The sequence below is a fragment of the Oncorhynchus mykiss genome, chromosome 32, assembly GCF_013265735.2.
Source record: "Oncorhynchus mykiss isolate Arlee chromosome 32, USDA_OmykA_1.1, whole genome shotgun sequence".
In the NCBI taxonomy this organism is placed as follows: domain Eukaryota; kingdom Metazoa; phylum Chordata; class Actinopteri; order Salmoniformes; family Salmonidae; genus Oncorhynchus; species Oncorhynchus mykiss.
Window position 1 is genome coordinate 11,632,534 of NC_050572.1, and position 140,000 is coordinate 11,772,533.

At 46.3% G+C, this 140,000-nt stretch overlaps 3 protein-coding genes across 8 annotated transcripts in view; 2 read left to right on the plus strand and 1 right to left on the minus strand.

Moving 5' to 3' along the window:
• LOC110487925 (phosphoprotein associated with glycosphingolipid-enriched microdomains 1) overlaps nt 1–23,991 on the plus strand; it is a 103,176-nt gene extending 79,185 nt beyond the window's left edge. For 2 of the 3 annotated variants that reach the window (XM_036971462.1, XM_036971460.1), the window contains 6 exons: nt 8,940–9,154; nt 11,274–11,325; nt 15,342–15,444; nt 16,546–16,733; nt 16,861–17,367; nt 23,312–23,991. In XM_036971462.1, coding sequence (XP_036827357.1) covers nt 9,006–9,154; nt 11,274–11,325; nt 15,342–15,444; nt 16,546–16,733; nt 16,861–17,367; nt 23,312–23,650 — 1,338 coding nt within the window. In that variant the 5' untranslated portion in view covers nt 8,940–9,005 and the 3' untranslated portion in view covers nt 23,651–23,991. Of the gene's footprint in view, nt 1–5,320; nt 5,371–8,939; nt 9,155–11,273; nt 11,326–15,341; nt 15,445–16,545; nt 16,734–16,860; nt 17,368–23,311 lie in introns of all 3 variants that reach the window. The other variant, XM_036971459.1, reaches the window with a different exon arrangement.
• A 7,475-nt stretch (nt 23,992–31,466) lies between these two features.
• LOC110487927 (zinc finger protein 704) lies at nt 31,467–110,280 on the plus strand. Its single transcript, XM_021559844.2, has 9 exons — nt 31,467–32,265; nt 46,147–46,382; nt 91,061–91,164; nt 94,371–94,621; nt 102,637–102,737; nt 103,070–103,361; nt 103,992–104,120; nt 108,166–108,263; nt 108,532–110,280. Exons 1-9 carry the CDS (start codon nt 32,005–32,007, stop codon nt 108,644–108,646), a joined length of 1,587 nt encoding a protein of 528 aa, XP_021415519.2. The 5' UTR covers nt 31,467–32,004; the 3' UTR covers nt 108,647–110,280.
• Nucleotides 110,281–134,760: 24,480 nt separating this feature from the next.
• The window catches only part of LOC110487928 (tumor protein D52), a 44,415-nt gene continuing 39,175 nt past the window's right edge, over nt 134,761–140,000 (minus strand). For 2 of the 4 annotated variants that reach the window (XM_036970860.1, XM_021559845.2), the window contains exons 5-7: nt 136,014–136,055; nt 135,278–135,326; nt 134,761–135,084 (exon numbers count right to left, since the gene is read on the minus strand). In XM_036970860.1, coding sequence (XP_036826755.1) covers nt 134,947–135,084; nt 135,278–135,326; nt 136,014–136,055 — 229 coding nt within the window. In that variant the 3' untranslated portion in view covers nt 134,761–134,946. The remainder of the gene's footprint in view (nt 135,085–135,277; nt 135,327–136,013; nt 136,056–140,000) is intronic. The other 2 variants (XM_036970861.1, XM_036970858.1) reach the window with 1 other exon arrangement.

Genomic DNA, 140,000 nt, shown 5'->3' on the forward strand with positions numbered 1-140,000 from the left:
GGACTAGGGAAGGAGATGAGAGTTATTATTATGGACTAGGGAAGGAGATGAGATGAGAGTTATTATTACGGACTAGGGAAGGAGATGAGCGTTATTATTATGGACTAGGGAAGGAGATGAGAGTTATTATGGACTAGTGAAGGAGATGAGAGTTATTATTATGGACTAGGGAAGGAGATGAGAGTTATTATTATGGACTAGGGAAGGAGATGAGAGTTATTATTATGGACTAGGGAAGGAGATGAGATGAGAGTTATTATTACGGACTAGGGAAGGAGATGAGAGTTATTATTATGGACTAGGGAAGGAGATGAGAGTTATTATGGACTAGTGAAGGAGATGAGAGTTATTATTATGGACTAGGGAAGGAGATGAGAGTTATTATTATGGACTAGGGAAGGAGATGAGAGTTATTATTATGGACTAGGGAAGGAGATGAGAGTTATTATTATGGACTAGGGAAGGAGATGAGAGTTATTATTATGGACTAGGGAAGGAGATGAGAGTTATTATTATGGACTAGGGAAGGAGATGAGAGTTATTATTATGGACTAGGGAAGGAGATGAGAGTTATTATTATGGACTAGGGAAGGAGATGAGAGTTATTATTATGGACTAGGGAAGGAGATGAGAGTTATTATTATGGACTAGGGAAGGAGATGAGCGTTATTATTATGGACTGGGGAAGGAGATGAGAGTTATTATTATGGACTAGGGAAGGAGATGAGCGTTATTATTATGGACTAGGGAAGGAGATGAGAGTTATTATTATGGACTAGGGAAGGAGATGAGAGTTATTATTATGGACTAGGGAAGGAGATGAGCGTTATTATTATGGACTAGGGAAGGAGATGAGAGTCATTATTATGGACTAGGGAAGGAGATGAGAGTTATTATTCATATTCTCCGCAGATGGAGCTGGAAAATCGTAATTCTTCCACCTATGTCCCTTTACTCGGTGCTGTTCAGGCAATTATGTATATTATTGTTACTGTCAAACCATAAACAATCAGAAAGGGGTCGGGGTGAATACAGAGTTGCCATGGTGACATGGCGGTATCCGTGCCTGTCAGTCAGTCTGCAATTGTCTGCTGTGTGTCTGTCTCTCAAAAGCTCTGATACACTGACTGAGAGAGAAGGACACACTGAGTAACAGAGAAGGACACGCTGACTGAGAGAGAAGGACACACTGAGTAACAGAGAATGACACGCTGACTGAGAGAGAAGGACACGCTGACTGAGAGAGAAGGACACGCTGACTGAGAGAGAAGGACACACTGACTGACAGAGAATGACACGCTGACTAAGAGAGAAGGACACACTGAGTAACAGAGAATGACACGCTGACTGAGAGAGGACACGCTGACTGAGAGAGAAGGACACGCTGACTGAGAGAGAAGGACACACTGACTGACAGAGAATGACACGCTGACTGAGAGAGAAGGACACACTGAGTAACAGAGAATGACACGCTGACTGAGAGAGAAGGACACGCTGACTGAGAGAGAAGGACACACTGACTGACAGAGAATGACACGCTGACTCAGAGAGAAGGACACACTGAGTAACAGAGAAGGACACGCTGACTGAGAGAGAAGGACACACTGAGTAACAGAGAAGGACACGCTGACTGAGAGAGAAGGACACACTGAGTAACAGAGAATGACACGCTGACTGAGAGAGAAGGACACACTGAGTAACAGAGAATGACACGCTGACTGAGAGAGAAGGACACACTGACTGAGAGAGAAGGACACGCTGACTAAGAGAGAAGGACACACTGACTGGCAGTTATAGAGAGTCAGTGACTGGCAGTTACTCAGACTGCGTCACAAAAAAGGCCCATAGGGCTCTGGTCAAAAGTAGGACACTATGTGGGGAATAGGGTGCCATTTCAAACTAAATGGCGAAATGTCTGTTGAAATCTCAACCCAATGTAAATCTAAACTAGACATTGAAATGTCACCACAGCCACGATAGGGTACAGTAGCATCTCTGACAGGGTACAGTACCAGTTGAGTAACAGCCCTGACAGGGTACAGTACCAGTTGTGTAACAGCCCTGACAGGATACAGTACCAGTTGAGTAACAGCCCTGACAGGATACAGTACCAGTTGAGTAACAGCCCTGACAGGATACAGTAACAGCCCTGACAGGATACAGTACCAGTTGAGTAACAGCCCTCTGACAGGGTACAGTACCAGCCCTGACAGGATACAGTACCAGTTGAGTAACAGCCCTGACAGGATACAGTAACAGCCCTGACAGGGTACAGTAACAGCCCTGACAGGCTACAGTAACAGCCCTGACAGGATACAGTACCAGTTGAGTAACAGCCCTGACAGGATACAGTAACAGCCCTGACAGGATACAGTAACAGCCCTGACAGGGTACAGTAACAGCCCTGACAGGATACGGTAACAGGGTACAGTAACAGGATACAGTACCAGTTGAGTAACAGCCCTGACAGGATACAGTAACATCTCTGACAGGGTACAGTACCAGCCCTGACAGGATACAGTACCAGTTGAGTAACAGCCCTGACAGGATACAGTACCAGTTGAGTAACAGCCCTGACAGGATACAGTAACAGCCCTGACAGGATACAGTAACATCTCTGACAGGGTACAGTACCAGCCCTGACAGGAGACAGTACCAGTTGAGTAACAGCCCTGACAGGATACAGTAACAGCCCTGACAGGATACAGTAACAGCCCTGACAGGATACAGTAACAGCCCTGACAGGATACAGTAACAACCCTGACAGGGTACAGTAACAGCCCTGACAGGATACAGTAACAGGGTACAGTAACAGGGTACAGTACCAGTTGAGTAACAACCCTGACAGGATACAGTAACAGCCCTGACAGGGTACAGTAACAGTTGAGTAACAGCCCTGACAGGATACAGTACCAGTTGAGTAACAGCCCTGACAGGATACAGTACCAGTTGAGTAACAGCCCTGACAGGATACAGTAACAGCCCTGACAGGATACAGTAACATCTCTGACAGGGTACAGTACCAGCCCTGACAGGATACAGTACCAGTTGAGTAACAGCCCTGACAGGATACAGTAACAGCCCTGACAGGGTACAGTAACAACCCTGACAGGCTACAGTAACAGCCCTGACAGGATACAGTACCAGTTGAGTAACAGCCCTGACAGGATACAGTAACAGCCCTGACAGGATACAGTGACAGGGTACAGTAACAGGGTACAGTACCAGTTGAGTAACAGCCCTGACAGGATACAGTAACAGCCCTGACAGGGTACAGTAACAGTCCTGACTGGATACAGTAACAGTCCTGACAGGGTACAGTAACAGCCTTGACAGGATACAGTAACATCTCTGACAGGGTACAGTACCAGCCCTGACAGGATACAGTACAGTTGAGTAACAGCCCTGAAAGGATACAGTAACAGCCCTGACGGGATACAGTAACAGCCCTGACAGGATACAGTAACAGCCCTGACAGGATACAGTAACAGCCCTGACGGGATACAGTAACAGCCCTGACAGGATACAGTAACAGGGTACAGTAACAGGGTACAGTACCAGTTGAGTAACAGCCCTGACAGGATACAGTAACAGCCCTGACAGGGTACAGTAACAGTCCTGACTGGATACAGTAACAGTCCTGACAGGGTACAGTAACAGTCCTGACAGGATACAGTAACAGCCCTGACAGGGTACAGTAACAGTCCTGACAGGGTATAGTAACAGTCCTGACTGGGTACAATAACAGGGTACAGTAACAGCCCTGACAGGGTACAGTAACAGCTCTGACAGGGTACAGTAACAGCTCTGACAGGATACAGTAACAGCCCTGACAGGGTACAGTAACAGCCCTGACAGGATACAGTAACAGGGTACAGTAACAGGATACAGTACCAGTTGAGTAACAGCCCTGGCAGGATACAGTAACATCTCTGACAGGGTACAGTACCAGCCCTGACAGGATACAGTACCAGTTGAGTAACAGCCCTGACAGGATACAGTACCAGTTGAGTAACAGCCCTGACAGGATACAGTAACAGCCCTGACAGGATACAGTAACATCTCTGACAGGGTACAGTACCAGCCTTGACAGGATACAGTACCAGTTGCGTAACAGCCCTGACAGGATACAGTAACAGCCCTGACAGGATACAGTAACAGCCCTGACATGATACAGTAACAGCCATGACATGGTACAGTAACAGCCCTGACAGGATACAGTAACAGGGTACAGTAACAGGGTACAGTACCAGTTGAGGAACAGCCCTGACAGGATACAGTAACAGCCCTGACAGGGTACAGTAACAGTCCTGACTGGATACAGTAACAGTCCTGACAGGGTACAGTAACAGTCCTGACAGGATACAGTAACAGCCCTGACAGGGTACAGTAACAGTCCTGACAGGGTATAGTAACAGTCCTGACTGGGTACAATAACAGGGTACAGTAACAGCCCTGACAGGGTACAGTAACAGCTCTGACAGGGTACAGTAACAGCTCTGACAGGGTACAGTAACAGCCCTGACAGGATACAGTAACAGTCCTGACAGGGTACAGTAACATCCCTGACTGGGTACAATAACAGGGTACAGTAACAGTCCTGACAGGGTACAGTAACAGCTCTGACAGGGTACAGTAACAGTCCTGACAGGGTACAGTAACATCCCTGACTGGGTACAATAACAGGGTACATTAACAGTCCTGACAGGATACAGTAACATCTCTGACAGGATACAGTAACATCTCTGGCAGGGTACAGTAACAGTCCTGACAGGATACAGTAACATCTCTGACAGGGTACAGTAACAGTCCTGACAGGGTACAGTAACAGTCCTGACAGAGTACAGTAACAGTCCTGACAGGATACAGTAACAGCCCTGACAGGGTACAGTAACATCTCTGACAGGATACAGTAACAGCCCTGACAGGGTACAGTAACATCTCTGACAGGATACAGTAACAGCCCTGACAGGGTACAGTAACATCTCTGACAGGGTACAGTAACAGCTCTGGTAGGGTACAGTAACAGCTCTGGCAGTTAAAGTTCATGGTTATGTGATGTGCCTCTCCAGTTGGTGTCCTCTGCTCTGTCTGATGGGATTAGGGACAGAGAGATCACATCTCAGGTCATGATACATAGAACACAGTGGGATGATGTCACCCAGTCATTATCATCTTAGTTACTGTACACATTGCTGTGTGCCATCCATGCTTGTCTATATACCCATACCCCACCCTGCTGTACGTTCTGCAGTGCTCTACTCTACACCACCACGCTACTTCCCACAGTTAGTAACTCCTCTCTCTCTCCTCTCTGCAGGCAAGGACGAGCTACTGAATAACCACAGCCTGAGTCAACAGGGTATCAAGGTAAGGTTCTGTTTACCGTCTGCTTGAACTGTAACTCACAGGACAGATTCTCACTCTGGGACTGAGGGTCAAATAGAGTGGTGTGTAAATAGAGTAGAGTGTGTAAATAGAGTGGTGTGTAAATAGAGTAGAGTGTGTAAATAGAGTGGTGTGTAAATAGAGTAGAGTGTGTAAATAGAGTGGTGTGTAAATAGAGAGTGGGGTATGTAAATAGAGAGTGGAGTGTGTAAATAGAGTAGAGTGTGTAAATAGAGTGGTGTGTAAATAGAGAGTGGAGTGTGTAAATAGAGTGGTGTGTAAATAGAGAGTGGAGTGTGTAAATAGAGAGTGGAGTGTGTAAATAGAGTAGAGTGTGTAAATAGAGTGGTGTGTAAATAGAGTAGAGTGTGTAAATAGAGTGGTGTGTAAATAGAGTGGAGTGTGTAAATAGAGTAGAGTGTGTAAATAGAGTGGTGTGTAAATAGAGAGTGGAGTGTGTAAATAGAGAGTGGAGTGTGTAAATAGAGTAGAGTGTGTAAATAGAGTGGTGTGTAAATAGAGTAGAGTGTGTAAATAGAGTGGTGTGTAAATAGAGTGGAGTGTGTAAATAGAGTCGAGTGTGTAAATAGAGTGGAGTGTGTAAATAGAGTGGTGTGTAAATAGAGTGGTGTGTAAATAGAGAGTGGAGTGTGTAAATAGAGAGTGGCGTGTGTAAATAGAGTAGAGTGTGTAAATAGAGTGGTGTGTAAATAGAGTAGAGTGTGTAAATAGAGTGGTGTGTAAATAGAGAGTGGAGTGTGTAAATAGAGAGTGGAGTGTGTAAATAAAGTAGAGTGTGTAAATAGAGTGGTGTGTAAATAGAGTAGAGTGTGTAAATAGAGTGGTGTGTAAATAGAGTGGAGTGTGTAAATAGAGTAGAGTGTGTAAATAGAGTGGAGTGTGTAAATAGAGTGGAGTGTAAATAGAGTGGTGTGTAAATAGAGAGTGGAGTGTGTAAATAGAGAGTGGAGTGTGTAAATAGAGTAGAGTGTGTAAATAGAGTGGTGTGTAAATAGAGTGGAGTGTGTAAATAGAGAGTGGAGTGTGTAAATAGAGTAGAGTGTGTAAATAGAGTGGTGTGTAAATAGAGTAGAGTGTGTAAATAGAGTGGTGTGTAAATAGAGTGGAGTGTGTAAATAGAGTAGAGTGTGTAAATAGAGTGGAGTGTGTAAATAGAGTGGAGTGTGTAAATAGAGAGTGGAGTGTGTAAATAGAGAGTGGAGTGTGTAAATAGAGAGTGGAGTGTGTAAATAGAGTGGAGTGTGTAAATAGAGTGGAGTGTGTAAATAGAGAATGGAGTGTGTAAATAGAGAGTGGAATGTGTAAATAGAGTGGAGTGTGTAAATAGAGTGGAGTGTGTAAATAGAGTGGAGTGTGTAAATGGGTGGAGTGTGTAAACAGCTTGTGTATAGTATGTTTGTTTCCGTTTGTCCTTGGTATGCATCACCTCTCAACATGTGTCATTAGTTCATACCACTGAGCTGCTGATGTTGACAGAAGCTTGGGTGGTTTTCACTCTGCTACTGGGTGTACTTTCACACTGTGTGTGTGTGTGTGTTGTTTCTGTTACACAATGCTGGCCTGAACTTACTGTAGTTCTCGCAGCTCCCACGCTCTACAACTACATTTGCATAGGATCAGAGCAGAGTGCCACCCAAGTCATAGACTGTTCTCTCTGCTACCGCACGGCAAGCAGTACTGATGCACCAAGTCTGAAACCAACAGGACCCTGAATAGCTTCTACCCCCAAGCCATAAGACTGATAAATAATTAACCAATTAGCTACCTGGACTTATTATCTATCCTGTTGCCTAGTCACTCTATCCCAACCCAAATGAACAAATCTACCTCAATGACCTCGTTACGCTTGCACATCGACTCAGTACTGGTACCCCTGCATATTGACTCAGTACTGGTACCCCTGCATATCGACTCAGTACTGGTACCCCTGCACATCGACTCGGTACTGGTACCCAGCATATCGACTTGGTACTGGTACCCCTGCACAACGACTCAGTACTGGTATCTCGTGTATATTGCCAAGTTATCGTTACTCATTGTGTTATTATTCTTTGTGTTATTATTTTTCTGTTATTTCTCTTGTTTTCTATCTGCGTTGTTAGGAAGGGCCTGTCAGTAAGCATTTCACTGTTATTCTACACCTGTTGTCAATGAAGCATGTGACAAATAACAAATAATGATTTGATATGTTTGGCTCTGTCTAAATGACAAAATAATACATTGTCCGATGTCCTCTTCCTCCGTGTTCTGTTACATCTCAGATGTCCTCTTCCTCCCTGTTCTGTCACATCTCAGATGTCCTCTTCCTCCCTGTTCTGTCACTGCTGTCTGATTGACTGATTGAAAAGCGAAGGTTAGTTAGACTGCAATCAGACTAGTAGTAGTGCCAGGACTGAACTACCCTGTCTTTATCCTGTCTCTGAGGCCCTTACTCCTTTTATTCTCTCTCTCTCTGTCCCTCATTGTCTTTCTCTTTCTTTCTCTCTCTGTCACTCACTCACTCACTCACTCACTCACTCACTCACTCACTCACTCACTCATTCACTCACTCACTCACTCACTCACTCACTCACTCACTCACTCACTCACTCATTCACTCACTCACACACACACACACACACACACACACACACACACACACACACACACACACACACACACACACACACACACTTGCGCGTGCGCGCTGATATGCACACATACACACACAGAGAGAGCGAGAGAAAGGGAGAGAGAGAGAGGGACGCAGTGCCCAGTCCTCAGCAACACTTTAGGCTGCCAGCCATCTGATTGCAATCTGCCCATTCAGTTTGTGGAGGTTGGGCATACCCTCTCTGGCCAAAAATAACTCAGGATACAAGCATAATTGAATTCAGCCTAACCCTCTTGGACAGCTTTCAGGCATGTATAGCTTACGTGGGGAGGTTACTTATTACATGCGCAGGACGCATGTTCTGTAGTATTCTCTGAGTGGGTAGACTGCAGCAGATCTGGAGCATATAGACAGAATATGACCCTGAATGTCTGCATTGCAGTCTGTGTCTGCGCTGGCCTGCCCCCTTGTGGCTTGTTTAAAACACTGCACTACATTGCATTTGTATTGCATGAAATCTAGGCAGATCTGTATTGGCACAAGAGTAACATATTTCTGTGCTATATGATTCATTAATATCCACTGAAATGATATATGAGATTGTCTTCCATTGGGTCAGAGGATGAGTTGATGACTTGGAAAGTGGCAACATCATTCATTGTACTCTACTATTATATCTTTTTAGAATAGACTTGTCTAGTCCTGGCAGAACACTGCATAATACTGTTCCTTCTTTCTTTCTTTCTTTCTTGCTTTCTTTCTGTCTGTCTGTCTGTCTGTCTGTCTGTCTGTCTGTCTGTCTGTCTGTCTGTCTGTCTGTCTGTCTCTCTCTCTCTCTCTCTCTCTCTCTCTCTCTCTCTCTCTGTCTCTCTCTCTCTCTCTCTCTCTCTCTCTCTCTCTCTCTCTCTCTCTCTCTCTCTCTCCCTCTTTCATATAGTTACCATCCTAGGGTGTCTGTGTGATGCCCCCTGCTAGCGGGTCCCCTCCCAGTGTGTGATGCATCATGGCTCCGGTGCTGAGTGGCTTGTGGGAACTGGGGGTCGTGGGGTCAGGGGACGCCACGGCGACATCCTTAGGCAATGTGCAGCTGATGACCATCTCTGTCTTCTTGCTGCTCTCAATGCTACTGCTGCTGTGTGCAGGCTGCCAGGGGTGAGTGGGACACACACACAAACACACACACACACACACACATTCAATAAAATGTCAGATGAAAACATAAATAATGTTACTGTCATTGTACTTATGTTATATTTATTCTGTACTGTTGATTTACTTCTAACAGATAGTTTATTTATCACATTCTTACATTGGTACCGATAGATAGACCAGCACAATAGTGTGTCTGTAAAATAGACTACATTATTACAGTCTGTGTAATAGACTACATTATTACAGTCTGTATAATAGACTACATTATTACAGTCTGTATAATAAACTACATTATTACAGTCTGTATAATAGACTACATTATTACAGTCTGTATAATAGACTACATTATTACAGTCTGTATAATAGACTACATTATTACAGTCTGTATAATAGACTACATTATTACAGTCTGTAAAATAGACTACATTATTACAGTCTGTAAAATAGACTACATTATTACAGTCTGTATAATAGACTGTATTATTACATTATTACAGTCTGTATAATAGACTACATTATTACAGTCTGTATAATAGACTACATTATTACAGTCTGTATAATAGACTACATTATTACAGTCTGTATAATAGACTACATTATTACAGTCTGTAAAATAGACTACATTATTACAGTCTGTAAAATAGACTACATTATTACAGTCTGTATAATAGACTACATTATTACAGTCTGTAAAATAGACTACATTATTACAGTCTGTATAATAGACTACATTATTACAGTCTGTATAATAGACTACATTATTACAGTCTGTATAATAGACTACATTATTACAGTCTGTAAAATAGACTACATTATTACAGTCTGTATAATAGACTGTATTATTACATTATTACAGTCTGTATAATAGACTACATTATTACAGTCTGTATAATAGACTACATTATTACAGTCTGTATAATAGACTACATTATTACAGTCTGTATAATAGACTACATTATTACAGTCTGTAAAATAGACTACATTATTACAGTCTGTAAAATAGACTACATTAGTACAGTCTGTATAATAGACTGTATTATTACATTATTACAGTCTGTATAATAGACTACATTATTACAGTCTGTATAATAGACTGTATTATTACATTATTACAGTCTGTAAAATAGACTACATTAGTACAGTCTGTATAATAGACTGTATTATTACATTATTACAGTCTGTAAAATAGACTACATTATTACAGTCTGTATAATAGACTACATTATTACAGTCTGCACAATAGACTACATTATTACAGTCTGTATAATAGACTACATTATTACAGTCTGTATAATAGACTACATTAGTGCAGTCTGTATAATAGACTGTATTATTACATTATTACAGTCTGTAAAATAGACTACATTAGTACAGTCTGTATAATAGACTGTATTATTACATTATTACAGTCTGTAAAATAGACTACATTAGTACAGTCTGTATAATAGACTGTATTATTACATTATTACAGTCTGTAAAATAGACTACATTAGTGCAGTCTGTATAATAGACTGTATTATTACATTATTACAGTCTGTAAAATAGACTACATTAGTACAGTCTGTATAATAGACTGTATTATTACATTATTACAGTCTGTAAAATAGACTACATTATTACAGTCTGTATAATAGACTGTATTATTACATTATTACAGTCTGTATAATAGACTACATTATTACAGTCTGTAAAATAGACTGTATTATTACAGTCTGCACAATAGACTACATTATTACAGTCTGTAAAATAGACTGTATTATTACAGTCTGTATAATAGACTACATTATTACAGTCTGCACAATAGACTACATTATTACAGTCTGTAAAATAGACTACATTAGTACAGTCTGTATAATAGACTGTATTATTACATTATTACAGTCTGTAAAATAGACTACATTATTACAGTCTGTATAATAGACTGTATTATTACATTATTACAGTCTGTATAATAGACTACATTATTACAATCTGTATAATAGACTGTATTATTACAGTCTGTAAAATAGACTACATTGTTAAAGTTTGTAAATGCTTTAGCCCAGAGTCAATACATCAACTCAAAAGGCAGACAAAGTTTTAATCAACATCTCCCTGCTTCATCCTTCTTCTTCTCCAGGCCAAAGAAATCAAATTGCCGCCCAGTGGCCCACGAGAACCTCATGAATGGAGTGAGTCCGACTGAACTAAACAGATCTGCCATTTCCTTCACTTAAAACAGCCTTACTTAGTCTGCTGTGTCTGTCCCCTGAAAATAACTCTTCTGTCCGACGCTCCTCTCAACACTTCAGTGAGACTGGTGAAAACTTTAGTCAATAAAAACAAGGAACAGAAACTGTCAGAGACAACTTGTCTAACGAGCAAAAGGATTGGTCTCTGACTTAGAATCCTGCAGAGGAGACAATAGCTGTGAGTTGAAGATGCAGCCCTTAGTGCAGAACGGGATGGAGGGAGTCTATTGGACGGATGACCCAGGTCAAGAGTTCAGAGGTTATCCAGGAAGGAATGGACAGAAGGGAGACATGCATTCCAGAGGGGGGAAGGAGTATTAGTATAATGTGATGAATGCAGCCAAAATATTTACTCCCTCTATCGCACACACACACACGCACGCACGCACACGCACGCACACACATGCACTTACGCGCACACGCACACACACACACGCACGCACGCACACACACACACACACACACACACGCACACACACACACACACACACACACACACACACGCACGCACACACACACACACGCGCACACACACACACACACGCACACACACACATTAGCCCCTGTGTGGGAGAGTCCTCATGATGTGATCATGGAGCGTGTCTAGTTGTAAATGAGGCTTGGGATCTCTGCCAGCTCTGTGATTGACAGGTCTCAGCGGCACACACACACACACACACAAAGACACACATACATACCCACTGTGTGCGCTGGTCTGGAATCAGCACCAGGGACGTATCATTGCGCTGATTCTGTTGAAAAAAATGTTTCTTAAACGAAAGCAAACTGAATGAAACGGGAGAGGGACCTACCTGCATTTGTCCAATAGAAACCCTTGTTTTAGTTGCAAACCATTTTGAAACTGTTTGGACTAATGATTGCACCCCAGATGTGAAGAGTTTGTTCCACTTCGGTCTGCAGTATCTTCATATAAACTGAAACGTTCTTGGAGAAGAATCAGTATTTTCAGAAGCACAATATTTTATTCACCTTTTATTTCACCAGTTCATAGTTTATAGTTTATTTAGTTTATAGTTTATGTTTATTTCAATGGGATTCTGAATGTATATTGTGATTTATCGCACTATCCCCAGCCATTCCACAATAATGAAGACCATAATGAGCATTAGCTATGGTAAAGACTAAATTACACGTACAAGTTGTGTTTAAGTGAGATAAATGGCTCTCTTTAGAAAGAAACTGACATCGTCCTTACATTCTAATTACTTGCTGTCACACACACAAACACTTGTTGCTCAAACCCCTTGAGGACGTGGAAACCTTTTTTTATCTCATACTTACAGTATCTGGAGAGTAACGTTTAGGCCGTAGTGTCGGGCCTCGCCTGTGAAGTTATGGAGGAGGACTTCCCTTTAACCACAGACTGGCAGGTTGAATTGGGTCTTTGTCTTCTCCTCAGCAGACTGACCCCTTGTGTCGCCAGTCTATAGGAATGCCATCGGATTCAGTCATTATCAGACACAGCCACCAGGTGGTGGTGTAGATCTAATGGTTACGTCCTCTCTGTCCTTTGGTTTTTATGTCAGTGAGGTGCCTGACAAACAATGTAAAGACCTGCAGTGTGGCTCAATGCCCATTTCTCCCATCACAATGTGTTGATGTTCATATGAATTGAGGTGTAATTGTGTAAAGGTATTATATTTGACCACAGCCTCTCAGAATGAGGATTAGGATGCCACTGATCTAATGTCAAAAGTGTGGACACATACTCGTTCAAGGGTTTTTCTTTATTTGTACTATTCTATACATTGTAGAATAATAGTGAAGACATCAAAACTATGAAATAACACATATGGAATCATGTAGTAACCAAAAAAGTGTTAAACTAAAATATTTTTCATATTCTTCAAAGTAGCCACCCTTTGCACTGATGACAGCTTTGCAAACTCTTGGCATTCTCTCAACCAGCTTCATGAGGTAGTCACCTGGAATGCATTTAAATTAACAGGTGGGCCATGTTAAAAGTTAATTTGTGGAATTTCTTTTCTACTTAATGTGTTTGAGCCAATCAGTTGTGTTGTGACAAGGTAGGATGGGTATACAGAAGATAGCCCTATTTGGTAAAAGACCGAGCCCATATTATGACAAGAACAGCTCAAATAAGCAAAGAGAAATGACAATCCATCAGTACTTTAAGACATGAAGGTCAATCAGGAACATTTCAAGTGCAGTCTCAAAAACCATGAAGTGCTATGATGAAACTGGCTCTCATGAAGACCGCCACAGGAAAGGAAGACCCAGAGTTACCTCTGCTGCAGTGGATCAGTTCATTAGAGTTACCTGTCTCTCATGAGGACCGCCGTAGGAAAGGAAGACCCAGAGTTACCTCTGCTGCAGAGGATAAGTTCATTAGAGTTAACTGTCTCTCATGAGGACTGCCACAGGAAAGGAAGACCCAGAGTTACCTCTGCTGCAGAGGATAAGTTCATTAGAGTTAACTGTCTCTCATGAGGACCGCCACAGGAAAGGAAGACCCAGAGTTACCTCTGCTGCAGTATGTGAACGGATGATCTCTGCATGTGTGGTTCCCACCGTGAAGCATGGAGGAGGAAGTGTGATGGTGTAGAGGTGCTTTGCTGGTGAAACTGTCTGTAATTTATTTAGAATTCAAGGCACACTTAACCAGCATGACTACCACAGCATTCTGCAGCGATATGCCATCCCATCTGGTTTGCACTTAGTGGGACTATCATTTGTTTCTTCAAGTGCAGTCTCAAAAACCATCCAGCTCTATGATGAAACTGGCTCTCATGAGGACGGCTACAGGAAAGGAAGACCCAGAGTTACGTCTGCTGCTGAGGATAAGTTCATTAGAGTTACCAGCCTCAGGTTTCAGCCCAAATAAATGTTTTACAGAGTTCAAGTACAGACAGATCTAAACATCAACTATTCAGAGGAGCCTGCATGAATCAGGAATTCAGGGTCGAATTGCTGCAAAGAAACCACTACTAAAGGACACCAATAATAAGAAGAGACTTGCTTGGGCCAAGAAACACGAGCAATGGACATTAGACCGTTGGAAATCATTAGAAGTCCAAATTTGAGATTTTTGGTTCCAGCCGCCGTGTCTTTGTGAGACGCAGAGTATGTGAACGGATGATCTCTGCATGTGTGGTTCCCATCGTGAAGCATGGAGGAGGAGGTGTGATGGTGGGGGAATGCTTTTCTGGTGACACTGTCTGTAATTTATTTACAATTCAAGACACACTTAACCAGCATGGTTACCACAGCATTCTGCAGAGATATGTCATTTCATCAGGTTGGCACTTAGTGGGACTATCATTTGTTTTTCAATAGGACAATGACCCAACACACCACCAGGCTGTGCAAGGGCTATTTGACCAAGAAAGAGAGTGATGGAGTGATGCATCAGATTACCTGGCCTCCACAATCACCCGACCTCAACCCAATTGAGATGGTTTGGGATGAGTTGGACCGCAGAGTGTACGAAAAGCAGCCAACAAGTGCTCAGCATATGTGGGAACTCCTTCAAGACTGTTGGAAAAACATTCCAGGTGAATCTGGTTGAGAGAATGCCAAGAGTGTGCAAAGCTGTCATCAAGGCAAAGGGTGGCTACTTTGAAGAATCTCAAATATATTTTGATTTGTTTAACACTTTTTTGGGTTACTACATGATTTCATATGTGTTATTTCATAGTTTTGATGTCTTAACTATTATTCTACAATGTAGAAAATAGTACAAATAAAGAAATACCCTTGAATGAGTAGGTGTGTCCAAACTTTTGACTGGTACTATATATATAATGTATATAACTCCACTTATCCAAAGTGACTTATAGTACAGCGTGTGGATATATTTGTAGTATATGTATTTACTGAACCACACAGGACCACACAGGGTAAAACTGATCCTAGACCTGTGTTTATAATAAGCCACATATCCCCATCCTAACCCAGTCTTTGTCGTTCTATAGGTGTCTGAGAGAGAGACATTTACCGGTAGTCAGTCTGTGGACAGCCCAGGGACTGACCTATTGGTGAGCAGCTCACACAACGGCCCACTAACCAGTGGTACAGGTAACACACACACACACACACACTCGACGACCGCTTCTGCATGTGTTGTTTATTGTTTGTTGCCATTTCATTCATGACTTTTTAAATAGTGTAATATTCATTAGGCACACAGACCATCTACATTTAGCCTATTCTTCACTTTACTTACTTGGCTATTCCTTTTGATTTCCACACCTGTGGCAGTCTAACCCATGAGGCATGTTCCACTTACGGTCTGGTAACAGATATGTGTTGTAGCCAGCTCCCCTGTTGGTCGCCATGCCAAATGTTAGGCCCGCTGGCATGACAACCAATGTTAAAGGAGTTAACCAAGGTACAGATTAGATCTGTGAACGAACAGGCTAACTTGTCCAAATTGTCCACTGCAGCTTTCAAAGATGCAATGTTGTTGTTTAAGATTGAGGCTCCCCATACTCAAACTCTCTCTCTCTGTTAACCCAGCATAACCACCCACACATCATCTCTCTTCCCTTTGTTGAGTCCAATTAAATTAAATCCAATCCAACTCAACTCAACTCAACAAAATTAAATTAAATTCAATTGAACTCAACTCAAATGTATTTATCCATCGTCCCCCAGTGTTGACAGACACCCAGGACAGCAGTCCCCAGCCCTCTGAGGAGATGCTGTCCAGTCAGTCAAATGTATTTATCCATCGTCCCCCAGTGTTGACAGACACCCAGGACAGCAGTCCCCAGCCCTCTGAGGAGATGCTGTCCAGTCAGTCAAATGTATTTATCCATGGTCCCCCAGTGTTGACAGACACCCAGGACAGCAGTCCCCAGCCCTCTGAGGAGATGCTGTCCAGTCAGTCAAATGTATTTATCCATCGTCCCCCAGTGTTGACAGACACCCAGGACAGCAGTCCCCAGCCCTCTGAGGAGATGCTGTCCAGTCAGTCAAATGTATTTATCCATGGTCCCCCAGTGTTGACAGACACCCAGGACAGCAGTCCCCAGCCCTCTGAGGAGATGCTGTCCAGTCAGTCAAATGTATTTATCCATGGTCCCCCAGTGTTGACAGACACCCAGGACAGCAGTCCCCAGCCCTCTGAGGAGATGCTGTCCAGTCAGTCAAATGTATTTATCCATGGTCCCCCAGTGTTGACAGACACCCAGGACAGCAGTCCCCAGCCCTCTGAGGAGATGCTGTCCAGTCAGTCTGAGCTGCGGAGCTCCAAGTGTCCCCAGGACCGCGAGCTGCCCAGCATCCCACCCAACAGCACCCTGGAGGGGATGGGATCTTCCAGCGGACCCCTTCTCCCTCCCTCTGGAGACGGCACCTACGAGGTATTAGGGATTTGTTGTTGTTGATGTTATTATGTATTTATTTTACTTGTGTTTGTATGGTTGTACTGTATCGACCCAGGAAGACTAGTCCTAATGTAGTGACGGCTGTCTTAATCAACTAAACTAGGTGGTGAAGGAGAGAGGCGGCGACTTGACGGCGTCCCGTGACGTGAGCGTTGAAGACTCCCTGTACGAGACGGTCAAAGAGCTGAAGGACCATCCAGGGAGCCTGGCTGCAGGTCTCCTCAACGGAGACGGTACTATGTCCCCCCTCAGCCCTGATGACAATGAAATTTCCCACCACCACCACCACCACAACCACCTCCCACCTCCCAACAACCCTCCAGCCCTCCACAACGGCCACCTCAGCCCTGGCTCCCCAGAGCGGGGGCCCCTGTGCGCGGGAGTGGAGTACGCCTCGGTGGATCTCAACAAGAAGAGCCGTTACAGTGCAGACCTGGAGGCCAGGCGCTCAGCCACCATCACTGCTGCTGTGAGCCCCACAGAGGAGCCCGAGGAGGAGGACAGACCCCCGCCTGTACCTGACAAGGTGCTGGATGAGAACGACAACCAGCCTACCATGATGGACGCAGGAGCGGTGGTGGTACTGGGGGCCGCGCTGCAAAACGGAGAGGTGAGGATCATGTTTATCTATGTTTGTGAAGGAGAAATACAGTACTTGTACAGTAGAAAGACAGCTCAACTGATTCCTGACTAGATGTGTTGATTCAGCTGTGAGCCACAAGTTAGAGTAGAAAGCAGAACAATGGGAAGAGCGTCTCTCCGTCGCTCTGTGTCTGATCGGCATTATGAGGTAGAGAGAAAGAGCAGGGAGAGAGAGAGAAAGAGCAGAGAGAGGAAGAGAGAGAGCGAAGGAAAAGATGGAGATGGAGAGAGAGAGAGAGAGTGAACAGTGCCATAAAAATTGAGAGAAGGAGAAGAGGTTGAAGAGTTGTAGTACTGGAGTCCGGTCCCAAGACCTCATATTGAGACCACATATTGAGACCACAGATTGAGACCACATATTAAGACCACATATTGAAACCACAGATTGAGACCACATATTGAGTGTCTTGGTCTTGTCTTTTAGCAGGGGAGACTGGGGGAAGGGTTTGTGAGTCGCACGCTGTCTAAGGGGAGACTGGGGTGAAGGGTTTGTGAGTCGCACGCTGTCTAAGGGGAGCCTGGCGGAAGGGTTTGTGAGTCACACGCTGTCTAAGGGGAGACTAGGGGAAGGGTTTGTGAGTCGCACACTGTCTAAGGGGAGACTAGGGGAAGGGTTTGTGAGTCGCACGCTGTCTAAGGGGAGACTGGGGGAAGGGTTTGTGAGTCGCACGCTGTCTAAGGGGAGACTAGGGGAAGGGTTTGTGAGTCGCACGCTGTCTAAGGTGAGACTGGGGGAAGGGTTTGTGAGTCGCACGCTGTCTAAGGTGAGACTGGGGGAAGGGTTTGTGAGTCGCACGCTGTCTAAGGTGAGACTGGGGGAAGGGTTTGTGAGTCGCACGCTGTCTAAGGGGAGACTGGGGGAAGGGTTTGTGAGTCGCACGCTGTCTAAGGTGAGACTGGGGGAAGGGTTTGTGAGTCGCACGCTGTCTAAGGGGAGACTGGGGGAAGGGTTTGTGAGTCGCACGCTGTCTAAGGGGAGACTGGGGGAAGGGTTTGTGAGTCGCACACTGTTCTGAAATGTTAAAGACATGCGCCAGTACTTTGGCTATTAGTACGTATCTTTTAAACCTTCTGTTTTGGGTTGTGTCAATGTGTAGTTCTTACATGCATAATCTATGAGAAGAGTTACTGTCTTACCTCAATTAGCTGCGAAATCCCTAGTTTGAAAGCGACTGTTTTCTGCAAACTGTGCAGCACCAAATCTTTAACACAGAAACACTGTACATGTTGAGCTCTTATTATGGTGCGATCTGACAAAATTACAAACATGATCTTGAATTGGACTCTCATTGTTCTGGTCTCTGTCTTGACTTGGACTTGTCCCCTTTCGCCCGTGTCCTGGGCCAGCTCCAGCCGTCCAGCCAATCAGCTAATCAGTAGTAAAAATGTTGACGCTCCAGCCATCCAGCCAATCAGCTAATCATTAATAACAGTGTTGAAACTCCAACCGTCCAGCCAATCAGCTAATCAGTAGTAAAAATGTTGAAGCTCCAGCCGTCCAGCCAATCAGCTAATCAGTAGTAAAAATGTTGAAACTCCAGCCGTCCAGCCAATCAGCTAATCAGTAGTAAAAATGTTGACGCTCCAGCCATCCAGCCAATCAGCTAATCATTAATAACAGTGTTGAAACTCCAACCGTCCAGCCAATCAGCTAATCAGTAGTAAAAAATTTGACGCTCCAGCCATCCAGTCAATCAGCTAATCAGTAGTAAAAATGTTGTGTTGGACAGCAGGTGACGCCTAGCCTAGTTTGATCCTCTGATGAAATATTGAACCAACCACGGGGCTGTGCTGGGTTGGGCTACCTACACTCCCAAAGCCTTTTCCGTCCTCCAGTGTCATAATCTGGAGTCAGCATTAATTATGTTCTTCGCCTCTCCCCCCACTTTGCCTTTTACACGTATGACACACGTATGACACACGTATGAACTGAATCACTTGGATACACACTTTCAGACACCCTGAGGCTGATTTAAGGTTTAACTCGTAACGTTCCTCTGTTACGGTGCGTCGGTGTGACTGGGGTTGGCTGGTGATTTGTCTTGTCAGACCGACAGGGGAATGAATGCGTGTGGTAATGCATGCAAAGTAGTGTGGAGAGGAGAGGAGGGGATGAGAAGGGGATGAGGAGGGGATGAGGAGGGGATGAGATGAGGAGAGGGGAAAAGCCTGGTGAGATCCAGCTGCCCACCGTCAGTCTGACAGACCTGGCAGAAATGAAGGATGACGCTCGGTGTGTGTGTGTGCGTGTGCGCGTGTGTGTGTGTTTGTGTGTTTAAGTCTGCTGGGTTCTCCCTCAGTTAGACCCTCAGCAAACACACACACACACACACACACACACACACAATTTTGCTTTGTTCAACACTCTGCAATCTGCTCTTCCGCTCTGTAACACAGCTATTGAGCCATAATAACCAGAAATGACTCTGTTCTGTTGTCTGGAATAATTTGACTTTGCGTCTCCCGTGGCCTTAGAAGCTTTTGATTTACACAGAGGAAATGTAATTGACCTTGCCAGTCACAAGTGTGGCGCTCACAAGGGGCCATTATCTTAGATAAACTGCTATTCAGCATGTCACCAGGAGAGTTGTCTGTCAGCAAAGGGATAGAGGTTGATTATTTTTGTGTGTGTGCGCAATAGCCTGTGTGTTTGTGTGTGTGTGTGTGTGTGTGTGTGTGTGTGTGTGTGTGTGTGTGTGTGTGTGTGTGTGTGTGCGATAGCCTGTGTGTTTGTGTGTGTGTGTGTACCCATGTGAAACCTAACCACACACATTCTCTGGCTGACTGACACATTGGCATGTTGTCCTGACGACAACCAGGAATTGTTCCCGATGAACGATGGCCGGGCGGCAAGGTGCAATAGATGGTATAAAATACAGTATATACATATGATATGAGTAATGTAAGATATGTAAACATGATTAAAGTGGCATTATTTAAAGTGGCTAGTGATCCATTTATTAAAGTGGCCAGTGATTGGGTCTCAGTGTAGGCAGCAGCCTCTCTGAGTTAGTGATAGAAGCTGTTTTTCAAGTCTCTCTGTCCCAGCTTTGATGCACCTGTACTGACCTCGCCTTCTGGATGATAGCGGGGTGAACAGGCAGTGGCTTGGATGGTTGTTGTCCTTGATGATCTTTTTGGCCTTCCTGTGACATCGGGTGCTGTAAGTGTCATGAAGGGCAGTAGTTTGCCCCCGGTGATGCGTTGTGCAGACCGCACCACCCTCAACCGCAGGGCTCTCCAGGTGAAGTTGCCGTACCAGGCGGTGATACAGCCCGACAGGATGCTTTCAATTGTGCATCTGTAAAAGTTTGTCAGGGTTTTGGGTGACAAGCCAAATTTCTTCAGCCTCCTGAGGTTGAAGAGGCGCTTTTGCGCCTTCTTCACCACACTGTCTGTGTGGGTGGACCATTTCAGGTTGTCTGTCTGAGCATGAAAGTGACTTGACAAAGAACAACTCTGGTCCCTAGTTTTCAGCTATAGTATGGTCAGGAAAAATGACCTGACTGCCATATCTAGGAACCATATCTTCTGGTCAAGTGGTGTAGTCGGGAACAACTCCTGGTTGTAGTCGGGAACAACTCCTGGTTGTAGTCAGGAACAACTCCTGGTTGTAGTCAGGAACAACTCCTGGTTGTAGTCAGGAACAATTCCTGGTTATAGTCAGGAACAACTCCTGGTTGTAGTCAGGAACAACTCCTGGTTGTAGTCAGGAACAACTCCTGGTTGTAGTCAGGAACAATTCCTGGTTATAGTCAGGAACAACTCCTGGTTGTAGTCAGGAACAACTCCTGGTTGTAGTCGGGAACAATTCCTGGTTGTAGTCGGGAACAATTCCTGGTTGTAGTCAGGAACAACTCCTGGTTGTAGTCGGGAACAACTCCTGGTTGTAGTCGGGAACAACCCCTGGTTGTAGTCGGGAACAATTCCTGGTTGTAGTCGGGAACAACTCCTGGTTGTAGTCAGGAACAACTCCTGGTTGTAGTCAGGAACAACTCCTGGTTGTAGTCAGGAACAACTCCTGGTTGTAGTCAGGAACAACTCCTGGTTGTAGTCAGGAACAACCCTTGGTTGTAGTCAGGAACAACTCCTGGTTGTAGTCAGGAACAACTCCTGGTTGTAGTCAGGAACTACTCTTGGTGGTAGTCATGAAACTACTTACAGTACTTAACTGTACTGGCACTTTAATTTGTAAAGGCACGTGGACAAAGACTTTAGGGACACTGAATTAGAACAGACTAACATTACAAGAGACACATGGAGGCTCGTTGATGACAGGGGCAAGAGCTTATCTTCATGATTCCACACCGCTGCGCTCCAAGTAATCAAATGAATTGATTCGCTAATTAAGCCAAAAACAAAAGCAAATCTGTTGAGTTTTGACAATGTGCATCCATAGAGGAATCGTATCGATTCAGTGCTCTCTGAGGTAGAAACAAAGTCCCCACCAACCCCTGTGTAAAGATTTACGTCTTATATGTCCTCATACAGTATGTCCTTGACCAAGTGAAAGATGGACTTTAAAACAGGCTCCATCCTCACAGTACCGCCAACCTCTATGAGACGTGAAGGAACAGCTAGCCAGTCACCATCTCTGATATTGACGTTATTATTATTAGATATGTCAGGCTCACTGTGACCTCACCTGGTTATTAGATATGTCAGTCTCACTGTGACCTCACCTGGTTATTAGATATGTCAGCCTCACTGTGACCTCACCTGGTTATTAGATATGTCAGTCTCACTGTGACCTCACCTGGTTATTAGATATGTCAATCTCACTGTGACCTCACCTGGTTATTAGATATGTCAGCCTCACTGTGACCTCACCTGGTTATTAGATATGTCAGCCTCACTGTGACCTCACCTGGTTATTAGATATGTCAGTCTCACTGTGACCTCACCTGGTTATTAGATATGTCAGTCTCACTGTGACCTCACCTGGTTATTAGATATGTCAGTCTCACTGTGACCTCACCTGGTTATTAGATATGTCAGCCTCACTGTGACCTCACCTGGTTATTAGATATGTCAGCCTCACTGTGACCTCACCTGGTTATTAGATATGTCAGCCTCACTGTGACCTCACCTGGTTATTAGATATGTCAGCCTCACTGTGACCTCACCTGGTTATTAGATATGTCAGTCTCACTGTGACCTCACCTGGTTATTAGATATGTCAGTCTCACTGTGACCTCACCTGGTTATTAGATATGTCAGCCTCACTGTGACCTCACCTGGTTATTAGATATGTCAGCCTCACTGTGACCTCACCTGGTTATTAGATATGTCAGCCTCACTGTGACCTCACCTGGTTATTAGATATGTCAGCCTCACTGTGACCTCACCTGGTTATTAGATATGTCAGTCTCACTGTGACCTCACCTGGTTATTAGATATGTCAGTCTCACTGTGACCTCACCTGGTTATTAGATATGTCAGCCTCACTGTGACCTCACCTGGTTATTAGATATGTCAGCCTCACTGTGACCTCACCTGGTTATTAGATATGTCAGTCTCACTGTGACCTCACCTGGTTATTAGATATGTCAGTCTCACTGTGACCTCACCTGGTTATTAGATATGTCAGCCTCACTGTGACCTCACCTGGTTATTAGATATGTCAGCCTCACTGTGACCTCACCTGGTTATTAGATATGTCAGTCTCACTGTGACCTCACCTGGTTATTAGATATGTCAGTCTCACTGTGACCTCACCTGGTTATTAGATATGTCAGCCTCACTGTGACCTCACCTGGTTATTAGATATGTCAGCCTCACTGTGACCTCACCTGGTTATTAGATATGTCAGCCTCACTGTGACCTCACCTAAATAAAACAAAGGCCTTTGATGTTCACACTGACTGCACCCCCCCCCCCCCCCCCCCCCCCCCCTCTCTCTCTCTCTCCAGCTGTCAGACATGTACTCCACGGTGGGGAAGCCAGGTCTAGATGTGGAGGAGAAGGAGAGTGACTACAGCAGCATTGCTGATATCAAGGGTCTGGTCCCCGAGTATTCCTCCAGTGATCTCTACGCTACCGTCAGGGACATCCACCCCCAGCCCAGAGAGGGGGAGTCAGACCCCCAGGGACCCCCCACAGAGAGCATCGAGCCTGGCTACGAGATCATCCACATCCCTAAGACTGGCAGTGGAGAGGACTTGGGGCTGGGGAACCAGGTTCAGGAGCCAGACTATGAGAGTGTAGGTGAGCTGGCCCTGGGGTTGAACAGGGAGAGCTCCCGTCTCTGACTGCCTATGGACCCTAAAGCCTGAGTTTCTGGGGCCTCACCCTCCACCCCAGCCATTAACCTCACTCCTAGCCTCACCCTCAACCCCAGCCATTAACCTCACTCCTAGCCTCACCCTCAACCCCAGCCATTAACCTCACTCCTAGCCTCACCCTCAACCCCAGCCATTAACCTCACTCCTAGCCTCACCCTCCACCCCAGCCATTAATCTCACTCCTAGCCTCACCCTCCACCCAAGCCATTAACCTCACTCCTAGCCTCACCCTCAACCCCAGCCATTAACCTCACTCCTAGCCTCACCCTCAACCCCAGCCATTAACCTCACTCCTAGCCTCACCCTCAACCCCAGCCATTAGCCTAACTCCTGTCTTCACCCTCAACCCCAGCCATTAACCTCACTCCTAGCCTCACCCTCAACCCCAGCCATTAGCCTAACTCCTAGCTTCACCCTCAACCGCAGCCATTAGCCTAACTCCTAACCTCACCCTCAACCACAGCCATTAGCCTAACTCCTAACCTCACCCTCAACCCCAGCATAACTCCTAGCCTCAACCCCAGCCATTAGCCTAACTCCTAGTCTCACCCTCAACCCCAGCCACTAGCCTAACTCCTAGCCTCAATCCCAGCCATTAGCCTAACTCCTAGTCTCACTCTCAATCCCAGCCATTAGCCTAACTTCTAGCCTCACTCTCAACACCAGCCATTAGCCTAACTCCGAGCCTCACCCTCAACCACAGCCATTAGCCTAACTCCTAACCTCACCCTCAACCCCAGCCTAACTCCTAACCTCACCCTCAACCCCAGCCATTAGCCTAACTCCTAGTCTCACCCTCAACCCCAGCCATTAGCCTAACTCCTAGCCTCAATCCCAGCCATTAGCCTAACTCCTGGGCTCACTCTCAATCCCAGCCATTAGCCTAACTCCTAGCCTCACTCTCAACCCCGGCCATTAGCCTAACTCCTAGTCTCACTCTCAACCCCAGCCATTAGCCTAACTCCTAGTCTCATTCTCAATCCCAGCCATTAGCCTAACTCCTAGTCTCACTCTCAACCCCAGCCATTAGCCTAACTCCTAGTCTCATTCTCAATCCCAGCCATTAGCCTAACTCCTAGCCTCACCCACAACCAGCAGCCCTGATGTGAGGGACACCACCACATGGTTCTGAACTACAACCTTCAACCCTACCATCTATCACCAATTCAGGGTTTCCGCTCACTGCCCCCTCAGTGCAGTTTGGGTGCGCCCACCGCCCAAGGTTATCTGATTGAACTATAATCTTAACTAGCCCTCGTCCATTCATGGTGCCCTTAAATTACTGAACTATGAAATCACCGTCCATTGTCAAGTTGTTGGCCTCCGCCCTCTTTGTTATCATCGACTGCTGTCAATGTGATTATCCATCACCATCATAATCCCTTTATCAGACTACAGAGTGATCCATTCCTAGGCATTTATAACCAGTCATTACAAATTGAGTCAATGTTATGAGGCTGGTGACAAGCTGACTGGCCAGTTCCATTTGTCAGTGCCTTTTGATTGAAAACCACTTAGTCTTTGTGCCATAATGTCGTTCTATAAAGGTCTGAGTTTAAAGGTTTCCCCACAATGTAGTGGCACTTTTTACATCATCCGTTCTTCCTTCCTATGTGCCCCGTTTCATTCAGAACTTCATGAGAGATATGACAGATATGAGAGATATGAGAGATATGACAGATATGACAGATATGACAGATATGACAGATATGAGAGATATGAGAGATCTGATAGATATGAGAAATATGGGCGATATGAGAGATATGACAGATAAGACAGATATGAGAGATATGACAGATATGACAGATATGACAGATATGAGAGATATGACAGATATGAGAGATATGACAGATATGATAGATATGAGAAATATGAGAGATGTGAGAGATATGATAGATATGAGAAATGTGGGCGATATGAGAGATATGACAGATATGAGAGATATGAGAGATATGACAGATATGAGAGATATGACAGATATGAGAAATATGGGTGATATGAGATATATGACAGATATGATAGATATGAGAGATATGATAGATATGACAGATATGACAGATATGAGAGATGTGAGAGATATGATAGATATGAGAGATGACAGATATGACAGATATGAGAGATATGACAGATATGACAGATATGAGAGATCTGAGAGATATGATAGATATGAGAAATATGGGCGATATGACAGATATGATAGATATGACAGATATCAGAGAACGAGATATGAGATATGATAGATATGAGAGATGTGATAGATATGAGAGATATGACAGATATGACAGATATCAGAGATATGGGCGATATGAGAGATATGAGAGATATGTGAGATATGTGTACTTACATACTATTGAAACAATAAGTAGCAGCAAGTCAGGCATCTAGCAGCAAGTTTAGACATCTAAACTCGAAATAGAACGGCTTGTTTTAGTTTCTAAAGCATTTTAAAAACATTTCACATGTCAACCGTTTGATCAAATTCCTATTTATTTCAAGATGATGGATCATTGTGTGATTTAAAGGATATCAGGAAGGGCGTTTGTTTATGTGGGAAACTTTAAGAGCTTTTGTTCTGTACATGGGATAAAGAGAAGAAGAAGTAGGTTGCCGTGGTAATAAAGTAGTAGTCAAGGTACTCATAAATGATTGTGACTTTTAAAAAAGGACTTATTTGTTCAACAACAAGACAACCAATGGTGAGACCATATCTATCAATGTTGTGATTTCTTCTTAAAATCTTGTGAGAATTGTTCAACTCAGTTGTTTTTCTTTTTTATATTTCTTCACAGGATTCAAAATGTATTTAAAATACTTGTATTCTCTCAATGTGACAATATGCAACAGCAAAACTGTGTGTGTTAATGCATCTGATTTGATGAAGGTGTATATTATGTGTTTGAATGGAGTGTTTATGTTTCTGCTTACCCTAATGTACGGTCTGTATTAATATGTTAGAAAATTATTCTAAAGCACAAAGTGTCAAAAACATTATGGTACAGCTTGTGTACAGAGCTTATAGCAGCTTCATCCTAAATACACTGAGTGGACAAAACATTAGGAACACCTTCCTAATATTGAGTTAAACCCCTTTTTAACCTCAGAACAGCCTCAATTCGTCAGGGCATGGACTCTACAAGGTGGGTGGTGGACCATTCTTGATACACACAGGAAACTGTTGAGCGTGAAAAACCCAGCAGCATTGCAGTTCTTGACACACTCAAACTGGTGCGCCTGGCATCTACTACCATACCCGGTTCAAAGGCACTTACATTTTTTGTCTTGCACATTCACCCTCATAATAGCACACATACACAATCCATGTCTCAATTGTCTCAAGGCTTAAAAATCCTTCTTCAACCTGTCTCCTCCCTCTTCATCTACACTGATTTAAGTGGATTTAACAAGTGACGTCAATAAGGGATCATAGCTTTCACCTGGTCAGTCTGTCATGGAAAGAGCAGGTGTTCCTAATGTTTTGTTCACTCAGTGTATTTACCTATTCATGGGCACAATTTGAATATTTTAACTAGCACTATTACAGCAGCATGTGACGACATGCCAACCGAGGCCTGTATATAGTTAGATAACTATTTTATCCATTTCTTACACAGTTATTGTATGAATTTGCGAATGGTAAAGTATATTTTGTGGTATGTACGACTGTGATGTGGACTGGTTTATAGTGGCTGTGAAACCACCTACAGTGCAGTAAGTCCACGGTGTCATTTAAAAGGTATTCAATAGGAAAAGTGTGCCCCTCACTCGGACCGTGACCCAACTATTGTTGATAAGATACCGTTTGTGATTGAATGGTGGCTCACACATGTTTTGGGTTCTGTATTCAGTTTAATTACCAGGACACCGACGCATTGTTTATTTTGTTATTTTATCTTATTAATATGGTACATTGTGGTGTTTTAATGTTTTTTAAAACATGAAGGTTGAAGCTGCTACTTTTATTTTTTTTTTTTAAAGAACAGAAAATGAATTCATGTCTGAATGAATATTGTTGTGTGGTGTTTATTTTCAGACTAAGCGAGTAAATTCTGACTGTGAATAAGTAGCTATTGCATTGATGATATCTACGTTCGACAGAAAAACACTGATATTAGCCTATTTTCCATCCCATTTCTCTGTTATCTCAATATTGGACATTATTGTTGTACGCAGAGTGAGTGAGTGCATATTTCATTAAACATGTTTGAGTTTGTATAAGCTTGTTGACGACAAATCCAGCACCCAGGTTGACTGATATTAGATTCATGAATGATATTCAATAAGAAGAGAAAGGACTGACCCCTTTAAATTAGCCACAATTGATAAATGTGCATTAAAGATGATATACATTTCAGTAAGAGAGAAAAGCAGGTGCCTTCCCAACACACTACATTTACACACATTTTATAGAGTAATTGTCTTTGTGATTAACTTGAATGAAATAACATGATACATGGTCTTCCGTCCAGATTTCAGATTAGTTCATGGAGCAGGGGAATGCCAGCATTAAAACATAATAGTGTCGCTAGAAATGCCATAACAAAAGGTCTGTCAGAGAGGAGCATTAGTGCCGAATCTCAAAACCAGCGGTACCAAACACACACACACACACGCTCTGATAGGTGAGTGGGTTAGGGGGAGGTGGGGGTAGTATCGAGCCCACTCTAATAATGAGGCATGGCACCCTCTCATTCAGCCCACTCTAATAATGAGGCATAGCACACTCTCATTCAGCCCACTCTAATAATGAGGCATGGCAACCTCTCATTCAGCTCACTCTAATAATGAGGCATAGCACCCTCTCATTCAGCCCACTGTAATAATGAGATATAGCACCCTCTCATTCAGCGCACTCTAATAATGAGACAATGCATTCTCAACAAGCAGCAGAGAATTCCTTACCATCATCTTTCATTGTGGTGATTGTCTCCCAAATGGCACCCTATTGCCTATGTGGTGCGCTACTTCGGGCTCTGGTCAAAAATAGTGCACTATACAGGCATAGGGAATCGGTTGTCATTTGGGATACATCCAGAGCAATGCTTTCTTTGGCAGTTATGAGCACATCTGTCATAAGATTCCGTCTGGCTTCCTGTGTATGCATGTAAATATTTTATGACCATAAATGGAAAATATTAAAACATATATAACAAGTATGTGTTTTTTTTTTATTCATGAAGAAAGCTTGCAGAAGAGAATGGTGTTTTTACACATTTAAGTTGCTACATTGACTGGCTATTTGCAACAGTATTGCATTTATTGTTTGTAAGTCTGGTTCGTCATGTTAGCTGTAAAACAGGCTCAGATGCAGCATTATTACAAAGCAAAATAGTTTTATCTGGGTTTTTATCTGGGTGGAAAGGGTGTTAGGCCTACTCTGACCAAAAGAGGGAGAAGTATTACACTAGGTAGCACTTTGATTTCACAGCAGGCCTACACATTCTGAGGAATTGAGAGGGAAATATCCAAAGCACCGCTAGACCCCACTTGTACTTCACTACATGACCGCTTGCCCATGTTCTGTTAGTATGTGGACACCAGAACATCTCATTCCAAAATCATTCCAACCCCCCCCCCCCCCCCCTGCCTCCACTCTTCTGGGAAGGCTTTCCACTAGATGTTGGAACATTGCTATGGGGACTTGCTTCCATTCAGCCTCAAGAGCATTAGTGAGGTCGTGCGCTGATGTTGGGCGATTAGGCCTGGTTCGCAGTCGGCATTCCAATTCATCCCAAAGGTGTTAGGATAGGGTTGAGGTCAGGGTTCTGTGAAGGCCTGTCAAGATGTTAAGTTCTTCCACACCGATCTTGACAAACCATTTCTGTATGGACCTCTCTTTGTGCACGGGGACATTGTCATACTAAAACAGGAAAGGGCCTTCCCCGAACTGTTGCCACAAAGATGGAAGCACAGAATCGTCACTGGAACTAAGGGGCCCGAACCATAAAAAAACAGACCATTATTCCTCCTCCACCAAAATTTACAGTTGGCACTATGCATTCGGGCAGATAGTGTTCTCTTGGAAACCGCCAAACCCAGTTTCGTTCGTTATACTGCCAGATGGCGACCCGTGATTCATCACTCCGGAGAACGCATTTCCACTGCTCCAGAGTCCAATGGTGGCGAGCTTTACACCACGCTTGGCATTGCGCATGGGGATCTTAGGCTTGTGTACGGCTGCTCGGCCATGGAAACCCATTTCATGAAGCTCCCGACGAACAGTTCTTGTGCTGATATTTCTCCTAGATGCAGTTTGGAACTGGGTAGTGAGTGTTGCAACCGAGGTTAGGTGATTTTTACGCGCTACATGCTTCAGCACTCTACGGTCCCGTTCTGTGAGTCTGTGTGGCCTACCACTTTGCGGCTGAGCCGTTGTTGCTCCTAGACGTTTCCACTTCACAATAACAGCACTTACAGTTGACCTGCTCTAGCAGGGCAGAAATAGTTGGAACGGTGGCATCCTATGATGGTGCCACATTGCAAGTCACTGATCTCTTCAGTAAGGCCATTCTACTGCCAATGTTTACTAAGGAGATTGCATGGGGGTGTGCTGTGTCAGTACCTGGTATGGCTGAAATAGCCAAATCCACTAATTTGAAGGGGTGTCCACATATATCAGGTATTCTCTTTAGTTGGCTTCTTAGCCTACCCAGTTGAAACAGTGCCTTATAAAGTGCAACCAGTTAGTGTTGTAGCTCAGTTGGATAGGCTTGATTTTGTGTGACTATGGCAATGGAAAGATTTCTGACCCATTTTTCTGATAGTCATCATCAAATGAATGACTTTATTATTGTTTGACCCTGCTGGTCATCTATAAACATTTGAACATCTTGCCCATGTTCTGTTATAATCTCCACCAGGCACAGCCAGAAGAGGACTGGCCACCCCTCATAGCCTGGTTCCTCTCTAGGGGAGTTTTCCCTAGCCACAATCAAATCAAATCAAAGTTTATTTGTCACGTGCGCCGGATACAACATGCGCCGAAAACAACAGATGTGCCTCTACATCTGCATTGCTAGCTGTTTGGGGTTTTAGGCTGGTTTTCTGTATAGAAATGTAATTTGTACACACTGCATGTAGACTTTTGTATTGTGTTATTGACTGTACGTTTGTTTGTGTGTAACTCTGTGTTGTTGTTTGTGTCGCACTGCTTTGCTTTATCTTGGCCAGGTCGCAGTTGTAAATGAAAACTTGTTCTCAACTGGCCTACCTGGTTAAATACAGGTAAAAAAAACACTTTGTGACATTGTCTGATGTAAAAAGGGCTTCAGAAATACATTTGATTGATTTGGTTGATTACCGGATGCCTTATAGATCCAGGAGCAATGCTTTTACATAATGGCTTTCATAGCTCCTAAAATAACACTTTATGTAAGCTAAGCCAAGTGTACAGAAATATACAGGGCTTAGATTTGCTTTCAAAACGATTGATAGAGACATAGTAGCACTGGCTTCTCAATAATCCATACCGAGCCTGGCTGGTTTAAGTTTTTATTTTCACTAGATTCTCCCTCTTTTTCTCCTCTCATCTAACCCCTCCCTCCTCCTTTTCTCCTCTTCTCTCCATCCTTGCGTCATTGTTTTGAATGGAGCATCCTTTCCGGATTCATTTACCTTCTGTTGGAGCGAAACTGACACAGAAAAGGGAGCGTAGCCCATTGGAGGCGTGTGCTCTGTGGACCAATGGGAGCTGGAGTCGGCCGCTGGACCGCACATGTTTATAGGCAGCATTCCGCCGGTACAGACGCTGGCTCCTGGCATTCGGCTACGAACTGGATTTTCTCAAATCTGGATCCGGAGTCACTTTACGCGGCTATTTCAGCAAATTTCATCCTGTCAGACGGAAAACCAGTGTACAATATGTGTGAAATTTGAATTATATTTCGGGTAGACCAACATTTATCGCTTTGTTTGTATATTGGCAAAGCCATTTTGTTGGGTTTAAAGATTGCTGTACAAATGTCATTGTCGGTCCGAGAATGTTTGGCTGTTCCGTCTTTTTGTGCTTTCTCGTGAGTTTAGCGGGGACAGTCAGGAAAACAAACAGATCGAACGAAGAAAGATCGAAAGCCGGTCGGTTGAAGAGGTTATTTTGGCGGGGAATGATTCGCTTTCATGCATTCCTTAATCGGTGCTTGTTGCTTTTCCTACACATATTCGTGCTTTCGAATATCATTCGTTTTGAACCGTGGTAGCAGCAGAGTATAGTCTATCCGCTTCGGTGTTGTGTTTTAATGTCCGTGTTTACAGTATCAATTTTAGCTAATTCGACGTCCATCGATAGATATTTACCGCTTCTAATTCGGTGTTAAACATTTACCGCTATGCATACGAGGCGTTTGGTAAAGCGTTCGATCCTGGGGAGCCGGGTGTTTACGCCGAGTCCGACAGGGGACGGGGCTCCGTTGTCAGGACTGGTTCAGGCTGTCAAGCAGCAGGAAAACAGAGACGTTTCAACCGGACCCCGGCGTAATGTCTACATGGTGTTAATGCAAGACGGAAGTCTGAAAGAATTCTCAGAGGACGAGATAGCGGTGGGCTTCAACCAAACGACTGCGAAAGGACCGCTCAGATCGAGCTTGAAGGTGTGGGTGACTGTGTGTGTGTGTGTGCGTGTGTGTGTGTGGCCGGGGAGATGGCTGTTATTGTTGTGCAGCGGTGTTTTGCAGCGTTTAATCGCTTCGTGCACAGATAGAACGGGAACATTTGATCAAATACCATTTTATTGGTCACATGCGCGGACTACAACAGGTGTAGTAGACTTTACAGTGAAACAAGTGTTACACGCATTGTCTGCCGCTGCAACAAGCCATTTCAATGATGGGCAGACAGTAACACAACCAGAATAATCCAGGTGATTTTCTTTCTGTTATGGTGCTGATTGAATGTTAACAATGGACTGTCAACATATTTAGCATCACACACAGGAGGACAAAGGGGTTCCCGTTGAATGATTATGTTAGGGCCAGCGCAGTGTTTACATGACCTATCTAGTGGGTGGGTAGCCGAGGCAAACAACACACGCTCTGTAGCGTTGATGTAATAAACCGGTCCCAGATTGTACACAACGGCAATTCATCAGCATTGACCTGTCATTGCATTGAAATAATACTTTTGTTCAATTGTAGGATAACTAATTTAGAATAAAATAGCATATGTCATATTTTATGCCACGCTGGGTTGGACGTTGTCTTCCTACATATCAATGTGCTTTTTTTCTTGATATGAGAGTAACCTAATTGCCTGCATTTGAAAGTTCCAGCCTGACGGTGTCTTAATGGTTTCACAACAAAGATGGTCTGGTAAGCAGTTGCCTGCCTGGCGGTTCCTTATGACCAACAACTACTAGGAAAACAGCTCCTATTATGAGAGGGGAATGCATGGGGCTGTTGGATAACACTGCGTTTTTAAATAATATACTGTGATGCGTTGTGATATATTTAAGAGGTGTGATATATTTAAGAGGATAACAAGCAGGATTATGATATCATGTATCTTGTGTTATTGTGAATGTAGCCTATAAATACGTATTTGGGGATTGATCCAAGCATGTTCAGTCACTGGAATGCACAGTGAACGAAACAGGCATATGGATACCAACAAATTCAAGTATTATATCTTCATCATGGAACGACAGAAATGCAAGATGTCGTAGTGCCTGTATTCATATTAGAGGCGACGATTATGATTTTTCAACGCTGATACCGATTATTGGAGGACCAAAAAAAGATGATACCGATTAATCAACTTATTTATATATATATATATATATATATATATATATACACACACACACACACACAGTGGGGAGAACAAGTATTTGATACACTGCCGATTTTGCAGGTTTTCCTACTTACAAAGCATGTAGAGGTCTGTAATTTTTTTAAATCATAGGTACACTTCAACTGTGAGAGACGGAATCTAAAACAAAAATCCAGAAAATCACATTGTATGATTTTTAAGTAATTAATTTGCATTTTATTGCATGACATAAGTATTTGATCACCTACCAACCAGTAAGAATTCCGGCTCTCACAGACCTGTTAGTATTTCTTTAAGAAGCCCTGCTGTTCTCCACTCGTTACCTGTATTAACTGCACCTGTTTGAACTCGTTACCTGTATAAAAGACAGCTGTCCACACACTCAATCAAACAGGTCTCCGGTCTTGGTCTGGTCTCGAACACAACCCTGTCAGTCTCCATAATGTTGAAAGACAAGATGTGGACAGAATCATGGGGCAGAGGCGAGGAGGGCGGAAGGAGGTGTGAGAGATGTGTAACTGAAGATGATCACATCGCCCAGAAAGCAGCTGCTGTAGCAGCCATAGTAACAGAGCGTGGCTCAGAGAAGAATCTGGAGCTCTGGCTAGATGCCCAGAATGTCAAATAATCACCATGCTTTTGGGGAGGAGGGGGGGATAGCCACTTGTTGACTTGTTGTGAGGGAAGGAGGAGGGCATGGAGGGGATGGATGGAGGAGGGGTGGGTGGGAGAATGCCAATTGTTCACTTGTTGTTGTGAGAGAAGGAGGAGGGGATGGAGGGAGGAGGGGATGGATGGAGGGAGGGGATGGATGGATGGATGAGGGTGGGAGGGAGGAGGGGATGGGTGGGTGGGAGGGGATGGCTGTTGGGAGGAGGGGGTGGCTGGATGGACTGAGGAGAATAGGGAGGAGGGGATGGCTGTTGGGAGGAGGGGGTGGCTGGATGGAGGAGAGGATGGATGGAGGGAGGAGAAGAGGGAGGAAGGGAGGAGGGGATGGATGGATGGAGGGAGGAGAAGAGGGAGGAAGGGAGGAGGGGATGGATGGAGGGAGGAGGGGAGGTGGGAGAATGCCACTTGTTGTGAGTAAGAAGGTATGGTGTTGACGACCAAGTGCCATTACGGGTGGAGATAAAGACGTATGACGTTGTTGATTAATATCAGTCCCTTACTGAAGCTGTCGGGCTGGAAGCTGTCGGGCTGGAGTCACTGACTCTTTGTTCTCCAGCAGTCTGCTCCTCATTGGTCGGTTTGCCACCGTTTGCCTGCATGTCACACGGGGCCAAGTTTACATTAGTTCATGATGGCTGCTAATCAGATGCAAGAGAGAGTGAGGCTGGTTCGGTTGACGTGCGGCGTGTTCCTCTGCCAAAAGCATTCACCAGGCAGTGTAGCCAAGGCAAGGCCTCCCCCTCCTTCCTTTTAGATAGGGATCAACACAAGTACTTTCTGTTTAGAGCGCTGCCAGAGGAGGGCTGTGTTGGTCTTTAGAGATGGACTTATCAGTGTCCTGACTGGCTGCTGTGTTGGTCTTTAGAGATGGACTTATCAGTGTCCTGACTGGCTGCTGTGTTGGTCTTTAGAGATGGACTTATCAGTGTCCTGACTGGCTGCTGTGTTGGTCTTTAGAGATGGACTTATCAGTGTCCTGACTGGCTGCTGTGTTGGTCTATAGAGATGGACTTATCAGTGTCCTGACTGGCTGCTGTGTTGGTCTTTAGAGATGGACTTATCAGTGTCCTGACTGGCTGCTGTGTTGGTCTTTAGAGATGGACTTATCAGTGTCCTGACTGGCTGCTGTGTTGGTCTTTAGAGATGGACTTATCAGTGTCCTGACTGGCTGCTGTGTTGGTCTTTAGAGATGGACTTATCAGTGTCCTGACTGGCTGCTGTGTTGGTCTATAGAGATGGACTTATCAGTGTCCTGACTGGCTGCTGTGTTGGTCTTTAGAGATGGACTTATCAGTGTCCTGACTGGCTGCTGTGTTGGTCTTTAGAGATGGACTTATCAGTGTCCTGACTGGCTGCTGTGTTTGTGTTGGTGTCCTATAGAGATGGACTTATCAGTGTCCTGACTGGCTGCTGTGTTGGTCTTTAGAGATGGACTTATCAGTGTCCTGACTGGCTGCTGTGTTGGTCTATAGAGATGGACTTATCAGTGTCCTGACTGGCTGCTGTGTTGGTCTTTAGAGATGGACTTATCAGTGTCCTGACTGGCTGCTGTGTTGGTCTTTAGAGATGGACTTATCAGTGTCCTGACTGGCTGCTGTGTTTGTGTTGGTGTCCTATAGAGATGGACTTATCAGTGTCCTGACTGGCTGCTGTGTTGGTCTTTAGAGATGGACTTATCAGTGTCCTGACTGGCTGCTGTGTTTGTGTTGGTGGCCTATAGAGATGGACTTATCAGTGTCCTGACTGGCTGCTGTGTTTGTGTTGGTGGCCTATAGAGATGGACTTATCAGTGTCCTGACTTACTGCTGTGTTTGTGTTGGTGGCCTATAGAGATGGACTTATCAGTGTCCTGACTTACTGCTGTGTTTGTATTGGTGGCCTATAGAGATGGACTTATCAGTGTCCTGACTTACTGCTGTGTTTGTATTGGTGGCCTATAGAGATGGACTTATCAGTGTCCTGACTGGCTGCTGTGTTTGTGTTGGTGGCCTATAGAGATGGACTTCAGTATCCTGACTGACTGTTGTTGCATTTGGGTGTCGTAAGCCGCAGTGATGTGATGGTTCGGGGAATGAGATCAACACGGCTCACTAGGCTACAGCACCAGACACATTGAGTGTTTTAAACCAATCAATTACTGCGTAGTTACTGTGGTCCGTTTCCCCAGACCCGTGTTGTGTTCAGGCTACGGTGGTTCAGCTGTAGTAACATAGCATGTTCATTATACTGTAATAATATTGAATGCTCTGGCTTGCTATGTAAGCAAGTCTTTTTTTTGTCTTTACCTTGGAGCAAAGCCCTCCATTAGGTACATTGTTGACTGTATGTATGTACACACAGCCTGTCCCTAACTTTATCCATGTACATCTACTGTATTCTACAAATATAGCTGTTTCCAAGATTTCAATCCTCGAATAGCACTGTAGGCCTATGGGCTATTTGATGAAAGTTTAATCTGAATACATTTGATAAAATATCTCTGTGTGAACAATACAGCACATGAGTTGAACAAATCCCATTAGGATGAAGTCTACCATAACTCCTGAGCTATTGACAATTTATGATGCATAAAATCATCTTTACCTTTGGCCTACTAAAGGGGTGTGTGTGTGTGTGTGTGTGTGTGTGTGTGTGTGTGTGTGTGTGTGTGTGTGTGTGTGTGTGTGCGTGCTTGTTAAATAACTTACATTATTAATCGACTGAATTTAAGAGCAGCAAGCCACAATAACCCCACACTCAACTCTTACCGACACATGCAACTCAACTCACACTTTATGGTCGATTTGTCTGCATGAAATATGATCATTCATATGGTTGTGAAAGGAAGCAATAGAGATTGTTTTGGTTATAGTCAAATAACTGGTCAGGGTAACAGCAAATCTTTCTCTTAGTACAGATCATTTATCTTGTGTGACTCAAGTCCTGTTTTCAGAAAGGCTTTCTCACCCCGTTGAAGTCTGCTCAGCCAGGTTGTTATAGAGAATAATCCATATTTTATCATTTATAATATTTTATAATTATATATATATATATATATAACGATTCACTGATAGGCCTACGCATCGTTTGCCAGTTCAAATCTTTAAGATGTGACTGCATCAGTCCCCGGACCTCAAACCCATCCAAATGTAGCATGCTTTGTCAGAGAATCGATTTGTAACGTTACAAATCGCAGATTCACTGAAATGATTTGCTCATATTACTTTCTTTCTGAAAATACATCTTATCTTTTGTGACAACTGACACATCCTCCTCTTCAGTGTAGAACTGCATGTACCTGCGTTGACAGTCATTGATCTACAAGTCATTAAGTTTATTGTTAACAATGCGCTGTTGAAAATGGTGTTTCACTGGAATGAAAGTAAGCTAAGCTAGCGGAGACACAACTCTGATCTGGCTTTAGGCTACCTGCTGAACGGATGGATTTTATTTCCATTGTTCAGGTTCACCATCAGCAACAGTTGTTGTAGTTTTGCTTGAAACAATCAGTGTACATGGTCATTTTAGATATCCAGAGCCGGACTACCACATTTGGGGCCCTGGGGCACCGATCTCCAATGTGCAGTTTTATAATGCTATTCTACACATTTTGGTATGAGGCTAAGAGACAATGTTGCAGTTTTTAAAGATCTTTTTTTTTCTTTCTACACATTTTGTCACGAGGCTGAGAGAATTTCATAACAATGAATGGTCATTTCATAACGAGGACAGCAATCACTTTGCGAGGCCCATGGTCAAAGCAGGAGGAGAAAAGAAGCTCACTAAACTTCTAAACGGTCAAAACCATTCGATTTTGAGATGGGGGAGGGGGGGGGTGAAATCCATAGTTTTGCTATGTATTCATTGGCTATGTCATAGTTCATTTGTAAATGCTAAATATTGCTACGTTAATAGTGCAAACAATTAATCTGTATAAAAAAAAAAGAAATTCATTAGTGGGTCAGGTGATTTTGAAAACCAAAGTGCGCTAACAAGAAAACAAGTTACATTGCCCCCCTAATTTGATAGTGGTACAGGGGTGGTAGATGCCTAGTCTCCCTTGTGGCTCAGATCAGGTGCCGACATTAGTATACACACCATAGACAGACATTATTTTTACACACACACACACACACACACACACACACACACACACACACACACACACACACACACACACACACACACACACACACACACACACACGGGCTGCAGCAGAATTTAAATTGAAAATGAATGTGTTTATGCAGCAAATGTCAGTACATCAAATAGTATCGCATTGAAATGAATCTCATCGATCCGTGCTCTAATCAAACAGAATCGATTCGTCCCTCTAATCAAACAGAATCGATTCGTCCCTCTAATCAAACCGAATCGATTCGTGCTCTAATCAAACCGAATCGATTCGTGCTCTAATCAAGCAGAATCGATTCGTGCTCTAATCAAACCGAATCGATTCGTGCTCTAATCAAACCGAATCGATTCGTGCTCTAATCAAGCAGAATCGCACCGAATCGTTTCAAACTAAAACGTATCGTATCGGAGCCCACGTATCTAGATACGTATCCTACCGTCTTGAAAGGGGACACATTCCTAATATTTGACCTCCTTAATCTAAGTACATTTGAAACCTGTTCAAAGTTGTATGTGGGTGTGTGTGTGTGTTTATATGTGTGTGTGTGTGTGTGTGTGTGTGTGTGTGTGTGTGCGTGCTTGTTAAATAACTTACATTATTAATCGACTGAATTTAAGAGCAGCAAGCCACAATAACCCCACACTCAACTCTTACCGACACATGCAACTCAACTCACACTTTATGGTCGATTTGTCTGCATGAAATATGATCATTCATATGGTTGTGAAAGGAAGCAATAGAGATTGTTTTGGTTATAGTCAAATAACTGGTCAGGGTAACAGCAAATCTTTTGTTTAATGTGCTTTCAATTGACTGGGTGTTGCCTGTAGTTTTCTCCAGTTGAGAGATAATCGTGTTCCAGTGTGTTTTGGAAATGATCTCGATCCCACTGTAAGGCTGTCTGGGCGTATTGTCCTTCAACCCTCTGCTGATGCACTTAGCCATGTGGACCTCACCTTCTCCTCCTGGCCTCTCCTCCTGGCCTCTCCTCCTGGCCTCTCCTTCAACCCTCTGCTGGTGCACTTAGCCATGTGAACCTCACCTTCTCCTCCTGGCCTCTCCTCTGTCCTCTCCTCCTGGCCTCTCCTTCAACCCTCTGCTGGTGCACTTAGCCATGTGGACCTCACCTTCTCCTCCTGGCCTCTCCTTCTGTCCTCTCCTCCTGGCCTCTCCTCCTGTCCTCTCCTCCTGACCTCTCCTCTGTCCTCTCCTGTAGTCCTCTCCTCCTGGCCTCACTTCTTGTGCTCTTTTCCTGGGTCTCTCTTACTGGCCTCTCCTTCAACCCTCTGCTGGTGCACTTAGCCATGTGAACCTAACTTTCTCCTCCTGACCTCTCCTCCTGACCTCTCCTTCAACCCTCTGCTGGTGCACTTAGCCATGTGGACCCCATCCTCTCTTCCTGGCCTCTCTTCCTGGCTTCTCCTTCAACCCTCTGGGTGGTGTGTGTGTGTTCAGCGTGCACATCCGGATGGTTGATGTCTTTACTAACAGCCGCACAAAGACAACTGTGTGTGTGTATACACACTATTACTGTGCCCAGCTGAGTTGTTTAGTAGCAAGTGGAAGTGCTGCATTGTGCTTTGCCTCACATTATTGTTACTGCGGGTAGTTGTTTCCAGAATGTCAAGGGAGATGCTTTCTTATGCAAAAACAAATGCCCTGTCGTCACCACTGGAGCAGTGCACTAGCCAGTCAGTCAACTGGAGCACTGCACTAGCCAGTCAGTCAACTGGAGCACTGCACTAGCCAGTCAGTCAACTGGAGCACTGCACTAGCCAGTCAGTCAACTGGAGCACTGCACTAGCCAGTCAGTCAACTGGAGCACTGCACTAGCCAGTCAGTCAACTGGAGCACTGCACTAGCCAGTCAGTCAACTGGAGCACTGCACTAGCCAGTCAGTCAACTGGAGCACTGCACTAGCCAGTCAGTCAACTGGAGCACTGCACTAGCCAGTCAGTCAACTGGAGCACTGCACTAGCCAGTCAGTCAACTGGAGCACTGCACTAGCCGGTCAGTCAACTGGAGCACTGCACTAGCCAGTCAGTCAACTGGAGCACTGCACTAGCCGGTCAGTCAACTGGAGCACTGCACTAGCCGGTCAGTCAACTGGAGCACTGCACTAGCCAGTCAGTCAACTGGAGCACTGCACTAGCCAGTCAGTCAACTGGAGCACTGCACTAGCCAGTCAGTCAACTGGAGCACTGCACTAGCCAGTCAGTCAACTGGAGCACTGCACTAGCCAGTCAGTCAACTAGAGCAGCCACCTTCACACAAACGAAGCGGACTGACTCCATCTAGATTCTGTTTACTGCCCCAAAGTCAATACCTTGAGGTGTTGTAATCAGTCATGTAGCAGTTATAGCCTCCAGAGGCCTATGTGTCTGTGGAAGCAGTTATTGCCTATGCCAATCAATCAATCAATCAATCAAATGTATTTATAAAGCCCTTTTTACATCAGCCGATGTCACAAAGTACTTATACAGAAACCCAGCCTAAAACCCCAAACAGCAAGCAATGCAGATGTAGAAGCACGGTGGCTAGGAAAAACTCCCTAGAAAGGTGGGAACCTAGGAAGAAACTTAGAGGAACCAGGCTCTGAGGGGTGGCCAGTCCTCTTATGGCTGGGCCGGGTGGAGATTATAACAGAACATGGCCAAGATGTTCAAATGTTCATAGATGACCAGCAGGGTGAAATAATAATAATCACAGTGGTTGTCGAGGGTGGAACAGGTCAGCACCTCAGGAGTAAATGTCAGTTGGCTTTTCACGGCCGATCATTCAGAGTTAGAGACAGCAGGCGCAGTAGAGAGAGAGGGTCGAAAGCAGTAGGCCCGGGACAAGGTAGCACGTCTGGTGAACAGAAACTGGAGCAGCAGCAGGTGGACTGGGGTGGACTGGGGACAGCAAGGAGTCATCAGGCCAGGTAGTCCTGAGGCATGGTCCTAGGGCTCAGGTCCTCCAAGAGAAGAGAGAGAGTTAGAGGGAGCATATTTAAATTCACTCAGGACAGCGGATAAGACCGGATAAATACTCCAGATATGACAGACCAATCATAGTCCCCCGACACATAAACTATTGCAGCATAGATAATGGAGGCTGAGACAGGAGGAGTCGGGAGACACTGGCCCTGTTCGATGATACCCCCCGGACAAGGCCAACCAGGAAGAATATAACCCCACCCACTTTTCCAAAACACAGCCCCCACACCACTAGAGGGATATCTTCAGAACATCAACTTACTATCCTGAGACAAGGCCGAGTATAGCCCACGAAGATCTCCCTCACGGCACGAACCCGAGGGGGGTGCCAACCCAGACAGGAAGATCATGTCAGTGACTCAACCCACTCAAGTGACGCACCCCTCCTAGGGACGGCATGAAAGAGCACCAGTAAGCCAGTGACTCAGCCCCCATAATAGGGTAAGGGCAGAAAATCCCAGTGGAGAGTGGGGAACCGGCCAGGCAGAGACAGCAAGGGTGGTTCGTCACTCTAGTGCCTTTCTGTTCACCTTCACACCCCTGGGCCAGACGACACTCAATCATAGGACGGACTGAAGAGATGAGTCTTCAATAAAGATTTAAAGGTCGAGGCAGAGTCTGTGTCTCTCACATGGGTAGACAGACCATTCCATAAAAATTGAGCTCTATAGGAGAAAGCCCGGCTTCCTGCTGTTTGCTTAGAAATTCTAGAGACAATTAGGAGGCCTGCGTCTTGTGACCGTAGCGTACGTGTAGGTATGTACGGCAGGACCAAATCGGAGAGATGGGTAGGAGCAAGCCCATGTAATGCTTTGTAGGTTAGCAGTAAAACCTTGAAGTCAGCCCTTGCCTTAACGGGAAGCCAGTGTAGGGAGGCTACCACTGGAGTAATATGATCAAATGTTTTGGTTCTAGTCAGGAATCTCAGCAGCCGTGTTTAGCACTAACTGAAGTTTATTTAGTGCTTTATCCGGGTAGCCGGAAAGTAGAGCATTGCAGTAGTCTAATCTAGAAGTGACAAAAGCATGGATACATTTTTCTGCATAATTTTTGGACAGAAAGTTTCTGATTTTTGCAATGTTACATAGATGGAAAAAAGCTGTACTTGAAACAGTCTTGATATGTTCGTCAAAAGAGAGATCAGGGTCCAGAGTAACGCCGAGGTCCTTCAGTTTTTTTTTCAGACAACTGTACAACCATCAAAATTGTCAGATCCAACAGCAGACCTCTTTGTTTTTTGGGACCTAGAACTAGTATCTCTTTTTTGTCCGTTTAAAAGTTAAGCATTTGCCACCATCCACTTCCTTATGTCTGAAACACAGACTTCCAGGGAGGGCAATTTTGGGGCTTCACCGTGTTTCATCAAAATGTACAGCTGTGTATTGTCCGCGAAGCAGTCAAAGTTAACATTATGTTTCCAAATGACATCACCAAGAGGTAAAATATATAGTGAAAACAATAGTGGTCCAAAAATGGAACATTGAGGAACACTGAAACTTACAGTTGATTTGTCAGAGGACAAAACATCCACAGAGATAAACTGATATCTTTCCGACAGATAAGATCTGAACTTGTCCGTGTAGACCGATTTGGGTTTCCAATCTCTCCAAAAGAATGGTGATTGATGGTAACAAAAGCAACACAAGGTCTAGGAGAACGAGGACAGATGTAGAACCTTGGTCTGACGCCATTAAAAGGTCATTTACCACCTTTCACAAGTGCAGTCTCAGTGCCATGATGGGGTTTAAAACCAGACTGAAGCATTTCGTATACATTGTTTTTCTTCAGAAAAGCAGTGAGTTGCTGTGCAACAGCTTTTTCAAAAACTTTTGAGAGGAATGGGAGATTCGAGATAGGCCAATTCATTTTTTATATTTTCTGGGTCATGGTTTGGCTTTTTCAAGAGTGCCACTGCCACTTTTAGTGAGTTTGGTACACATCCGGTGGATAGGGAGGCATTTATTATGTTCAACAAAGGAGGGCCAAGCACAGGAAGCAGCTCTTTCAGTTAGAGGTCGACCTATTAATCGGAATGGCCGATTTAATTAGGGCCGATTTCAAGTTTTCAATATTTTTTGGGCGCCGATTTTTGTATTTTTTATATACCTTTATTTAACTAAGGCAAGTCAGTTAAGAACAGCTTCTTATTTTCAATGACGGCCTAGGAACAGTGAGTTAACTGCCTCGTTCAGGGGCAGAACGACAGAGTTCACCTTGTCAGCTCGGGGGATCCAATCTTGCAACCTTACAGTTAACTAGTCCAACGCAATAACGACCTGCCTCTCTCTTGTTGCACTCCACAGGGAGTTTGCCTGTTACGCGAATGCTGTAAGCCAAGGTAAGTTGCTAGCTAGCATTAAACTTAACTTATAAAAAACAATCTATCATAATCACTAGTTAACTACACATGGTTGATGATATTACTAGATATTATCTAGTATCTGACTGAGCGGTGGTAGGCAGAAGCAGGCACGTAAACATTAATTCAAACAGCACTTTCGTGCGTTTTGCCAGCAGCTCTTCATTGTGCATCAAGCATTGCGCTGTTTATGACTTCAAGCCTATCAACTCCCGAGATGAGGCTGGTGTGACCGAAGTGAAATGGCTAGCTAGTTAGCACGCGCTAATAGCGTTTCAAACGTCACTCGGTCTGAGCCTTCTAGTAGTTGTTCCCCTTGTTCTGCATGGGTAACGCTGCTTCGATGGTGGCTGTTGTCGTTGTGTTGCTGGTTCGAGCCCAGGGAGGAGCGAGGAGAGGGACGGAAGCTATACTGTTACACTGGCAATACTAAAGTGCCTATAAGAACATCCAATAGTCAAAGGTTAATGAAATACAAATGGTATAGAGGGAAATAGTCCTATAATTCCTATAATAACTACAACCTAAAACTTCTTACCTGGGAATATGGGAATATGGGGGCGGCAGGGTAGCCTAGTGGTTAGAGCGTTGGACTAGTCGTTCTGCCCCTGAACAGGCAGTTAACCCACTGTTACTAGGCCGTCATTGAAAATAAGAATTTGTTCTTAACTGACTTGCCTAGTTAAATAAAGGTAAAATAAAAATTTAAAATATTGAAGACTCATGTTAAAAGGAACCACCGGCTTTCATATGTTCTCATGTTCTGATCAAGGAACTTAAACGTTAGCTTTCTTACATGGCACATATTGCACTTTTACTTTCTTCTCCAACACTTTGTTTTTGCATTATTTAAATCAAATCGAACATGTTTCATTATTTACTTGAGGCTAAATTGATTTTATTGATGTATTAAATAAAGTTAAAATAAGTGTTCATTCAGTATTGTTGTAATTGTCATTATTACAAATCAATAAAAAATTGTCAGAGTAATCGGTATCGGCTTTTTTGGTCTTCCAATAATCGGTATCGGTATAGGCGTTGAAAAATCATAATCGGCCGACCTCTACTTTCAGTAGTTTAGTTGGAATAGGATCCAGTATGCAGCTTGGAAGGTTTAGAGGCCAATACTATTTTCATCAAGGTGTCAAGAGATATCGTATTAAAATACTTGAGTGTCTCCTTTGATCATAGGTCCTGGCAGTGTTGTGCAGACTCAGGACAAATGAGCTTTGGAGAAATACGCAGGTTTATGGAGGAGTCATGGTCTTTTCGTCCAAGATGTCAATGAATTTATCACTGCCGAAGTGAAAGCCGTCCTCTCTTGTGGAATGCTGCTTTTTAGTTAGCTTTGCGACAGAATCTAAAATACATTTTTGATTGTTCTTATTCTCCTCAATTAAGTTGGAAAAATAGGATGATCGAGCAGCAGTGAGGTCTCTTCGATACTGCACGGTACTGTCTTTCCATGCTAATTGGAAGACTTCCAGTTTGGTGTAGCGCCATTTCCGTTCCAATTTTCTGGAAGCTTGCTTCAGGGCTCAGGTATTTTCTGTGTACCAGGGAGCAAAGTTCTTAGGACAAATGTTTTTTGTTTTTAGGGGTGCGACTGCATCTAGGGTATTACGCAATGTTACATTTAGTTCCTCAGTTAGGTGGTAAACTGATTTTTGTACTCTGATGTCCTTGGGGGGGGGGTGAAGGGAGTCTGGAAGGGCATCTAGAAATCTTTGGGTTGTCTGAGAATTTATAGCACAGCTTTTGATGATCCTTGGTTGGGGTCTGAACAGATTATTTGTTGCGATTGCAAACATAATAAAATGGTGGTCCGATAGTCCAGGATTATGAGGAAAAACATTAAGATCCACAATATTTATTCCACGCGACAAAACTAGGTCCAGAGGATGACTGGCAGTGAGTAGGTCTGGAGACATGTTGGACAAACCCACTGAGTCGATGATGGCTCCGAAAGCCTTTTGGAGTGGGTCTGTGGACTTTTCCATGTGAATATTAAAGTCACAATTGTTTTTATATCTACCATGACTACAAGGTCTGATAGGAATTCAGGGAACTCAGTGAGGAACGCTGTCTACGACCCAGGAGGCCTGTAAACAGTGGCTATGAAAGTGATTGTGTAGGCTGCATAGATTTCATGCCTAGAAGCTCAGAAGACGAAAATGTAGTCATTTTTTTATTTTTATAAATTGAAATTTGCTAGCGTATTTGTTAGCAATACCTCCGCCTTTACGGGATGCGCGGGTGATGTCTGTGGAAGCACAAAAAATAAATCCCACATTTTAAAAGTGAAAGACTCATTAACGTACATCCTGTTGTCAGCTCAACACTAGCAACACTACAAACTGTCTGGAAGCGTGAGTATTAGCTAGAATGAGTGTGTGTGCACTGCATTGTGGTTAAGGCTGTACCAAATGGCACATAGGCTACTATATGCCTATCCAATGAAAAGCAGGGACTGGGTGGTTAAAATGTAGGGTGATCTTTACTCCCAGAGTCCCAGTCTTTACGAGTCAGCCTACTGTACATGTCTCTGTAGTAACCCAGTCATACCTGTATCCCTCTGCAGCAGAGCGTCTGGAACGGCCGGGGGAACGGGGCTCCTCTGCAGAGCCAGACCATGGAGGCCCAGAAGGGGGAGGCCAACTCCCTGAGCCCAGAGGCGTTGAAGGGGGAGCGGGGAGCAGACGGTAGGAGGACGGGGCGCCCCCTTGAGGGTCCAGAGAGGGACCACACCCGCTCTGTCTCCCTGCTGGAGCAGAAACGCAACGTAGTGTCATCCAGCATCGATGTGCCCAACGTCAGGTACGACAGACTGTGTGTGTGGTGGGTGGATGGATACATTGATAGGGCGCGTGTGTGTGTGTGTGTGTAACAGTGTATCTTCTATTCCTGTCACTGTCCCTTACTGGATGACCCTCAGAACACAGGGACCCTCAGAACACAGGGACCCTCAGAACACAGGGACCCTCAGAACACAGGGACCCTCAGAACACATCCACGCTCATGAAGTAGCATAACCACGACCGCTAAATAGCTAGCCATTTCACTGTGTGTGTGTGTGTGTGTGTGTGTGTGTGTGTGTGTCTCGTTGGGTGCGCAAGTTCAACTTCTTTCTACCTGTAGTCAGGGAGTATTGTAAGATTGGTGTTTGATTGATTGCAGTCATTCCTCAAGGATGTTTGGTTTGAGGTCATTACCCAGGGATCTTTGGTTTGAGGTCATTACCCAGCAGTTGTTGATCTGAGGTCATTACCCAGGGATCTTTGGTTTGAGGTCATTACCAAGGGATCTTTGGTTTGAGGTCATTACCCAGGGATCTTTGGTTTGAGGTCATTACCCAGCAGTTGTTGATCTGAGGTCATTACCCAGGGATCTTTGGTTTGAGGTCATTACCCAGCAGTTGTTGATCTGAGGTCATTACCCAGGGATCTTTGGTTTGAGGTCATTACCCAGGAATCTGTTAAACTATACAATACGCCACCTTTAAAGTGCTGTTACAGGAATCTGCATATGGCTTTAATGTGTACAATCATGTAGGCCTTACACTGCAGTGATTCAATACATATACTGTACATCAAATAGATTCATAAGGCATTGCAGCATTAAAGCTATTTAATAATGTTGTCCTCATCCTCAGCCCAAGGATTGTAGCTTTATAGATGATCAGTATTGTGAATTGCCATGTTTGTACCACATTGATTTCACAAGCGGTTTATTAAAAAAAAAAAAAAAAATTCACAAGGAACTCGCACATCTGAGCAATCTCTTTGCAGGTGCATGGTAACAGTTGAACAAGAACCCGCACACTGCTCTTGACAGTATCACTGATCTTTAATAAGCTTCACCTATCGGTCTCACGGCCTTCGTCAGAGCTGTTGTGAATTTTTCAAGCGATTTATTGAATTCATATGCTTTATGTTGGCAGGACTGTATCTGTAGGTCATAAGATCACGAGCCCATCTCGTCTATGTAGATTATAAAGACATTGAGTCCTGAGAGGTGACTTACCAACCATGGATATGTGTAAAATGAGCATTACATTCTGCTTAAGAACAATAATCATCGTACCCCCTCCCCCGCTGAGAGAACGAGGTTACTAGATGACAGTCCTTCTGGTGGTGGTGGTGGGGAGGTGAAAGGTCATCAGATTGGTTCTAATCCCACAGATTTATGCCCATTGTTTGAAAGAAATTAAAGTGTTTATTGCACAAGTGAGCCCATAGCTTACTCAGCAAGCATGGTGGAATTGCCATGCTCATTGGCTGAAGTTAATAGGTAAATGACATTCCTCACGTTTACTAATGGTAGAGGAGGAGGAGAGACGTGACGCTCTGCTGATGAGGTAACATCATGACACTACCCTATAAATACCTGCTATGCTAATGAGGTAACATCATGTCACTACCCTATAAATACCTGCTATGCTAATGAGGTAACATCATGACACTACCCTATAAATACCTGCTGTGCTGATGAGGTAACATCATGACACTACCCTATAAATACCTGCTATGCTGATGAGGTAACATCATGTCACTCCCCTATAAATACCTGCTATGCTGATGAGGTAACATTATGACTACCCTATAAATACCTGCTATGCTAATGAGGTAACATCATGTCACTCCCCTATAAATACCTGCTATGCTGATGAGGTAACATCATGACACTACCCTATAAATACCTGCTATGCTAATGAGGTAACATCATGTCACTACCCTATAAATACCTGCTATGCTAATGAGGTAACATCATGACACTACCCTATAAATACCTGCTATGCTAATGAGGTAACATCATGTCACTACCCTATAAATACCTGCTATGCTAATGAGGTAACATCATGACACTACCCTATAAATACCTGCTATGCTGATGAGGTAACATCATGTCACAACCCTATAAATACCTGCTATGCTGATGAGGTAACATTATAATGACTACCCTATAAATACCTGCTGTGCTAATGAGGTAACATCATGACACTACCCTATAAATACCTGCTATGCTAATGAGGTAACATCATGACACTACCCAATAAATACCTGCTATGCTAATGAGGTAACATCATGACACTACCCTATAAATACCTGCTATGCTAATGTTACCTCATTAGCATAGCAGGTATTTATAGGGTAGTGTCTATAAAGAGAGGGAAACGAGGCGGTCTTCTGGTCAGACTGTTAACCCTCGCAAGGCTGCAGGCCCAGACGGCATCCCCAGCCGCGCCCTCAGAGCATGCGCAGACCAGCTGGCCGGTGTGTTTACGGACATATTCAATCAATCCCTATACCAGTCTGCTGTTCCCACATGCTTCAAGAGGGCCACCATTGTTCCTGTTCCCAAGAAAGCTAAGGTAACTGAGCTAAACGACTACCGCCCCGTAGCACTCACATCCGTCATCATGAAGTGCTTTGAGAGTCAAGGACCATATCACCTCCACCCTACCTGACACCCTAGACCCACTCCAATTTGCTTACCGTCCAAATAGGTCCACAGACGATGCAATCTCAACCACACTGCACACTGCCCTAACCCATCTGGACAAGAGGAATACCTATGTGAGAATGCTGTTCATCGACTACAGCTCGGCATTCAACACCATAGTACCCTCCAAGCTCGTCATCAAGCTCGAGACCCTGGGTCTCGACCCCGCCCTGTGCAACTGGGTACTAGACTTCCTGACGGGCCGCCCCCAGGTGGTGAGGGTAGGCAACAACATCTCCTCCCCGCTGATCCTCAACACTGGGGCCCCACAAGGGTGCGTTCTGAGCCCTCTCCTGTACTCCCTGTTCACCCACGACTGCGTGGCCACGCACGCCTCCAACTCAATCATCAAGTTTGCGGACGACACAACAGTGGTAGGCTTGATTACCAACAACGACGAGACGGCCTACAGGGAGGAGGTGAGGGCCCTCGGAGTGTGGTGTCAGGAAAATAACCTCACACTCAACGTCAACAAAACTAAGGAGATGATTGTGGACTTCAGGAAACAGCAGAGGGAACACCCCCCTATCCACATCGATGGAACAGTAGTGGAGAGGGTAGCAAGTTTTAAGTTCCTCGGCATACACATCACAGACAAACTGAATTGGTCCACTCACACAGACAGCATCGTGAAGAAGGCGCAGCAGCGCCTCTTCAACCTCAGGAGGCTGAAGAAATTAGGCTTGTCACCAAAAGCACTCACAAACTTCTACAGATGCACAATCGAGAGCATCCTGGCGGGCTGTATCACCGCCTGGTATGGCAACTGCACCGCCCTCAACCGTAAGGCTCTCCAGAGGGTAGTGAGGTCTGCACAACGCATCACCGGGGGCAAACTACCTGCCCTCCAGGACACCTACACCACCCGATGTCACAGGAAGGCCATAAAGATCATCAAGGACATCAACCACCCGAGCCACTGCCTGTTCACCCCGCTATCATCCAGAAGGTGAGGTCAGTACAGGTGCATCAAAGCTGGGACCGAGAGACTGAAAAACAGCTTCTATCTCAAGGCCATCAGACTGTTAAACAGCCACCACTAACACTGAGTGGCTGCTGCCAACACACTGACACTGACTCAACTCCAGCCACTTTAATAATGGGAATTGATGGGAAATGATGTAAATATATCACTAGCCACTTTAAACAATGCTACCTTATATAATGTTACTTACCCTACATTATTCATCTCATATGCATACGTATATACTGTACTCTATATCATCGACTGTATCCTTGTGTAATACATGTATCACTAGCCACTTTAAACTATGCCAATTTGTTTACATACTCATCTCATTTGTACATACTGTACTCGATACCATCTACTGTATCTTGCCTATGCTGCTCTGTACCATCACTCATTCATATATCCTTATGTACATATTCTTTATCCCCTTACACTGTGTACAAGACAGTAGTTTTGGAATTGTTAGTTAGATTACTTGTTATTACTGCATTGTGGGGAACTAGAAGCACAAGCATTTCGCTACACTCGCATTAACATCTGCTAACCATGTGTATGTGACAAATAAAATTTGATTTGATTTGATTTGACACTACCCTATAAATACCTGCTATGCTAATGAGGTAACATCATGACACTACCCTATAAATACCTGCTATGCTAATGAGGTAACATTATAATGACTACCCTATAAATACCTGCTATGCTAATGAGGTAACATCATGACACTCCCCCATAAATACCTGCTATGCTGATGAGGTAACATTATGACTACCCTATAAATACCTGCTATGCTAATGAGGTAACATCATGTCACTACCCTATAAATACCTGCTATGCTAATGAGGTAACATCATGTCACTACCCTATAAATACCTGCTGTGCTGATGAGGTAAGATAGGAAACGATGTGAGTTATAGTGGGTTTAGTAAAATGAATTAAAAGTGACGAGCCATTCAGACCAGCCTTCCTGAGTTTAACGTTGGTGAACAACATTCTCGTGTCATTGTCCGTGTGTGTGTGGTCTGCATAAATGGCCTTTTCTCAGCTCCCACTGCTACTCCAGAGCAGTTCAACGTTATAAGTGTGTTTTCATGATGGTCTAATAAAGGAAAGACACACTTTAACCATGAAATGTAAAACACTCGTCAGCTATAAAATATCCCAGTGTTACCGAGCCTCTACACGAGCCATTATTTCTCCTTTAGACAGTAGATGGCTGACATCCATTTAGTGCTCTTTGTAAAACTACAATACACACACACACACACACACACACACACTCACCTCCATCCCTCTGTGTCTCTTCACCTCCATCCCTCTGTGTCTCTTCACCTCCATCCCTCTGTGTCTCTTTACCTCCATCCCTCTGTGTCTCTTCACCTCCATCCCTCTGTGTCTCTTCACCTCCATCCCTGTGTCTCTTCACCTCCATCCCTCTGTGTCTCTTCACCTCCATCCCTCTGTGTCTCTTTACCTCCATCCCTCTGTGTCTCTTCACCTCCATCCCTCTGTGTCTCTTCACCTCCATCCCTCTGTGTCTCTTCACCTCCATCCCTCTGTGTCTCTTCACCTCCATCCCTCTGTGTCTCTTCACCTCCATCCCTCTGTGTCTCTTTACCTCCATCCCTCTGTGTCTCTTCACCTCCATCCCTCTGTGTCTCTTCACCTCCATCCCTGTGTCTCTTCACCTCCATCCCTCTGTGTCTCTTTACCTCCATCCCTCTGTGTCTCTTCACCTCCATCCCTCTGTGTCTCTTCACCTCCATCCCTCTGTGTCTCTTCACCTCCATCCCTCTGTGTCTCTTCACCTCCATCCCTCTGTGTCTCTTTACCTCCATCCCTCTGTGTCTCTTCACCTCCATCCCTCTGTGTCTCTTCACCTCCATCCCTCTGTGTCTCTTCACCTCCATCCCTCTGTGTCTCTTCACCTCCATCCCTCTGTGTCTCTTTACCTCCATCCCTCTGTGTCTCTTCACCTCCATCCCTCTGTGTCTCTTCACCTCCATCCCTCTGTGTCTCTTCACCTCCATCCCTCTGTGTCTCTTCACCTCCATCCCTCTGTGTCTCTTCACCTCCATCCCTCTGTGTCTCTTCACCTCCATCCCTCTGTGTCTCTTTACCTCCATCCCTCTGTGTCTCTTCACCTCCATCCCTCTGTGTCTCTTCACCTCCATCCCTCTGTGTCTCTTTACCTCCATCCCTCTGTGTCTCTTCACCTCCATCCCTCTGTGTCTCTTCACCTCCATCCCTCTGTGTCTCTTCACCTCCATCCCTCTGTGTCTCTTCACCTCCATCCCTCTGTGTCTCTTCACCTCCATCCCTCTGTGTCTCTTTACCTCCATCCCTCTGTGTCTCTTCACCTCCATCCCTCTGTGTCTCTTCACCTCCATCCCTGTGTCTCTTCACCTCCATCCCTCTGTGTCTCTTTACCTCCATCCCTCTGTGTCTCTTCACCTCCATCCCTCTGTGTCTCTTCACCTCCATCCCTCTGTGTCTCTTCACCTCCATCCCTCTGTGTCTCTTCACCTCCATCCCTCTGTGTCTCTTTACCTCCATCCCTCTGTGTCTCTTCACCTCCATCCCTCTGTGTCTCTTCACCTCCATCCCTCTGTGTCTCTTCACCTCCATCCCTCTGTGTCTCTTCACCTCCATCCCTCTGTGTCTCTTTACCTCCATCCCTCTGTGTCTCTTCACCTCCATCCCTCTGTGTCTCTTCACCTCCATCCCTCTGTGTCTCTTCACCTCCATCCCTCTGTGTCTCTTCACCTCCATCCCTCTGTGTCTCTTCACCTCCATCCCTCTGTGTCTCTTCACCTCCATCCCTCTGTGTCTCTTCACCTCCATCCCTCTGTGTCTCTTCACCTCCATCCCTCTGTGTCTCTTCACCTCCATCCCTCTGTGTCTCTTCACCTCCATCCCTCTGTGTCTCTTCACCTCCATCCCTCTGTGTCTCTTCACCTCCATCCCTCTGTGTCTCTCCACCTCCATCCCTCTGTGTCTCTTCACCTCCATCCCTCTGTGTCTCTTCACCTCCATCCCTCTGTGTCTCTTCACCTCCATCCCTCAGCACCAATACACACAAGGAGAGGAGAAAATGTGCGTAAGAAATGAAATAATAATAATTGCTATTCAACAGTTATTATGGAGGCCGTGGTCATTTGGCTGGTCAAATACCGTCCTCCAAAATCCCATGACCGTCACAGCCCTAATGCCATTAGAGGAACAGTGGGAACAGAATCTGCTCTAGTAGCCCGGCCCAGATGTCCTTGAACAGTCAAGAGGCCTCTGCATCCGCAATCTCCATCTTTGTTCCAGTCAGAATATGCCACGCAACGTTTTGGGTGGACTCTAATGGATAATGTGGCTACCTCATGCTGCTTGAAACCTTCAATGTAGCCATCTTTGTCTCTGTGCTATGCTTTCCCTCTTCCCACAATGCACATGTTGTATTTCATTTTTCAAAAGTCGCAAATGCAAACCGACAGATGAAATGTTAAGTGTCTGTAGTGGATAGGACAGTTGTGAAACGTCAATGCTTCTAGTCTCCTGTATTCATGTTCCGTTCTACCAGGTGGTAGAATCTACCCTGATATCCAGCAGCCAAGTAAGTCCTTTTGTGAGGGCCATTCTAGAGTGCATTCTATAATGTGACAATGCCCAATGAAACCCCCACCCAATCCCAAGCAGGTTTCAATTCATCACTCAAAAGAAGAAGAAGAAGAAGAAAGAAAGAAAGAAGGAATTATCCTCTCCCCTTACTGGGCTGTAGGCTATAGGATCTCCGACGCTGTCTAATAGCTTAAGCACACTCTCAGACTGAAATTAATGGGAGTGGAGAGAGCCAATTCTGTCTGGGGCTTCAATAGGAACAGGTTCGAGTTCCTCTTCCTCAGTGACCTCTCCCCAGTGCAGGACCATTATTTCCTTCAGATAAATGTCCACACACCTGTGACTCATTTCTGCTGCGACAGTTGGACACTTTTTAGGGGAATAAACGCTTCTGCCACCACGCCAGTAACTGTTAGTAACCTTTATCCCATAATGGGGGCTTGGGCAAGAGAGGGAGGGAAGGGGAGAGGGAGGGAAGGGGAAGGGGAGAGGGAGGGAATGGTGGAGAAGGAGGGAAGTGGAGAGAGAGGGAGGGGAGGGAATGGTGGAGTGGAAGGGGAGAGAGAGGGAGGGAATGGTGGAGTAGGAGGGAATGGTGGAGTGGGAGGGAAGGGGAGAGGGAGGGAATGGTGGAGTTGGAGGGAAGGGGAGAGAGAGGGAGGGAATGGTGGAGTGGGGGGGAAGGGGAGAGAGGGAAGGGGAGAGGGAGGGAATGGTGGAGGGAGGGAGGGGAGAGGAGAGGGAAGGAATGGTGGAGTGGGAGGGAGGGGAGGGAATGGTGGAGTGGGAGGGAAGGGGAGAGAGAGAGAGGGAAGGGGAGAGGGAGGGAAGGGGAGAGAGGGAATGGTGGAGTGGAAGGGGAGAGAGAGGGAATGGTGGAGTGGGAGGGAAGGGGAGAGAGAGGGAATGGTGGAGTGGAAGGGGAGAGAGGGAATGGTGGAGTGGGAGGGAAGGGTAGAGAGAGGGAATGGTGGAGTGGAAGGGGAGAGAGAGGGAAGGGGAGAGGGAGGGAAGGGGAGAGAGAGGGAAGGGGAGAGGGAGGGAATGGTGGAGTGGGAGGGAAGGGGAGAGGGAGGGAAGGGGAGAGAGAGGGAAGGGGAGAGAGAGGGGAGAGGGAGGGAAGGGGAGAGAGAGGAAATGGTGGAGTGGAAGGGGAGAGAGAGGGAATGGTGGAGTGGGAGGGAAGGGGAGAGGGAGGGAAGGGGAGAGAGGGAATGGTGGAGTGGAAGGGGAGAGAGAGGGAATGGTGGAGTGGAAGGGGAGAGAGAGGGAATGGTGGAGTGGAAGGGGAGAGAGAGGGAATGGTGGAGTGGGAGGGAAGGGGAGAGGGAGGGAAGGGGAGAGAGAGGGAAGGGGAGAGAGAGGGGAGAGGGAGGGAAGGGGAGAGAGAGGGAAGGGGAGAGAAAGGGGAGAGGGAGGGAAGGGGAGAGAGAGGGAAGGGGAGAGAGAGGGAAGGGGAGAGGGAGGGAAGGGGAGAGGGAGGGAAGGGGAGAGAGAGGGGAGAGGGAGGGAAGGGGAGAGGGAGGGAAGGGGAGAGAGAGGGAAGGGGAGAGAGAGGGGAGAGGGAGGGAAGGGGAGAGGGAGGGAAGGGGAGAGAGAGGGGAGAGGGAGGGAAGGGGAGAGAGAGGGAAGGGGAGAGGGAGGGAAGGGGAGAGGGAGGGAAGGGGAGAGAGAGGGAAGGGGAGAGAGAGGGAAGGGGAGAGAGAGGGAAGGGGAGAGGGAGGGAAGGGGAGAGAGAGGGAAGGGGAGAGAGAGGGGAGAGGGAGGGAAGGGGAGAGGGAGGGAAGAGGAGAGAGAGGGGAGAGGGAGGGAAGGGGAGAGAGAGGGAAGGGGAGAGGGGGGGAAGGGGAGAGAGAGGGAAGGGGAGAGGGAGGGAAGGGGAGAGAGAGGGAAGGGGAGAGGGAGGGAAGGGGAGAGGGAGGGAAGGGGAGAGAGAGGGAAGGGGAGAGGGAGGGAAGGGGAGAGGGAGGGAAGGGGAGAGAGAGGGAAGGGGAGAGAGAGGGGAGAGGGAGGGAAGGGGAGAGGGAGGGAAGGGGAGAGAGAGGGAAGGGGAGAGAGAGGGGAGAGGGAGGGAAGGGGAGAGGGAGGGAAGGGGAGAGAGAGGGGAGAGGGAGGGAAGGGGAGAGGGAGGGAAGGGGAGCGAGAGGGAAGGGGAGAGAGAGGGAAGGGGAGAGAGAGGGAAGGAGGGAGGGAAGGGGAGAGAGAGGGAAGGGGAGAGGGAGGGAAGGGGAGAGGGAGGGAAGGGGAGAGAGAGGGAAGGGGAGAGAGAGGGGAGAGGGAGGGAAGGGGAGAGGGAGGGAAGGGGAGAGAGAGGGGAGAGGGAGGGAAGGGGAGAGAGAGGGAAGGGGAGAGGGGGGGAAGGGGAGAGAGAGGGAAGGGGAGAGGGAGGGAAGGGGAGAGAGAGGGAAGGGGAGAGGGAGGGAAGGGGAGAGGGAGGGAAGGGGAGAGAGAGGGGAGAGGGAGGGAAGGGGAGAGAGAGGGAAGGGGAGAGGGAGGGAAGGGGAGAGAGAGGGAAGGGGAGAGAGAGGGAAGGGGAGAGAGAGGGAAGGGGAGAGGGAGGGAAGGGGAGAGAGAGGGAAGGGGAGAGAGAGGGGAGAGGGAGGGAAGGGGAGAGAGAGGGAAGGGGAGAGAAAGGGGAGAGGGAGGGAAGGGGAGAGAGAGGGAAGGGGAGAGAGAGGGAAGGGGAGAGAGAGGGAAGGGGAGAGGGAGGGAAGGGGAGAGGGAGGGAAGGGGAGAGAGAGGGGAGAGGGAGGGAAGGGGAGAGGGAGGGAAGGGGAGAGAGAGGGAAGGGGAGAGAGAGGGGAGAGGGAGGGAAGGGGAGAGGGAGGGAAGGGGAGAGAGAGGGGAGAGGGAGGGAAGGGGAGAGAGAGGGAAGGGGAGAGGGAGGGAAGGGGAGAGGGAGGGAAGGGGAGAGAGAGGGAAGGGGAGAGAGAGGGAAGGGGAGAGAGAGGGAAGGGGAGAGGGAGGGAAGGGGAGAGAGAGGGAAGGGGAGAGAGAGGGGAGAGGGAGGGAAGGGGAGAGGGAGGGAAGGGGAGAGAGAGGGGAGAGGGAGGGAAGGGGAGAGAGAGGGAAGGGGAGAGGGGGGGAAGGGGAGAGAGAGGGAAGGGGAGAGGGAGGGAAGGGGAGAGAGAGGGAAGGGGAGAGGGAGGGAAGGGGAGAGGGAGGGAAGGGGAGAGGGAGGGAAGGGGAGAGAGAGGGAAGGGGAGAGGGAGGGAAGGGGAGAGGGAGGGAAGGGGAGAGAGAGGGAAGGGGAGAGAGAGGGGAGAGGGAGGGAAGGGGAGAGGGAGGGAAGGGGAGAGAGAGGGGAGAGGGAGGGAAGGGGAGAGGGAGGGAAGGGGAGAGAGAGGGGAGAGGGAGGGAAGGGGAGAGGGAGGGAAGGGGAGCGAGAGGGAAGGGGAGAGAGAGGGAAGGGGAGAGAGAGGGAAGGAGGGAGGGAAGGGGAGAGAGAGGGAAGGGGAGAGGGAGGGAAGGGGAGAGGGAGGGAAGGGGAGAGAGAGGGAAGGGGAGAGAGAGGGGAGAGGGAGGGAAGGGGAGAGGGAGGGAAGGGGAGAGAGAGGGGAGAGGGAGGGAAGGGGAGAGAGAGGGAAGGGGAGAGGGGGGGAAGGGGAGAGAGAGGGAAGGGGAGAGGGAGGGAAGGGGAGAGAGAGGGAAGGGGAGAGGGAGGGAAGGGGAGAGGGAGGGAAGGGGAGAGAGAGGGGAGAGGGAGGGAAGGGGAGAGAGAGGGGAGAGGGAGGGAAGGGGAGAGAGAGGGAAGGGGAGAGGGAGGGAAGGGGAGAGGGAAGGGGAGAGAGAGGGAAGGGGAGAGAGAGGGAAGGGGAGAGGGAGGGAAGGGGAGAGAGAGGGAAGGGGAGAGAGAGGGGAGAGGGAGGGAAGGGGAGAGGGAGGGAAGGGGAGAGAGAGGGGAGAGGGAGGGAAGGGGAGAGAGAGGGGAGAGGGAGGGAAGGGGAGAGAGAGGGAAGGGGAGAGGGGGGGAAGGGGAGAGAGAGGGAAGGGGAGAGGGAGGGAAGGGGAGAGAGAGGGAAGGGGAGAGGGAGGGAAGGGGAGAGGGAGGGAAGGGGAGAGAGAGGGGAGAGGGAGGGAAGGGGAGAGAGAGGGGAGAGGGAGGGAAGGGGAGAGAGAGGGAAGGGGAGAGGGAGGGAAGGGGAGAGGGAGGGAAGGGGAGAGAGAGGGAAGGGGAGAGGGAGGGAAGGGGAGAGAGAGGGAAGGGGAGAGGGAGGGAAGGGGAGAGGGAGGGAAGGGGAGAGAGAGGGAAGGGGAGAGAGGGAAGGGGAGAGAGAGGGAAGGGGAGAGGGAGGGAAGGGGAGAGAGAGGGAAGGGGAGAGAGAGGGGAGAGGGAGGGAAGGGGAGAGGGAGGGAAGGGGAGAGAGAGGGAAGGGGAGAGAGAGGGAAGGGGAGAGGGAGGGAAGGGGAGAGAGAGGGGAGAGGGAGGGAAGGGGAGAGGGAGGGAAGGGGAGAGGGAGGGAAGGGGAGAGGGAGGGAAGGGGAGAGAGAGGGAAGGGGAGAGGGAGGGAAGGGGAGAGAGAGGGAAGGGGAGAGGGAGGGAAGGGGAGAGAGAGGGAAGGGGAGAGAGAGGGGAGAGGGAGGGAAGGGGAGAGAGAGGGAAGGGGAGAGAGAGGGAAGGGGAGAGAGGGAAGGGGAGAGAGAGGGGAGAGGGAGGGAAGGGGAGAGAGAGGGAAGGGGAGAGAGAGGGAAGGGGAGAGAGAGGGGAGAGAGAGGGAAGGGGAGAGAGAGGGGAGAGGGAGAGAGAGGGAAGGGGAGAGAGAGGGAAGGGGAGAGAGAGGGAAGGGGAGAGAGAGGGGAGAGAGAGGGAAGGGGAGAGAGAGGGGAGAGGGAGGGAAGGGGAGAGAGAGGGGAGAGGGAGAGAGAGGGAAGGGGAGAGAGAGGGAAGGGGAGAGAGAGGGAAGGGGAGAGAGAGGGGAGAGAGAGGGAAGGGGAGAGAGAGGGGAGAGAGAGGGAAGGGGAGAGAGAGGGGAGAGGGAGAGAGAGGGAAGGGGAGAGAGAGGGAAGGGGAGAGAGAGGGGAGAGGGAGGGAAGGGGAGAGGGAGGGAAGGGGAGAGAGAGGGAAGGGGAGAGAGAGGGAAGGGGAGAGAGGGAAGGGGAGAGAGAGGGGAGAGGGAGGGAAGGGGAGAGAGAGGGAAGGGGAGAGAGAGGGGAGAGAGAGGGAAGGGGAGAGAGAGGGAAGGGGAGAGAGAGGGAAGGGGAGAGAGAGGGGAGAGGGAGAGAGGGGGAGAGAGAGGGGAGAGGGAGAGAGAGGGAAGGGGAGAGAGAGGGAAGGGGAGAGAGAGGGGAGAGGGAGGGAAGGGGAGAGGGAGGGAAGGGGAGAGAGAGGGAAGGGGAGAGAGAGGGAAGGGGAGAGAGGGAAGGGGAGAGAGAGGGGAGAGGGAGGGAAGGGGAGAGAGAGGGAAGGGGAGAGAGAGGGGAGAGAGAGGGAAGGGGAGAGAGAGGGAAGGGGAGAGAGAGGGAAGGGGAGAGAGAGGGGAGAGAGAGGGAAGGGGAGAGAGAGGGGAGAGGGAGAGAGAGGGAAGGGGAGAGAGAGGGAAGGGGAGAGAGAGGGGAGAGGGAGGGAAGGGGAGAGGGAGGGAAGGGGAGAGAGAGGGAAGGGGAGAGAGAGGGAAGGGGAGAGAGGGAAGGGGAGAGAGAGGGGAGAGGGAGGGAAGGGGGTGGTTAAGGGCGCTGTACTGCAGCGCCAGCTGTGCCATCAGAGTCGTGGGTTCGCGCCCAGGCTCTGTCGTAACCGGCCGCGACCGGGAGGTCCGTGGGGCGACGCACAATTGTCCTAGCGTCGCCGGGTTAGGGAGGGCTTGGTCGGTAGGGGTGTCCTTGTCTCATCGCGCACCAGCGACTCCTGTGGCGGGCTGGGCGCAGTGTACGCTAGCCAAGGTGGCCAGGTGCACGGTGTTTCCTCCGGCGCATTGGTGCGGCTGGCTTCCGGGTTGGATGTGCGCTGTGTTAAAGAAGCAGCGGCTTGGTTGGTTGTGTATCGGAGGACGCATGACTTTCAACCTTCGTCTCTCCCGAGCCTGTACGGGAGTTGTAGCGATGAGACAAGATAGTAGCTACAATTGGATACTATGAAATTGGGGAGAAAAAGGGGTAAAATTCAAAAAAAAAAAAACTCACTGTTTTAAAGTCACATTTGGCCTCATGGTGAGCGGTTTCCTTCCTCTCCGGCAACTGAGTTAGAAATGACTGGGTGTATTGATACACCATCCAAAGTGTAATTTACTTATTAGTGTAATTTACTCTTTGCGAGACATTGGAAAACCACCCTGGTCTTTGTTGTTGTTGAATCTGTGTTTGGAATTCACTGCTCGACTGTGTGGGGTACTGAGATGAGATGAGGTAGTCATTTAAAAAAATCATATTTAACACCGTTAATGCACACAGAGCGAGTCCATGCAACTTATTATGTGACTTGGTAAGCACATTTTTACTCTTGAACCTATTTAAGCTTGCCATAACAAAGGGGTTGAATACTTATTGACTCAAGACATTAATTTTTAATTAATTTGTAAGGATTTCTACAAACATAATTCCACTTTGACATTATGGGGTGTAGGCCAGTGACACAACATCGCAATTGAGCCCATTTGAAATCCCACCTTGTAACACAACAACAATGTGGAACAAGTCAAGGGGTGTGAATACTGTTTGGAGGCGCTGTACATGTCAGCTATTCTGTACATCTCATTATTGTATTGAATAGGTTAGCTCATCATATTTCTTCACACCATGAGCCTTCTGTACATCTCATTATTGTATTGAATAGGTTAGCTCATCATATTTCTTCACACCATGAGCCTTCTGTACATCTCATTATTGTATTGAATAGGTTAGCTCATCATATTTCTTCACACCATGAGCCTTCTGTACAATCTCACACCTAAAAATCAACACATATGATGATTAAGCTATTGTCCCTCCCTCCCGACTGCAACCAGCCCCCAGATACAGTTATATATGAGATGTGAGACACAGCAGGCTTAATAGAACGTCTTAGAATGTGGAACTTCTCACCAAGGAGGAGGATTCTGCCTATTGTTGTTGTTTATGTTTACATATGCTTCGATTCAAGGTTCGTAGTACTCCCTTCCACCAATGGCACTGAATACATAGACACCGTGTTGGTACTCGTATGGTTTTTCAGAAGCTGTTTAGTCTTACTATTCGTTTGAGGGACTTGTTTTTTTTTCCCTATAGCAGGAAACGTCCAATTGCAATGCGAGCTGGGTAGCTGACTGGTGGAAACTGATTGGTATAAAACATTTGACAAATAGCCTTCTGGAGACTAATTGTTAGCAGGAGAAGTGAAGTTTAGTTTGGGGGGAAATCAAGAGAGCGACTCTGCTTATAAAAAAAATGGTCAGCCAATGATCTGCGGTTTCAAGGGCTGGCCTCCTCACCTGGGTTCAAATACTATTTGAAATCTTTGAAATCTTTTTTATTTACTTCTCTGCCTGGAACGCCAGATGGGCGGAGTTTACAGTTTTATGACTGTTCTATTGGTTCGATTGCAACAGGAAAGCTTAATTAAGCACATATTAAGTATTTGAAATGATTTTGAGTAGTGTTTGAACCCAGGTCTGGCCTCCTTGACCGACATCTTTAGTTCTCACTCATGCGTGGAGAATCAGTGTGTTTTTTTTCACTGAAGTTTATCAAAATAACCTGTTCAAAAAAATATCTAATTCTACTCACAGCAGGCTTTTTAGTTTGCCAAACATTTTGTTATTGAACGTCTGATGAATATACCTCAATAACATAAGCCTTTTTGACTCCCGATAAACGCTGGCATGTGCTGAACATCAACATGTAGTCTAGTCAAAAGATGAATGTTACAAAGTCCAAACCAATCTGTTTCTCTGGGTTTGTTGTATGTGTGTATGTATCTGTGATTGTGGGTTCTGGAATGGAGCTGCGTTGTGTTCTGAGTGTTCCGCCAGCAGCCATGTGTTCTATCCAACCTACTGGCCCAGCGCTGTAACCTAGCCAGCTCTCAGCCAGGGAACACGGCCAAAACGTTCTTTTCCTCCTGAGGGACTACAGCATTATCGTCTGTTTTCAAGTGACGCTGCCTTTTTAATCTTCTCTTTCTCCTCTTGTAGTTTTTTTTTACTACAGTATTTAATTTCTTTCTCCTCTTTTTCTGGCACACTGATACAGTTGCCGGATATGTGCAAACTGCAAAGGGGGTTGGCTGGATGAATGTCGAAATAAAGAGGGGGGGGGTGAGGTTTGTGTGGCGGGGTAGTCTGCTCAAAGTAGCAATGGAACAATATGGTCTCTCAGCAGCAGATCAGTGCTGCTCAGGCTAGCCTTGGCCAAGGAAAACAATTTGCTCCAGAGAGAGTGAATGGTGGTTGGTCTGTTTGTTACTAGAGACCATGCGATTACCGTCTGAAAAGAAGGTGTTTCTCCCCTCTCTTTCTCTGCAGCAGAGCAGGGTGGAGGCCTTCCAGGCAGCCCTCAGTTGAGAGAGAGAGAGAGAGAGAGAGAGAGAGACACTTCACTCCTCCAGCCCTGGCCTGCACCAACACCCTCTTATCGGATTGGACACGGATAGGTTTATTCGTCCGTCTGTCTTCCTCGAATGTACTGAGCAATGATTGAAATATTCTGTAAGCCGTATCAGATTGGCTCTGGCAGTAACATTCTGCTAAAAATACAACAACAGAATTCCAGTCGTCTCACAAATAATTAATGGTCGCCCTTTGTTAGGTGTGTGTTTATATTCTATAGAGAAACTAGCAGGCAAACTAACAACTAGTAGACAGCTGACTGAATGACTGAATGACACTGACACGTTCATATTTTATAGAGCAGATAATAACTTCTTGATAAATATGGCCAACTCACTTTCTCACTTGTTTTCCCTTCTTTCATGGGTGTTGTCACACCTGTCCTTACTTCACCTTCAAACACCAGGCCTCACAATAAAGCAAAGCTTTAATCTGTGTAATCTCAGTGTTTGATTTTGGTCAATAAGAAAGATCTCGGCTGCCAGAAACCCGCCAATGAATATCTTTTCATCCTTGAACAATAGAACCGTTTCCATGAGACATTCTAGAATCTCTCCAACACTGGGACCTGTGATGGTGTTGTGTGGGGAATGCCCTTGCCATGCATTGGAATCTATTTACCAATCGGCAGTTTAATTAAATATGGGGAGTGTAGTAAGTTTGAGGGGAGTGGTTGATTATGGCATTCAGCCCAGTCAGTATCCAATCTAAAAAAGTTGATCTGATGTCGGCTGAGTTGCCAAGCCGCTGAGGCGTGATGTTTGTGTGTTGGGCAGGGATCATTTATACCAAACACAAATGGTCTTTGGCATGTCGCATCACAGGCCTCCACACACACACACACACACACACACACACACACACACACACACACACACACACACACATACACACACATACACACACACACACACATACACACACACACACACACACACACACACACACACACACACACACACACACACACACACACACACACACACACACAATGAAGACAGCCCACTAATAAGGACTGTGAATAAGCAATGGGAAGGAACGGAAGGTTCCATTTTTGACCACATCTCTTTCTAAGCATCGGCATTAATAAGTTATCGCAATGACAACATAAATACCTGGATAATGTATTCAGAATGGTTATGATGATTACAGAAGATGCATAGATGGTAGTAGGAGTTGACTTATTACTGGAGAGATTCATTCTGAAAACAGCAACAAATCGATTTACATTTATTGAAATCATAAGAGTATGGCAGCCTTCAGGTGTTATGGCTGTCAGGGGAGGCGAGACCAATATGTCCGTAGCTTGGGTTTGACAGTGTGGAAGACATGGTAAATCCATGAAGGAATAAATCAGGGATTTCGTACAGGGCCCGTCTTGCTATGTAAACGGTTCCCATAGATACCGATCGCAAGGTTCCCATAGATACCGATCGCAAGGTTCCCATAGATACCGATCGTAAGGTTCCCGTGGTCCTCTCTCATTGTCAAGTGTGATCAAACTCAAACTTTAGTGGGATGCAAGGCCAAAGTCCGTATTAAAGAAATAGAGACTTTAACAGTAACTTTATTAATATACAAACAACGTTTCACCGGGAGAGCACCACACCCATATTTATAGAGATAAGACAAGCACCAATTAGGGTGGGTCTATACATGTTTAAGTTGAAAGGGGCAACACAAAAACTATATATACACTACCGGTCCAAAGTTTTACAACACCTCCTCATTCCAGGGTTTTTCTTCATTTTTACTATTTTCTACATTGTAGAATAATAGTGAAGACATCAAAACTATTAAATAAAACATATGGAATCATGTAGTAACCAAAAAAGTGTTAAATAAATCAAAATATATTTTATATTTGAGATTCTTCAAATGGCCACCCTTTGCCTTGATGACAGCTTTGCACACTCTTGGTAGTCTCTGCAGCGTCACCTGGAATGCTTTTCCAACATTCTTGAAAAAGTTTCCACATATTCTGAGCACTTGTTGGCTGCTTTTCCTTCACTGTGTGGTCCGACTCATCCCAAACCATCTCAATTTTGTTGACATCAGGCGATTGTGGAGGCCAGGTCATCTCAAGCAGCACTCAATCACTCTCCTTCTTGGTCAAATAGCCCTTACACAGCCTGGAGGTGTGTTGGGTCATTGTCCTGATGAAAAACAAATTATAGTCCCACTAAGCGCAAACCAGATGGGATGGAGTTTCGCTGCAGAATGCTGTTGAATCCATGCTGGTTAAGTGTGCCTTGAATTCTAAATAACTCACAGACATTGTCACCAGCAAAGCACCCCCACACCATCACACCTCCTCCTCCATGCTTCACGGTGGGAAATACACATGCGGAGATCATCCGTTCATCACACCGCATCTCACATAGACAGCGGATGGAACCCAAATGTGTGTTACTTCATAGTTTGGATGTCTTCACTATTATTCTACAATGTAGGAATGAGTAAAAATAAAGAAAAACCAATTCAATAAATGGGTCTTCTAAAAACCTTTGACCGGTAGTGCATATATATATATACATTCATATAAGGCACACAGGGCAAATCTTACTTGACAACCATCTGTCTGGTGTAAGGGGGGCTTTTGTACACTACCTGGGAAGGGTGTTTGAAAATAGTGGCTAGTCTCTGAGATCTGTGCCAGTGTTTTCAAACAAAGGGGCTACCCCGAGGAGTTGCTGAACAGGACGTCTGAAAGATTCCAGAATGTAACCCAGGACGAGTGTCTACAGATGTAGAATCTTAATTTGATCACTCTTATGTTGCTGAGAATTTTCTAGCAGGAAATGTAACCTTGTAGTGTATTCTAGGTTTTATAAGGCTCCTAAGTTTGTCATTTCCACTTTAAAATGTTAGACTTGATAAATACTAGTTGAGGGAATGCCAAGAGTGTACAAAGCTGTCATTAAGGCAAAGGGTGGCTACTTTGAAGAATATAAAATATATTTTGATTTGTTTAACACTTTTTTTGGTTACTACACGATTCCATATGTTTTTTTTCATAGTTTTGATGTCTTCACTATTATTCTACAATGTAGAAAATAGTTTTTAAAAAACAACAACCCTTGAATGAGTTGGTGTGTCCAAACATTTGACTGTGTATATATATATATATATATATAATGTATTGTTATTTAGAGTTTTTGTGTTGCCCCTTTTCAACTTAAATATATAGACCCGCCCTCATTGGTGCTTGTCTTAAGTCTATAGATATGGGTGTGGTGCTCTCCCTGTGGAATGACCTGACAAAGAGCCTGGTAGGATGGAAACGTTTGTTAATTAATAAAGGTGGAGCTTTTGAGTGTACCGGTTTCTTTTATACCTTTCTCATTGTTCAACACGTGTTATTTTATGCCTTATTTCCAGCTGGTCCTAGATCTGTTATGGCTGCACCCATCTCCTGTGGTTGTTGTCATGCCAAACAGAAGACTGATCTGGGACCAGGCTAGACTCCTCTTTAACAGGGATAAAAACATCACTTTCATGTTGTGATGTAGGAGAAATATGCAATATTTACAAAACCTTTCAAATAATGATATACCCATTCTAGAGCGCCAATTAGAAATTTGAGATTGGTTTCCTTTCTCAACCATCTCTCAGCCTTTTGACAAATTAGTAGTTAGTGCTTCTACATCTGCATTGCTTGCTGTTTGGGGTTTTAGGCTGGTTTCTGTGTAAGCACTTTGTGACATCTGCTGATGTAAAAAGGCCTTTGTAAATAAACTCAGCAAAAAAAACATACTTCCTCTCACTGTCAACTACGTTTTTTATTCAGCAAACTTAACATGTGTAAATATTTGTATGAACATAACAAGATTCAACAACTGAGACATAAACTGAACAAGTTCCACAGACATGTGACTAACAGAAATAGAATAATGTGTCCCTGAACAAAGGGGGGGGGGGGTCAAAATCAACAGTCAGTATCTGGTGTGGCCACCAGCTGCTTTAAGTACTTGGGGGAATGTCCCTAGACCTCACCCCCCGATCCAACAGGTCCCAGACTTGCTCAATGGGATTGAGATCCGGGCTCTTCGCTGGCCATGGCAGAACACTGACATTTCTGTCTTGCAGGAAATCAAGCACAGAACGAGCAGTATGGCTGGTGACATTGTCATGCTGGAGGGTCATGTAAGGATGAGCCTGCAGGAAGGGTACCACATGAGGGAGGAGGATGTCTTCCCTGTAACGCACAGCGTTGAGATTGCCTGCAATGACAACAAGCTCAGTCCGATGATGCTGTGACACACCGCCACAGACTATGACGGACCCTTCACCTCCAAATCGATCCCACTCCAGAGTACAGGCCTCGGTGTAACGCTCATTCCTTTGACGATAAACGCGAATCCGACCATCACCCCTGGTGAGACAAAACCGCGACTCGTCAGTGAAGAGCACTTTTTGCCAGTCCTGTATGGTCCAGCGATGGTGGGTTTGTACCCATAGGCAACTTTGATGTCTGGTGAGGACCTGCCTTAAAACAGGCCTACAAGCCCTCAGTCCAGCCTCTCTCAGCCTATTGCGGACAGTCTGAGCACTGATGGAGGGATTGTGCGTTCCTGATGTAACTCAGGCAGTTGTCCATTCTGTCTCTCTGTAGCGCTGTCTTAGGCATCTCACAGTACGGACATTGACATTTATTGCCCTGGCCACATCTGCAGTCCTCATTCCTCCTTGCAGCAGGCCTAAAGCACGTTCACACAGATGAGCAGGGACCCTGGGCATCTTTCTTTTGGTGTTTTTCAGAGTCAGTAGAAAGGCCTCTTTAGTGTCCTAAGTTTTCATAACTGTGACCTTAATTGCCTATCGTCTGTCAGCTGTTAATGTCTTAACGACCGTTCCACAGGTGCATGTTCGTTAATCTGCAGACACCCTACTCTGACACACCTTAATGAGTCCAGGACCAGGCATCTGCAGTGCCGTTTTTACGGAGGATGAGGAAGGAGAAGGGTGATGGATAACAAGATGTCAGTGTTTCTGGAAGAAGCATATTTCTAAAAGAAATGAAGGAATTTATACTCTCTTCCTCCTCATCAGCCTCTCCAAAATGACACAGGTAGAAGGGTGTGTTGCCACAGAATGAAGAGCATCTGAAAGACAGAACGTGGCTAGACGGCCAATCAGAGAGAGTTGGCGTTGGTGACCGACAAACCAATTATAAAGCAGAACAGAAATTAAATCATATCAAATGGTATTTTTCACATGCACTGAATACAACAGGTGTAGACCTAACAGTGAAATCCTTACAATGAATCCCCTAACCAACCATGCAGTTTAACAAATACGAATAAGAAATAAAAGAAAGTAAAAGAAAGTAATTAAAGAGCAGCAGTAAAATAACAATAGTGAGACTTTATACAGGGGGTACCGGTACAGAGTCAATGTGCGGGGGCACCGGTTAGTCCAGGTAATTGAGGTTGTGTGTGTGTGTGTGTGTGTGTGTGTGTGTGTGTGTGTGTGTGTCTCTCTCTGTGTGTGTGTATCTCTCCCTCTGTGTGCCTCTCTCTCTCTCTCTGTATGTGTGTGTATCTCTCTCTCTGTCTGTGTGTGTCTCTCTGTGTCTGTCTGTGTGTCTCTCTCTCTGTCTGTGTGTCTCTCTCTCTGTCTGTGTGTCTCTCTCTCTCTGTCTGTGTGTCTCTCTCTCTGTCTGTGTCTCTCTGTCTGTCTGTATGTCTCTCTCTCTCTGTCTGTGTGTGTCTCTCTCTCTGTCTGTGTCTCTCTCTCTCTCTCTCTCTCTCTCTCTCTCTCTCTCTCTCTCTCTGTGTATCTCTCTCTCTGTGAGAATTACACCTGGTAATGTTACTGGGGACACACCTGGTAATGCTACTGGTGACACACCTGGTAATGCTACTGGGAACACACCTGGTAATGCTACTGGGGAGACACCTGGTAATGCTACTGGGGACACACCTGGTAATGGTTGGGGTAGAGACAGGGAAGGGTTAACTGCAGTCAGACAGATGGGTAGAGACAGGGAAGGGTTAACTACAGTCAGACAGATGGGTAGAGACAGGGAAGGGTTAACTACAGTCAGACAAAGGGGTAGAGAGGGAAGGGTTAACTACAGTCAGACAGATGGGTAGAGACAGGGAAGGGTTAACTACAGTCAGACAGATGGGTAGAGACAGGGAAGGGTTAACTACAGTCAGACAGATGGGTAGAGACAGGGAAGGGTTAACTACAGTCAGACAGATGGGTAGAGACAGGGAAGGGTTAACTACAGTCAGACAGATGGGTAGAGACAGGGAAGGGTTAACTACAGTCAGACAGAAGAGTAGAGACAGGGAAGGGTTAACTACAGTCAGACAGATGGGTAGAGACAGGGAAGGGTTAACTACAGTCAGACAGATGGGTAGAGACAGGGAAGGGTTAACTACAGTCAGACAGATGGGTAGAGACAGGGAAGGGTTAACTACAGTCAGACAGATGGGTACATGTGGTGTTTCAGGACCACCTCTGTGTTGTGTTAATGTGTGGTGTTTCAGGGCCACCTCTGTGTTGTGTTAATGTGTGGTGTTTCAGGACCACCTCTGTGTTGTATTATTGTGTGGTGTTTCAGGACCACCTCTGTGTTGTATTATTGTGTGGTGTTTCAGGGCCACCTCTGTGTTGTATTATTGTGTGGTGTTTCAGGGCCACCTCTGTGTTGTATTATTGTGTGGTGTTTCAGGACCACCTCTGTGTGGTGTTTCAGGACCACCTCTGTGTTGTATTAATGTGTGGTGTTTCAGGACCACCTCTGTGTTGTATTACTGTGTGGTGTTTCAGGACCACCTCTGTGTTGTGTTAATGTGTGGTGTTTCAGGACCACCTCTGTGTTGTATTATTGTGTGGTGTTTCAGGACCACCTCTGTGTTGTGTTAATGTGTGGTGTTTCAGGACCACCTCTGTGTTGTGTTAATGTGTGGTGTTTCAGGACCACCTCTGTGTTGTGTTAATGTGTGGTGTTTCAGGACCACCTCTGTGTTGTATTAATGTGTGGTGTTTCAGGACCACCTCTGTGTTGTATTAATGTGTGGTGTTTCAGGACCACCTCTGTGTTGTATTAATGTGTGGTGTTTCAGGACCACCTCTGTGTTGTATTAATGTGTGGTGTTTCAGGACCACCTCTGTGTTGTGTTAATGTGTGGTGTTTCAGGACCACCTCTGTGTTGTATTATTGTGTGGTGTTTCAGGACCACCTCTGTGTTGTGTTAATGTGTGGTGTTTCAGGACCACCTCTGTGTTGTGTTAATGTGTGGTGTTTCAGGACCACCTCTGTGTTGTGTTAAAGTGTGGTGTTTCAGGACCACCTCTGTGTTGTGTTAATGTGTGGTGTTTCAGGGCCACCTCTGTGTTGTGTTAATGTGTGGTGTTTCAGGACCACCTCTGTGTTGTGTTAATGTGTGGTGTTTCAGGACCACCTCTGTGTTGTATTAATGTGTGGTGTTTCAGGACCACCTCTGTGTTGTGTTAATGTGTGGTGTTTCAGGGCCACCTCTGTGTTGTGTTAATGTGTGGTGTTTCAGGACCACCTCTGTGTTGTATTAATGTGTGGTGTTTCAGGACCACCTCTGTGTTGTATTAATGTGTGGTGTTTCAGGACCACCTCTGTGTTGTATTAATGTGTGGTGTTTCAGGACCACCTCTGTGTTGTGTTAATGTGTGGTGTTTCAGGACCACCTCTGTGTTGTATTAACCCGTGCCTAGAACATCGCTTGGCCATGGTATATTGGCCATATACCACACACCCTCGTGCCTTATTACTTATGTCATGACGTTGGCCTGGGGGTAGGTTTATGACAGTCATAAATACCTCTTCCCCCCATTTTCCTCTCTCTACCCTACTGATGTGACATTTGAAAATCCCTCGGTTAACATAGAGATTCTGGGAACATCAGGAGGTGGGGGAAAATTAACCATATTCTGGTAATCCGACCATTTGAACATGTGCGGTGGTACTTAATGAATATGATGTCAGTTCGGTTGTCATCTGAGACATTCTCATCAATGATAAGATGACATGAACTCTACAGTGGAAAGTCTACACATCAGAGTTATCAGATTCACATGGAATTGTTGTTCAATTTAAATGTTTAAATATAAAATTATTGGTGAAGAGATTAAATGTAATTTTAGCTTGCTACTATCCCCCCCAGCCTCATGCAGCTTGCTACTATCCCTCCCAGCCTCATGCAGCTTGCTACTATCCCTCACGTTCTCATGCAGCTTGCTACTATCCCTCCATGCAGTTTGCTACTATCCCTCCATGCAGTTTGCTACTATCCCTCCATGCAGTTTGCTACTATCCCTCCATGCAGTTTGTTACTATCCCTCCATGCAGTTTGCTACTATCCCTCCATGCAGTTTGCTACTATCCCTCCCGGCCTCATGCAGTTTGCTACTATCCCCCCCAGCCTCATGCAGTTTGCTACTATCCCTCCCGGCCTCATGCAGTTTGCTACTATCCCCCCAGCCTCATGCAGCTTGCTACTATCCCTCCCAGCCTCATGCAGCTTGCTACTATCCCCCCCAGCCTCATGCAGCTGCAGCTTGCTACTATCTCTCCCAGCCTCATGCAGCTTGCTACTATCTCTCCCAGTCTCATGCAGCTTGCCACTATCTCTCCCAGCCTCATGCAGCTTGCTACTATCTCTCCCAGCCTCATGCAGCTTGCTACTATCCCTCCCGGCCTCATGCAGCTGCAGCTTGCTACTATCCCCCCCAGCCTCATGCAGCTTGCTGCTATCCCCCCCAGCCTCATGCAGCTTGCTACTATCCCCCAGCCTCATGCAGCTTGCTACTATCCCCCCCAGCCTCATGCAGCTTGCTACTATCCCTCCAGCCTCATGCAGCTTGTTACTATCCCCCCCAGCCTCATGCAGCTTGCTACCATCCCCCCCAGCCTCATGCAGCTTGCTACTATCCCCCCAGCCTCATGCAGCTTGTTACTATCCCCCCCAGCCTCATGCAGCTTGCTACTATCCCTCCAGCCTCATGCAGCTTGCTACTATCCCCCCCAGCCTCATGCAGCTTGCTACTATCCCCCCCAGCCTCATGCAGCTTGCTACTATCCCTCCATGCAGCTTACTACTATCCCCCCCAGCCTCATGCAGCTTGCTACTATCCCCCCCAGCCTCATGCAGCTTGCTACTATCCCCCCCAGCCTCATGCAGCTTGCTACTATCCCTCCCGGCCTCATGCAGCTTGCTACTATCCCCCAGCCTCATGCAGCTTGTTACTATCCCCCCCAGCCTCATGCAGCTTGCTACTATCCCCCCAGCCTCATGCAGCTTGCTACTATCCCCCCCAGCCTCATGCAGCTTGCTACTATCCCTCCATGCAGCTTGCTACTATCCCCCCCATTCTCATGCAGCTTGCTACTATCCCCCCCAGCCTCATGCAGCTTGCTACTATCCCCCCCAGCCTCATGCAGCTTGCTACTATTCCCCCAGCCTCATGCAGCTTGTTACTATCCCCCCCAGCCTCATGCAGCTTGCTACTATCCCCCCCAGCCTCATGCAGCTTGCTACTATCCCCCCCAGCCTCATGCAGCTTGCTACTATCCCCCCAGCCTCATGCAGCTTGCTACTATCCCCCCCAGCCTCATGCAGCTTGCTACTATCCCCCCCAGCCTCATGCAGCTTGCTACTATCCCCCCCAGCCTCATGCAGCTTGCTACTATCCCCCCCAGCCTCATGCAGCTTGCTACTATCCCCCCCAGCCTCATGCAGCTTGCTACTATCCCCCCCAGCCTCATGCAGCTTGCTACTATCCCCCCCAGCCTCATGCAGCTTGCTACTATCCCCCCAGCCTCATGCAGTTTGCTAGTATCCCTCCCGGCCTCATGCAGTTTGCTACTATCCCCCCAGCCTCATGCAGCTTGCTACTATCCCTCCCAGCCTCATGCAGCTTGCTACTATCCCCCCCAGCCTCATGCAGCTGCAGCTTGCTACTATCTCTCCCAGCCTCATGCAGCTTGCTACTATCTCTCCCAGTCTCATGCAGCTTGCTACTATCTCTCCCAGCCTCATGCAGCTTGCTACTATCTCTCCCAGCCTCATGCAGCTTGCTACTATCTCTCCCAGCCTCATGCAGCTTGCTACTATCCCTCCCGGCCTCATGCAGCTGCAGCTTGCTACTATCCCCCCCAGCCTCATGCAGCTTGCTGCTATCCCCCCCAGCCTCATGCAGCTTGCTACTATCCCCCAGCCTCATGCAGCTTGCTACTATCCCCCCAGCCTCATGCAGCTTGCTACTATCCCTCCAGCCTCATGCAGCTTGCTACTATCCCCCCCAGCCTCATGCAGCTTGCTACTATCCCCCCCAGCCTCATGCAGCTTGCTACTATCCCCCCAGCCTCATGCAGCTTGTTACTATCCCCCCCAGCCTCATGCAGCTTGCTACTATCCCTCCAGCCTCATGCAGCTTGCTACTATCCCCCCCAGCCTCATGCAGCTTGCTACTATCCCCCCCAGCCTCATGCAGCTTGCTACTATCCCTCCATGCAGCTTGCTACTATCCCCCCCAGCCTCATGCAGCTTGCTACTATCCCCCCCAGCCTCATGCAGCTTGCTACTATCCCCCCCAGCCTCATGCAGCTTGCTACTATCCCTCCCGGCCTCATGCAGCTTGCTACTATCCCCCCAGCCTCATGCAGCTTGTTACTATCCCCCCCAGCCTCATGCAGCTTGCTACTATCCCCCCAGCCTCATGCAGCTTGCTACTATCCCCCCCAGCCTCATGCAGCTTGCTACTATCCCTCTATGCAGCTTGCTACTATCCCCCCCAGCCTCATGCAGCTTGCTACTATCCCCCCCAGCCTCATGCAGCTTGCTACTATCCCCCCAGCCTCATGCAGCTTGTTACTATCCCCCCCAGCCTCATGCAGCTTGCTACTATCCCCCCCAGCCTCATGCAGCTTGCTACTATCCCCCCCAGCCTCATGCAGCTTGCTACTATCCCCCCAGCCTCATGCAGCTTGCTACTATCCCCCCCAGCCTCATGCAGCTTGCTACTATCCCCCCCAGCCTCATGCAGCTTGCTACTATCCCCCCCAGCCTCATGCAGCTTGCTACTATCCCCCCCAGCCTCATGCAGCTTGCTACTATCCCCCCCAGCCTCATGCAGCTTGCTACTATCCCCCCCAGCCTCATGCAGCTTGCTACTATCCCCCCCAGCCTCATGCAGCTTGCTACTATCCCCCCAGCCTCATATAGCTTGCTACTATCCCCCCCAGCCTCATGCAGCTTGTTACTATCCCCCCCAGCCTCATGCAGCTTGTTACTATCTCTCCCAGCCTCATGCAGCTTGCTACTATCCCCCCCAGCCTCATGCAGCTTGTTACTATCCCCCCCAGCCTCATGCAGTTTGCTACTATCCCCCCAGCCTCATGTAGCTTGCTACTATCCCCCCCAGCCTCATGCAGCTTGTTACTATCTCTCCCAGCCTCATGCAGCTTGCTACTATCCCCCCCAGCCTCATGCAGCTTGTTACTATCCCCCCCAGCCTCATGCAGTTTGCTACTATCCCTCCCGTTCTCATGCAGCTTGCTACTATCCCCCCAGCCTCATGCAGTTTGCTACTATCCCCCCAGCCTCATGCAGTTTGTTACTATCTCTCCCAGCCTCTTGCAGTTTGCTACTATCTCTCCCAGCCTCATGCAGCTTGCTACTATCCCCCCCAGCTTCATGCAGTTTGCTACTATCCCCCCAGCCTCATGCAGCTTGTTACTATCCCCCCAGCCTCATGCAGCTTGTTACTATCCCCCCAGCCTCATGCAGCTTGCTACTATCCCCCCCAGCCTCATGCAGCTTGCTACTATCCCCCCAGCCTCATGCAGCTTGCTACTATCCCCCCCAGCCTCATGCAGCTTGCTACTATCCCCCCCAGCCTCATGCAGCTTGCTACGATTTCTTCCTCCTCAAGTAAGCAACGGAGTATGTTGGTCATGTGACTCTGTCAGCACTACAGCGAAGCCCTGCAGCATCTAGAGAGGTTGTGATTCTGTTACATGCTTTGAACGTCCCAATGGAACGAGAGAGGAGAGTGAGAGGAGAGGCAGAGGAGTTGTGGCCAGGGAGTGTTGAGATAAACTCTTGAGGGCTGCCTGCCTGGTCTACATTTTACTATGGGAAAAGTTAAAGGGAGAGGGGGATACCTAGTCAGTTGTACAACTCAATGCATTCAACTGAAATATGTATTCATGGGGTAATGGCATATTAGTCATGCTGCTGGAGTAACCAAAGGAGTGGTGATGGAAGGAGGGAAAGATGATGTCTTTGGCATTACCTCACAGCAAGCTGCTTGAAAATGTGTTTACCAGCACAGCATGAGCTGCTATGATAACTCTTTCTATTTCTATCTCCCTCTTTTCTCTCATTCTGTTGTTCTCAGAGTCACCTCTGTCTCTTAGTTATTCTCTTTCTCTCTCTCATTCTGTTGTTTTCAGTCACCTCTGTCTCTTAGCTATTCTCTCTCTCTCTCTCTCTCTCTCTCATTCTGTTGTTTTCAGTCACCTCTCCCTTAGTTGCTCTCTCTCTCGCTCTCATTCTGTTGTTCTCAGTCACCTCTGTCTCTTAGCTATTCTCTCTCTCTCTCTCTCTCTCTCTCTCATTCTGTTGTTCTCAGAGTCACCTCTATCTCTCCCTCGCCGTTCTCTTACCCTTTCTCCCACTCTCATTCTCTCTCTTGTTCTCGCTCACCTCTCTCTTTCTGACGGCTGTGTTTACCTGTCATGCCACCCCAGGAAATAAGTCATGCCTTTTCTCACTCACTCACAAAAACACCCGCGTACACACACACACACACACACACACACACACACACACACACACACACACACACACACACACACACACACACACACACCGTTTCTTCTATACAAACAGTGGTCGTGGTAGTGTAGAAAATGGTTTCCTTGTTGTTTTAGCAGAGGCCAGGGTAACGTTGTTGATTAAACCATGCAGGGCCCAGCCCCTTAGGCACTCCCTTCCGTCCCCAAGTCGACCCCTGTACAGAACAAACACAGACACGCTGACTCTTACCCCTCTGGAGGGAAGGGCCAGGCCTGCTGCTCATAAGAAACACTGCTGGGCCTCTCTAAAACAATAAGAGTAACACCAACACTCCTTCCTTATCTCCTTCCTCCTTCCTTATCTCCCTCCTTCCTTACCACCCTCCTCATTCCTTACCTCCCTCCTCCTTCCTTATCTCCCTCCTCCTTCCTTACCTCCCTCCTCGTTCCTTACCTCCCTCCTCCTTCCTTACCTCCCTCCTCGTTCCTTACCTCCCTCCTCCTTCCTTACCCCCCTCCTCCTTCGTTATCTCCCTCCTTCCTTCCTTCCTTCCTTATCTCCCTCCTTCCTTCTCTCCCTCTCTTTCTTCCTTTGTTTCCACTCACATATAATTTTTTTCTGCGAAACGTTACCACCCCTGTGCTGTGCTGGGAAAAACTCACACACACCAATAACAACCCCCAACCCCAAACCCGTACACACACATGCACATCATGCAAACACACACACCAATAACAACCCCCAACCCGTACACACACGTACATAATCGCATCAAATGTTATTGGTCACATACACGTGTTTAGCAGATGTTATGGTGGGTGTAGCGAAATGCTTGTGCTTCTAGCTCCAGCAGAGCAGCAATATCTAACAAGTAATATCTGACAATTTCACAACAATACACACACATCTAAGTAAAGGAATGGAATTAAGAATATATCAATATTTGGACGAGCAATGTCAGAGCAGCAAAGACTAAGATACAGTAGAACAGAATACAGTATATACAGTTGAAGTCGGAAGTTTACATACACTTAGGTTGGAGTCATTAAAACTAGTTTTCACTCCACACATTTCTTGTTAACAAACTATAGTTTTGGCAAGTCGGTTAGGACATCTACTTTGTGCATGACATAAGTCATTTTTCCAACAATTGTTTAAAGACAGATTATTTCACTTATAATTCACTGTATCACAATTCCAGTGTGTCAGAAGTTTACATACACTAAGTTGACTGTGCCTTTAAACAGCTTGGAAAATTCCAGAAAATGATGTCATGGCTTTAGAAGCTTCTGATAGGCTAATTGACATCATTTGAGTCAATTGGAGGTGTACCTGTGGATGTATTTCAAGGCCTACCTTCAAACTCAGTTCCTCTTTGCTTGACATCATGGGAAAATCAAGCGAAATCAGCCAAGACCTCCGAAAATAAATTGTAGACCTCCACAAGTCTGGTTCATCCTTGGGAGCAATTTCCAAATACCTGAAGGTACCACGTTCATCTGTACAAACAATAATACGCAACTATAAACACCATGGGACCATGCAGGCATCATTCCGCTCAGGAAGGAGACGTGTTCTGTCTCCTAGAGATGAACGTACTTTGGTGCCAAAGTGCAAATCAATCCCAGAACAACAGCAAAGGACCTTGTGAAGATGCTGGAGGAAACAGTTACAAAAGTATCTATATCAACAGTAAAACGAGTCCTATATTGACGTAACCTGAAAGGCCGCTCAGCAAGGAAGAAGCCACTGCTCCAAAACCGCCATAAAAAAGCCAGACTACGGTTTGTAACTGCACATGGGGACAAAGATCGTGCTTTTTGGAGAATTGTCCTCTGGTCTGATGAAAAAAAATAGAACAGTTTGGCCATAATGACCATCGTTATGTTTGGAGGAAAAATGGGGGAGGCTTGCAAGCTGAAGAACACCATCCCAGCCGTGAAGCACGGGGGTGGCAGCATCATGTTGTGGGGGTGCTTTGCTGCAGGAGGGACTGGTGCACTTCACAAAATAGATGGCTTCACGAGGAAGCAAAATTATGTGGGTCTCCCAAATGGACAATGACCCCAAGCATAGTTCCAAAGTTATGGCAAAATGGCTTAAGGACAACCAAGTCAAGGTATTGGAGTGGCCATCACAAAGCCCTGACCTCAATCCCATAAAAAAACTTGTGGGCAGAACTGAAAAAGCGTTTACAAACATGACTCAGTTACACCAGCTCTGTCAGGAGGAATGGGCCAAAATTCACCCAACTTATTGTGGGAAGCCTGTGAAAGGCTACCTGAAACATTTGACCCAAGTTAAACAATTTAAAGGTAATGCTACCAAATACTAATTGAGTGTATGTAAACTTCTGGCCCACTAGGAATGTGATGAAAGAAATCAAATCTGAAATAAATCATTCTTTCTACTATTATTCTGACATTTCACATTCTTAAAATAATGTGGTGATCCTAACTGACCTAAGACCGGGAATTTTTACTAGTATTAAATGCCAGAAATTGTGAAAAACTGAGTTTTAATGTATTTGGCCAAGGTGTATGTAAACTTCCAACTTCAACTGTACATATGAGATGAGTAACGCAAAATATGTAAACATTATTAAAGTGACTAGTGTTCCATTATTAAAGTGGCCAGTGATTTCAAGTCTATATTTTTAGGGCAGCAGCCTCTAGTGTGTTAGTGATGGCTAATTTAACAGTCTGATGGCCTTGAGATGGAAGCTGTTTTTCAGGTCTCTCGTTCTCATCTTTAATGCACCTGTACTGACCTCGCCTTCTGGATGATAGCGGGGTGAACGGGCAGTGGCTCGGGTGGTTGTTGTCCTTGATGATCGTTTTGGACTTCCTGTGACATCAGGTGCTGTAAGTGTCCTGGAGGGCAGGTAGTTTGCCCCCAGTGATGCGTTGGGTAGACTGCACCCCCCTCTGGAGAGCCCTGCGGTTGCGGGCAGTGATATAGCCAAACAGGATGCTCTCAATTGTGCATCTGTAAAAGTTTGTCAGGGTTTTAGGTGCCAAGACAAATTTCTTCAGCCTCCTGAGGTGTTGCGCCTTCTCCACCACACTGTCTGTGTGGGTGGACCATTTCAGTTAGTCAGTGATGTGTACGCTGAGAAACTTGAAGCTTTCCACCTTCTCCACTGCAGTCCCGTCAATGTGGATAGGGGGGTGCTCCCTCCTCTCCTGAAGTCCACAATCAGTTCTTTTGTTTTGTTGATGTTGAGTGAAAGGTTATTTTCCTGGCACCACACTCCCAGGGACCTAACCTCCTCCCCGTAGGCTGTCTCGTCATTGTTGGTAATCAGGCAAACTTGATGATTGAGTTGGAGATGTGCGTGGCCACGCAGTCATGGGTGAACAGGGAGTACAGGAGGAGGCTAGTGTGTGTGTGTGTGTGTTTAGGTGATTGTGCGTGTGCGTGCGTGCTGTATGTTTCCCGTGAAAGCATCTTCTACCCTTTAAGAAAATCTATCCCCTTCGTCCCACTCCGAGGTGTAATTGAGAAAGAGTATGGAGTTAAATTCATGTCATAAGTGTACAAGCATGTAAAGTATGAGTTGTGCCTGTATAACCAGTTTTGATGTCGTTAAAAAATATTAGCAAACGTAGCTTCTTCTGAGAATAAATGCAACACTAGCAAGCAGGTAACGTGATGTGTGAACAAATCCAATAAGATTTTGTGACTGGTGAATCTTCTGTGAATCAAAACTACATTTGCCTGTTTCTAATATGTTTTGGCACTAATTTAGTGACCTTACTTTCCCAAAAGTTTTGTAGTTGTACATTTTTTTTTAGATTCGCTTGTAAGAGCTGCTCTGCATGCAACCAGTAGAGAAAAACACAAGAGCTCTGGTGGGTGGGCTTTTTCTTCCGACCAATCAGGTGAGGTGTTATCATTCTGTAGCATACTTTAAAACAGGGGGCCAGGGCTCGTCTTTGAAGCAGGCTTTCCACTGTGCTAAATATGGATCAAATTTGTTGAAATTACTAAATTATATTCACAGAATTTGAAAGCTACAGCAAGGCATTGGTGAGGAAGATGAATTAAATAATTAAAGTGTTTCCATATAGCATAACTGCTACAAAGGTAATGCTAGATAGCATTAGAGCCTCCTCTGGCTAGCCTGTATCTAGAGGTTTTTTCATTGGGTAACAGAGCAATAGGTCTAGCTAGATTTCTAGCAACTTGTAACTTTGGTCGAATCTAACATTAGTTTAGAAAATGATTGTTTGCTCTGTGTATATGTGACCGACCGCCTTGATTCAGTCTTTTGTAGAAAATTTAAAAATGTATTTTTTACATTGGATAAAAGCAAAAGAGCTTCAACATTGTATATCATACACTGAATTTGAGGAACAATGGAAAGGTAATTCTGCTTTGAAAGTTTAGGAACTTGTAACTTCACTTTTGAGAAAATGGCCTTTGAATGTTTTGGTACCAACTGGAGAGCTTTTCTTTGTCTGCAACCATTCAGCATCGTTCTTAGCCCGACCCCAAGCTTTAGTCTCTTTAAGGGTTGATCCGAGCTTTCTGTACTAACAGCAGTCAAACACCCAAGCTAACTTGCTAACTAGACACAAATGAGAGAACAGCTCACTCTGACCATTTTACTCGCCCTAGCAGAGCTGGCTTGGCTGTTTTTATGTTATCCAGAGCGTTGGTGACTGTAACTGTGGCAGCAATTTAATTATGCTTTTTTTGCCAATGTTTACTGACACCGGCCATATTCAACAGGTGTTGAGCGTTCGTAAATTCATCAGTTATTCTGCGCTCTGGCACGCTCTCGGAGGGCACACTGGATGCACTGGCCGATGAGGAGGTTTGATCTGAGCGTTCTGACCATACAATGGCAGTCAAGCACCCAAGCTAACTGGCTAACATTGGCTAGCTTGCTAGCTACTTCCAGACACAAATGAGAGTGTTGGCGACTGTAACTGTGCTGCTGGCAACAATTTAATTATTGTTTTTTGCCTACGTATTCAACGGGTGTTGAGCGTTCATAAATAGTTATTCTGCGCTCTGGCACACTCAGATGAGAGTGCTTTGAAATAGGAGTAGATGGCCAGATGGTTACTTGCATAGTGGAGTCTTTTGTTAAGACATGTAGCTAGCTAGCTAGGTAAACAATGAACCATAATCCCAACTCATGATGTTACTACCCTGCATGAATCTGCAAGTAGCTAACCAATCAGGTTCAATGTTAGCTAGCTAACATTAGGTTATAACTAGCCAAGCAAATTGCTCTTAGATACAAATAATAAGATCATACACTAGCGAGCCAGCCAGCTAATGTTAGCTAGCTAGCTAACAGTACATTTTAACTTGAAATGAAAAGACCTCGTCAAAATTAGAAATGTAATATCTGAAAATGTAGCTAGCTAGACTATCTTACCTGTGATCTAAAATTGGAGTAGATCGCCAGAGCGAATTTACCAGCTATGTCTAACAGTTGTCGCAGTGACATTCTATTGAAATGGATACTTGCACACAAGGTTAGCTAGTGAGCCAGCCAGCTAATGTTAGCTAGCTAACAGTACACTTTAACTTGAAAAGAAAATGACTTTGTCAAAATTAGAAACGTGTAATATCTGAAAATGTAGCTAGCTAGACATCATGGTTGGACTATTCTCCCTGTCACGGATGCCATGGTTGATCTTTAGTTTAAAGATGTAATCAGGAAACCTGTGTTTTCTCCATCTCCTTAGCTATCATACTCTAATTCCACTTATTTCAAAACTCAGTCCTCCAGAAAGTGGAGAGCAACATTTATGCAGTTCCACTATGCAATATATATACAGTGGGGAGAACAAGTATTTGATACACTGCCGATTTTGCAGGTTTTCCTACTTACAAAGCGTGTAGAGGTCTGTAATTTTTATCATAGGTACACTTCAACTGTGAGAGACGGAATCTAAAACAAAAATCCAGAAAATCACATTGTATGATTTTTAATTAATTAATGTGCATTTTATTGCATGACATAAGTATTTGATCACCTACCAACCAGTAAGAATTCCGGCTCTCACAGACCTGTTAGTTTTTTTTAAGAAGCCCTCCTGTTCTCCACTCATTACCTGTACTAACTGCACCTGTTTGAACTTGTTACCTGTATAAAAGACACCTGTCCACACACTCAATCAAACAGACTCCAACCTCTCCACAATGGCCAAGACCAGAGAGCTGTGTAAGGACATCAGGGATAAAATTGTAGACCTGCGCAAGGCTGGGATGGGCTACAGGACAATAGGCAAGCAACTTGGTGAGAAGGCAACAACTGTTGGCGCAATTATTAGAAAATCGAAGAAGTTCAAGATGACGGTCAATCACCCTCGGTCTGGGGCTCCATGCAAGATGTCATCCCGTGGGGCATCAATGATCATGAGGAAGGTGAGGGATCAGCCCAGAACTACACGGCAGGACCTGGTCAATGACCTGAAGAGAGCTGGGACCACAGCCTCAAAGAAAACCATTAGTAACACACTACGCCGTCATGGATTAAAATCCTGCAGCGCACGCAAGGTCCCCCTGCTCAAGCCAGCGAATGTCCAGGCCCGTCTGAAGTTTGCCAATGACCATCTGGATGATCCAGAGGAGGAATGGGAGAAGGTCATGTGGTCTGATGAGACAAAAATAGAGCTTTTTGGTCTAAACTCCACTCGCCGTGTTTGGAGGAAGAAGAAGGATGAGTACAACCCCAAGAACACCATCCCGACCCTGAAGCATGGAGGTGGAAACATCATTCTTTGGGGATGCTTTTCTGCAAAGGGGACAGGACGACTGCACCGTATTGAGGGGAGGATGGATGGGGCCATGTATCGTGAGATCTTGGTCAACAGCCTCCTTCCCTCAGTAAGAGCATTGAAGATGGGTCGTGGCTGGGTCTTCCAGTATGACAATGGCCTGAAACACACAGCCAGGGCAACTAAGGAGTGGCTCCGTAAGAAGCATCTCAAGGTCCTGGAGTGGCCTAGCCAGTCTCCAGACCTGAACCCAATAGAAAATCTTTGATGATGTATCAAATACTTATGTCATGCAATAAACTGCAAATGAATTACTTAAAAATCATACAATGTGATTTTGTGGATTTTTGTTTTAGATTCCGTCTCTCACAGCTGAAGTGTACCTATGATAAAAAAAAATACAGACCTCTACATGCTTTGTAAGTAGAAAAACCTGCAAAATTGGCAGTGTATCAAATACTTGTTCTCCCCACTGTATAAGCTGCGTTAGACAGGATTACCTACACATACTAACCCGCTCAAATAGAGAGAAGCGTGCTATATGGCAGACCAATCTGAACTAATCTCTCGGGAAGTCCAGCCCACTCATTATCTCAGCCAATCATAGCTAGCAGGAAGGTTGCTCACTTTGTCTGTGGCTAAACCAACTAGGCTGGTAACTTAACAATTTTATTCGTATTTACAGATGGCATACAAGTTTGTAATTAAGGCACATGAAAGCTCACATGTTCCAGAAGGCGTTCAAACGGCTCTCGTGTGAAGTAGTGACCCGCAACACACGCCTAGTTTCCTGAAACGGGTCACATATTTGGCGTGTAGTTGGTTGGCATTGTTAGTTAACAAGCTGAGATCTCTGCTCAAGTTGGCTAACGTTAGTTAGCTTGCTAGCGTTTGTTTTGAGGAGAAGAGGCTAGCTCCCTGTAGAATCGAGAGGGTATATGGGGGAGAAGATTAGATGTGCAGTTGCTTCAATCAGGGTGTTGCAGTAACCCAGACGAGATGACAGAAAATTACTACGGAGATGAAAAGGTGAGATCTCTCAGATTCTATCTTACTTTAGATAGCGAGATTTAAATGTCGAACCAAGGCAAGGATGTTCATTTTATTGATTTGCTATGAGCTGCTTTTTCTGAAAATGTCTATATGATATCGATAGCTAGTTGTTATTGTTGTTCTAGTGCAATGCCCATTTTAAATGTTACAGCAACAACATCATGATCATGTAGTCATGCATCTGCAGACCAGCGAGGAGGAGAAATGCCTGCTTTGGGTGAGCTAGCTTGAACCTCCAATCAATTAGCTACCTATAATATCAGATGAACATTTTGTAGGAAAAGCATAGACAGAGCTAGCTGTCTGTAGTAACATTATTATTGAGTAAGCTCCTTCCTAGATGGCCATGTCCAGGGGTGACATTGGACAGTGACACACTGTCTCCCCCCCCCCGGTCTCATGTGTAGAAGCTGTTATTGATGAAAGGGAATAAATATGAATCATGAAAACGTTGTTCCATAAATAATATATCAAGAACTTGTTTTCATTAGAAAATTGGTGGTGGATTGCATGTGTTACTCATCCTAGCGAATAATTGAAATTAAAATGTAGTCCACTCCAGATCAGATAAACGTTCACACCCCACCGCCTCAACCTCCCCCTCCTAACCCCGCCGCCTCAACCCCCCCCTCCTAACCCCACCGCCTCAGCCCCCCCCTCCTAACCCCACCGCCTCAACCTCCCCCTCCTAACCCCACCGCCTCAACCCCCCCCTCCTAACCCCACCGCCTCAACCTCCCCCTCCTAACCCCGCCGCCTCAACCCCTCCCCTCCTAACCCCGCCACCTCAACCCCTCCCCTCCTAACCCCACCGCCTCAACCCCCCCCCCTCCTAACCCCACCACCTCAACCCCTCCCCTCCTAACCCCACCGCCTCAACCTCCCCCTCCTAACCCCGCCGCCTCAACCCCCCCCTCCTAACCCCACCGCCTCAACCCCCCCCTCCTAACCCCACCGCCTCAGCCCCCCTCCTAACCCCACCGCCTCAACCCCCCCCCCCCTCCTAACCCCACCGCCTCAACCCCTCCCCTCCTAACCCCACCACCTCAACCCCTCCCCTCCTAACCCCACCGCCTCAACCCCTCCCCTCCTAACCCCACCGCCTCAACCCCTCCTAACCCCACCACCTCAAACCCCCTCCTAACCCCACCACCTCAACCCCCCTCCTAACCCCACCGCCTCAACCCCCTCCTAATCCCCCCGCCTCAACCCCCTCCTAATCCCCCCGCCTGAACCCCCTCCCCTCCTAACCCCACCACCTCAACCCCTCCCCTCCTAACCCCACCGCCTCAACCCCCTCCTAACCCCACCACCTCAAACCCCCTCCTAACCCCACCACCTCAACCCCCTCCTAACCCCACCACCTCAACCCCCCTCCTAACCCCACCACCTCAAACCCCCTCTTAATCCCCCCGCCTAACCCCCCCTCCTAACCCCCCCGCCTGAACCCCCCTCCTAACCCCACCGCCTCAACCCCCTCCTAACCCCACCGCCTCAACCCCCTCCTAACCCCACCACCTCAAACCCCCTCCTAACCCCCCACCTAATCCCCCCGCCTCAACCCACCTCCTAACCCCACTGCCTCAACCCCCCTAGTGTGATCTATCAGGGGAACTAAGTAGTGTTTTCTCTCTCTTTCCATCTCTGTAGACTTCTGTAACTAGAGTAGACTGTACACACACACACACACAGGCACACACACACACCCTCAAAAACACACCGCTAAACACACTTCCTCAAATAAAAAGATGTGGAGATCACACAGGAAATTGAATGAAAAACATGCCCATATTGCTTTTAGCCTCACAATGCTCTTTCTCTCTCTCTCTCTCTCTCTCTCTCTCTCTCTCTCTCTCTCTCTCTCTCTCTCTCTCTCTCTCTCTCTCTCTCTCTCTCTCTCTCTCTCTCTCTCTCTCTCTCTCTGTGTCTCTCTCTCTCTCTCTCTCTGTGTCTCTCTCTCTCTCTCTCTGTGTCTCTCTCTCTGTGTCTCTCTCTCTCTCTCTGTGTCTCTCTCTCGCTCTCTCTGTCTCCCTCTCTCTCTCTCTGTCTCCCTCTCTCTCTCTCTCTCTGTCTCCCCTCTCCCTCTCTGTCTCCCTCCCTCTCTCTCTGTCTCCCTCTCTCTCTCTCTCTGTCTCCCCCCTTTGTCTCTGTCTCGCTCTCTGTCTCTCTTTCCCTTCTGTCTCTCTTGCTCGCTGTCTCGATCTCTCTTTCTCTCTGTCTCTTTCTGTTTCTCTCGCTCTCTGTCTCTTTCTCTCTGTCTCATTATCTTTCTCTTTCTGTCTCTCTCCCTCTCTCAGTGAGAGGAAGTAGTGTGATCGCACCACCACCTGCTCTGTCTAAAAAGAGTTGTGCGCAGCAGCTCTAGCCGGAGTTGGGATATTTGGGTCAAAGAGCACAGTTGGGTGGGTGGGCCTTTTTCTCCAAGGTTTCTGTGGCCTGTGAAAATGGAAATCTCCCATTTTCTGTTGGCCGTTACGGGATACATCACCTTCAGAGAGTGTGAGTGAGCGAGAGGGAAACATTGAGAGAGAAAATACATCAACAGACCGAATAAGACAATGGAGAAAGAGAAACAGCTAGAGAGAGAAACACTCACAGAGGGATAAAGATACATATATACATATATAAGCCACAGACAGAACTAGAGAGAGTGAGACAGAGAACAGCATAAGGGTTAGTAGTGTTAGGTTGTAATTACCAGAGTAAGAACTCGACTGACACTGTGAAATATTAAACCAAGTTTATTCTTCCCAAAGGATCGAACAGCTGAATCAACCAAAACATGTTTACAATAGAGGAGGTATATGTTTCCCACTTTGGGTGGAGTCTCCTGATTCTTGCTGAACATAGTTTCCTGCCTAGCATTAAAGATACTAAGTGATACGGGCATTAAACTTTTCCTTCTCCCTTAACGTGACCTGAACTGACCCCCCCCACCCCCCCCCCCCCCACCCCTTCATCACCAGTCCATGACTCTCTCCACTTATCAATGCCTGTCACATATGATCGCTTTCCCTACACTCAGTACATTCCAAGTTTAATTGCACCCCCTAGATATACCTTCCTCCTACAGATAACCATTAACTTTGGGTGTAGACCCTCTAAACCATAGCACTCAATATTTCAATAGAACACCTGATAATTAACTCAATTTCAAGTTTAATAGTTAGAACCCAGAATCCATCCGTAGGCAGTCACATGTGATACACCAGTCCGACAGCCAGGGTGGAGCTCTGTGTGTCTGTGTTGGTCTACTCTATGGCTACGTCACAGTGGAGCTCTGTGTGTCTGTGTTGGTCTACTCTATGGCTACGTCACAGTGGAGCTCTGTGTGTCTGTGTTGGTCTACTCTATGGCTACGTCACAGTGGAGCTCTGTGTGTCTGTGTTGGTCTACTCTATGGCTACGTCACAGTGGAGCTCTGTGTGTCTGTGTTGGTCTACTCTATGGCTACGTCACAGTGGAGCTCTGTGTTGGTCTACTCTATGGCTACGTCACAGTGGAGCTCTGTGTTGGTCTACTCTATGGCTACGTCACAGTGGAGTTCTGTGTTGGTCTACTCTATGGCTACGTCTCAGTGGAGCTCTGTGTTGGTCTACTCTATGGCTACGTCACAGTGGAGCTCTGTGTTGGTCTACTCTATGGCTACGTCACAGTGGAGCTCTGTGTTGGTCTACTCTATGGCTACGTCACAGTGGAGCTCTGTGTTGGTCTACTCTATGGCTACGTCACAGTGGAGCTCTGTGTTGGTCTACTCTATGGCTACGTCTCAGTGGAGCTCTGTGCTGGTCTACTGTATGGCTACGTCACAGTGGAGCTCTGTGTTGGTCTACTCTATGGCTACGCCACAGTGGAGCTCTGTGTTGGTCTACTCTATGGCTACGTCTCAGTGGAGCTCTGTGTTGGTCTACTCTATGGCTGTGTCATAATGGAAGCCTAGTTCCTATATAATGAGCTACTTTTGATGAGAGTCCATAGGCCTCTGGTCCAAAGTATTGTTCTGTGTTGGAAATAGGGTGCCGTGTGTTTGTGTGTGTGTGTGTGCGCTCACACGTGAGCGAGCGGAGGAGGGAGGGAGGATTTGGCCGGCTGCCAGACACTGTGTGATGGTCGGGGCTCCTCAAGCTTCTCCCAGACTGACCTACAGTAACCCTCTGGTCCTCTAGCTGTACAGTAATAGCTTGTGGGTATTACCACATACAGCCATCGTCCCTGGATTCATTCTTACTCTGGTGAAACAGACATTTCTGCTTTTGGAAATGTGTTTTCTCTGTGGAGTGGTCTGTTGACCGCTCTTCCCCCGAAGGAGAAAATATACTGATGATAATCGAAGTGTAATTTACTGCTAACCATCACATGAATCATCCTAGCCTGCAGTTCTTTCAAAGAGAAACTGAAGCGTTTACATGGGCTAGGGTTTGTCTGTGTAGTCTGTGTCCCATCTGTCTGTCTGCTCAGTACGCTGTATTTCAGTTCTGGAGAGCTAGCTAACATTCAGCAGCACGTTGAAAGATAAACGTTGAAAGATATTTAAATCCCCAAGGCTATGAGTTTCACTTCTTGTTGGCTGTGAAAGTTTTACACAGGAAAAAACATGCTCATATTTCTTTCTCTCTCGCTCTCTCTCGCTCTCTCTCGCTCTCTCTCTCTCTCGCTCTCTCGCACGCTCGCTCTCTCTCTCGATCTCTCTCGCTCGCTCTCTCTCTCTCGCTCGCTCTCTCTCGCTTTCTCTCGCTCTCTCTCTTTCTCTCGCTCTCTCTCCCTCTCGCGCTCTCTCTCGCTCTCTCTCTCTCTCTCTTTCTCTCGCTCTCTCTCTCTCTCTCTCTTTCTCGCGCTCTCTCTCTCTCTCTCTCTCTCGCTCTCCCTCTCTCGCTCTCCCTCTCTCGCTCTCTCTCTCGCTCTCTCTCTCTCTCTCTCTCTCGTGCTCTCTCTCTCGCTCTCCCTCTCTCGCTCTCCCTCTCTCGCTCTCTCGCTCTCTCTCTCACGCTCTCTCTCTCTCTCTAGCCCTCTCTAGCTCTCTCTCGCTCTCTAGCTCTCTCTCTCTCTCTCTCTCCCGCTCTGCCTCCGTCTCTGTCTGTCTCTGGGACAGGGAATGGAGGAGGGTGCAGACTGCAGGGTGGCTCCTCATTATATCATTAAAGACACAATCACAGATGTCTGGGGAGTGGGAAGGAGGGCAGGTATTGATTTCTCTCTCTTGTTATTATCCACGGCCCTGAGATGAACACATCGTCTTTATCTAGAACACATCGTCTTTATCTGGAACACATCGTCTTTATCTAGAACACATCATCTTTATCTAGAACACATTGTCTTGATCTAGAACACATCGTCTTTATCTAGAACACATCGTCTTTATCTAGAACACATCGTCTTGATCTAGAACACATCGTCTTTATCTAGAACACATCATCTTTATCTAGAACACATCGTCTTGATCTAGAACACATCGTCTTTATCTAGAACACATCATCTTTATCTAGAACACATCGTCTTTATCTAGAACACATCGTCTTTATCTAGAACACATCGTCTTTATCTAGAACACATCATCTTTATCTAGAACACATCGTCTTTATCTAGAACACATCATCTTTATCTAGAACACATCATCTTTATCTAGAACACATCGTCTTTATCTAGAACACATCGTCTTTATCTAGAACACATCGTCTTTATCTAGAACACATCTCTGCATCCTGTAGAAGAGAAGAATCCCATTGTGTCTGATAGGAGGCTCTGTTTAATGTCCTTCATGGTGATAGAAGGCTCTGTTTAGTGTCCTTCATGGTGATAGGAGGCTCTGTGGGTTTGCACGAGGTTTGTGATTTATAGTCCATTATTCAGGAGGAAGTGAGCGTCGTAGGCCAGGGACTGTAATAAACGATGAGCCTCCCTGCTATATGCCCACATCAGAGAGACTGGTGAGCCCATCTACACTCTATCCTTTCACTAGACCCCCCCTCTACCCCACCACTGGACCCCCACCCCCCACCCCTCCGTTGGACCCCCCCCCACCCCTCCTCTCTACTCAGATGGAGCTCCTCTCTACTCAGATGGAGCTCCTCTCTACTCTCAGATGGAGCTCCTCTCTACTCAGATGGAGCTCCTCTCTCCTCTCAGATGGAGCTCCTCTCTACTCTCAGATGGAGCTCCTCTCTACTCTCAGATGGAGCTCCTCTCTACTCTCAGATGGAGCTCCTCTCTACTCTCAGATGGAGCTCCTCTCTACTCTCAGATGGAGCTCCTCTCTCCTCTCAGATGGAGCTCCTCTCTCCTCTCAGATGGAGCTCCTCTCTACTCTCAGATGGAGCTCCTCTCTACTCTCAGATGGAGCTCCTCTCTCCTCTCAGATGGAGCTCCTCTCTCCTCTCAGATGGAGCTCCTCTCTACTCTCAGATGGAGCTCCTCTCTCCTCTCAGATGGAGCTCCTCTCTACTCTCAGATGGAGCTCCTCTCTACGCTCAGATGGAGCTCCTCTCTCCTCTCAGATGGAGCTCCTCTCTACTCTCAGATGGAGCTCCTCTCTCCTCTCAGATGGAGCTCCTCTCTCCTCTCAGATGGAGCTCCTCTCTACTCTCAGATGGAGCTCCTCTCTACACGGATGGAGCTCCTCTCTACACCTCAGATGGAGCTCCTCTCTACTCTCAGATGGAGCTCATCTCTACTCTCAGATGGAGCTCCTCTCTACTCAGATGGAGCTCCTCTCTACACGGATGGAGCTCCTCTCTACTCAGATGGAGCTCCTCTCTACTGTCAGATGGAGTTCCTCTCAACTCTCAGATGGAGCTCCTCTCTACTCTTCTCATTTTAGATGAGTGGAAAGGATCTAAGAAACTAGTGTCATTCGTGTCCTTGTTTTAAACTAGAAACATGCTAGGACGGGGAACGGAGGGGGAGGAGGGTGCAGGCTGCATGGTGGCTCCTCATTAAATCATTAAAGACAATCACAGATGTCTGGGGAGTGGGAAGGAGTGCAGGTATTGGTTTCTCTCTCTCCCTCTTCTCCCCCACCCCCTCTCTCTCTTGGATTGACTTTCTCCCAACACCCCTCCAACCCTACCAGGCTACTACTTTGTCTTCTAGACTTTAACAGTCAGTCAGCCACAAGAAAGTTGATAGCACGTCTGTCTGTCTGACTGTCTCTCTTCAGGTCTGTCTCTCTTCAGGTCTGTCTGTCTTCAGGTCTGTCTCTCTTCAGGTCTGTCTCTCTTCAGGTCTGTCTCTCTTCAGGTCTGTCTCTCTTCAGGTCTGTCTCTCTTCAGGTCTGGTTCTGTCTGTCAACATATACCCTCTCCAGCTGTGGTTGTTGGTTTGAACCACATCTAGGCTTTAGCTCAATGGGTTCATAATGTCGTGGGGCTCAGCAGACCGGGGTTTGGTCTTCTGCAGGGTTGTTAGTGTGCTTAGTTGATTGGTATAGTTTGATGCTTTCATTATTGGATACTGGCCCCTATTAAAGCAAAGCCTTCAGCCTCGAACACTGACAATGTGTTTTAGAATGTAGCATCAATGCCACACTGATCACAGCACCGTTCAGCAATCAAACTGACCTTTGTTTCTCAGAGTTCTGTTGGGAGTACTGCGTGTGTGTGTAGTGCCACAGTACCTATGTATTACCACAGTACCTATGTAGTGCCACAGTACCTATGTATTACCACAGTACCTATGTATTGCCACAGTACCTATGTAGTGCCACAGTACCTATGTAGTGCCACAGTACCTATGTAGTGCCACAGTACCTATGTAGTGCCACAGTACCTATGTAGTGCCACAGTACCTATGTAATGCCACAGTACCTATGTAGTACCACAGTACCTATGTAGTGCCACAGTACCTATGTAGTACCACAGTACCTATGTAGTACCACAGTACCTATGTAGTACCACAGTACCTATGTAGTGCCACAGTACCTATGTAGTGCCACAGTACCTATGTAGTGCCACAGTACCTATGTAGTACCACAGTACCTATGTAGTGCCACAGTACCTATGTAGTGCCACAGTACCTATGTAGTGCCACAGTACCTATGTAGTGCCACAGTACCTATGTAGTGCCACAGTACCAATGTAGTGCCACTATGTAGTACCACATAAGATGCTCTTATCCAGAGTGAGTTACAGTAGTGAGTGCCCTGTGGGAATCGAACCGACAAACTCTGGCATTGCAAGCGCCCTACTCTACCAACTGAGCCACATGGGCCAGAGCTGTATATGATGCCGTTTTGGACTCAGCCACATTATCGGTTTGGTGTTGTTGTGTTTTCATGCCCAGTAATATTCTCTGTTTGTTGGTGTTGTTTTAACAGGAAGTCAGAGGAGGAAGTGGACATGGAGAAGGTGACAGCTGCCATGGTTCTGACCAGTCTGTCCAGCAGTCCGCTGGTCAGGAGTCCTCCCGTCAAAGTCAGTGGTGAGTCAACCAAACATGTTTCTATCCTTTTATACAGGTGATCACACTGAGATTAAGAATCTCTGTTACAAGGCAGTTTTGTCCCAAGACGGCAACAATCCAACATTTGATAGAGCAAACAGTTGCTGAGAGGTGGTCATAATAGCTAGCGTCTGAACGTGTTGTATTGCTGCGCTCTGAACGAACTGACAAAGGAAGTTGTTTTTTGTTGAACCATTTCCCATTTAATATGCATTATTCCTTTGCTGAGGTTAGGTCATGACTCATGATGATGATGATGATGATGTGGACTAGTGCAGCGTTTCCCACCAAGTGAAGCTGAATGTTGTCTTTGATCGCTCGTCTACATCTTCAACCCCTGATTGAATTTGAATTATTGAGTGGGGTTACCACTGTGAAATCTAAAAGAGACATCCTCTTCATCTGCTATAATGTACATTTATATGAATCACAAGGCCTCTAAACGGAGTCCCCGGAGTGAATCAACTGTAAATTGGGTGTGGTTTGTTTTACCACTCAAAACAACTGCAGACGTTGCAGCTGTGAATCACTATGTGTTTGAGTCGGTGCTGTTAGATGCATTTGTTTCTGATGCATATGATGGTCCCAGGTAGGGTTATAAATGTGGGGTTATTACTGACGGTAGTGGTTTTAGAGCCCGCGGAGAATAAATGTAGCTGTTTTAATGCGAATTCTAATTCTACACGCGTTGCCATGGATACACTACTGTTCAACAATTTGGGGTCACTTACAGTTGAAGTCGGAAGTTTACATACACTTAGGTTGGAGTCATTTAAAACTCGTTTTTCAACCACTCCACAAATTTCTTGTTTTAACAAACTATAATTTTGGCAAGTCGGTTAGGACACCTACTTTGTGCATGACACAAGTCATTTTTCCAACAATTGTTTACAGACAGATTATTTCACTTATAATTCACTGTATCACAATTCCAGTGTGTCAGAAGTTTACATACACTAAGTTGACTGTGCCTTTAAACAACTTGGAAAATTCCAGAAAATAATTTCATGGCTTTAGAAGCTTCTGATAGGCTAATTGACATCATTTGAGTCAATTGGAGGTGTACCTGTGGATGTATTTCAAGGCCTACCTTCAAACTCAGTGCCTCTTTGCTTGACATCATGGGAAAATCAAGCGAAATCAGCCAAGACCTCAGAAAATAAATTGTAGACCTCCACAAGTCTGGTTTATCCTTGGGAGCAATTTCCAAATGCCTGAAGGTACCACGTTCATCTGTACAAACAATAATACGCAACTATAAACACCATGGGACCATGCAGCCGTCATACCACTCAGGAAGGAGACGCTTTCTGTCTCCTAGAAATGAACGTACTTTGGTGCGAAAAGTGCAAATCAATCCCAGAACAACAGCAAAGGACCTTGTGAAGATGCTGGAGGAAACGGGTACAAAAGTATCTATATCCACAGTAAAACGAGTCCTATATCGACATAACCTAAAAGGCTGCTCAGCAAGGAAGAAGCCACTGCTCCCAAACCGCCATAAAAAAGCCAGACTATGGTTTGTAACTGCACATGGGGACAAAGATCTTACTTTTTGGAGAAATGTCCTCTGGTCTGATGAAACAAAAATAGAACTGTTTGGCCATAATGACCATCGTTATGTTTGGAGGAAAATGGGGGAGGCTTGCAAGCTCGAAGAACACCATCCCAACCGTGAAGCACGGGGGTGGCAGCATCATGTGGTGAGGGTGCTTTGCTGCAGGAGGGACTGGTGCACTTCACAAAATAGATGGCATCATGAGGAAGCAAAATTATGTGGATATATTAAAGCAACATCTCAAGACATCAGTCAGGAAGTTAAAGCTTGGTTGCAAATGGGTCTTCCAAATGGACAATGACCCCAAGCATACCTCCAAAGTTATGGCTTAAGGACAACAAAGTCAAGGTATTGGAGTGGCCATCATAAAGCCCTGACCTCAATCCTATAGAACATTTGTGGGCAGAACTGAAAAAGCGCGAGGAGGCCTACAAACCTGAATCAGTTACACCAGCTCTGTCAGGAGGAATGGGCCAAAACTTTTTGTGGGACGGTTGTTGAAGGCTACCTGAAACGTTTGACCCAAGTTAAACAATTTAAAGGCAATGCTACCAAATACTAATTGAGTGTATGTAAACTTGGAATGTGATGAAAGAAATTAAAGCTGAAATAAATAATTATCTCTACTATTCTGACATTTCACATTCTTAAAGTAAAGTGGTGATCTTACCTGCCCTAAGAAAGGGAATTGTTACTAGGATTCAATGTCAGGAATTGTGAATAACTGAGTTTAAATATATTTGGTAAAGGTGTATGTAAACTTCCCACTTCAACTGTCCTTGTTTTTGAAAGAGAAGCATTTTTTTTGTCCATTAAATTAACATAAAATTGATCCGAAGTACAGTGTAGACATTGTTAATGTTGTTAATAATTATTGTAGCTGGAAATGGCTGATTTTTTATGGTATATCTACATAGGCGTACAGAGGCCAATTATCAGCAAACATCACTCCTGGCAAAGGCACGTTGAGTTAGCTAATCCAAGTGTATCATTTTAGAAAGCTAATTGATCATTAGAAAAACCTTTTGCAATTATGTTAGCACAGCTGAAAACTGTTGTGTTGATTAAAGAAGCCATAAAACTGGCCTCCTTTAGACTAGTTGAGTATCTGGAGCATAAGCATTTGTGGGTTCAATTACATGCTCAAAATGGCCAGAAACAAATAACTTTCTTCTGAAACTCTTCAGTTTATTCTTGTTTTGAGAAATTAAGGTTATTCCATGCGAGAAATTGCTAAGAAACTGAAGATCTCGTACAACGCTGTGTACTACTCCCTTCACAGAACAGCACAAACTGGCCCTAACCAGAATAGAAAGAGGAGTGGGAGGACCCGGTGCACAACTGAGCAAGAGGACAAGTACATTAGAGTGTCTAGTTTGAGAAACAGACGTCCTCACAAGTCCTCAACTGGCAGCTTCATTTAATAGTACCTTCAAAACACCAGTCTCAACGTCAACAGTGAAGAGGCGACTCCGGGATGCTGGCCTTCTAGGCAGAGATGCAAAGAAAAAAGCCATATCTCAAGACTGGTGGGAAAATGAACACAGACACTGGACAGAGGAACTCTGCAGTAAATAAAAATGAAGTTTGAATAGTTTTTCTGGCCTCGTCTCTCTCACCCCTCCAGAGTGTCTGAATGGTTCGTGGAAGGACAGAGGTGGGGGCTTCACCCCCTCCAGTTACAGCAGCAGTGGCTATTGGAGCTGGAGCGGCCCTAGTGACCAGTCCAACCCGTCCACCCCCTCCCCGCCGCTCTCCGCAGACAGCTTCAAGCCTTTCCGTATGCCCAGCATCAACGGCCCGCCCCCCGACGACGCCATCGACGAACAGGACGGCAGCAGCCTGCTCTTTGACGAGCCAATCCCACGCAAGCGCAAGGTGGGTAGACTGATTTAATTGAACCATCTAAAAATACAATTCCAGACACACAAGTGGATACACTGGATAACCAAAGAATAACCATAGTATAACCATATAATAACCACAGGATAGCTATAGGATAACCACAGGATAGCCATATAATAACCACAGGATAACCATATAATAACCACAGGATAACCATATAATAACCACAGGATAACCATATAATAACCACAGGATAACCATGTAATAACCACAGGATAACCATATAATAACCACAGGATAACCATATAATAACCACAGGATAACCATATAATAACCACAGGATAACCATAATAACCACAGGATAACCATATAATAACCACAGGATAACCATAATAACCACAGGATAACCATATAATAACCACAGGATAACTATAGGATAACCACATAATGTTTTACAGCATATTGCTGTGGTTCTTTGAGGACCTCATGGAACAAAGACTAGATCAGATCAATTCTGACTGACTATAACAATATACAGATTATATAGTCCTGTGTCACTGTATATACAAGTGGGTAATCTGTACAGGTGTGTGGTGTGAAATGTACATGTGTTTTTTGCATATCCCACTCCTTGTGTGACACCCTCAGGGTGGAGTCGCGGCCAAGGGATCAGCCATTATTGGCTGCGACCCTGGACTAATTAGGGTTACTTGTCTTGCTCAAGGGAAGAACGACAGATTTACCTTGTCGGCTCGAGATTCAATCCAGCGACTTTTCGGTTACTGGTCCAACACTCCTAACCAACACTCCTAACCACCACTCCTAACCACCACTCCTAACCACCACTCCTAACCACCACTCCTAACCACCACTCCTAACCACCACTCCTAACCAACACTCCTAACCACCACTCCTAACCACCACTCCTAACCACCACTCCTAACCACCACTCCTAACCACCACTCCTAACCACCACTCCTAACCAACACTCCTAACCAACACTCCTAACCACCACTCCTAACCACCACTCCTAACCACCACTCCTAACCAACACTCCTAACCACCACTCCTAACCAACACTCCTAACCACCACTCCTAACCAACACTCCTAACCACCACTCCTAACCAACACTCCTAACCACCACTCCTAACCAACACTCCTAACCACCACTCCTAACCACCACTCCTAACCACCACTCCTAACCACCACTCCTAACCACCACTCCTAACCAACACTCCTAACCACCACTCCTAACCAACACTCCTAACCACCACTCCTAACCACCACTCCTAACCACCACTCCTAACCAACACTCCTAACCACCACTCCTAACCAACACTCCTAACCACCACTCCTAACCACCACTCCTAACCACCACTCCTAACCACCACTCCTAACCACCACTCCTAACCACCACTCCTAACCACCACTCCTAACCACCACTCCTAACCACCACTCCTAACCACCACTCCTAACCACCACTCCTAACCACCACTCCTAACCAACACTCCTAACCACCACTCCTAACCACCACTCCTAACCACCACTCCTAACCACCACTCCTAACCACCACTCCTAACCACCACTCCTAACCACCAGGCTACCTGCTGCCCTGTACACTGACTGGGGGTGTTTCTTTTGAAATGGTAGTAGAGTGATTTAAGAAGTAGTTGTACTGCACCTGCCTTGCGAAAGTATTCGGCCCCCTTGAACTTTGCAACCTTTTGCCACATTTCAGGCTTCAAACATAAAGATATAAATCTGTATTTTTTTTGTGAAGAATCAACAACAAGTGGGACACAATCATGAAGTGGAACGACATTTATTGGATATTTCAAACTTTTTTAACAAATCAAAAACTGAGAAATTGGGCGTGCAAAATTATTCAGCCCCTTTACTTTCAGTGCAGCAAACTCTCTCCATAAGTTCAGTGAGGATCTCTGAATGATCCAATGTTGACCTAAATGACTAATGATGATGAATACAATCCACCTGTGTGAAATCAAGTCTCCGTATAAATGCACCTGCACTGTGATAGTCTCAGAGGTCCGTTAAAAGCGCAGAGAGCATCATGAAGAACAAGGAACACACCAGGCAGGTCCGAGATACTGTTGTGAAGAAGTTTAAAGCCGGATTTGGATACAAAAAGATTTCCCAAGCTTTAAACATCCCAAGGAGCACTGTGCAAGCGATAATATTGAAATGGAAGGAGTATCAGACCACTGCAAATCTACCAAGACCTGGCCGTCCCTCTAAACTTTCAGCTCATACAAGGAGAAGACTGATCAGAGATGCAGCCAAGAGGCCCATGATCACTCTGGATGAACTGCAGAGATCTACAGCTGAGGTGGGAGACTCTGTCCATAGGACAACAATCAGTCGTATATTGCACAAATCTGGCCTTTATGGAAGAGTGGCAAGAAGAAAGCCATTTCTTAAAGATATCCATAAAAAGTGTTGTTTAAAGTTTGCCACAAGCCACCTGGGAGACACACCAAACATGTGGAAGAAGGTGCTCTGGTCAGATGAAACCAAAATTGAACTTTTTGGCAACAATGCAAGACGTTATGTTTGGCGTAAAAGCAACACAGCTCATCACCCTGAACATACCATCCCCACTGTCAAACATGGTGGTGGCAGCATCATGGTTTGGGCCTGCTTTTCTTCAGCAGGGACAGGGAAGATGGTTAAAATTGATGGGAAGATGGATGGAGCCAAATACAGGACCATTCTGGAAGAAAACCTGATGGAGTCTGCAAAAGACCTGAGACTGGGACGGAGATTTGTCTTCCAACAAGACAATGATCCAAAACATAAAGCAAAATCTACAATGGAATGGTTCAAAAATAAACATATCCAGGTGTTAGAATGGCCAAGTCAAAGTCCAGACCTGAATCCAATCGAGAATCTGTGGAAAGAACTGAAAACTGCTGTTCACAAATGCTCTCCATCCAACCTCACTGAGCTCGAGCTGTTTTGCAAGGAGGAATGGGAAAAAATGTCAGTCTCTCGATGTGCAAAACTGATAGAGACATACCCCAAGCGACTTACAGCTGTAATCGCAGCAAAAGGTGGCGCTACAAAGTATTAACTTAAGGGGGCTGAATAATTTTGCACGCCCAATTTTTCAGTTTTTGATTTGTTAAAAAAGTTTGAAATATCCAATAAATGTCGTTCCACTTCATGATTGTGTCCCACTTGTTGTTGATTCTTCACAAAAAAATACAGTTTTATATCTTTATGTTTGAAGCCTGAAATGTGGCAAAAGGTCGCAAAGTTCAAGGGGGCCGAATACTTTCGCAAGGCACTGTATCAATGATCTGGCAAGACAAGTAGGGATGTCCCAAAAGGCAGGTCCTGCACTTGTTTTGGACATGTTGCTAGCTAGCTACTGTAATACCTTCTCTTTCCTGAACTCCAAGTGATGCTGACTGAGGTAGAATTTGGGACACAGCGTGAAAGTGTGAAAGTGACCGATCTTCACACGTGGCGATGCCTGATGCTGTCTCTGGACCACAACATGGCACAAACACCATGCTTATAAACAAGACGAGCATGAAAACAAGTTGGGCGGACACAACATGTCGCGGCCAATCAGATTAACCGAACGCTCATTTATTTATTCATTTTGTCCCTCATTCTTATCAGGGGAGCAGAATGATTGGATGGCGAAGCAAGGGCTCTGGTCTGTTGTGTATCTGTCAGTCCCCCTCCTCCCCACACACACACACACCCCAGATGCATTTCCAGTTCACGTATCCTGCTTAATTACTTTACAGCCACACATAAGGTCACCTGGTATAATTGAAATAAATGATTTTAAAATCTTCACTGGAAAACATGAAGATTATGCTGCAGGGCTTTTCTCCCATCAGATCAATAGGATATCTCTGGTCTCTAAGGATATCTCTGGTCTCTGAGGATATCTCTGGTCTCTGAGGATATCTCTGGTCTCTAAGGATATCTCTGGTCTCTGAGGATATCTCTGGTCTCTGAGGATATCTCTGGTCTCTGAGGATATCTCTGGTCTCTGAGGATATCTCTGGTCTCTGAGGATATCTCTGGGGATATCTCTGGTCTCTAAGGATATCTCTGGTCTCTGAGGATATCTCTGGTCTCTGAGGATATCTCTGGTCTCTGAGGATATCTCTGGTCTCTAAGGATACCTCTGGTCTCTGAGGATATCTCTGGTCTCTGAGGATATCTCTGGTCTCTGAGGATATCTCTGGTCTCTGAGGATATCTCTGGGGATATCTCTGGTCTCTGAGAATATCTCTGGTCTCTGAGGATATCTCTGGTCTCTGAGGATATCTCTGGGGATATCTCTGGTCTCTGAGAATATCTCTGGTCTCTGAGAATATCTCTGGTCTCTGAGAATATCTCTGGTCTCTGAGGATATCTCTGGTCTCTGAGGATATCTCTGGTCTCTGAGGATATCTCTGGTCTCTGAGGATATCTCTGGTCTCTGAGGATATCTCTGGTCTCTGAGAATATCTCTGGGGATATCTCTGGTCTCTGAGAATATCTCTGGGGATATCTCTGGTCTCTGAGGATATCTCTGGTCTCTGTGGATATCTCTGGTCTCTGAGGATATCTCTGAGGATATCTCTGGTCTCTGAGGATATCTCTGGTCTCTGAGGATATCTCTGGTCTGTGAGGATATCTCTGGTCTCTGAGGATATCTCTGGTCTCTGAGGATATCTCTGGTCTGTGAGGATATCTCTGGGGATATCTCTGGTCTGTGAGGATATCTCTGGGGATATCTCTGGGGATATCTCTAGGGATATCTCTTAATTGTGGGTTGAAGGGGGATATACAGAGAGATGGAGACAGACAAAGAGAGAGAGAAAATGGTAGAGAGGGAGAGAAAAAATATCATAATTGTGCTGCCTGTGTAAACGCTGCTAAAATATTGTTTGATATATTTTTAAGTTCCACTTTTCGAATCTAGTGTTGGTAATAAGTCAGAGTCTCTGACACATTGGTTTCTGAAAATGTTGCCAGTGTTCGTGGTTCTCAGGCCAACCAGAGCCTAGTGCTGCTCTTCTCTTCCTGGTTCCCAGGCCAACCAGAGCCTAGTGCTGCTCTTCTCTTCCTGGTTCCCAGGCCAACCAGAGCCTAGTGCTGCTCTTCTCTTCCTGGTTCCCAGGCCAACCAGAGCCTTGTGCTGCTCTTCTCTTCCTGGTTCCCAGGCCAACCAGAGCCTAGTGCTGCTCTTCTCTTCCTGGTTCCCAGGCCAACCAGAGCCTTGTGCTCCTCTTCTCTTCCTGGTTCCCAGGCCAACCAGAGCCTTGTGCTGCTCTTCTCTTCCTGGTTCCCAGGCCAACCAGAGCCTTGTGCTGCTCTTCTCTTCCTGGTTCCCAGGCCAACCAGAGCCTAGTGCTGCTCTTCTCTTCCTGGTTTCCAGGCCAACCAGAGCCTTGTGCTGCTCTTCTCTTCTTGGTTCCCAGGCCAACCAGAACCTAGTGCTGCTCTTCTCTTCCTACTCTGAGCCAAAAGACAATGCTGTTCGTTCTCCACTCTTTTAATGAACTGTGTGCTGCTGGCATGGGGGACTTCACAGGGCTTTGTTACCCGAGGACCAAAACATAATCTGTTATAAGTAGAGTGACAGGTAGCCTAGCAGTTCAGAGCGTTGGGCCAGGAACCGGAAGGTTGCTGGTTCGAATCCCTAAGCTGACTAGGTGAACAATCTGTCGATATGCCCTTGAGCAAGGCACTTAACCCTACTTGCTCCTGTAAGTCACTCTGGATAAGACCGTTTGGTAAACGACTAAAAATGTAAATTTAAAGGACTACCCTGAACAATGGGCAAATAGATGACCTCCATCATAAATGACTAACGAGGGACCACATGACCCCCATCATAAAGGACTAACGAGGGACCACATGACCCCCGTCATAAAGGACTGACGAGGGGCCACATGACCCCCATCATAAAGGACTAACGAGGGACCACATGACCCCCGTCATAAAGGACTGACGAGGGGCCACATGACCCCCATCATAAAGGACCACATGACCCCCGTCATAAAGGACCACATGACCCCCATCATAAAGGACCACATGACCCCCATCATAAAGGACCACATGACCTCCATCATAAATGACTGACGAGGGACCACATGACCCCCATCATAAAGGACTAACGAGGGACCACATGACCCCCATCATAAAGGACTGACGAGGGGCCACATGACCCCCATCATAAAGGACTAACGAGGGACCACATGACCCCCATCATAAAGGACTAACGAGGGACCACATGACCCCCATCATAAAGGACTGACGAGGGGCCACATGACCCCCATCATAAATTATTGATGAGGGGCCACATGACCCCCATCATAAAGGACCACATGACCCCCATCATAAAGGACTAACGAGGGACCACATGACCCCATCATAAATGACTGACAAGGGACCACATGACCCCCATCATAAAGGACTAACGAGGGACCACATGACCCCCGTCATAAAGGACCACATGACCCCCATCATAAAGGACCACATGACCCCCGTCATAAAGGACCACATGACCCCCATCATAAAGGACTAACGAGGGACCACATGACCCCCGTCATAAAGGACTGACGAGGGACCACATGACCCCCGTCATAAAGGACCACATGACCCCCATCATAAAGGACCACATGACCCCCATCATAAAGGACTAACGAGGGACCACATGACCCCCATCATAAAGGACCACATGACCCCCATCATAAAGGACTAACGAGGGACCACATGACCCCCGTCATAAAGGACCACATGACCCCCATCATAAAGGACCACATGACCCCCATCATAAAGGACCACATGACCCCCATCATAAATGACTGACGAGGGACCACATGACCCCCGTCATAAATGACTAACGAGGGACCACATGACCCCCATCATAAAGGACTAACGAGGGACCACATGACCCCCATCATAAAGGACTGACGAGGGGCCACATGACCCCCATCATAAATTATTGATGAGGGGCCACATGACCCCCATCATAAAGGACCACATGACCCCCATCATAAAGGACTAACGAGGGACCACATGACCCCATCATAAATGACTGACAAGGGACCACATGACCCCCATCATAAAGGACTAACGAGGGACCACATGACCCCCGTCATAAAGGACCACATGACCCCCATCATAAAGGACCACATGACCCCCATCATAAAGGACCACATGACCCCCATCATAAATGACTGACGAGGGACCACATGACCCCCGTCATAAATGACTAACGAGGGACCACATGACCCCCATCATAAATGACTGACGAGGGACCACATGACCCCATCATAAATGACTGACGAGGGACCACATGATCCCCGTCATAAATGACTAACGAGGGACCACATGACCCCCATCATAAATGACTGACGAGGGACCACATGACCCCCATCATAAAGGACCACATGACCCCCATCATAAATGACTGATGAAGGACCACATGACCCCCATCATAAATGACTGATGAGGGACCACATGACCCCCATCATAAATGACCACATGACCTCCATCATAAAGATGTTCTTGTGTGTTTTTGTTGTACTTCACTTTTTAAAAGTACTACTTATATTGATTACTGCATTGTTGGGAAGGCGCTTTCAAGAAAGCCATTTCACTGTACTTGTGCACGTGACAAAACTTGAAACGGAACGACCTGTGACGAGTGATCCGAGATTTAAGACACGTCTGTCCTCAGAAGGCTTTCACCCCATCTGGTCATGTGTTCCTTTGTAGTGGGTTGGATTCCCAGGACCACCCATACGTAAAAATGTATACACAAATAACTGTCTAAGTCGATTTGGATAAAAGCGTCTGCTAAATGTTATTTTTTATTATTTTTACTATCTGAAAGTTGCTGCTCGGAAGCAATTGGCCCCCGAGGGCCATGCTGTAATTACAGAGGACATATTTGTGTGAGAAATTGTACAGAGCAGAGGTGTGTGCTCGTGGCATATTTGATGTGAGAAAAGGATGACTTGTCTGGTGTCCAACGTTGTTCTCTCTCTCTCCTGTGTGTAATGTCCAGAACTCCATGAAGGTGATGTTCAAGTGTCTGTGGAAGAACTGTGGGAAGGTTCTGAGCTCGGCTGCTGGGATACAGAGACACATCCGGACCGTTCACCTGGGGTAACACACACACACACACACACACACACACACCCATCCAACTTTTGACCCCCCCCCAGCGAGAGATAACAGAGGCCTCTCCTCTCGATGGCCTTTCACTGAGATTGTCAAAGAACAACAGCAGATTAAATCCGGTGGGATTATCACCACGGTAACATTTCCTCATATTGGCTCAGCGTGACAGGCCAGGGATGAATGAGGACGGAACAGAACAATGGTATCACATAGATCTGGCCCAATCCTAATTTCTCTGTAATGACAAGAGAAGGGCTCATCCAATACAACTCCACACTGATATTAAACCCTTTTTTTAACCCCTCCCTCTCTTCCAGGCGTAACTGTGACTCTGACTGCAGTGATGGAGAGGAGGATTTCTACTACTCAGAGATCAAACTCAACACAGACTCAGTGGCTGACGGTCTGAGCAGCCTGTCCCCTGTCTCCCCCTCTGTGCTGTCCCCCGTCCCTCCCTCCAATGACCGCCACAGACGACCTCCCGCAGAGGGCAGCAACGGGTCCAGTGGGAACAAGGAGAACCACAGCCACGCCCACTCTAACACCACGCCCCTCAGTCGCTCCGCCCCCAGCGCCCTCTACCTCATCCACACTGACCACGCCTACCAGGTCAGAGAGATACCCACTAAACTACTGGCCACGCCTACTGATAGCTTAAGTAGCAAAGTGCTTCCAGTATTTGGGTTTTAAGCAGGAAGTGTCAAAGTGCTTCCATATTTGGGTTTTAAGTAGGAAGTGTCAAAGTGCTTCCAGTATTTGGGTTTTAAGCAGGAAGTGTCAAAGTGCTTCCATATTTGGGTTTTAAGCAGGAAGTGTCAAAGTGCTTCCATATTTGGGTTTTAAGCAGGAAGTGTCAAAGTGCTTCCAGTATTTGGGTTTTAAGCAGGAAGTGTCAAAGTGCTTACATATTTGGGTTTTAAGCAGGAAGTGTCAAAGTGCTTCCAGTATTTGGGTTTTAAGCAGGAAGTGTCAAAGTGCTTCCATATTTGGGTTTCAAGCAAAATGCTTCAAGTATTTGCTAAAGAGACTGTACAGATACATTTTCATTGATTAAGTGCTTGATTGACACTTATTGTTTGGTTGATTTGATTTGTTTGTTAATTCATTGATTGACTGACTTATTGGTTAATTTATTTATTTATTGTGTGTTTGTGTGTGTGTGCGTGCGTGCGTGTGTGTGGCTATACACTGGTCTTTAAAGGTGTGACTGCCTCATGACTTGTTGCTGTCCCTTTCCAGGCCACATCTCCAGTTACCATCCCCTCCACTGGGTCAGGCTCTGCTGCCTCCACCTCCTTCACCCCCAGCAGCAGCTCCAATTTCAGCATCTCCTGGCAGTCACCTCCTGTCACCTTCACTGGCACCGCTGTGAGTATAAACGCCCCAACAGATCCACAGATGACGCAATCTCTATTTCACTCCACACTGCCCTTTCCCACCTGGTCAAAAGGAGTACCTATGTGAGAATGCTGTTCATTGACTACTCAACGTCCAACACCATAGTGCCCTCCCACCTTATCATTAAGCTAAGGACCCTGGGACTAAACACCTCCCCCTGCAACTGGGTCCTGGACATCCTGACGGTCCGCCCCCTGGTGGTAAGGGTAGGCAACAACACAACCACCATGCTGACCCTCAACACGGGCCCCCCAGGGGTGCGTGCGGAGTCCCCTCCTATACTTTCTGTTCACCCACGACTGGATGGCCACAGACGACTCCCAGCACCATCATTAAGTTTGCAGACGACCCAACGGTGGTAGGACTGATCACAGACGATGAGACTTTTGGGAGGAGGTCAGAGACCTGGCAGTGTGGTGCTAGGACAACAACCTCTCCCTCAAGTCCCTTTGAGCAAGACAAAGGAGCTGATCGTTGACTACAGGAAACGGAGGGCTGAGCATGCCCCCATTAACATCGACAGGGCTATAGTGGAGCCGGCTGAGAGCTTTCTCGTTGACTACTTCACTAAGTATCTATTTTTATTTTAATAAATAATGTAACCTTTAGTCAGTTAAGAACAAATTCTTATTTACAATGAGGGCCTACCCCGGGCGATGCTGGGCCAATTGTGCGACGCTCTATGGGACTCCCAATCACGGCTGGATGTGATTCAGCCTGGATTCGAACCAGGGACTGTAGTGACGCCTCTTGCACTGAGTTGCAGTGCCTTAGACCGCTGCGTCAATCGGGAGCCCTCTATCATGGTCCAAACTCACCAACAGTCATAAAGATCATGCCTCTTCCACATCGGGAGACTGAAAAGAGTTGGCATGGGCCCTCAGATCCTCAAAAAGATCTACAGCTGCACCATCGAGAGCATCTTGACAGGCTGCGTCACCACTTGGTATGGCAACTGCTTGGCATCTGACCATAAGGCGCTACAGAGGGTGGTGCAGATGGCCCAGTACATCACTGGGGCCAAGTTCCCTGCTATCCAGGACTTCCATACCAGGCGGTGTCAGAGGAAGGTCCTAAAAAAACTCCCAAGTCACCCAAGTCTTAGACTGTTCTTTATGCTACTGAGTGTTAGGCGGTCCCGGAGCACCAAGTCGAGGTCCAAAAGGCTCCTACCCCAAAGCCATAAGACTGCTGAACAGCTAATCAAATGGCCACCTGGACTATTTACATTGACCCCCACTGACTATCTTGAACTGGTTCTATGCACACTCACTGGACTCTACCCACACACACGCATATTGATGCGACACACACTCTTCACATACGCTGATGCTACTCTGTTTGTCTATCCTGATTGCCTAGTCACTTTACTCCTACCTACTTTTCTTTATTTGTACTATTTTCTACATTGTAGAATAATAGTGAAGACATCAAAACTATGAAATAACACAAATGGAATCATGTAGTAAACCAAAAAGTGTTAAACAAATCAAAATCTATTTTTTTAGATTTTTATTAGATTCTTCAAAGTAGCCACCCTTTGCCTTGATAACAGCTTTGCACACTTGGCATTTTCTCAACCAGCTTCACCTGGAATTATTTTCCAACAGTCTTGAAGGAGTTCCCAAATTCCTTCACTCTGCGGTCCAACTCATCCCCAACCATCTCAATTGGGTTGAGGTCAGGTGATTGTGGAGGCCAGGTCATCTGATGCAGCACCATCACTCTCCTTCTTGGTCAAATAGCCCTTACCCAGCCTGGAGGTGTGTTGGGTCATTGTCCTGTTGAAAAACAAATGATACAGTGGCTTGTGAAAGTATTCACTCTCCTTGGCATTTTTCCTATTTTGTTGCCTTACAACCTGGAATTAAAATTGATTTTTGGGGAGTCTGTATCATTTGATTTACACAATATGCCTACCACTTTGAAGATGCTTGTTACGGTTTTCTTCGGGTGAAGGAGAGTCGGACCAAAATGCAGCGTGGTTGATTCGATACATCTTTAATGACGAAGAAAAACGAACAATACAAAAACGTAACGTGAAAACCTATACAGCCTCTCTGGTGACAACAGAGACAGGAACAATCACCCACGAAACACTCAAAGAATATGGCTGCCTAAATATGGTTCCCAATCAGAGACAACGATAATCACCTGCCTCTGATTGAGAACCACTCCAGACAGCCATAGACTTTGCTAGAGAACCCCACTAAGCCACAATCCCAATACCTACTAAAACCCCAAGACAAAACACACCACATAAATAAATCCATGTCACACCCTGGCCTGACCAAAATAATAAATAAAACACAAAATACTTCGACCAGGGCGTGACGATGCTAAATATTTTTTATTGTGAAACAAACAAGAAATAATATTATTTTTTTTTAAAAATAGAAAACTTGAGCGTGCATAACTATTCACCCCCCCCCCCCCCTCCCACCAAAGTCAATACTTTGTAGATCCACTTTTTGCAGAAATTTCAGCTGCAAGTCTCCTGGGGTATGTCTCTACAAGCTTGGCATATCTAGCCACTGGGATTGTTGCCCATTCTTCAAGGAAAAACTGCTCCAGCTCCTTCAAGTTGGACAGGTTCCGCTGGTGTACAGCAATCTTTAAGTCACACCACAGATTCTCAATTGGATTGAGGTGGGGGCTTTGACTAGGCCATTCCAAGACATTTAAATGTTTCTCCTTAAACCACTCGAGTGTTGCTTTAGCAGTATGCTTAGAGTCATTGTCCTGCTGGAAGGTGACCCTCCATCCCAGTCTCAGATCTCTGAAAGACTGAAACAGGTTTCCCCTCAATAATTTCCCTGCATTTAGCGCCATCCATCATTCCTTCAATTCTGACCATTTTCACAGTCCTTGCTGATGAAAAACATCCCCACAACATGATGCTGCCACCACCATGCTTCACTGTGGGGATGGTGTTCTCGGAGTGATGAGAGGTGTTGGGTTTGCGCCAGACGTGGTGTTTTCCTTGATTGCCAAAAAACTCTATTTTAGTCTCATCTGACCAGAGTACCTTCTTCCATATGTTTGGGGAGTCTCCCACATGCCTTTTTGGCGAACACCAAACGTGTTTGCTTATTTATTTTTTTTAAGCAATGCCTTATTTCTGGACACTCTTCCATAAAGCCCAGCTCTGTGGAGTGTACGGCTTAAAGTGTTCCTATGGACAGATAGTCCAATATCCGCTACGGAGCTTTGCAGCTCCTTCAGGGTTATCTTTGGTCTCTTTGTTGCCTTCCTGGTAATGCCCTCCTTACCTGGTCCATGAGTTTTGGTGAGCGGCCCTCTTCTGGCAGGTTTGTGGTGGTGCCATATTCTTTACATTTTTTAATAATGGATTTAATGGTGCTCCGTGGGATGTTCAAAGTTTCTGATATTTTTTTATAACCCAAACCTGATCTGTACTTCTCCACAACTTTGTCCCTGACGTGTTTGGAGAGCTCCTTGGTCTTCATGGTGCCGCTTGCTTGGTGGTGCACATTACTTAGTGGTGTTGCAGACTCTGGGGCCTTTCAGGACAGGTGTATATATATTTAGATCATGTGACAGATCATGTGACACTTGCACACAGATGGACTTTATTTAACTAATTATGTGACTTATAAAGGTAATTGGTTGCACCAGATCTTTTTAGGGGCTTCACAGCAAAGGAGGTGAATACATATGCACGCACCACTTTTCCAGAAATTAACTGTTAACATGGCACACCTGTTAATTGAAATGCATTCCAGGTGACTACCTCATGAAGCTACAATGTAGAAAATAGTACCAATTAAGAAAAAAACTTGAATTATTAGGTGTGTCCAAACTTTTCACTGGGATTGTACATATTACCTCAGTTATCTCAACTACCTAACTCGTACCCCTACACACATCACACACACACACAACAATACAGCCTCTCAAGCATACCAGTTGTTTTTTTGTGTCCGTATCTAAATGAAAGTTCTCTGTCTATCTTTGTGTTCTGATAGCTCTTGTTGTGTTTGTCTTTCTCCAGGTCTCTCCCACTCACAGTCGGACTCAGAGCTTTGTAGAGCAGCGGCCCCAGACCATAGCAGTCCTCTCCTCCCCTCCCAGAGCCACTGGCTCACTCAGGTACTGATGACCTCTACTGACTGACCTTTCACTGATGACCTCTGAACTTTGGGCATCCTGAAGTCACAGGAAATCCTATGTTGTATCCACATTTAGAGAGAGCAACCATGTCCTGTTTAGGAATGAAACAAACTAGCAGATTACCATTGTTTATGTTTTCTTCACTTAAACTAAATCAACCCTTTTAGATGTTGTTTTGTCTATCATTATAAACCAAGGCAAAGATAACAACCGTATTTGACCATATCCTCATCTCGCCCCTCTCCAGCCGTAAGTCCCGTGGCGAGGGTAAGAAGTGTCGCAAAGTGTACGGGATGGAGAACAGGGACATGTGGTGCACTGCCTGCCGATGGAAGAAAGCCTGCCAGAGATTTACTGACTGATTTACTGACTGATTTACTGACTGAACCAACCAAGTAACCAACCGACCAACCGCTGAGGCTGCAGGCCCTTCGCCATGGAAATCAGGGGTGTTTCTTTCTGTTCCCTTCCTAATGTGTTATGTGTTAACGTCACTCCAAAACCAATGATCGGTCTACTCCATTCCAACCCGACCCCTCCCTAACCCGACTGTCTATCAGAACCAACCGGATGGAGCCTACAGCTGTCCTGAGTAAATCCCAAGTTAACTCTAGCTCCCTCCCACTTCCAACCTCGGAAGCAACAACCAACACGCAGCTCCAGCTCTAAAGATGACGACGACATCAAAATAACTCTGCTTTTTATATGTTGAGTTTGTTGTCTCTCTTCTTTCTATGTTTTGAAAAACAGGAACATTCGTCAGGTTAGAAGGGACCAGAAAACAGGCTTCCTTTGTCCATAAAATTCTTATTTTTTTTCAGAGAAGACTGGCCATTTTGTTTTATCTTTGGGAGAATCAAAAGAGAGGCGGGGAAAGATCCTTCTTTCCTCAGTCCCTTTCTCTCTGTTCTATCCTGTACAGTCTGGATCTCTACTCCCTCTCTCCTCCGTTGTCACCCCAGGGAATGGATCTCGTGTCTGGACTCGGGAGGGGTCGATAGCACCCCCTGGTGGGGGAAAATGGATCAATTCCAAAACAAATATAAATACCCAGTATTTAAATCCCCAGGGTGCTGAACAGACTAACATTGCCAGCAGCAACAAGCCCCACACCACAACGCCGTAAACAATTCAACACACAGCAACACAGGACAACACAGTTTTCTATCTTAAATGTAATGTATATCTATCTATCTATCTATCCCTCCATCTATCCTATCTATCAGATATGTCTATCTGTCTGTCTCTGTCTGTCTCTGTCCCTGTCCCTCTGTCTGTCTATCTCTCCAGTTTACTGAAGCTATTAAGGGACATTTTCTTTCAGGGATTGTCGATCAACAGAAAGCCAGCAGCTCACATTTAAATATAGTTATTTACAATGAGGGTTTTGGTCACATGATATCTACTTGCAACCAAAAGGTTTGTTTTGTTGGTGGGTTTTTTTATATGCCATTTTCTTTAATGTTGTTGTTTCTCGATATCTATTCTTCTTGGTGTTTTGAAACTCCAATGTTACAGCTCTCCGACCCGCTTTGGGCTGAAACAACCAAGCAGCCGACGGCTAGTCCAGCCGTAAAGCGGGGACACCCTCCTCCACACCCCATCTTCCATCAGGAATTTTAATTAATGTTTTGTTTATGGGCGCTATACTTTACCAAAGCCCCAAGATGGAGGGTCTGCTCAATACCAAAATTGAGTGAGGTGAATGAGCACTTGTAAAGGCAGTCTCAGTGGACGATCTTGTGTTGAGGTGGGGTTAACATCTCTCTCTCTCACGCTACTCTGTCCTGTGTTGACCTTCCAGGTTGATGGGAGAAATGATGGTAAAGTAGTGGTAGTAACACCATGCTGTGGCCGGGCCAGCCTAGACCTGCCCACTAGGCCCTGGGCTGTTACACCTAGAGGTGGGAAAAGGCTGAGGGAATATATATATCTCCAATATCTCTCTCTCTCTCTCTCTCTCTCTCTCTCTCTCTCTCTCTCTCTCTCTCTCTCTCTCTCCACATCTCCCTCTCTCTCTCTCTCTCTCCACATCTCTCTCTCTCTCTCTCCACATCTCCCTCTCTCTCTCTCTCTCTCTCTCTCTCTCTCTCTCTCTCTCTCTCTCTCTCCACATCTCCCTCTCTCTCTCTCTCTCTCCACATCTCTCTCTCTCTCTCTCCACATCTCTCTCTCTCTCTCTCTCTCTCTCTCTCTCCACATCTCCCTCTCTCTCTCTCTCTCTCCACATCTCTCTCTCTCTCTCTCCACATCTCCCTCTCTCTCTCTCTCTCTCTCTCCACATCTCCCTCTCTCTCTCTCTCTCTCTCTCCACATCTCCCTCTCTCTCTCTCTCTCTCTCTCCACATCTCCCTCTCTCTCTCTCTCTCTCTCTCCACATCTCCCTCTCTCTCTCTCTCTCTCTCTCTCCACATCTCCCTCTCTCTCTCTCTCTCTCTCTCCACATCTCCCTCTCTCTCTCTCTCCCTCCACATCTCCCTCTCTCTCTCTCTCCCTCCACATCTCCCTCTCTCTCTCTCCACATATCCCTCTCTCTCTCTCCACATATCCCTCTCTCTCTCTCTCTCTCTCTACATCTCTCTCTCTCTCTACATCTCTCTCTCTCTCCCTCTACATCTCTCTCTCTCCCTCTCTCTCTCTCTCTCTCCCTCCACATATCCCTCTCTCTCTTTCTCTCTCCCTCTACGTCTCTCTCTCTCCCTCTACATCTCTCTCTCTCTCTCTCTACATTAATCTCTCTCTCTCTACATCTCTCTCTCTCTCCAACTGGGCAGGCACAGCAATCTTTCTCTCTCTCTCTGGACTAAAGTATTCAGAAGCTCTGTGATAGGTTTAACTGTGTGATTGACAGGTGGCAGAGGCCAACCCACTGGTGCAGCTAGCTGATTGGTTTTGTTGACTTGTCTAACTCCACCCACTTCCTCTTGATGAGACCAGCCACCTGGTTGAAAGTGACGTTACTGTACTATGCTTTTAAATCCATGCCGAGGAGTATGCAAGTGCGCATTTCGGGAGAAGTGTGGAGAATCGGGACGTTGCCTAATACTCTTATTTGAAGGGCAATATAACAAGGGTTAAAGGTCAAAGAAGTACACACACACACACACACAGTCCAGCACCAGCTATATAAACACACTATTATACAGTACCCACTCTGTTCACAACCCAGCTTCCTCCTCACCTCGATTTTACTGCATAGGACTATCCTTTCTTTTACTCAACCCTTTTCTCTTTTTGGTCTTCTATTCGCACGTTTATGTAGATGGAGCTCTGATTCAATTGTTTTTTAAGCTAAATGTTCTCCACTTTAAAGCTAAACAATTTATCCAACACTCAATGAATAAGAGAGGTTCGGTCGGCAGCGAAGAAGGGCGACAATAATTTAAGTGTTGTATCATTCATTCACCTGTAAGCTAAACCTGTGTTGTAAACATGGTATGACCTGGGTCTCATTCATTCACCTGTAGGCTAAACCTATGTTGTGAACATGGTATGACCTGGCTCTCATTCATTCACCTGTAGGCTAAACCTATGTTGTGAACGTGACCTGGCTCACCTGTGACCTGGCTCTCATTCATTCACCTGTAAGCTAAACCTATGTTGAAAACATGGTATGACCTGGGTCTCGTTCATTCACCTGTAAGCTAAACCTATGTTGTAAACATGGTATGACCTGGGTCTCGTTTATTCACCTGTAAGCTAAACCTATGTTGTAAACATGGTATGACCTGGGTCTCATTCATTCACCTGTAGGCTAAACCTATGTTGTGAACATGGTATGACCTGGCTCTCATTCATTCACCTGTAGGCTAAACCTATGTTGTGAACATGGTATGACCTGGGTCTCGTTCATTCACCTGTAAGCTTAACCTATGTTGTGAACATGGTATGACCTGGGTCTCATTCACCTGTAAGCTAAACCTATGTTGTGAACATGGTATGACCTGGGTCTCATTCATTCACCTGTAGGCTAAACCTATGTTGTGAACATGGTATGACCTGGGTCTCGTTCATTCACCTGTAGGCTAAACCTATGTTGTGAACATGGTATGACCTGGGTCTCGTTCATTCACCTGTAAGCTAAACCTATGTTGTAAACATGGTATGACCTGGGTCTCGTTCATTCACCTGTAAGCTAAACCTATGTTGTAAACATGGTATGACCTGGGTCTCGTTCATTCACCTGTAAGCTAAACCTATGTTGTGAACATGGTATGACCTGGGTCTTATTCACCTGTAAGCTAAACCTATGTTGTGAACATGGTATGACCTGGGTCTCATTCACCTGTAAGCTAAACCTATGTTGTGAACATGGTATGACCTGGGTCTCGTTCATTCACCTGTAGGCTAAACCTATGTTGTGAACATGGTATGACCTGGGTCTCGTTCATTCACCTGTAAGCTAAACCTATGTTGTAAACATGGTATGACCTGGGTCTCATTCATTCACCTGTAAGCTAAACCTATGTTGTAAACATGGTATGACCTGGGTCTCATTCATTCACCTGAAGGCTAAACCTATGTTGTAAACATGGTATGACCTGGGTCTCATTCACCTGTAAGCTAAACCTATGTTGTAAACATGGTATGACCTGGGTCTCATTCACCTGTAGGCTAAACCTATGTTGTGAACATGGTATGAAACATGGTATGACCTGGGTCACTCATTCACCTGTAGGCTAAACCTATGTTGTGAACATGGTATGAAACATGGTATGACCTGGGTCTCATTCAGCTGTAGGCTAAACCTATGTTGTGAACATGGTATGAAACATGGTATGACCTGGGTCTCATTCACCTGTAGGCTAAACCTATGTTGTGAACATGGTATGAAACATGGTATGACCTGGGTCTCATTCACCTGTAGGCTAAACCTATGTTGTGAACATGGTATGAAACATGGTATGACCTGGGTCTCATTCACCTGTAGGCTAAACCTATGTTGTGAACATGGTATGAAACATGGTATGACCTGGGTCACTCATTCAAAGTCATTGTATTATGATGTGGACATCTGGTTGTTTAGAGATAAATCTATATACACTTAAAGAGTACATGTTTAAATCTAAATTGAAAGAGATGGATCTGGCTGTTGTTGTTTTTTCTACTATTTTGCATTTATGAATGACTATTATATGTTGTGTTTATATTCAGCTGAAAGAAGACAGTGGATGCTGTAATAGTGTCATTCTGAGGAGAATTCTTTCATTCTGAAACCAAGGAAATGCTTGTTTTGTTACATAGCACCAGCACTCCACAGTCACCTAAATACACACACACACACACACACACACACACACACACACACACACACACACACAGTAACCCTCTATAATATCTGGAAGTGTTGTTTAGCAGCTCCAACCTGACAGCTCGCTCTGTGTGTGAGAGAGCGTGAGTGAGCTCTTCGGCTTGTGTCTGGCCCAATGATGTATATAAACTCTGGATGACTGACAGGGGGCGCTGTATTGAAGCCATCTTGGTATTCCTCCATTGTAAAAAAAACAAAAACAAATGTAAAAATGTATTATTATTTTTTTCAACCCATAAAGTATAATTTTTAGAGTACTAATGTTACTGTCCTCACTACAACAACAAATACTTAAATACATGTCATTTTGTCCTTTGCATTTAATTGAAATACTGTAGAATTCCACTCATTCCTATGGAGGACTGATCTTACTGGGGAGTGGCAATATGGCCGACCACTGGCTTCAAAGCCTCTCATTGGCCAATACATGGCATCAGCAATCCAGGGTTTATATGCCTCCCCCCCATCCTCGCCTCCTTCTGTTAAAAACAATTTGTTATGAAATGACAGGACGGGCAACGTTTAAGCTACAGGAGTCCACCCACCCGGGATTCTGTTGTTTTAACGTTTACCGTTGATGTTTGGTTTATTGTCAACGTTCCCTCTCTCTGGTATCTAATGGTGATGCCTTGTTTACCTCACTGTGGTGCTTTTCAACATTTGGGTTTAATAAACGGTATCCCCGTTCATAGAAATATCATTCAAGAAATATCATTCTAGATGATTTTTTCTATGTCGCCGTTGTTGTGTGTAGATGATCAGCCCGAGAGGTGCTGTGCACTCCGCTAGCAGGGAACGCAGTGGGGGGGGGGGGTGTCTATTCTGGTCCAATAAAGTTTCACTATAATGCCCTTTTATATGTCCATGCTGTTACACTGTAGTAGAACATGAAAATAAAAAAAACAACTGCCTCAAGACAAGTTCTTGTCTCTCAACAGAGAACTCGGTGTGTCGTCACCGAAGCTGTCGTCTTTCTCGACCCCTCTGGTTTACTGTGTGTGTTGTAGTTGTAGGTTATTTCTGTGGATATCAACCGACCACGTTCTAATTCTACCAGATATAGTACTGAACAGAAAGGGGAAATATATAAGCTAAAATGTTGTTTACATGTAATAGTTAATATCTTTACACCTATTATATATCTAGCTACAGTATTATTGAGCGAAGGCAGGTTTGAATTCAGTTCTTGTATAAAGTGTACACCCACCCTATCAGCCTACATCACCTTGTCTCTCTGAAACGTAAATACCTTTCAGCTAGTTCTGAGTAACTGTGTTTAACCATTATGCTACTAAATAAACTAGGGTATGTGGTTCACCTGATTTCCCTAAAGGTGTCAGGATCAATGATATATCATCCATTATTTACATCGGTCAGTGTAACAGAACAGATCTGGATGAATGGAACCTGGGGGAACAGCAGAACAGAACAGACCTGGATGAATGGAACCTGGGGGAACAACAGAACAGATCTGGATGAATGGAACCTGGGGGAACAACAGAACAGATCTGGATGAATGGAACCTGGGGGAACAACAGAACAGATCTGGCTGAATGGAACCTGGGGGAACAACAGAACAGATCTGGTTGAATGGAACCCAGTGGAATAACAGAATAGAACAGACCTGGATGAATGGAACCTGGGGGAATAACAGAACAGAACAGACCTGGATGAATGGAACCTGGGGGAATGACAGAACAGACCTGGATGAATGGAACCTGGGGGAATAACAGAACAGATCTGGATGAATGGAACCTGGGGAATAACAGAACAGAACAGAGCTGGATGAATGGAACCTGGGGGAATAACAGAACAGAACAGACCTGGATGAATGGAACCTGGGGGAATAACAGAACAGATCTGGATGAATGGAACCTGGCGGAATAACAGAACAGAGCTGGATGAATGGAACTTGGGGAGAACAACAGAACAGAGCTGGTTGAATGGGACTTGGGGGAATAACAGAACAGAGCTGGATGAATGGAACCTGGGGGAACAACAGAACAGAGCTGGATGAATGGAACCTGGGGGAACAACAGAACAGAGCTGGATGAATGGAACCTGGGGGAATAACAGAACAGAACTGGATGAATGGAACCTGGGGGAATAACAGAACAGAGCTGGATGAATGGAACTTTGGGAGAATAACAGAACAGAGCTGGATGAATGGAACCTGGTGGAATAACAGAACAGATCTGGATGAATGGAACCTGGGGGAATAACAGAACAGAGCTGGAAGAATGGAACCTGGCGGAATAACAGAACAGATCTGGATGAATGGAACCTGGGGGAATAACAGAACAGAACAGCTGGATGAATGGAACCTGGCGGAATAACAGAACAGAGCTGGATGAATGGAACTTGGTGGAATAACAGAACAGAGCTGGTTGAATGGAACCTGGGGGAATAACAGAACAGAACAGCTGGATGAATGGAACCTGGCGGAATAACAGAACAGAGCTGGTTGAATGGAACCTGGGGGAATACAGAACAGAGCTGGTTGAATGGAACCTGGGGGAATAACAGAACAGAGCTGGATGAATGGAACCTGGGGGAATAACAGAACAGAACAGACCTGGATGAATGGAACCTGGGGGAATAACAGAACAGATCTAGATGAATGGAACCTGGGGAATAACAGAACAGAGCTGGATGAATGGAACCTGGGGGAATAACAGAACAGAACAGACCTGGATGAATGGAACCTGGGGGAATAACAGAACAGATCTGGATGAATGGAACCTGGGGGAATAACAGAACAGAACAGCTGGATGAATGGAACCTGGCGGAATAACAGAACAGAGCTGGTTGAATGGAACCTGGGACAATACAGAACAGAGCTGGATGAATGGAACCTGGGGGAATAACAGAACAGAGCTGGTTGAATGGAACCTGGGGGAATAACAGAACAGACCTGGATGAATGGAACCTGGGGGAATAACAGAACAGATCTAGATGAATGGAACCTGGGGAATAACAGAACAGAACAGAGCTGGATGAATGGAACCTGGGGGAATAACAGAACAGAACAGACCTGGATGAATGGAACCTGGGGGAATAACAGAACAGCTGGATGAATGGAACCTGGTGGAATAACAGAACAGAGCTGGATGAATGGAATTTGGCGGAATAACAGAACAGAGCTGGTTGAATGGAACCTGGGACAATACAGAACAGAGCTGGATGAATGGAACCTTGGGGAATAACAGAACAGAGCTGGATGAATGGAACCTGGGGGAATAACAGAACAGAGCTGGTTGAATGGAACCTGGGGGAATAACAGAACAGAGCTGGATGAATGGAACCTGGCGGAATAACAGAACAGAGCTGGATGAATGGAACCTGGGGGAATAACAGAACAGAGCTGGATGAATGGACCCTGGGGGAATGACAGAACAGAGCTGGTTGAATGGGACTTGGGGGAATAACAGAACAGAGCTGGATGGATAGAACCTGGGGTGGAATAACAGAACAGAGCTGGATGAATGGAACCTCTCTCCTCTGTCCCTAGCACCATCCCTCTCTCTGTCCCTAGCACCGTCCCTCTCTCCTCTGTCCCTAGCTCCGACCCTCTCTCCTCTGTCCCTAGCACCGTCCCTCTCTCCTCTGTCCCTAGCACCGTCCCTCTCTCTGTCCCTAGCACCATCCCTCTCTCCTCTGTCCCTAGCTCCGACCCTCTGTCCCCTGTCCCTAGCACTGTCCCTCTATCCCTAGCTCCATCCATCTCTCCTCTGTCCCTAGCACCGTCCCTCTCTCCTCTGTCCCTAGCACCGTCCCTCTCTCTGTCCCTAGCACCATCCCTCTCTCCTCTGTCCCTAGCTCCGACCCTCTGTCCCCTGTCCCTAGCACTGTCCCTCTATCCCTAGCTCCATCCATCTCTCCTCTGTCCCTAGCACTGTCCCTCTCTCCTCTTTTCCAGCTCCATCTCTCTCTCTTCCATCCCTCTCTCCTCTGTCCCTAGCACTGTCCATCTACTCTTTTCCAACTCCATCCCTCTCTCTTCCATCCCTCTCTCCTTTCTGTCCCTAGCACAGTCCCTCTCTCCTCTTTTCCAGCTCCATCTCTCTCTCCTCCATCCCTCCCTGCTCTGACCCCAGCTCCATCCCTCTCCTCCATCCCTCCCTGCTCTGCCCCCAGCTCTGCCCCTCTCCTCCATCCCTCACTGCTCTGCCCCCAGCTCCGCCCCTCTCCTCAATCCCTCCCTGCTCTGCGCCCAGCTCCGTCCCTCTGCCCCCAGCTCCGCCCCTCTCCTCCATCCCTCCCTGCTCTGCCCCCAGCTCCGTCCCTCTGACCCCAGCTCCGCCCCTCTCCTCAATCCCTCCCTGCTCTGCCCCCAGCTCCGTCCCTCTCCTCAATCCCTCCCTGCTAGTGACCCCAGCTCCGCCCCTCTCCTCCATCCCTCACTGCTCTGCCTTCAGCTCCGCCCCGCTCCTCAATCCCTCCCTGCTCTGCCCCCAGCTCCGCCCCTCTCCTCAATTCTTCCCTGCTCTGCCTCCAGCTCCGCCCCTCTCCTCAATCCCTCCCTGCTCTGCCCCCAGCTCCGTCCCTCTGCCCCCAGCTCCGCCCCTCTCCTCAATCCCTCCCTGCTCTGCCCCCAGCTCCGTCCCTCTGCCCCCAGCTCCGCCCCTCTCCTCAATCCCTCCCTGCTCTGCCCCCAGCTCCGCCCCTCTCCTCAATCCCTCCCTGCTCTGCCCCCAGCTCCGCCCCTGTCCTCCATCCCTCCCTGCTCTGCCCCCAGCTCCGCCCCTCTCCTCAATCCCTCCCTGCTCTGCCCCCAGCTCCGCCCCCCTCCTCAATCCCTCCCTGCTCTGCCCCCAGCTCCGCCCCTCTCCTCCATCCCTCCCTGCTCTGCCCCCAGCTTCGCCCCTCTCCTCAATCCCTCCCTGCTCTGCCCTCAGCTCCGCCCCCCTCCTCAATCCCTCCCTGCTCTGCCCCCAGCTCCGCCCCTCTCCTCAATCCCTCCCTGCTCTGCCCCCAGCTCCGCCCCTCTCCTCCATCCCTCCCTGCTCTGCCCTCAGCTCCGCCCCTCTCCTCCATCCCTCCCTGCTCTGCCCCCAGCTCCACCCCTCTCCTCCATCCCTCCCTGCTCTGCCCCCAGCTCCGCCCCTCTCCTCTGTGCCTTTGTTCCTCTGACAGTGGTCTCATTGTGCTCTTCAGAGGCACCGCTCAACAATAAGCTAACGGCAGGTGGGCTGGGCTGAACAGAGACCCACTGCACTGGTACAATACTGTGTGTATGTGTCTTGGTTAAATGGACCGCAAAGCAATGAGGAGAGGATTTATCAGCCACACGCAGCAGGACTTTATAATAAAGGAATTCATTAAAAAGTTGCTGATGTATTTTTCAGGAATTTAAATAAATAAAACACAAGATGAGACCTGTAACAATCACAAAAGTACAAAAGTTATTTGAGAGAGTTAAGAGAATAGTCATAGGAATGTGGTTTGCATTGTACGAACCCAACAAAAGGTCAATAACGACACATTCCAACAGCTAACAGGGCTTCCACCAACAAACCACGAGAGCGTTTCCATGGTGCCTGCACTTGACGAACAGGTTATGTCTGTCTGGTCCCTCCCACTCTGTTAGTGGGGTTGGACACTATTGTTGTGTTCTGGGGTTTGGGGAGTGGGAGCTGTCACTCTGACTGCTTTCAGGAATGTTAAGTCATGTGAAACTTGACTTGATGGTTCTTCATTGGAACGTGGAGTGTGACTGTGCCTTGATGAGTTTGGGATGGAGGGGGACGCTGGAGTGTGACTGTGATGAGCTTGGGATGGATGGGGACGTGGAGTGTGACTGTGATGAGTTTGGGATGGAGGGGGACGCTGGGTGTGACTGTGATGAGTTTGGGATGGATGGGGGACGCTGGGTGTGACTGTGCCTTGATGAGTTTGGGATGGATGGGGGACGTGGAGTGTGACTGTGATGAGTTTGGGATGGAGGGGGACGTGGAGTGTGACTGTGATGAGTTTGGGATGGATGGGGGACGCTGGGTGTGACTGTGATGAGTTTGGGATGGATGGGGGACGTGGAGTGTGACTGTGATGAGTTTGGGATGGATGGGGACGTGGAGTGTGACTGTGATGAGTTTGGGATGGAGGGGGACGTGGAGTGTGACTGTGATGAGTTTGGGATGGATGGGGACGTGGAGTGTGACTGTGATGAGTTTGGGATGGATGGGGGACGCTGGGTGTGACTGTGCCTTGATGAGTTTGGGATGGAGGGGGACGCTGGGTGTGACTGTGCCTTGATGAGTTTGGGATGGATGGGGACGCTGGGTGTGACTGTGATGAGTTTGGGATGGAGGGGGACGTGGAGTGTGACTGTGATGAGTTTGGGATGGAGGGGGACGCTGGGTGTGACTGTGATGAGTTTGGGATGGATGGGGGACGCTGGAGTGTGACTGTGATGAGCTTGGGATGGATGGGGACGCTGGGTGTGACTGTGATGAGTTTGGGATGGAGGGGGACGTGGAGTGTGACTGTGATGAGTTTGGGATGGAGGGGGACGTGGAGTGTGACTGTGATGAGTTTGGGATGGATGGGGACGTGGAGTGTGACTGTGATGAGTTTGGGATGGATGGGGACGTGGAGTGTGACTGTGATGAGCTTGGGATGGATGGGGACGTGGAGTGTGACTGTGATGAGTTTGGGATGGAGGGGGACGTGGAGTGTGACTGTGATGAGTTTGGGATGGATGGGGACGTGGAGTGTGACTGTGATGAGTTTGGGATGGAGGGGGACGTGGAGTGTGACTGTGATGAGTTTGGGATGGATGGGGACGCTGGGTGTGACTGTGATGAGTTTGGGATGGATGGGGGACGTGGAGTGTGACTGTGATGAGTTTGGGATGGATGGGGGACGTGGAGTGTGACTGTGATGAGTTTGGGATGGATGGGGGACGTGGAGTGTGACTGTGATGAGTTTGGGATGGATGGGGGACGCTGGGTGTGACTGTGATGAGTTTGGGATGGATGGGGGACGCTGGAGTGTGACTGTGATGAGTTTGGGATGGATGGGGGACGTGGAGTGTGACTGTGATGAGTTTGGGATGGATGGGGGACGTGGAGTGTGACTGTGATGCGTTTGGGATGGATGGGGGACGTGGAGTGTGACTGTGATGAGTTTGGGATGGATGGGGGACGTGGAGTGTGACTGTGATGAGTTTGGGATGGATGGGGGACGCTGGAGTGTGACTGTGCCTTGATGAGTTTGGGATGGATGGGGACGTGGAGTGTGACTGTGATGAGTTTGGGATGGATGGGGGACGCTGGGTGTGACTGTGCCTTGATGAGTTTGGGATGGAGGGGGACGCTGGGTGTGACTGTGCCTTGATGAGTTTGGGATGGATGGGGACGTGGAGTGTGACTGTGATGAGTTTGGGATGGATGGGGGACGCTGGAGTGTGACTGTGATGAGCTTGGGATGGATGGAGGACGCTGGGTGTGACTGTGATGAGTTTGGGATGGATGGGGGACGCTGGAGTGTGACTGTGATGAGCTTGGGATGGATGGGGGACGCTGGGTGTGACTGTGATGAGTTTGGGATGGATGGGGGACGCTGGGTGTGACTGTGATGAGTTTGGGATGGATGGGGACGTGGAGTGTGACTGTGATCAGTTTGGGATGGATGGGGGACGCTGGGTGTGACTGTGATGAGTTTGGGATGGATGGGGGACGCTGGGTGTGACTGTGATGAGTTTGGGATGGATGGGGGACGCTGGAGTGTGACTGTGATGAGTTTGGGATGGATGGGGGACGCTGGGTGTGACTGTGATGAGTTTGGGATGGAGGGGGACGCTGGAGTGTGACTGTGATGAGTTTGGGATGGATTGGGGACGCTGGGTGTGACTGTGATGAGTTTGGGATGGAGGGGGACGCTGGGTGTGACTGTGATGAGTTTGGGATGGATGGGGACGTGGAGTGTGACTGTGATGAGTTTGGGATGGATGGGGGACGCTGGAGTGTGACTGTGATGAGCTTGGGATGGATGGGGACGCTGGGTGTGACTGTGATGAGTTTGGGATGGATGGGGGACGCTGGAGTGTGACTGTGATGAGTTTGGGATGGATGGGGGACGTGGACTGTGACTGTGATGAGTTTGGGATGGATGGGGGACGTGGAGTGTGACTGTGATGAGTTTGGGATGGAGGGGGACGCTGGAGTGTGACTGTGATGAGTTTGGGATGGATGGGGGACGTGGAGTGTGACTGTGATGAGTTTGGGATGGATGGGGGACGTGGAGTGTGACTGTGATGAGTTTGGGATGGAGGGGGGCGTGGAGTGTGACTGTGATGAGTTTGGGATGGATGGGGGACGCTGGAGTGTGACTGTGATGAGTTTGGGATGGATGGGGGACGCTGGGTGTGACTGTGATGAGTTTGGGATGGATGGGGGACGCTGGAGTGTGACTGTGATGAGTTTGGGATGGATGGGGGATGCTGGGTGTGACTGTGATGAGTTTGGGATGGATGGGGACGCTGGAGTGTGACTGTGATGAGTTTGGGATGGATGGGGGACGCTGGGTGTGACTGTGATGAGTTTGGGATGGATGGGGACGTGTATTTCTATATACTCCATGATTATCTACTGTATTTCTATATACTCCATAATGATCTACTGTATTTCTACATACTCCATGATTATCTACTGTATTTCTATATACTCCATGATTGTCTACTGTATTTCTATATACTCCATGATTATCTACTGTATTTCTATATACTCCATGATTGTCTACTGTATTTCTATATACTCCATGATTATCTACTGTATTTCTATATACTCCATGATTATCTACTGTATTTCTACAAACTCCATAATGATCTACTGTATTTCTACATACTCCATGATTATCTACTGTATTTCTATATACTCCATGATTATCTACTGTATTTCTATATACTCCATGATTATCTACTGTATTTCTACAAACTCCATAATTATCTACTGTATTTCTACATACTCCATGATTATCTACTGTATTTCTATATACTCCATGATTGTCTACTGTATTTCTATATACTCCATGATTATCTACTGTATTTCTACATACTCCGTGGTTATCTACTGTATTTCTATATACTCCATGATTGTCTACTGTATTTCTACAAACTCCATGATTATCTACTGTATTTCTACATACTCCATGATTATCTACTGTATTTCTATATACTCCATGATTATCTACTGTATTTCTACAAACTCCATGATTATCTACTGTATTTCTACAAACTCCATGATTATCTACTGTATTTCTACATACTCCATGATTATCTACTGTATTTCTACATACTCCATGATTGTCTACTGTATTTCTACATACTGCATGTGCATGCAAAACTTTAAGAGAAATGTACTTATAAATGTGTATATTATTGTGTTGCTGTGTCCTTGCAGAGGGCAAGCAGGCTGCCATTCAAAATTCCTCCAAAGTCTCCTTGTCTGTGAGAGATTTCCATGGTTCTCAAATCGTCACTCCGGGGTAAGCCTACACCAAACACAGCCCTTATTGGATATACCCTGATGAAGACAGCTTGGCTGTCGAAACGTTGGTAATTACATTTTTTGCATCTGAGCTCCTAGAGTGTGCGGCTCTCTTTAATTTTATTTTCAAGTTTTCTACTCCGCTAGCCAGCACCTCACCTAAATAGGTGTGCTTTTTTTTTTCTTCTGGAAAAACTATTGGAACCATTTCCCAGTTTGACCGCTGGGTTTTTATTTTGTTCTCTCTCTCTCCCTCTCTGTCTGTCTGTTTGTTCTCTCCCACTTTTTTCCCACTTTTTCTCTCTCTCTCTCATCTCTCTCCCACTTCTCTACCTCGCTCTCTCTTTCTCTCGCTCTCTCTTTCTCTCTCTCTCTCTCTCTCTCTCTCTCTCTCTCTCTCTCTCTCTCTCTCTCTCTGTGTGTGTGTTGGGTTGGTTACTTGGTTACTTCTCTGAGACCCTGTTGTTTGGGTGTGATTGGCAGGTCAGATTAATAGAAGTAGTGTGCTACATTTTACAGCTGTCCAGGCCAACCAGATCTGGGTTAAGAGCCAGCCAGAGAGTTCTGTTGGTCCTCTCTCTACCTCCCCCCTCTCTCTGTCTCTCTCCCTCGGTCTCTCTCTCTCTCTCTCTCCCTCTGTCCCTCTCTCTCCCCCCTCTCCCCCCTTTCTCTCCCTCGGTCTCTCTCTCTCTCTCTCTCCCTCTGTCCCTCTCTCTATCTCCCGCTCTCTCCCCCCTCTCTCTGTTTCTCTCCCTCTGTCTCTCTCCCTCGGTCTCTCTCTCTCTCTCTCTCCCTCTGTCCCTCTCTCTATCTCCCGCTGTCTCCCCCCTCTCTCTGTTTCTCTCCCTCTGTCTCTCTCCCGCTCTCTCCCTCTGTCCCTCTGTCTCTCTCCCGCTCTCTCCCTCTGTCTCTCTCTCTCTCCCTCTGTCCCTCTGTCTCTCTCTCTCTCCGTCTGTCCGTCTGTCCCTCTCTCCCTCTGTCCCTCTGTCTCTCTGTCTCTCTCTCCCTCTGTCCCTCTCTCTCTCCCTTTGTCTCTCTCTCCCTCTGTCCCTCTGTCTCTCTCTCTCTCTCTCCCTCTGTCTCTCTCCCTCTGCCCCTCTGTCTCTCTCTCTCCCGCTCTGTCCCTCTGTCTCTCTCCCGCTCTCTCCCTCCCCCGTCTCTGTCTCTCTCCCTCTCTGTCCCTCTGGCACCATCCTAACAATAGCAGCATGTGTACCTATCTTTTATAGTACATGGCTGAATTACTCCAATAAAACCAATATGGATTGATGCAATGCTGATGGTTAAACTAAGCTGGCACACGCCCAGGATGTAAAATGGGCCATTATTTTACTCTAAGACTCTTCTAAGAGGGCATAACCACCTGGCCTGCAGGGCACAGAGCTAGCTAAGTGACTACAGTACCTGCTAGCCTAGGGACGCTAGCTAAGTGACTACAGTACCTGCTAGCTAAGTGGCTACAGTACTTGCTAGCTAAGTGGCAACAGTACCTGCTAACTAAGTGACTACAGTACCTGCTAGCTAAGTGGCTACAGTACCTGCTAGCTAAGTGGCTACAGTACCTGCTAGCTAAGTGGCTACAGTACCTGCTAGCTAAGTGACTACAGTACCTGCTAGCTAAGTGGTTACAGTACCTGCTAGCTAAGTGACTACAGTACCTGCTAGCTAAGTGGCTACAGTTCCTGCTAGCTAAGGGACGCTAGCTAAGTGGCTACAGTACCTGCTAGCTAAGTGACTACAGTACCTGCTAGCTAAGTGACTACAGTACCTGCTAGCTAAAAGACTACAGTACCTGCTAGCTAAGTGACTACAGTACCTGCTAGCTAAGTGGTTGCAGTACCTGCTAGCTAAGTGGCTACAGTTCCTGCTAGCTAAGTGACTACAGTACCTGCTAGCTAAGTGACTACAGTACCTGCTAGCTAAGTGACTAAAGTACCTGCTAGCTAAGTGACTACAGTACCTGCTAGCTAAGTGGCTACAGTTCCTGCTAGCTAAGGGACGCTAGCTAAGTGACTACAGTACCTGCTAGCTAAGTGGCTACAGTACCTGCTAGCTAAGTGGCTACAGTACTTGCTAGCTAAGTGGCTACAGTACCTGCTAACTAAGTGACTACAGTACCTGCTAGCTAAGTGACTACAGTACCTGCTAGCTAAGTGGTTACAGTACCTGCTAGCTAAGTGACTACAGTACCTGCTAGCTAAGTGGCTACAGTTCCTGCTAGCTAAGTGACTACAGTACCTGCTAGCTAAGTGACTACAGTACCTGCTAGCTAAGGGACGCTAGCTAAGTGACTACAGTACCTGCTAGCTAAGTGACTACAGTACCTGCTAGCTAAGGGACGCTAGCTAAGTGACTACAGTACCTGCTAGCTAAGTGTCTACAGTACCTGCTAGCTAAGTGACTACAGTACCTGCTAGCTAAGTGGTTACAGTACCTGCTAGCTAAGTGGTCACAGTACCTGCTAGCTAAGTGGCTACAGTACCTGCTAGCTAAGTGACTACAGTACCTGCTAGCTAAGTAACTACAGTACCTGCTAGCTAAGTGGTTACAGTACCTGCTAGCTAAGTGGCTACAGTTCCTGCTAGCTAAGTGGCTACAGTACCTGCTAGCTAAGTGACTACAGTACCTGCTAGCTAAGTGACTACAGTACCTGCTAGCTAAGTGGCTACAGTACCTGCTAGCTAAGTGATTACAGTACCTGCTAGCTAAGGGACGCTAGCTAAGTGACTACAGTACCTGCTAGCTAAGTGACTACAGTACCTGCTAGCTAAGTGACTACAGTACCTGCTAGCTAAGTGACTACAGTACCTGCTAGCTAAGTGGCTACAGTACCTGCTAGCTAAGTGATTACAGTACCTGCTAGCTAAGGGACGCTAGCTAAGTGACTACAGTACCTGCTAGCTAAGTGACTACAGTACCTGCTAGCTAAGTGACTACAGTACCTGCTAGCTAAGTGACTACAGTACCTGCTAGCTAAGTGACTACATATATATATTTAAAAGGAGCTGCACTGAACCCATAGAACGAATGGAATAGCCCCCAAACGTGCAAACTCAAAGCTAAGTCAAGCGCGCCTGGGAGGACGTCTAGGGAATAGGGAGAGATACATATTTGACCCAGGCCTGTGTGTGGAGGGAAGGGAACCTCAAGATGTGTCCTTAAAACGCGCCACTGTTGTTGGTGCAGTCTGAACCTGAAGCCATCAAGGGGGTGTCTAGCCAGTCCTCAGCCTCCACTAACAAAGTCCACAACCAGAATCCCAAGCTGCATGTTGTCGTATCAGAAGCTCATATTGACATATAGCCCATACTCCTTCATCCATCCCTGTTGCTCTGCGTGACAGGCCTAAGCCAACGACACCATTATGATGAAGACAGGCAGCCAGAACTAATCAAACATCCATCCCTCTGTTCTAATCCTAATGATATAGCAGGGCTCAAGGCATGGAGGGTGTATCGTGTGTACGTTAAGTCTGTTAAACCTATGGACTAGACTCACATTGGTGGATGCATTTTAAGCCACAGGCGTTAGGATGTATGGATGCCTTGGCGTGGTGTGGCTATAGTGTGTGTGTGTGTGCGCGTTTGTGTGGGGCTACAGAAAGCGAGCCTTGTGGTGGCAGGGGTTATCTGGGCTCCTCACACGCTGTGGGCTCGTCTGCTGGTCCCTGAGGAGAGGAGAGGAGCTGTTGGCTGCATATGTTTAAGGCACTCAAGCAGGAAGGCACAGAGGCTGTTTACACAGGGAGCCCAATATCTTTCACAGTGTATATAGTGATTATGTTTATGCGCGCACACACACACACACACACACACACACACACACGTAGAAACACAAATACAGCCCCCTTTTTGTAAGATTGACTAACACACAGTAGAAGCTAGCTTAAAGGGGCCATTTGGTTGTTCTGTTTTGTGCTGATGGTTGATAAGAATCACTGAGGTCCATAAAATCAACAGCTTCCCAACATGAGAGGAGGACAAAGCCCCTCTCTCTGTTTAATGATGGCAGGCAGACAAGCAGACAGACAGGCAGACAGGCGGGCGGACGGACGTAGGGGTGACATCAGAGTTGTTGTTATGGGTCCTTATCGTGTCTGTATCAAGCCTGTTTTCCATTACAGTGTCCACGTCTACATATTGTCATCGTGTTTTTATCATGGAAACTCCATTAGTGTCTTGGCAACAAATATCCATGTTTCAATGATGATAACATTTTTAGGGCTCGGCACACTAGACACCATTTAACCACCGTGTCTCTCTCCACAAGCACCCGTGTTTGAATGTTGAATGACTGTTTACGACTGCACATTGAGATGCAGACACCATGTAGGCTACACACAGAGATTTGATTTGATTTGATTATGCACCCCGATCACACTTGGTCACACACACACACAAGCACACGGCTGTAGCTAAGACAATAGAATAGACAGTGGCAGAGTTGACAGTGTACTAGATGCCATTATCGTTATATCTGGGGATCCTACATATTATTGCGACCTATCAGAATGTGTTTAGGCTGTGTGTATCTCACACATTGTATCCTACTGCAACAATGATGTTTCCTTTCTGAGTGTATAGCACTGTCCATTGAAGCTAAAAATAAGTTGAATGTTGATTATATTTCTCTTTAGGAGAATCAACACATGGTGACTGTTACCTCTTCACACACTGACTGTATTCTTTAGTATGTTGTTACTGAGCAGTGTAAATAAAAACTCTACTTCAGAATGTTATTACTGAGCAGTGTAAATAAAAACTCTACTTCAGAATGTTGTTACTGAGCAGTGTAAATAAAAACTCTACTTCAGAATGTTATTACTGAGCAGTGTAAATAAAAACTCTACTTCAGAATGTTATTACTGAGCAGTGTAAATAAAAACTCTACTTCAGAATGTTATTACTGAGCAGTGTAAATATAAACTACACTTCAGAATGTTATTACTGAGCAGTGTAAATAAAAACTCTACTTCAGAATGTTATTACTGAGCAGTGTAAATAAAAACTCTACTTCAGAATGTTATTACTGAGCTGTGTAAATAAAAACTCTACTTCAGAATGTTATTACTGAGCTGTGTAAATAAAAACTCTACTTCAGAATGTTATTACTGAGCAGTGTAAATATAAACTACACTTCAGAATGTTATTACTGAGCAGTGTAAATATAAACTACACTTCAGAATGTTGTTACTGAGCAGTGTAAATATAAACTACACTTCAGAATGTTGTTACTGAGCAGTGTAAATAAAAACTACACGTCATAATGTTGTTACTGAGCTGTGTAAATATAACTCTACTTCAGAATGTTGTTACTGAGCAGTGTAAATAAAAACTACACTTCAGAATGTTATTACTGAGCAGTGTAAATATAAACTACACTTCAGAATGTTGTTACTGAGCAGTGTAAATAAAAACTCTACTTCAGAATGTTATTACTGAGCAGTGTAAATATAAACTACACTTCAGAATGTTGTTACTGAGCAGTGTAAATAAAAACTACACTTCAGAATGTTATTACTGAGCAGTGTAAATATAAACTACACTTCAGAATGTTATTACTGAGCAGTGTAAATATAAACTACACTTCAGAATGTTATTACTGAGCAGTGTAAATAAAAACTACACTTCAGAATGTTATTACTGAGCAGTGTAAATATAAACAGCCATTTTAATGATGGTGACGGTCATGTCCATGAAGTGGTTGTTGTCCTCTGTGTAAGAACTCTCCAGGGTTGTGTTCATTAGATACCAAACGGACCAAAACCGAGAGGGAGGAAATACATGGGCCTGTTGAAAGAGAAATGGTCATTTTAGTTTTCCGTTGAAAAATGTTTTGAAACACTTTTGGTTGCATGTCCTAATGAACATGGCCCAGGCTGTGTAACTATAAACTACTGGTGATCATTCACACTGATGAATAAAGATATGTTTTGGGAGCTGTTTTACTACTGACATGTGTGTGTGTGTGTGTGTGTGTGTGTGTGTGATCTGTGGCCTAATGATATTAAATACACACAGAGAAACAAATTCTCTCTCTCCCATAAAACACAATTCTAATCCCATCATTACAAAGGTCTTCTGAATAATTTATATGTAACACATTCCCTTTTCAAAAAACTGTTGGAACAGAACAGTCCTGCAGCTTGTTGATACACATTAGTCTCACCTCTATAGTTCTATAGCTCTAGATACAGCCACTAGTTCCTTCTTATTGACCATGAAGGTCAATACAACAGCAGATGGCTTGGAGCAAATCTGGGATGAAACGATTTGTGAGGTTTTTGTTCCACACTGCCAGCTGGTGGTTTTGGGTGGTAATACACTATTTCCCTGTAATTGTACACTGAGTGGACAAATCATTAGGAACACATTCCTAATATTGTGTTGCACCCCCTTTTGCCCTCAGAACAGCCTCGATTCGTCAGGCCATAGACTCTACAAGGTGTTGAACGTGTTCCACAGGGATGCTGGCCCATGTTGACTACAATGCCTCTCACAGTTACGTCAAGTTGGCTGGATGTCATTTGGATGGTGGACCATTCTTGGTACACACAGGAAACTGTTGAGCGTGAAAAACTCAACAGCGTTCTTGACACAGTCAAACCGGTGCACCTACTACCATATCCCGTGCAAAGGCACTTAAATATTTTGTCTTGCCCATTTACCCTCTTAATGGCACACATACAATCCATGTCTCAATTGTCTCAAAACTTAAACGTCCTTATTTAACCAGGTCTCCTCCCCTTCATCTTTAACCAGGTCTCCTCCCCTTCATCTTTAACCTGTCTCCTCCCCTTCATCTGTAACCGGTCTCCTCCCCTTCATCTTTAACCGGTCTCCTCCCCTTCATCTTTAACCTGTCTCCTCCCCTTCATCTTTAACCTGTCTCCGCCCCTTCATCTTTAACCTGTCTCCTCCCCTTCATCTTTAACCTGTCTCCTCCCCTTCATCTTTAACCTGTCTCCTCCCCTTCATCTACACTGATTGAAGTGGATTTAACAAGTGACATCAATAAGGGATCATATCTTTCACCTGGATTCACTTGGTCCGTGTGGCTCAGTTGTTACAGCATGATGCTTACAATGCCAGGGTTGTGGGTTCAATTCTTACAGGGGACCAGAACAACAACATGCTAAAACATATGCTCTGGATAACAACGTCTGCTAAATGAAAATAATTATTGGAAAGAGCAGGTGTTCCTAATACTTTGTACACTCCGCATATTCCAGGGCCAAACACGCACCACAAGTGAAGTGTTATGTTTTATTTGGCAGCAGACATACAAATAAAGTAAATAAGCAATTTGTGCAGAAAAAGCATCATCATCGTCAACCCACTAGAGTGAAACGTGGCCGTTTTATTACGATAGCTAACCCAAAACAAGTGAAGTGCACAATTATTCAACTGACGCTCTGTAAAAAAAAAACACCATGAAGATACACGTTCATGACTCATCATATATACCTTCATTTAAGTGACCCTCACTCAACCCATAATATTGACCGTGTTTTGCAAACATAGACAATGCATTCAGAAGCACCGGAGCTTAAATGATAAAATATAGGCGTGGAAACGTAAAGTAGTAGAGCTCAGAAAGTAAACGGCATCGTGGGTCAATTTTCTTCATCAACTAAAAGTGTTGAAGCCGCGAGGTTCCACTTCCCCCTCTGTTTTGATCCCGTACCTACCATGCTGTAACAGCGTGAAGCCAACCCGTGCACATGCGCAGATACAGCGTGCGGCTGTGTGAGAGAAAAGAGTTGCATCTCACTCAGATTAATATCTGCGGTGCTGCTGCTGGCAATGTCATTTTTTCTGAGTCAACCTTGTATCCATCTCTACAGTCTACAAATGTAATACATTCAGTAAATATGGCACTTTACAAAACAGAAGCAGTTCCTACGTTCTCATAGATTAACATACAGTGTAATTGCTCTCCTAAATACAGACCAGGCCAGACTGAACTGTTTTCACAAATCCAATTTACCATTTAGACTCAAATCAAGGGCAGGCTGCTTTGTTAATGGTAATGTCCCACATTCCTCAAGGCAGCCATATTTAAGATTTACCACATTTAGCAACACAGTGAGTGACGTCAAGTGCCCAGTATAGACTCTGAAGTTCCAGAACAGAACTCCCACTAATCAAGTTGGTTCTAGAAAGTTCTAGAATCACAGGCAGGTTCCGTAAACCTAGACAAAAAGTGTAGCTCCAAAATGAAACAACCGCTCCAAAAAATAAATTGAATGTTATCTATAACTTCTGAACTATACCTGCTCTATTCAATTTTAGACATGTTACTCCTCAGTACCATAGGCATCTTTAAACTTCTACAGACATTACTAAAAAAAAGTAGGATTCAAAATGAACCAAGGAAAGGAGATATCTATTATTCATATATCTATAGTACTGTATATCTATGTGGCCATTGGCACACGTGTCCTCCTGACAACTTCTGAGCTTCTTATCCACCTCCTGAAACCTGTCCTGCCCTCCAAACATCCTTCTAGGAAACAGTGACATTACTATTGTCTCTGACAGTGACACCAGAGTGGATCTAAGGATTCCTCGTGATCATGTTTTGATACAGATAAAATGTGAAGAAAAAAATGCCTCCTAAAAGGGGGAAACAACATTTACAACAAATAAAAATCCCCAAAGTGGGTTCTTTATTAACAAGAGTGTAGTTGAACAGTGGCCTGTCTTTGTGTGTCTCCTTCAGCATCTCTCACAACATTTCTAATGAGAAAATAAAAGACATCAGCATTCCAGTTACAGACCAGATCAGGGGGGGGCTGTTGAAAGCCTATCTGGCCGTCTCTATCAAATACTTTTTATCATAGAGATAATCTGACAGAAACTATTTGTGCCCACAGCGAGGTGGGGTATATCTGTGAAAAACGTAATGATTAAACACACAAATGAACAGCCCACTGACTTAACAGCCCACTGACTTACTGTCCTACTGCCATACAACCCTACATCTTTACTACTGCCCTATTGTCCTACTGCCTTAATAATGTCCTACTGCCTTAATAATGTCCTACTGCTTTACTACTCTCCTACTCCCTTACCGCCCTACTGCCTTACTTTCCTATCCTACCGCCCTATTGTCCTACTGCCTTAATAATGTCCTACTGCTTTACTACTCTCCTACTCCCTTACCGCCCTACTGCCTTACTTTCCTATCCTACAGCCCTATTGTCACACAGCCTTACTGCCAGACAGCCTATCCTACTACCTTACTGTCCTACAGCCTGTCCTACTACCCTACTGCATGTCCTTCTATCCTACAACCTGTTCTACTACCCTACAGCCTGTTCTACTGCCTTACTTTCCTACTGCTCTACAGCCTGCCTTTACTGTCCTACTGCCTTATTTTCCTACTGCTCTACAGCCTGTCCTACTGCCTTACTTTCTTACTGCTCTACAGCCTGCCTTACTGTCCTACTGCCTGTCTTACTTCCCTACAGCCTGGCCTACTTCCCTACAGCCTGGCCTACTTCCCTACAGCCTGGCCTACTTCCCTAAAGCCTGCCTTACTGTCCTACAGCCTGTCCTACTGCCTTCCTTTTCTACAGCCTGTCCTACAGCCTGGCCTAGCAATTGGATTAAATGATGACAAGAGATTATATTAGCCATAATTCATTTTTAATGGTGGAACCAAGGCTTTTCTTACAAAAGTTTTCACTTCCTCAATAAATCCATGCCATGATGTGGCCAGTCGTCTTCCAGTAGGGGAGGACTTGCATCAGGCATGTATTTACACCAAATACTCACTAGTGTCCAAGGCTGTATGTATCATCACCAATGTGGTATGTAGTTAAAAAATATATATATTGGTTACATATTTTTTTAATCATAATGTAAACGCCAAAAATGTATTATCACACTATATATGGATATACTTTGAGAGTAAAAAAAAACATTGAACAGTAGAGAAGTACACAGCTTCCAGTGACTATCCTGTTTCAGCATTCCAAGCAGAGAGAAAATAGCCAAGTCCCTCACAGAAACCAATGAGACAAGTGGTCCAATATTGACTTTGGCCCCACCATGCGAGGCAGTGAGTGATATAGACTGAACGGAGAGTTAAAGCCTGCTGACATACCATAAGAAACCACGTAACTGGTGCAGTGACCACCGTTTCACACGGATCTGAATGCACTGGCCCACCCTCTCGAATGTCAGAGTTGACCACTATGAACTGCTTGGAGGTCAGATGTAGACCACCCCCCCTATGGTTAAACTGGGAGAGGAGTGTGTGAGCAACACTGATCTGGGATTAACTCTACTCAGCAGTGCTCTACACCACATTACTAGTGCTATTCAGACAGAGATGGACACGGTTTGAAGATATCGGTGACAGTAACAAATGTCTTTACCCGAGACCATCACTTCAGGTGTTAAGAGGACCATGCGTTCTCTAGAAATCACATCTTAAAGTAGTACAGTGATTAAGAAGCGAATGGGAAATTGAAGTACCTTCCAAAATACCTGTTCCAACTCAAAGACATGCAAATATAAGGGTTCTGTGCTATTAATACACAGAATAAAGCACCCCTGGCTGTGACACATTCTATCCTCTGTGTGCCATGTATCGTCTTCTGCTTGTGCAGGTTCCTAAACCACGGCCATTCTAATACAAACGCACAGTCATACAAACTTAAGTGTTACGGTGTCACAACAATATTTTCATCATTTTTAAAATATTTATTTGGTTGTTGGATCTGTTTTGTTGTGCTGTGGGGTTTTGTAGCGAGAGGAGGTGAAGAAGGGAGGAGGTGAGAGAGAGAGAGGAGACAGAAGGGAGGAAGTGAGAGGAGGTGAGAGAGAGAGGGGAGACAGAAGGGAGGAAGTGAGAGGAGGTGAGAGAGAGAGAGGAGACAGAAGGGAGGAAGTGAGAGGAGGTGAGAGAGGAGACAGAAGGGAGGAAGTGAGAGGAGGTGAGACAGAAGGGGGGAAGTGAGAGGAGGTGAGAGAGAGAGGAGACAGAAGGGAGGAAGTGAGAGGAGGTGAGACAGAAGGGGGGAAGTGAGAGGAGGTGAGAGAGAGAGAGAGAGAGGAGACAGAAGGGAGGAAGTGAGAGGAGGTGAGAGAGAGAGAGGAGACAGAAGGGAGGAAGTGAGAGGAGGTGAGAGAGAGAGAGGAGACAGAAGGGAGGAAGTGAGAGGAGGTGAGAGAGAGAGAGGAGACAGAAGGGAGGAAGTGAGAGGAGGTGAGACAGAAGGGGGGAAGTGAGAGGAGGTGAGAGAGAGAGAGAGAGAGAGGAGACAGACGGGAGGAAGTGAGAGGAGGTGAGAGAGAGAGGAGACAGAAGGGAGGAAGTGAGAGGAGGTGAGACAGAAGGGGGGAAGTGAGAGTAGGTGAGAGAGAGAGGAGACAGAAGGGAGGAAGTGAGAGGAAGTGAGACAGAAGGGGGGAAGTGAGAGGAGGTGAGAGATAGAGGGGAGACAGAAGGGAGGAAGTGAGAGGTGAGAGAGGGGAGACAGAAGGGAGGAAGTGAGAGGAGGTGGGAGACAGAATGGAGGAAGTGAGAGGTGAGAGGAGGTGGGAGACAGAAGGGAGGAAGTGAGAGGAGGTGGACAGAAGGGAGGAAGTGAGAGGTGAGAGAGAGGGGAGACAGAAGGGAGGAAGTGAGAGGAGGAGAGAGAGAGAGGGGAGACAGAAGGGGGGAAGTGAGAGTAGGTGAGAGAGAGGGGAGACAGAAGGGAGGAAGTGAGAGGAGGTGAGAGAGAGAGGGGAGACAGAAGGGAGGAAGTGAGAGGTGAGAGAGAGAGGGGAGACAGAAGGGTAAAGAGGGTATAGTTCCAGCGGATGTCAATCTGGCTGGGGGTCAGGGGTGAAAGGTCAGGCTGGTCTCACTGGAGATGTTCTTCCTGGAAGACAATGGGCGTGGCCTCTGGCTGTTTCTCCACGACAACAGACGGGTCAGAGGTTGCTGTAGAGGTCAACACGTCGCCAAAGTCACCCTGAGACACCGTCGGGCTCATCTTGACCTGCAGGAGGCAAAGATACAGGTGTTGAATGAGTGAATTGACGAAGGAACCAACAAATTTATGAATTAATGAACAAATGGACTGAATGGATGAATGATTAACTTTTTATTGTCTGTTTTGTTTTGATAAAGTTGTATTTTATGGCTCTTCCAAATGAACTGAGAATTTCTTCACCACTTCTCTCATCCATTACCTTTAAAGTCTCTACTTTCTCCTCAAACGACTTGAAGGTGGGCGTGTTCCTGTGAAGACAGTGACGCCTGACGTGAGTAGAGAGGTACGAGGAGGAGTGATATCGGCCCAGAGACAGGTGTGCAGTGTCTGAAACGGTACCCTATTCCCTATGTAGTGCATCACTTTTGATCAGGGCCCATAGTAGTGCCCTACGTAGGGAATAGGGAGACATTTTGGACGCAGAGACTAACAGACACCTTACATGAACATCACACCTCGAGGACTCTTGAGAAAGCAGAGATGGGAGGTCGGAGGTCAGGGACATTGACACACATTTATCATCATTGTTTTCATAGGAAACGTTAACCCGACAGCCCATCCAGACTGGTTAGTTAACAACTGATGATCCCAGAGTGGCTACATTCCATTCTCTTCTAGTCACAGATCATATAGACTATTGTCCAGAGGGTAAAACAGTATGAATACAAGGACAAGGACATAACCATACATTTTTATGGCAGCAAAGCACCTCAGTCCCTATAGACTAGAGGGGTGTTGGCAGTGGCACCTTGACCTAAAGATACAACTCAGCAGTTTCCATAAAACACCTTCACAGTTCTACCATCCTGAACTTATGCCAGTTTTTCAAGTCCGCAATGCTACAAAACGTTGTTGCAGAAGGTGCCCCAAGGGAGTAGAGGGTTCCAGAAAGCCGCGGTTTGGTTGTGGTTGTGTGTGTGTGTGTGTTCCCTTACCTCATTACAGGCATACTAGCAGAATGCTGTAGGGAGCGTATGCTATCCGACAGCATCAAAGAAGAAAGAGAGAGATTAGTGAAGAATGAGAGTGCACCACTGTTAGTCTGGAGAGGTACAGACACACATCCATCCATCCTTTATTCCATTCATTCATCCTTTATTCCATTCATCCATCCATCCTTTATTCCATTCATCCATCCATCCTTTATTCCATTCATCCATCCATTCCTCCTTTATTCTATTCATCCATCCATTCCTCCTTTATTCCATTCATCCATTCATTATTCTATTCATCCATTATTGCATTCATCCATCCATTATTCTATTCATCCATCCATTCCTCCTTTATTCCATTCATCCATTCATTATTCTATTCATCCATTATTGCATTCATCCATCCATTATTCTATTCATCCATTATTGCATTCATCCATCCATTATTCTATTCATCCATTATTGCATTCATCCATTCATTCATCCATTATTGCATTCATCCATTCATTAATCCTTTATTTCCTTCATCCATTCATTCATCCATTATTGCATTCATCCATCCATTATTCTATTCATCCATCCATTCCTCCTTTATTCCATTCATCCATTCATTATTCTATTCATCCATCCATTATTCTATTCATCCATTATTGCATTCATCCATTCATTCATCCATTATTGCATTCATCCATTCATTATTCTATTCATCCATTATTGCATTCATCCATTCATTCATCCATTATTGCATTCATCCATCCATTATTCTATTAATCCATTATTGCATTCATCCATCCATTATTCTATTCATCCATTATTGCATTCATCCATCCATTATTCTATTCATCCATTATTGCATTCATCCATTCATTCATCCATTATTGCATTCATCCATTCATTAATCCTTTATTTCCTTCATCCATTCATTCATCCATTATTTCATTCATCCACCCATTCACCCTTTATTTCATCCATCCATTCATCCTTTATTTCATCCATCCATTCATCCTTTATTCCATTCATTCATCCATTCCTCCTTTATTTCATTCATTCATCCCTTTTCATTCATCCATTCATTCATCCTTTATTTCCTTCATCCATCCATTCATCCTTTATTTCCTTCATCCATTCATTCATCCATTATTTCCTTCATCCATTCATTCATCCTTTATTCCATCCATCCTTTATTTCATTCATCCTTTATTTCATTCATCCATTCACTCATCCGTTATTTCATCCATCCATTCATTCATCCATTATTTCATTCATCCATTCACTCATCCTTTATTCCATCCATCCATCCATCGTGTCTATTATCCCAGTGATCAATCTATTATTGTAAAGAGCATGTTGAGGTGACAACATGCATGTTACCATAGTCCTGTATGGAAATGTAGACCTACATAGACAACCATTCAATCACATGAAGCACTTGAATGAATCCTCACACAAACTCAAAATCACCCCAGCACAAGTTACCCCATGCAGGAGAGAGAGAGAATAATCATTAACACCACAGAGAGTAGCCTTGGATTAATACAATTAATACAGTCCACAAGACTTCCTGGAGAGTAATGATCTCAGCAGCATCCAAAATAACGTTGTAGGAATTGACTGACTAATGGCACTAGCGGGGACAGTCTTACCCAAAGGAATTGGAAATAGACTGCAATCTGTAAAGGCCAAGAATTGTATTAAAGACATGTACAGACAATGAACAATGAAGATAAAATAGATTAGTACATGTATTCTCCCTGCCTGACAATTTAGTCTCCCCTCTATGCTTTATAGAAATCAGTAGCCAACTTCAGGGAGAAGCTTAGCTTTCATTTATCAATCCATCTTGCTGCAAATTCACCATTATTTGTATTCAGGCTCCATGTTCATACAGTGCATTCTGAAAGTGTTCAGACCTCTTTTTCCATAGTTCGTTACGTTACAGCCTTATTCTAAAATGGATCAAATTTACACACAACACCCCATAATAGAAAACTTAAATCTTACATTTATATAAGTATTCAGACCCTTTACTCAGTACTTTGTTGAAGCACCTTTGGTAGCGATTACAGCCTCGAGTCTTCTTGGGTATGAAGCTACAAGCTTGGCACACCTGTATTTGGGGAGTTTATTCCATTCTTCTCTGTAGATCCTCTGAAGCTCTGTCAGGTTGGATGGGGAGCGTTGCTGCACACCTATTTTCAGGTCTCTCCAGATATGTTCGATCAGGTTCAAGTCTGGGCTCTGGCTAGGTCCCTCAAGGACATTCAGAGATGTGTCCCGAAGCCACTCCTGCATTGTCTTGGCTGTGTGCTTAGGGTCGTTGTCCTGTTGGAAGGTGAACCTTCACCCCAGTTTGAGGTCATGAGAGCTCAGAAGCAGGTTTTCATCAAGGATCTCTCTGTACTTTGCTCAGTTCATCTTTCCCTTGACCCGGACTAGTCTCCAGGTCCCGACCGCTGAAAAACATCCCCACAACACAATGCTGCCACCACCATGCTTCACCGTAGGGAGGGTGCCAGGTTTCCTCTAGACGTAATGCAATTCAGGCCAAAGAGTACAATCTTGGTTTCATCAGACCAGAGAATCTTTTTTCTCATGATCTCAGAGTCCTTTAGTTGCCTTTTGGCAAACTCCAAGAGGGCTGTCATGTACCTTTTACTGAGGAGTGGCTTCCGTCTGGCAACTCTACCATAAATGCCTGATTGGTGGAGTGCTACAGAGATGACTGTTCTTCTGGAAGGTTCTCCCATCTCCACAGCAGAACTCTGGAGCTCTGCCAGAGTGACCATTGGGTTCTTGGTCACCTCCCTGACCAAGGTCCTTCTCTCCTGATTGATCAGTTTGGCCGGGCGGCTCTACGAAGAGTCGTGGTGGTTCTAAACTTCTTCCATTTAAGAATGGTGGAGGCCACTGTGTTCATGGGGACCTTCAATGCTGCAGAAATGTTTTGGTACCCTTCCCCAGGTCTGTGCATCAACACAATCCTGTCTCGGGGCTCTACAGACAATTCCTTCAACCTCATGGCTTGGTTTTTGATCTGACATGCACTGCCAACTGTGGGACCTTATATAGACAGGTGTGTGCCTTTCCAAATGTCCAATCAATTGTCCAATCAATTGAATTTACCACAGTTCAACTCCAATCAAGTTGTAGAAGTTTAGAAACATCTCAAGGTTGATCAATGGAAACAGGACGCACCGGAGCTCAATTTCGAGTCTCATAGCAAAGGGTTTGAATTTTTTTTCCCCAAACATTTATAAAAATTGCTGGGGTAGAAGGTAGAAGGGGGTAGAAGGTAGAGGTGGCTGGGGTAGAAGGTAGAAGGGGGTACAAGGTAGAGGTGACTGGGGTAGAAGGTAGATGTGACTGGGGTAGAAGGTAGATGTGACTGGGGTAGAAGGTAGATGTGACTGGGGTAGAAGGTAGAGGTGGCTGGGGTAGAAGGTGGAGGTGGCTGGGGTAGAGGGTAAAGGTGGCTGGGGTAGAGGGTAAAGGTGGCTGGGGTAGAGGGTAAAGGTGACTGGGATAGAGGGTAAATGTGACTGGGGTAGAGGTGACTGGGGTAGAGGCTAGAGATGACTGGGGTTGAGGGTAAAGGTGACTGGGGTAGAGGGTAAAGGTGACTGGGGTAGAGGGTAAAGGTGACTGGGGTAGAGGGTAAAGGTGACTGGGGTAGAGGGTAAAGGTGACTGGGGTTGAGGGTAAAGGTGACTGGGGTAGAGGTGACTGGGGTAGAGGGTAGAGATGACTGGGGTTGAGGGTAAAGGTGACTGGGGTAGAGGGTAAAGGTGACTGGGGTAGAGGGTAAAGGTGACTGGGGTAGAGGTGACTGGGGTAGAGGCTAGAGATGACTGGGGTTGAGGGTAAAGGTGACTGGGGTAGAGGCTAGAGATGACTGGGGTTGAGGGTAAAGGTGACTGGGGTAGAGGGTAAAGGTGACTGGGGTAGAGGGTAAAGGTGACTGGGGTAGAGGGTAAAGGTGACTGGGGTTGA

Coding starts and splice junctions, on each gene's coding strand:
- LOC110487927 (XM_021559844.2), top strand. CDS start 32,005: ATGCATACGAGGCGTTTGGTAAAGCGTTCGATCCTGGGGAGCCGGGTG. Junction 32,266..46,146: donor CGCTCAGATCGAGCTTGAAG/GTGTGGGTGACT, acceptor ATCCCTCTGCAG/CAGAGCGTCTGGAACGGCCG. Junction 103,362..103,991: donor ACACTGACCACGCCTACCAG/GTCAGAGAGATA, acceptor GTCCCTTTCCAG/GCCACATCTCCAGTTACCAT.